This window comes from Lacerta agilis, chromosome 15 (assembly GCF_009819535.1).
Source record: "Lacerta agilis isolate rLacAgi1 chromosome 15, rLacAgi1.pri, whole genome shotgun sequence".
NCBI lineage: Eukaryota > Metazoa > Chordata > Lepidosauria > Squamata > Lacertidae > Lacerta > Lacerta agilis.
Window position 1 is genome coordinate 23,693,913 of NC_046326.1, and position 144,179 is coordinate 23,838,091.

At 46.4% G+C, this 144,179-nt stretch overlaps 1 protein-coding gene across 1 annotated transcript; it reads right to left on the bottom strand.

The window, feature by feature from the left end:
- Positions 1-1,645: 1,645 nt before the first annotated feature.
- On the bottom strand, positions 1,646-67,456 carry JAM3 (junctional adhesion molecule 3). The gene is made up of 10 exons (XM_033172549.1): positions 67,166-67,456; positions 64,428-64,567; positions 35,684-35,874; positions 10,861-10,926; positions 9,306-9,419; positions 8,943-9,095; positions 7,696-7,898; positions 3,857-3,956; positions 3,613-3,742; positions 1,646-1,748 (listed from the first exon to the last, which is right to left on the bottom strand). Exons 1-10 carry the CDS (start codon positions 67,454-67,456, stop codon positions 1,661-1,663), a joined length of 1,476 nt encoding a protein of 491 aa, XP_033028440.1. The 3' UTR covers positions 1,646-1,660.
- Between the last annotated feature and the right edge of the window lie 76,723 nt (positions 67,457-144,179).

The following is a 144,179-nucleotide window of genomic DNA, read 5'->3' on the forward strand; positions in this document are numbered from 1 at the left end:
CTGTGGTTTCATATCACGAATGAGGACTTGTGCCGGAAGTCACCCTGGAATGGAGAAACAAGAAAGGTTTTCAGGTGGGGGGGTATAGAAGTTCTATAGGGTACACCTCCTGCAACTGCTTGCCCCATCCTAAATTAAAGCAAAGTCATTCTATGGAACGGAGTCATTATAGGCCATTTTTGTATCCTACACTTAAGACTTATGAGGGGTTCTGGCTACGTCAGTTCTGGGTTTTCCACACATCCCTTTGGTCCCTGTGGCTTCAGAATGGAGGCAATGGAGTCAAGAAAGCAGCACTCTGTTCTTCCTCTTCCTCGGCCTCCCACTCACACCTGCCACATGTAGTGCTCCAACCAGCACAATCTCCTGAGACTTCCCTGGCCTCTTCCTATAGGTGGAGTCACACCAAGGCGGCTGCAGCTCACCCTTTAGCTTGTGGTTCTGAATGACTCCAGGGCTCCTTAAAGCAGCCACCTGTGTGTTTCTGCTGCAGGGTAGGTATTTTGTTTCTCTCACCTGCCTGAGAAGGTCAAACAGGATGGGAAAGTGGCAACCAGATCAAGCAGTAAGGGTGCTTGTTAATGGCACTCGCTCACATTCCTCCCTTACTTGCCTCGCTTCACTCATTCCTCCCTTTCTTTTGTCGGCTCCCCTAACGTTGAAATTTAGATTGCAAGCTGGTTGGGGCAGAGACGGGCTTCCTCCATTTAACTTTCAAGGTGCTTTGTTCTGCCTCGTGAAGCTAAATAATTGCACTTGGAAGGGAAGTCCGGATTCACATCTAAAGCTAAAGGTACCCCTGACCATTAGGTCCAGTCGCAGACGACTCTGGGGTTGCGGCACTCATCTCGCTCTATAGGCTGAGGGAGCCGGCGTTTGTCCACAGACAGCTTCCGGGTCATGTGGCCAGCATGACTAAGCCGCTTCTGGCGAACCACAGCAGCACACGGAAACGCCGTTTACCTTCCCACCAGAGCAGTACCTATTTATCTACTTGCACTTGACGTGCTTTCAAACTGCTAGGTTGGCGGGAGCTGGGACCGAACAACGGGAGCTCATTCCGTCGCAGGGATTCAAACCACCGACCTTCCAATCGGCAAGCCCTAAGCTCTGTGGATTACACCACAGCGCCACCCGCGTCCACGGATTCAAATCTAATCTGCACTTAAAAGCCCAAAATTGTGTGCAATGAAGCTGTACATCTTGTGCAAACAAAATTACTCAGGATATAACTATTTAATCTATGTAACTCTCGAGGAAAGCAGCTCATTGCCTCCTCACACCCATTACTAGCAAAGGCTGAAAACATCATGCAAAAGTGGGGGGGGTGGGGTAGTGAAACACATAATTTATAAATAAGAAACAAATATGCAAATCAGACCAATTTTTCTTAATTTATACAGATCACAGAATCCATCTTTTCCCTGTCCAGCAGTTGAATTCATGGAAACATAGGATTTGTTTATCCGGAGGGCACATAGCCCTGGAACTCTGCCCTAATTATTAAATGAGCATTATGTGGGAAGGTACCCTTCCCTTTTAAATATATATATATCCACCTTTAAATATATGTATCCACCTTTTGGAGCTGCCTCCCCTGGCTCATCTCAAACGCTGCAGTGAATGCATCACCCTAAGATCTAACCTATTTCAAATGTATCTATTGACTTTGGGCCCCGGGGGACCTTCCTACCTCTTCATCTGTGCGGATGTAGTTCACGCCATCTGGCTTCGCTGGAGTCTTGTAACTGGAAACAAGGAATACACAATTTACTCACGGCGCAGAAAGAAGGCTCTTAAGTTAGTTAGGTTTTCAAGCATCTGCTGCTGGGAGGACTGGGTGTGTGCTCCCTCACATGATTTTACCTATGTATTTATTTAGAAGAGATCGCTGAGACAAAGCCGCAGGGTAAAATGCTGGTTGGTTTGGTGCTCAGAAGGGAAGCACCTTGCTGTGTAGCTGCTGCTTGAACTCTCACAAGCCAGGAAGTGCAAAAAGGTTTCCCCATGATGGCAAATCAAAAGGGCCAAAGTTTCTTTCCACTGAACTGAAATAAGCAGACATGAATTCTGAGAAGGCCCATTTGGAGCAACACTAAAGGAGTCCAAAGAGAAGGCGAGACAAAATGCTGACAGGAGTGAAGTTGGGAGGGACGGGAAGGCAGAACTTGGTGGTTTGGTAGTTTGGCATTTGGTTAGGAGAAAAAACTGAGCTGAGCTGTGTGCTCCACGCAGTGGGCTCATTTGTACCTCACTCTCAGCAGACCTGCACCTGTGAACAGCTCCATCATGGGAGAACAGATGGGGAAAGCAACTTTTTCGAGAGCTTAGAAGTTTGTTTCTGTCTTAGTATTGATTATATTAAACCAAATAACACACACTTCCTGCTCTTTGTGCTATGTATATGCTCTGAGATTAAACAGAAACATCGAACTGAAGATACCCAAGCTGGAGCACTTCAACGGCTGCTCTAAGAGCAAGGGTGATCTCCAACTCTTAAGCCCCGGCAGCTCAGAAGCCTTAGTCAGTTTTAACAAATAAGATGGGAACAACGTTATCTTTCTCTGGTCACTGCCCCGGGGTCTTCTTTTTCCTCGGATGTCATTTCCTGTTGTGACTAATTTTAAGCCATCTGCTCCCTTTGGGCTCACTCGCTACTGCAGCTGGTCGCAGGAAAGTTGCCTCATTTCACGTCACCCAGCAGATGCAGTAACAGAAAAGCTGAGCACCAGATGACAGAAATGAAGAAGTCAGGCGTCTGGGCAGTAAGTTAACACTCCTGTGTTCAGAAGCCATGGTGCAAAACTGCACAGGCACAGATTAGAGGACACAGGGGCCCTGTTGAAAATGGGCCCTGCATCTCCATCCTGCCTTATTTCACTTGTGTGCTCCCCACATCCTGACCTGCAGCATTCCAGGATGGGAAAATCTGCTACAGTCAGAGCTTATCCCCCAGCTTCAAAAATCACCATCACCCCTATTTCTTTTGATGAGAGAATGTGAACACCCACCCAAAGAACAAGGCTGGCACTGTATTCACAGGGAGATGCTTCATCACAGGTCAGACAATTTGTCCACCTAGCCTAATATTGCCAGCTCAGGCTGGCAGTGTCTCCCCAGGGTTCTCAGGTAGAAAGAGACCATTCCCATCAGCTGGCAAACAGATCCTTTTAAACTAGAGATTCTTTGAACTGGACCTGAGACCACCTGCATGCAGAACACACACACTGCCACTGACTTGTCATCCCTCCCACACTTTGAAATAGCAATATCGCCAAGGACCGTTTCCTTTAATGTTTCTCTCCATTCAAAGTAGGGAGAGTAGGCCATTGCTTGTGCTTCTGTCAGAAGGCAGCTGCCTATGTGAGCTGACTGTCCTGCAGCCGTTGGAGTGCCCCTTTGTTAGAATTATTTTACTTTGTGTAATGAGCACTCAGTTCATTGCACCAGATTTGAGGCATTTGCTCTTTAAAAGCCTTTGGCCTTACATGCAACCCAGTCCCATGTGTGCATGCAGATTGGCTTTAATCACATGGTCTTTCACTCCCACTGCTGAGAGAAAATCACCTGAGGGAAAAGCAGTGAGATGAGGAATCAGTTGCTTAGGCTTACCTATTTCCATTTTGCTTGTTGTTCACAAACAAACCCTTCCTGTAGGCGCAGCAGATTCCCACCGTAGTCAGCAAGAGGACAGCGAGGACCACCATGACCCCTCCAACAATCCCAGCGATGTTAAGGTCATCTGGAGGAGAGAAGACAGCCATGAACATCCAGCCCCTCCCTGTTTGCGTGGAAAAGACCGCACGCTCCCCTGAACATCAGCAAAACCCACCGGACCCCCACTTCCTACACTCACAGACTTCCATGTCCATTTCCTCGCACCAGGCATCACCCACGGCATTCGTCGCTCTACAGGTGTATCGGCCCGTGTCTCCTTTTTGCACTTCACTGAAGACCTGCACAAATACAAGTTATGAATCCCAGTAATAGGTGGTATTTATGAAAGCTTTCCCCAAGCACTCAGAGTGTTTCTTGTACAGTACATCCTATGAGACTGTATACCCTTTCAGAATGGGGTGGGGGTGGATGGAGGGGGGAGGTCACATATTTGGAGGCTCCTTCCATCAAAAAAACTCCCTGCGTGTAGAAAAAGCAGCAGTTAAAAGAGAGGAAGGTTGAAGCCTAGCATGCTTTCTGCATACAGGGACATTTTCTACATGGATACCCCTCCCATTTCCTTTGCCTCCGTTTCCTTCCTCTTCCTTTCGTCTCCCCACTGTATTGAATTATATACAGACAGGGGCTGTCCTATTGAAATGGATGACAGATCCCCCCCATCTGCATTCTGAAATGGCACGGTCCCAGATGTCTGCACCACAAGCCTTTCTTTCCCGAAAGTGCAAACTGGCTCTGAACTCTACCTAGAGAATTAGAGGCTACAAGCGGGGCCTGAAACGGAATGTGGCCGCGTGTACCCTTCCTCCTAATGGGAGCATTCGTTTTCAGAGATCCAGACATTGAGCTGCACCCCTTTTCCAAGGCACTCCATTCCATTTCCAACACCTGGTTTTCCTTTCCAATTGACAGGCGAACATTCCAAGGGTACTGACCATGCTTAGTCGTCAGTCAGATGCTTTCCCCAGTTTTTGTATTTCTGGAAACCTCTGGGTTCCACAGAGCCTTGCTGGTGATGCCTCCCTCCTGTTTCTCAGTGGCCACTCAAGTTCACTCTTATAAAAAGTGATGGGGCTGAGAGCGAGAGCATAAAAAGCCGATCTGCAGGGAATGCGGAACATCCCCCCAGCCTGCTAGGTCCATGGAATGCAGGGAGCCCAAGAAATGACATGGCACTTTGACTGTCTCTACTTGATATGAATAATGGAAGCATTCCCCATGCTGTGCTAGGCCAAGTGGTCCAGGAACGAACCAGCAACCAGTTCTCCCCTGGTAGAAAACTGCTGAGGAAGCCCTCTCTTGCCAAAGTGTAAATTGAGGCTGGCAGGGGACATCGTGAGTGCCTGCTGAAGGGACAGAAGTGTCTCCTACGTTTTGTACCTATATTTAGCACTTGGAAGAACTACTGAACATTTTAACGGGGGGAAAGATCAAAGAGAGGCTGGCAGCTCCTTCGCTCTCTTCGTGTGCAACGTTGGGGAAAAGGTGCTCCGCTACAAATGCTAGTGGGGTTATAGCATCAATTAGTAAAATGGAGAAAATGAATGCCGGGGGGAGGGGACATTTTTTTCCTCTCTTGTTAGTGACTGGAACTCAAGAGTAACCCAATGAAACAGGCAAGCATTAAGGAAAGCATTAAGGAAATCTTTCTCCCCTTTATTTGATGCACAATTAACTTATGGGAGTCGCTGCCACAAAATGAGATAATAGGTGTGATCATAGATAGTTTACAAATAAAAGGACTGGCCAAACCAGTGGAGGGAAGGACTATCGTTTAGCTACTATGTTAGCCTAACGGAGCCTCCAGGCTCAGAGGCAGTATACCTACGAATACCAGGATGCTGGGGATAAATTACAGCGGGGGAAAGGGTTGTCTTTGGCGTCCTGTTTGTGAGCTTTCACAAAGCATCTGTTGGAGGAGGGAGCTCTCATTGTTTGAAGTAGAATACTGGACTAGATAAAAGTTCACTTCGAGCCACCAAGACAATGCAGTTTCAGTTCCCTCCAGACCCCAAGTGTGATGAGTTGTATATGAGCCACTGTTGCTAAGGTTTGGCCAGCTTGGCATCACCAGCTCCCATTAGGAACACAGGAAGTTGCCTTATACTGATTCATGCCCCTAGTCCACCTAGCTCTGTATTGTCTACACTGACCGGCAGCATCTCTCCAGTGTTTCAGACAGTGCTACCTGGAGATGCCGGGGCTTGAACCTGGTGCCTTCTGCATGCAAAACAGATGCTCTACCACTGAGATACGACCCTACTCCAAAAGTGAAACACTGCTCTGAGTGACAGCCATCAAAGCAGCAACTTGAGTGCCTATATGGTTCTTCGCCAGGCTGGGTAGAACTGAAAGGGCCTGAGTGCAACAACATCTGAAGGGTACCAGTCTGTGAAAGGCTGACCTAAACCATAAGAATAAGGCATTAGGACAAAGAGCTTTTTTTAAGAAACAGATTTCCTTTTCTTTTTAATTTCTGAATGAGTATTCTACATAAAATATAACAGCACCCAGTCTTGCAGTATTATAGTATGTGTTCTGGTACGTATTAAAAAGGTAGTGATTTCTGGAAAAAGGAAAAAAACTCTACAGAAATAATATCTCCTGCCCCCCCCCCCCCAGCATCTGTTAATCTAGCAATTTGTGCTATTTCTAAAGTTCTTAACAACCATCCCAAAAAGGTGGGCGGCAACACCATATACCATCTTTCAGCCACAAATGAATTTGCAGCCACCGAGAAATAATATATTTTAGGTTTTGCACTTGAAACGAGCTGGTTTCTTAAGAATAAGCTTATTTCTTATTAATGATACTAATTTGCCTCTGGATTTGAACCATCTGTGCTCCCTTGCACACTCAAATGATACGTTGTGCAATAAAGTGCTTGGTAAAAATATATTTTGGATTTATAGGACAATCATGAAGGGGTGCTATTAAAATGGCTAGCTGCCCAATTTTTTGTGATTTTTTTTTTTAAAAAAACATTGTGGGGGAAGATCCAAGTGTTCAAGGCTAGGTGGTTGGTTAAAACAACAACCCTGCTTGGCCTCAAGTTTCTGCCACCAGGCATAGAGAAGCAGACCCCTTTTTTTCAAATATTATCAACCGTGAACCATCAGTCATAAATGTACAAACTTCCCATCCCATATATGAGAAAGCAGGTGCACATACCCAGCACAGACATCATTAAAGAGGCAAAAACGTAAGCCAGACCAACTACAAAGCGAGGAAAAAGAGTCGCTACCATCTTCCTGCTTTGCTTTGCTCTGCTACAGCTCCCCTCCGAAGGGAGTGGAGAGATGTTGGAGTATCCCTGGAGGAGGATGCTAGACCCACCCACAGCTGATTTACAATAGCTGGCCTTTTGGGTAGAACAGGAGGTTAAAATGGGGGAAAATAGCTGTTTATCTGCTAATTAGTGGGTCAGAGCATTGTTTGTTTATTATCTGAGCGTAGTTTATATGGCGGGTGTTTTTTTTTCATAAATGTTAATGTTAGGCAATATATTGATGATATATTGTATGATTCCCCCCCCCAAAAAAAATTCTTCCCTTCCCTTGTGGTATTGTGTGTGTGCGTGTCGCTTGGAGACCTTGGGGTGAGAAGCGACTTTTAAGTTTAATAAATAAGTTAATTAAACAGTCCTTCTGAAACTCATTTGTGACATTGCAAGCATCCTACATGCACAGGAGGAAACCCATGAGTATGTCCCCACTCCTCATTTCCTCATGAAATTTCCATTTCAATGAATGTCTGAACAGGCTAAGAGCATTATAGTTAGGGGTGAACAGAAGACCATCCAATTCAGGGGTGGCTAAACTGTGCCCCTTCAGATGTTGCTGAACTACAGCTCCCATAATCCTTGGCCACTGACTGTGCTGGCTAGGGCCGAAAGGACTTTTGGTTCACAACATCTGGAGGGCACCAACATTGGCTAACCCTGATCCAATCCAACACACTGCCCAAAAGATAGGACTACCCACCCTTCCTCTGCCTGCCTGCCTTCCACGTGAGACTTACCAACGTTCCCGTTTTTGTGTTCACAGTGAAGGAGGAATTCTGGAATTTGGAGCTGGCTTTGGAGTCAAGAGGCAAAGTTTCACCATTACGGTACCATTTGTAAGTTGGCTCAGGGAAGCCTTCCTTTTCCTGGCAGTGGAGAGTAGCTGATTTACCCACGGGCACTGACTGGGGCACTCGGCACTTTGGGGCCACTGGTTTCACTGTTGGGGAAAGAGATGCCCACTAGGTAAGTCAGACTGGTTAATAATTTGCCACTATTGACATCCCACCCAACATGTGTTTCATTCATCCCTTCATGCTCAATAGAGTAGAAGCTAAACCGCTGCAAGTCGGTTACAAAATAAACACAAAGCAGCGCCACTCCAATGAACATTGCAAAAAACATGCACAATGCTTGGGTGTGGTTTTGCACCCCAGTCTTGTGAGCCAGAGACCAGGGCAGCAACAGAGCACGGCAGAGACAGGCCACAGCTGCAGGCCTCACTCTGTGCTGTAATTAGCCCCACAGGTCACACCAAGCCAGCTCTCAAGAAGCATGATCTGCGAGGATTGAGAAATTGGTGATTGGTTGATTTTTAGCACATTATATGATCAAGCTGCTTTAAATAATAACAAGAATAATGGCTCCCTGCTCCTGGTCTCAGAAGCTAGGCAGACATCAAGGCTGAATAGGGGACAGCTATGCAGGACCAACATAGCAAGCTTGCCAGGCATCAACTGCTGTCTCACTGTCCATTTGGTATCAAGCAGCCCTTATCACAAAGCAACAGAGCAGAAGTTCTGCAGCTCAGCTCCTGGGACTTCGGGTTAAGAGGATTCTCAGGTGACGGGGCTGGGAGAAACCTCCCCTTGAGACTCTGGGAAGACTCTTCTGCTTAAAGTAGACAGCAGTGAGTTAGAGAGACTGGTAAAAGGTACTTTCATGTACTCATATGTTTCTCCTTCTCCAAAGAAATGATAGCTAATATATTTTACAATTTTTTAAAAGCTGCATATCTCAAGGGGGAAATGCATTGAAAAGCACTGGAAAATCCGTAGTTGATGGGGAAATTGCTCACAAAATGTGTACAATTAAATGCAGGCTTTATTGTGCCTTTTGAAAAATTTGCACATAACGGGATGTGAGCGCCAGTGAGAATGAAACAAGATGGAACGAAGCCATTCCTAGCACCAAGGGTTTTGAACAAAAGGCATTGAATCCCTGTGTGCGTGCATAATGTGAGGATATCTAGCTAGGCTTATACCATGGACTGTCAGGTTGATGTTTATCTCAGCTCCGATATGCGTGTCTTCAGAAGCTGCAACCTCACACCGGTAGATGCCTTTATCTGCACGGGTCACATTGTGGATGATCAGTGATGTCCTCCCGTGGAGCTCTGCACGGTCCACCCAGTCTCCTACAGAAAGGCAAGGAAGAAGGGTGGAAGGTATTCCCCTGATACATCCGCCCCCCCTGGAAATCTTAGTTAGCCCTCATAGCTCACAAAGCCTTAAGTGGAAATGGCAAAAAGTTCTAGGTACCCATCTGCTTTTAAAAACTCTGAACAGAAAGTTGCTCGGGGTTCAAATGAAACCTCAAGAAGAAAATTGCTGTGAACATTTCCTACCCTGCATCCTGTGGTCAAAATACACATAGCTTGTGTCCTTGCCCGCAATTTTCTTCCACTCAATCCTAGGATTGACTGTCTTGGTGGCAGTGATGATGCAGGAAAGCTCAGCACCTGCAGCAGGAACACACACAAGCACAGATTAAGAAGGAACATCTTGTCATTTACGTAGCCTTTCCAGGGAAAAGCCTCGCCCGGTGAAGCCAAGAACCTCGCCTTCCCTCTGCCTCCCAAGTGGAGAAAAATCTGCTGAACCTCAGAAGCTGCTGGACGGGAGATTGTGGACCTGAGCCAGCAAGTGAGCAGCCAACAAAGATAGCAACTACTGGGAGAAAATACAAAAACAGTCTAGTTCATTCCAACAATTTATTGCAACTGGCTGGATATGCTGGGTGTGAGGTGACAGAAGAGGCAGAGAGGGGTGCCTCTTAAAAGGATCAGAGGATTGGGGTTTGGGAGAAAGTGTGTGGAGGGGAGGTGGAACTCTCATTTTATTATAGCATTTATGCATTGCCCATTAAAGGCATAGGAGCCCTGATGAAGTTGCAATTTGGAACTGTTTGGTTCCTGCAAGCACTGGCGGGGTTGGCCAGTGTGGTGCCCTCTAGATGTTGCTGGACTACAGCTCCAATTATTCCTGACCACTGGCAATTCTGGCTGAGGCTGATGGGAGGTTGGAGTCCATGTGGAGGGCACCACATTGGCTGCTCCTGTCCCAATGAGTTGCTTGATGGCGCCTGACAATGTTAAGACTGTAATTCTTTACAGAATTGATATTACAATTGGAATTACTTACGAGTAAACGTATGCTTTTTGGTTAAAACTTTAGGCCAGAGTTCTTATTTGGATTCATTACAGTGCCTGACAATGTTTGGCACTGAAGCAAAGCAGGATCAGGCCTGGCTAGCATCCGGGTGAAGACTGGCTTTCCTCACCATCCAGCTCTTCGGAAGGGTCATAACTCAAGTGACAGAACAAATGTTTTGCATGCAAAAGGTCCCAGGTTCAAGCTCTGGCATATCCAGGAAGGGGTGAGGAAGACTTCTGGTTCAGTTTACACACAAGCCAAGGCATGACTTGGTGCAGAAGCATGGGCTCCTGGGAGAGTAGATCACAGTAACTTCGGCCTTCTTCCAATACTGCTTCTGTTGCGCTGCTGTCAGCTAAGCCATGCTTTGGTTTAGGCTCCCATCCGAACCCAGGCTCATGGTTTGTCCCCAACCCAGAACAAACTTTGGTTGCAGCTTGTAGTTTATCGGGACTAAGATGAGCCATGAACTTCGTTTCAGCCTACACGCTAAGCCAAGCCATGGCTTGACTCACAGCAGCAGCAGAACCAAAAGGGAAGGAGAGCAGCCACTATCTCCTCTCCGGGAGCCTCCCACGTTCATGCTAAGCCATGTTTTGGTTTAGCTAGGGTTACATGCAAACCAGGTTTCTTTCGAAGACTGTGAACAGCCTCTGCCGTTCAGTGTAGACAATATTAAGCTATATGGAACAAAATTATTGACCACAAAAAGTAGCTTCCAATGTTTCTTTGCCTTGCCACACTTACGCTGAAATTCCTGCACCACTGGGTTCAGGTCGGTGGAAAACAGCTCTACGGCCAAGATTCTGTAGCCTATGAAAAACAAACAAGCAGTAGCATAAGAAACAAGAAAGGCACCTCATACATTTCTGGCCTGGAAACATTCACTTGAAGCTCTCTACCAACCCATCTGGAAATTAAAAAAAAGGGGTGAGTTTAGCAAAATCTGGTGTAATCCTTGTTGAGCCACCTACTCAGATTTATATTTAGCAGGGTTAGGGTGGTGGTAGTTATGTACAATTATATGGTTCTGCTCTGAGGCAGGTGGCCCAATACTAATTTAATAAAAGGTAAGTGATTGACTTCCCTTCTGCTTAAAGATATAGTAGCAGGAAAATAATTGTTCTACAATATGTCATCAACAGTTCAAATTAGACATCAGCACTTGCAGGGTGTGAAACAGCAGTCTGTGCACTGCATTAGGTGTTCATGCACGTGCATTTATATTGGGTGTGAAATGTTGTTTAGCTTGGCAGACCAGATCTACCTGCCCATTTCTGGAAATCAGGAAACTCACTTCCTTTGCTGTGCAGCTTAAGTTCAAGCCATGCTGCAAAGGAGGATCCCAGCTGATCCAAGCAAGGCTTGATCACGGCCTTCAAGCCCTGCTTTTGGTGGGAAAAGGTGGTTGGGATAGCTGTTGGCATCCAATAACATCTAGAAGGCCAGAGGTTCATCCCTTGGTTACAGGAACCTGGTGTAGATATCTCACTGAAGGTCTAAATCTGCTTATCTAGGAACCCCAAGAGTATGCCACCCTTTTGTTCCACTGTGGCAGAAGCGGGATGTAAATGTAACAAATGAAAAAAATAAATTAGAAGATTGAAGCAAAGAAGGCAGCCAGCACTATATTATTTATTGTAGGCTCAGCACTTCAAAAACAGGCACCAGGCCACACAGAAGCTGCGGGGGGAAAGGGCCTCCCCCCCTCATTTCATTCCTCCAGCTTTGATTCCAATCTACGACTTAAGAGAATCTGTCTTTTTTATACCCTCGCTTTCCTCCCCCTTCTGAGGTAAATACATCTCGCTAATCCCAGCAAAAATCCAAGGCATTAAAGCAACGCTGAAAAGAAGCCCCAGAGTAAGCAGAGGAAAATCCCTCTGAACTCCTCCTGACATTTTTACAAAGATGTCACCACAGAGACGGGGCAAGGAGAGAGGCCGTTTTGCTCACTGTATTCTACATCCCCTCCCGGAGGGAGGCTGCCAAGCAAACACTCGCTTTTCTGACCTAATGATAAGAGTTACATGGTGCTTTATGGAGAGCTTGAGCAACTTGCCAACTCTGGTGGTGAATCTGTGGTGAAATCCCAGCGTGCGGGGGGGTGGGAGATTTTTTGAGTCCAGCATTTCTTCCTAAGAAGCTCAAGGCAGCCTAGTTGGGTATCTTCCCTCTCTTCTCCTCCCCTCCCCTCTATTTATTTTCACAATACCCTTGTGAGGTAAATTAGGTGGGGAGTGGAGCTGGGTGATGTATTGATAAACTGTCTGAATCTGGTATGGCGTTCAGATTGCAATACTGGTTTTCGGATAATTTGTGCTCAAATTGTGAAATGACGACAAAGGCACAGGCAGGCAGGCAGGTTGTGGGCGAGCATCTTCTCAGGCTCCGTCTGCCTTCCTGAACCTTTCAAATGCCACAAGTCTCTTCTTTATTTTTGCCACGAACAGTCCAATAGGCCTATGACTTATCCTCTGGAAATAATATATTGGTTGTCCAATAGCTGTGAGGACGGAGTGAAGAGCCGCAACTGCAGAACACCCAAAGCCCTACCTAGTGCAACCTGAGAACCTCTAAGGCAGGGGTCAGCAACCTTTTTCAGCCGTGGGCCGGTCCACCGTCCCTCAGACCATGTGGTGGGCCGGACTGTATTTTGAAAAATAAAATAAAAAATGAACGAATTCCTATGCCCAACAAATAACCCAGAGATGCATTTAAAATAAAAGTACACATTCTACTCATGTAAAAACACGCTGATTCCTGGACCGTCCGTGGGCTGGATTGAGAAGGTGATTGGGCCGCATCTGGCCCACGGGCCTTAGGTTGCCTACCCCTGCTCTAAGGCAAGGGAGTCTAGCGCTGCTCGATTTCCGGTTGCTTCAGTTTAGAGCACACCCAAAGTGTGACAGAGTCACAGGATCACTGGACACAGTGTGGCTCATCGCTCTTTTGGCTGCTGCTCTGTGGGCAGCACAAGCGCCTTTCAGCAAGAGTGGGTGATACAAATCGAAGCACCCAGGCCGTGTCAAACTGGACACGCGAGCGCATCAAGGCTTTTTGCAGCAGCTCACTCCAACAACTACCCTGTGGCATTGAAAGCACTGGCACGAGAACACAGAATTGTCCCTTTCTGCCTGGATCCACCCCAGAACAGAACAGTTTTTGAACCAGCTCTTGCATGGCACTACATTTGAAATTCTATTACTCTACACTGTTGAGCAGGCCAGCTCTTACCTGCCTCCCAGAGGTACTATCTAAACTTAGTACAGTGGTGACCCGCTAGACAAATGCCTCACTAGACGAAAAACTCGCTAGACGAAAGGAATTCGCTAGCAGAAGGCTGCCCCACAAGACGAGAAAGTCTATGGGGCTGCCTTGCAAGACGGGGGGGGGGGGAATTCCGTCGCGCGAAAACTGCTACTTGTATTGGTGCTTCGCTAGACGAAAAAATCGCTAGACGAAGATGCTCGCAGAACGAATTATTTTCGTCTAGCGAGGCACCACTGTACTGACGGCACCCAGCAAATAATTCAGCCCCTCAGATCTCATCTAGGTATTGGTGCACTGCAAAGATTACAGGGTGGATCCCTTATTCAGGGTTGTGGCGAGGATAAAAGGTGGGGGAGCCACCTGTGCTGCCTTGAAAGACAAGACACAATACATAAATTAATGTAATACATAAATTACAAATTCTCACTATGGACTGAATCACCCCTTGCTCAGCAAGAGCAAAGGACTACTGGTTACAAACCAACAACCACATAGGAAACAGACAGTCACCCTGTATACTGATAAGGAGTTATAAAAAGCCCACCCTCCCGCTACAGCCCAGCAGCTTCAAGAAAACACCCTATCCATCTTTGCTGCAATTACAGGACACCCACACTCGCAAGATTTTTATTTTTACCACCCACACGCAGCAGCAGGACACAATCAGAGGCACACGTTTTTCACTGCTTATGATGGAGGCACGGACCCCACAGGGCCCTGCCAAACAATTAAAAAAAACAAAAACCTGTCAACATGTGGCAAGACACGCATGCAACAAGGGAGGGCAAGAACCTGCCAAGCAATGAGCAAAAAGTTTGTTGTGGCATCCTCCTCTGCTCCATCTCCCATCCTTCCCTTTTCACATACTGTAGATATGTTTTTTTAAAAAAAGCTGCATTGCTGAACCCACCAGGTTAGATCTCCAACTACAGCTGGCCAGATGCTCCGAAAGCTCATTAGCAAGGCATGCAGGCAACAGGCACTACACCAGCCTCATCTGACTCTCCTTTTGCAAGCAGAAACTCCTCTATCAGCATATATTGTACTGTCCATCCTCTTTTTTTCTTTTTTTTTCTTTTTCCATTTTTTAATGCTACTGCCTCCTTTCCTCCCCCACCCATGCAGTAGGGTTGCTGATGGGAAGCAGAAGGGATTGGGCAGATGGCAACAATAAGGGTCAGGGACCGGAAACATCAAGGGAGACAATGGATTTCCCCCCAGTTTTGTTTAGTTTTCTCACATGCAAACACAGCATCCCCCCAACCGGGTTCACTGGTTTCCTTTCGCACTCTGGGGGGAAAAATCTGAACAGCTAGGATCGGGAGAAAGGAAAATTCCAGTTACATGCAAGAGAAATCGACCAGATGAGTGTCAGTTTTGGGTCACACCTGACAGGATCTGAAACGGGGCTAGTAGCTCTTGGTGGAAATCTGCAGGGGGGGAATATATGGGGAGGGGCTTCTTTCACTCATCAGACCCCCAGCCAGTGAAAAACTTAGACCGGGGGGGGGGGACAAAGATAATGGTGGTACTTTTCCCTCCACCCTTTTTGCTGGTTCACACACATACATGTCAATTCCTTGTGGTTTGCAACATCCAGCAGTGCCTTGTATATGTAAATGAGTCATCCCTGTGGTGCAGTGGTAAATTTCCAAGTGCTCATCATGCTAGCCTCCACAGCCAGGCCGCTAAAGAGAGTCCAAAAAAAAAATTAGGCAGATGTGCTGATTTTATGTTTATGCACACACACAAACAGATACACACCCAAAGCACAGCAGCACATAGTACAATATCCAGTTTATTAGGGCCGTCAGTCAGCAATCTTAAACACAGTGGTGCTTACATCTGAGCTGCCATAGGTTCAACTTGAATAAAAACATGGAGCTTCAAATGTAACTTTTAGCTTTTAATTGGAAATGCAAACCATCTTGCAAAGACTGTTACTATTTAAGTTGGTAGCATGAAAGGAAATAAATGTACAGCCTCCGATTACTATTTTCTCCATTCTCACAATGTGTTCTATGCTCATCTCACAAACAATAGTAACCTCACTCGCCCAGAAAGTCTGTAAATCATCCCGATATTCCAGAAGATGCTCTGGCAGATCACATAATCACTCCTGCTCTGGGAGGGGGGGGAACACATCCTGGAATCAGTGTCCCCCCCACCCCCAGTCTTGCAATTGCAATCCAATATACCATCAGCTATCACAGTTCAAACACCATAAACGAAACGAAACTTTCATGTTACCTTCTAAGCAAGGCTTTTCTATTAAGGTAGCTTATGCATTCATCTGCCAATCACCAAATGCATCATGAAGGACAGAGAAATCAAGTGTGAACTGGCTTTCAGCCTATAAAAAGCAAAGGTAGCCATGCTATACCATAAGAAAAACAAACAAACAGAATCAACAGTTGGGCAATGTTTTCTTGCCCAATTGCAGATTTTGGAAGTTTTATCCATTATAAACTGCAAAAGATGTCATAGTCTGCTTCAGCTCAGATGGGAAAAACGCATTCCTGCCTGTGCCAGCACTTTCCAGGATAAACTCTCTCACATACGGCAAAATGCAAAAGCGGAGTGCCTTCAGTTCAAGGACAATGATCCTGCACACTTCTGGCTTTTCAATATTCGTCAGTGTGTGCCTGAGTTCCAAGCAATAACGAAGGACTAAAATGTCAATGTTTAATTCCCAATTCCTATGCGTACTAACCTCCTGCATCCCTATTTCTACCCATCACAATGATGGAATCGCAAAGAAGTGCCAGACTGCAAGGCTTCCAACTTCTCCCTTTCTAGGGTAAAATACAAGATGCAAAGGTTAAAGGGGCCAGCATTCATGGGCAACTGCCAATGCCTGCCCCAAGCCCCCCTCTTGTTACTTTTTTCTAACCCGTAAATCCAGCGCAAAGCAGCTGGGTCTAGCCACCTTTCCATTTCCCACAATGTCCCTGTCCTAGCATCACTCTGGTGCATTAGTAAAGCTGCCACCACCTACAGGTAAGGCCACCAAAGATAAGTTTACCCAGAGTCCGGAGCATTATTATTATTTTAAATCAAGAGTGGCAATACCCACTGGCATTAATCATGTTCAAATAACTGTACACACACACATTTTGTAGTGTGGGAATCAAAGCTGGCCCATTCTCACCTGAGGTGGTAAAAAAACACAGGTCTTGTGGTTTGCACCGCAAAATTACATGCCCCTCCCCCCCAAACCTCCCGCAAATACAAAATCATATTGAAGGGAAGAGGAAGGGCTGTAGCATATATATATATGTGCAAAGATCTTTTCTGGGCTCTTTTGTTGTCTGGAAAATATTACAAATCAGATATTCATGCCAAGAACCAGAAATCCATCAGAATAATCTATGATAGGAACATCAACAGCAGGAAAAGAAATTGTTAGGAAACAAAAAGAGCTTTCAAGCTGAAAGAACTTGGGAAAATTAAAAGTATTTCCTACTCACTTGTGGACCCCACCCTGCCTGACACTCCTATATTAGGGCTGTGTTCCCTGCCAGAAATCTCATAATTACTCTAGCATGAAAGGAGTTAAAAACTGCCTCACCAAAGCAAAGTCAAAACAGAGCATTTAGCAATAGAGAGAAATTCTTCCAAATCCTCAAGCTCCTTGTCCCCTTGCTCTCTCCTGCTATTTTTAGCCTAGCGTTTTTCCAACTGTGCCAAGTGTTCCTTATGTTATCACTGTCAGAGGCCCCCTTTTCCCACAGTCGCTCGGCTCGCGCCCTGGGATGAAGCAAAGCTACCCCGCATCCGTGGTTCGGCCTCAAATGTTGAGGTGCCGTCATTCCTTCATTGCAAGCAAAGGGCATTTCAGCAAATCCACACCAGCACTATGATCACATTTATTTGACAGTTAATTCTAAATGCATGCATAACCCCGGTTAGCAACTAATTATTAACCTGGCCATGTTTTGAATTGTAAAGGGATCGTAGGAAGCTGCCTTATACTGAGCAAGACCACTGATCTATGTAGATCAGTATTGCCCACACTGACTGGCAGCAGCTCTCTGGGATTTCAGGCAAGGGACCTTCCCATTCCTAACTTATTAATTTACTGCATTGCATTGTATTGCACCTTTTTCTCCAAGGACCTCAAGGCGATGTACGTGGTCCCTCCCTCCTCATTTAATCCCCGCAGCAACCCTGTGACGTAAGTTAGGCTGAGAGACAGTGACTGACCAAGGTCACCTGGCTGAGCTTCGTGGCCAGAGTGGAGATCTGAGCTCTGGTCTCCCGGGACTTTAACCACTACATCACACTGGATCTCTGGAGTCGCCAGAGATCAAACTTGGGACTTCCTGCATGCAAAGCACCAAGCTGCAGCCTTCCTCAGACAGCTGAAGAGCAGCCGCAGCTGCCAACTGAGTCATTCTCACACGAACTAAAGTGGCACAAAAGACTTTTCAGCTCCCACCATGAACAGCAACAGTGGCTTTGGCACAGAGGCCTGCCTCCCTGCTTTGAGCATCACAGCTATGGAGGCTTGTAAACAGCATCTTCTTCTCACAGCGGCCAACCACATGCCTGTGGGGAAACCTGCAAGCAGGACCTGAGCACAAGAGTCCTCTCCCCTCCCATCGTTTCCAGCAACTGGTATTCAGAAACATTGCTGCCTCCAACTGTGGAGGCAGGAGGCAGAGCATAGCTATTGTGGCTAGTAGCCATTGATATCCTTCGCCTTCGTGACATTTATCTCATCCCCTTTTAAAGCAATCCAAGTTGGTGGCCATCACTGCTTCCCATGGGAGCTTGAAGAAATCCTTTCTTTGATCCACCCTAAATCTTCCAACTTTCATCTTCATTGGATGTCCATTGAGTTCCAGCGCCATGAGAAAGGGAGAAAAACTATTCTCTATTCACCTTCTCCATTCCTTGCATAATTTTATAGGACTGTGTTCTATAAAACGTGTGGGATATGACTGTTTTAATAAAATAAAAGAAGAAAATGCAGCTTGGTCAAAGCCTTGTTTGCAGTCTGCGCTGGAAGCGATGGCTTTGACAGGGATGGGCCTGCCCTTGCTCTCTCTCACAGCATCAAGTTCAGCAGAGGTCTCGACCGTGTGAAATCACCACGCAATATTTGACATCTGTCTTTGACGGCAGAGATGCACGCAGCTGGGAATGTGGGCACCTCTCCCTTTTGGTTTCCTTTGCAGCCTCCGCAGCTGTGAGGCTTGAAGGACCGACATGTCCTTCTTCTCTGTGGCGTTTTCTGCAATCTAACACAAAGGGATGCCCTTATGCCACATCTCCCTTGGCCAAGGAACTAAGGACAACAATGGAGCCTTCTATCTGGCGTCGGATCACAAACGTCACTTCCGCCTCTCAGGGTGGTGTGAGAGAGTTTAGCATTTTTGCAGAGATGGCAACATGCACTTGGTCTGTGTGGGGAACCATGGCCCTCTTGGGCCGTATAAAGAAGAACATTTCACCACAAGTTCTGCCACACCACTGCACCTGCTGTGGGGTAACATTCAGGGTGGTGATTCAGACCACCAAGTTAACCCCGGAGGTAACCAGATCGATTGTCTGTATGGGTTCCCTGACAACAAGATCAACAATAAGGCATTGTTTGGGCAGGCACAGCTTTTCCCATGAGTGCAGCTCTACATGGTGAGAAGTGGCACGTGCCAACATTCTCACTTCTGCTCCACCGAGCGATCCCCGTCCCATATGGAAGATGACACTCCAAACTGTCTGAGCTCAGATGCTACTGGGCAGAATCCACTGTGTGCATCACCAAAGATGCACTCCAAAGCGAAATGGGCGAAGCATGCCATGTGAATAATGCATGAGCTCATCTGGTAAGGGACGCCCTCTCCTTCCGATGGCCTGTCACATGTCGGAGCTCTCCTCTACTTGGAGCCCTCCTAGGAAAGCGAGCAGATCTGGGAAGCTCAATCTAATTATGAGGAGCTAATGAGAACCGACCTGCCCTTAAGATACCCAAGGCCGACTCCACGGCACTCGCAGTACAATCAGGGTACCTGACCTGGAATAGCAGGACAGCTCAGCAGGTCATATGGTCAAGGAGCCCAACTTGATTAGCGCTAATTCAATTGTGCCTGGGCGCCTTTCTTAGGCCCACCAAGGTAGCAGTTCTCATCCCCTCCCTTCTTCCCCCCCAAAAGAATTATAATAGCAGTTACGTTTCAAGGTGCCAAAGCACTTCGCATACTTTCTCTCAAGCGATCTGCACAACAACCCTGTAATGTACAAACTAGTATTATGATCTCCATTTTGCAAGAGGGAGGAGGTTGATCATGGCTTACTCAAGGCCATTTAGCAAGTTTGTGGATAAGGAAGGGCTGCCAGGTTTTAACTGTTCCAGTTCCAGGGCCTTCAACACTCGCTCAACACACAAAAATTAAGGAACTTTAAGCTTTCCTTGTTATTTTATCCTCATGCCAGGAAAAGCGTTGCTCATTAAACTTCTAGGTTGCAGGCTGCTGTTCTCGCTACATAAAATAACTGCATGCCAGTGCAATGCAGCTACTGGCCGTATTTGGGCTAAATAAAAGGGAAATTTGGGGTTAGGTGGCACAAAGCAGGGCTGGGCATTGCAGGAGTAGCAAGGGGCTGCCACAGAGGATTTAGCAGCAAATCCTACATTCCATTGCTCATGGGAAAATATGAAAGTGGGTGATGGGGCAAGTCTTTATTTTGAAAAAATAACCATCTCCAGAATGCAGATGGTGCGATGGGAATGTTTCAGCTGCTGCCTTTCTCCCAGTCAGGCAGCTGTTCAAAAGTACAGGAGCCCAGTGAGGAATGGGGTGGAGATACTGCAGTCAAACAGCAAAGGGGTCGTGGTGGTGGAATTAAGTAACACAGTTGGGTTGCAACATTCCACCACCTTACTTTCACAGGGGATACTGCGTGGCTCCATTATACAGAACCAATGCAACGAGTCAAGGAATCACTGCTCTATACCGGGTGTCCCTCTCTTAGCCACCCACCAGCTGTCCATCGGAGATGTCAATGAGATAAGTAACTATACAACTTTTAGAAGACATCTGGGGGCAGCCCTGTATAGGGAAGTGTTTAATGTTTGATGTTTCATTGTGTTCTTCTATCTGTTGGAAACAGTCCAGAACGGCTGGGGGAACCCAGTCAGATGGGTTGGGTACAAATAATAAAATTATTATTATTATTATTCCCCAGGTAGGGCTGGGAAAGGCTTCTCTATGAAGCCCTAGAAAGCCTGCCTGCCAATATACATAATTCTGAGTTAGATGAATAAGCAAACAGACTCCATATGAAGCAACTTCCTATTGTGCTTGCGAGAAGGGCTGCAGCTCAGTGGCGCATGCTGATGGTCTCAGGTTTGGGCCCTGGTAGCATCTCCAGGTAGCACTGAAACCCTGGGGAGCTGCTACTAGACAGTGCACACAATACTGGGCAAAATGGATCAACAGTCTGGCAGCTTTCTATGTTCCTATCTCCACCTTAGTGCTGTTGCCGCTTTTAGATTGAAATGCGGTGTACGCATACTTTAAATAAAATAAGGATGGCCTCTCTGGTTAAGATGCCATTTGGCAGAGAGGAATAAGGAACTTCTGTATGGGGAACTGTAATGCTTCGCACCCACCCCTTGCTTATCTCAGGGCTAGTAACCAGTAGCGTAGCGAGGGCGGGATGTTGGGGCGGTGTGCCCTGGGTTCCAGCCTGGGGAGGGTTACACTCTGCACCACACACACCCCGCGAGTGCAACTCCCAAGCCGCTGCCACTGCACGGAAGGGGTGCCGGGCGGCGGCTTGAGAGTCCGGGCAGACTGCGCATGTCTGCAGCAGCCTGCACAGCCTACGCATGTGCAGACATGCGCAGTCCACCCAGGCTACCGCGGACATGCACAATCCACCCGGACTCCCAAGCCGCTGCCACCCGGCACCCCTTTTCCATCCCACCCCCAGCAGCCAAGCGGCTCGGTATGCCTGTTAGTAACCAAACCACAAGCAAAGGGAGTCTAGAGAAGGAAAAACGGTGAAAAAGTAGCCCACAGGTACCAAATCGGAGCTTGAGGGAATGCAGTACAAAGTGTTCTGTACCAGACATAGAAAAGCAGAAGTGTGTGCATTTTATTTTTTTTTAAAAAAATTCTCTAGCTTTTTTTTTTTCTTTTAAGAAAACTTCAAAGGGCTTATCCACCCCCATTCTCCCAACCCCAAGTGGGAGAGAAGCTTATTAAATCACTCTGGGACTTTGGGTGAGGACAGCTGGCCTTGAGTCTGGCGTATCAGAAGAGCCTTTATAGAGAGAGGAGGAGGAGAAGAACACATTAGCAACCAGCATCAAACATGCACAGAGAGTCATGCACAACACACCCACACACAAGGGAGGCACGCTCTGGCCCCAGGCAGGCAATGCATAGAAGGCTACCTCAGCAGCCAAGTGAGATAATCTAGCCTGGTATTCCTCTACACCTCCTTGATGGCAGAACGAAAACATTACCGGTACATTGTAAAGTCAAGGCTTTCCGAAGATAAACAACCTCCATCTGGAAGGATTACAAAGGGCCTGGGCCACGGAAGGCTTAGAGGACACACCAGTCAGCAAGCTAGAGAAGAACTTCTGCTGCCTCCCTCAAAACAAGAACATAATAGTAGCAGGGAAAACTCCCGATTTCACCTCAATAAAATTAAGTCCAGTGGCAGCTAAGGTGCTTCCGCGCCAGTGGGACTGCTATCCACCGTTCACTTTTCTTCATTCAGTCATTCTAGTCATCCAGTCATTGCTATTGTGGATTTTCTGTTCTCAGACCACCTAAAGACCAACTATTTCCCCCCCCCCCCGAAAAACGGAAGGCCACAACCACCATGGGTATAAAAGCCCTTAGGGTTACTCTTCCAGCTGTTTAAGTCGTAGAGGTTTTTGATTTGGCTTGGTAAATCTGAAGAGGCAACATTTTCCAGGTCAGGCCACTTGGGAACGCGGATCTATTCAGTGCTATTTTCCTAGAAAAAAGAAGTGCCAAAACTCACCATAAACGTCTCCTTTTTTCCTCTTATAACAGCAATGGCACCTACCTGAGAGGTGCTAGAACTGAGTTCCAGTGAGTTCTGGCTGGAAAAAACCCCTGGATTTACCCCAGAGTTGAAATTGATCTTCTAATTTGTTTTCCCATTAGTGATTAGGCTATATGGTTATCAGTGGTGTTGGCCTGTAGTTTAATAAAGCAATATATGTGGGTCGCCATGACCCGAAACAAGTCTTTGCAGTCTTCACTAGTTCCCCCTGCTGCCCCGTTTGCTTGAGAATAGTGAGGGTTACGTTCTGGGACCCCACGTGCATAAGCAAAAACCGTGTAAGTGGGGAAGACCCTCTAAAAAAGCCTCCAAAACACCTATTTTCTCCTGCTCTCCAACTTTCTCTCCACACAACTCTCTAGAGTTGAAGCTCTGGGGCTGGCTGGAGGACTCATGGAAAAGTGGCTGCTGCTGTGCTACCCCACATGCCAGTTGCTAGGCAGGGAGGCTGAGCAGCCGAAATAAAGCCCTGCTGTACCTCCAGTCTCTCTGGAGCTTCCTTTTTCCTCACTGAAGTCCTCCTAAGGCTACAGGGAGGGTCTCCTCATGAGGCACGAAGACTCTCTAGTTGTCTCCCATCCATTTCCTGGTTTGAATCTATCAATTTGTTCACTTCCTGGCGCCACACGTATATGCGGTTGCACGTGAGTCGGTTGTGCATGGGGGGGATGCCTGTATAAGGTGGTTTTTAAAAACAAATAAATGTCCACAGTCTCTAAAATTTTCTGTTACTATAGCTGCTACATTACCTTGAGCAGCATCCCAGAATGCAGAAATTAATTACAAGATGCTCCTCACCTTCATCTGCATGCCTGATGTCTTGGGGTAATTTGTGAGTCTTAAGTGAATAGTTCCCCTTTGAGATTAACTTGTACGACTAACTGTGGCATATGTTCTTAAGCACCTGCAGGATCAAGGCCTTGTTTCCTAGAGTTGACAACCCAGCTATGAAATCTTTCCCCAGGCTAAACTTGCTCAGTTCTATATAAATACAGCTTTGTTAATTTTAAAATACCTGTCTGCCTACAGGATATATATATATTGGTCAGCGTTCTGGTGCTCTTTTGATTTTAGGAGAGGCAAATAAAATATAATTAGTTTTATGCCGCCACTCCTTTGTTCCAGGATGGGACATTATTCCAGTAATCTGATCTTTTGCAAAAGATAATGAGAGGCCAAGGTATTATTATGGAAAAGAAAATAAACCACACCTACCACATGAAAATCACACTAAAAAAACTGTTTGTTCACACATCGCAGGAGGTCACGAATGTAAGAATTGCCTTGATGAATAAGACCAAAGTCCATCATTGGGTGTGTTCACACATCACACGATAAGTCAGGGTTGCTGGCTTCTATTGAACGACAATGATTTGGGGGGGGGAATTTTCCCATTGCTTGAATTTTGACACAGAAGATTTGCTATGTCTTAAGTTCATTCATAACAATGAATGGCTGTCAATTATCCAATACTTTGGCCACCTCATGAGAAGAGAAGACTCCCTGGAAAAGACCCTGATGTTGGGGCAGATTGAGGGCACAAGGAGAAGGGGACGACAGAGGACGAGATGGTTCGACAGTGTTCTCGAAGCTACCGACATGAGTTTGACCAAACTGCGGGAGGCAGTGAAGGATAGGCGTGCCTGGCGTGCTCTGGTCCATGGGGTCACGAAGAGTCGGACACGACTGAACGACTGAACAACAACAACAACAACAACTATTTCCAAAGCTGTAATTAATGTTTTTTTCCAGGTGATTATCACAAGAAAGATGTGAGTCAACGTATATGCACAATTCTTCAGGTTGCTAAAATATATTGGTGTGCCAACAATTTTTAATGATTTGCATTTTCTTAAATATGAACAATGGAAAATTTTTCAAAAAACAAACCACACATCACTAGTAAATGAACACTACGGTTGTATACATAGTCCAATCGTTCCTGCTTTTTTTCTCCCCAGCACAAGCAGGAGAAACAAACCAGGAAACAGCACTTAAGATGGAGTCACTGTGATGTTCATATTTTGTTATTCCTTTAACAAGTCAGGATGGATCGCCAGCCAGCTTTGAGCCACGGTTTGTTATTGGCTTACAAATCCTAGCTTGATGGGGAGAAGCAAATCATGACATCAGGTCCAGATGTGACAGGAAGCCAAACTTAACTGCAACTTCTGGTTTGGTTTCTCTTGCTCATTCTAAGCAGCAAAGTGGGTATAATTTAATGGAATCATAGGGCTGGAAGGCACCCCAAAGGCCATCTAGTCCAACCCCCTGAAATGCAGGAATCACAGCTAAAGAATCCCAGGCAGGTGGTCATCCAACCCTTGTTTAAAATCCACCACCTTCCGAGGGAGTACGTTCCACCATCAAACAGCACTTGATATCAGAAAGTTCTTCCTAATGTTTAGTCAAAATCTCATTTCTTGTCATTTGAATCCATTGGTTTTCTGTTTTCGGGATGTTTTCTGGAGCAGCAGAAAACAAGCATGCTCCATCTTCCATGTGACAGCCTTTCAGATACAGTGGTACCTCAGGTTACATACGCTTCAGGTTACATACTCTGCTAACTTCAGGATAAGAACTTTGCTTCAGGATAAGAACAGAAATTGTGCTCTGGCGGCGCAGCAGCAGCAGGAGGTCCCATTAGCTAAAGTGGTGCTTCAGGTTAAGAACAGTTTCAGACTAAGAACGGACCTCCAGAATGAATTAAGTTCTTAACCAGAGGTACAACTGTATCTGAAAATGCCTGCCGTACCAGCTCCAGTCATCTCTTTGCCAGCCTAAGCACACCCAACTCCCATTGGGTTGCATGTTCACAATAAACCAGGGTAAGCCGGTAATTCTGGTTTAGTGTAATGTGCAAACGTGGCAGTTATATTCAACAGTAAATGCCAAATATATCTGAACACCTACAACCAGGACAGGGAAGGCAACAGCCCTCTCCTATTGGTTGTCTCTGCACCTGGTATTCAGAGGTTTGCTGCCTCTAGATTTGGACATTTCATATACTGTAGCTAGATTTTGGCTGCAAAACACAATAAAGGAATGGATAATGAGATGTGGCCATAGTTAACATCTAGGAAGTATAATACTCAGTAGATCTCTTAGAGGAAAAAACGACTGGGAGGTAATTATATGCATGTTGAAAAGGTTGTCATTTCTCCTGGATGAAAGATAAAAACAGCCGCTACTGATTCGCAAATGTTAAAGGGGTGTTTATTTTGAAATGCTAATTTTAACCACTGCTGTGGATGAGTTGCCAACACACTGCACACACAGCATGAGGCAGGGTGTAGCTCAGTGGCAAAGCATCTGCTTTGCATGGGGATGGTCCCAGGTTCAGCCCCCAACTTCTCCAGGAAGGACTGGAAAAGATTCCTGCTTGAAGACCTAGAGAGCAGCAGTCGGACAGGGGAGTAAGTCCCATTTAATTAAATGGAACTCACCTCCGAGCAGACCCTTACAATATTGCATTGTAAGCCCCACCCCCATGCGTGCATTGTTAAGCAAACTAATAATTTGCACTGGAGAAGAGAAAGAAGGGATGTCCAGCATGCATTGTCATTTCCTGACATTGAAATCCCAGCTGGGGAGTGGGGGCTTTGTGCCTACATCTGCCATTGGCAGGACTTAAGAAATTCTGCTTGTAACCATATGTCTGATTGTTTAAATGCCTCCAAGCTGAGCCTATCAGTCTTCTTCTTTTTTTCAAGCTCTGAAGGATTATACTTTGGGGACTCAAAAATGGCAGGGGAAGATGTTTAGAAACTCTACACCTTAGAGATTGGAAAAGAAAAGTATTTCCCCCAAAAAACTTAGCAATAGGGATGGTTTTGCAGTACCTTTAGTCACTGTGCAGGAAATAATATTTGGGAAGTATTCCTGTATAGACTTGGACTGGAGATCCCTTCAAATAGAGGACATGAAAACATAACAAGAGCCTGCTGGATCAGGCCAGGGGTCCATGCAGTCCAACATCCTGTTCTCCCAGAGGCCAACCAGATGCTTCTGAGAAACCTGCACGCAGGTTCTGAGCACAAGGGCACTCGCTGCTTCTGTGGCTTCCAGCAACTGGCATTCAGAAGCATTGCTGCTTCTAACCGTGGAGGTAGAGCATTCCCATTGTGGCTAGTAGCCACTGACTGCCTTTATCCTTCATGAATTTGTCTAATCTCCTTTCAAAGCCATCCAAATTGGTGGCCATCACTGTCTCTTGCGTGAGGAAGTTCCATAGTTTAACTGCATTAAGAAGTACATTCTTTTGTCTGTTCTGAACCTTCCAACATTTGGCCTCGCTGGATGTCCCCAAGTTCTAGCATTATGGGAGAGGGAGAATAACTTTTCCCTATCCGCTTTCTCCGTGCCATGAAGAATTTTATAGTCTTCTATCGTGTCCTATCTTACTCTTCTTTTCTCAAAACTCAAAGGTTGCATACGCTGCAACCATTCCTCATAGGGGTTACAGGTAGGTAGCCGTGTTGGTCTGCCATAGTCAAAACAAAATAAAATAAAAAAATTCCTTCCAGTAGCACCTTAGAGACCAACTAAGTTTGTTCTTGGTATGAGCTTTCGGGTCCATGCACACTTCTTCAGATATCTGAAGAAGTGTGCATGCACATGAAAGCTCATACCAAGAACAAACTTAGTTGGTCTCTAAGGTGCTCCTCATAGGGGTGTGTACTTTGGCAGGGGGAGAGAGAAAAAACCAGACACACTTGATCAGGGAGACCAGGGTAAACCTGGATGGGTTAATGCTAACAAGGCCACCAACATTCAGGGTGCATAGATGGGCTGAAGCTAAATTGCAGCATATTTGCATTTATGGGGTGTCCAGACCTTCTCAACAAGAAGTAGAGCCTTTACAGCAGGGCAAACAGTGCCCATCTGAACAAGGAATTGCTGGTCTCAGCCTTCCTCCATAACAGGGCAAAGAGTCCAGCCCTGGCAGGCAGAGGCTGCTGCTTATCTATTCACTAGGAAAGGCCTCAGAGGTCTCTCTAGGCCTCTGACTAGTGGATTGGACTAGTTGTTACTCAGAAATCATAAATGCCGCACTGGCTTCTAAAGTAAAATATGTTCTAAATTATATTATGTCTAGGGCTGCCACAAATCTGGAATTTCCCAGATGTAGCTGGGATTCGTCTATCGAAAATGGCGTCCAGGCAGAATTTTTGAAAACCAGCTAAAATGTCCAGGAAACCCCAGGTAGCAGCCTGTATTGATTTTTTTGGCAATTTTCCTAAATAATAGGTTAAAAACTTCTCTTTTTTGCAAGTGGGGAGGCAGAAAAAGGTCCTTCCTTTCCTTTCACTCTACAGTTTTATTATGAAATCTTAGGCGCAGTATCATGCCCAGAGCTCAGAAACTGCTCGCGCTAATGATATTCCCTGTCGCAAAATGCGCCTAGAAAAATGGGAGTTTTGAACACTGACTGGGCAGCAGTGATGCTCGGGCATACATTTCTGATGCAGTTATGGCAGCGAAACAAAGTACAGACAACTTATGCTTTCTTGTCCTCCTGAGCAGCAAAGAACAGCCGAAGCCGCTCTCCATGTCTCTGAAAGCTCAGCTGCCACCTGCTTCTGCATTCTACGACTCACCCATATTTCAGAAGCTTTGACCATAATAATCAGAAAGCATTATGGGAAGTGTTTTGTCTGTCACAATGAACAAAAGGAGCTTCACATGAATGGCAAATCTGAGATGATGTATTTTTGCCACTTAGTAGCCTGAATGAATCAGTACATCCTCGTTCAGTATTCTGCAACGCATTTCGCTTTCAGCCTAATGTTGTACTTTGGCAATAGTCCGTTGACATTGTCTTTTCCAGAAGTGCTTGTGCCAGCTTTGGCTTAAACAAATAAGATACCTAGTGTAATTATTTCAATGGAATGATGTACCTATGATTAAATTACGGTTACAATAAGCCCCTTGCTCTTCTACTTGTTTTGTTGCTCTGATAGGTCAAACGGCTGTGGCATCCATAATCTGTGAAGACAAGTGGCGGCAATCTCTTGCGAAGATTGTTTTGGTTGGGGATAACCTATCACAGAGTTGTTGTTTTCCCCTCCAACAGAAATATGCCTTATGCTTTTAATCTTCCTGCTGGAAGAGGAAACAGATTGAGAATGGAACCACGTTAATTAATTTTGTGTCTTTGCTTCATCAGCTTTTATGGGATGCGACTTCTAAACAAGCCTCCAGACAGCATTAAATGTTCAGCATCTCAGGCAGAGAGAGATTTAGTTTACCCCAAACCATTTTGCAACAAATAGTTTCGCATAACGGGAAGACGGAAGATGTGGGGGATTCTGAATCAGCACTTACTGGCCTATAGGAATCGAGTGTCCTATCTCTTCCCCACACTCCAACCCCACGCTACAGCTCACCCCTGCTTTGCGGGGTGGGGGTGGGAATGATTCACTTGACATTCCTTGGATTAGTGGGGATGGGTGCAATCAGCTGTGAAACATTACTTCTAAATTTACAGCAGCATCCAGTTCTGCCTCAACACACATGCACAAAAATAAAGGGGGTTTGCAAAGAATGCCAAAGAAGAGATGCGGTTTGCTAAAGAGCAAAAGTTAGTACAAACAACTCACCATTGTTCTAGCCCAGTGGTTTTTCAAACCGTGTTCCAGAGAATGCTGGTGTTGATTGGCAATGTATCAAGGGTTATTCAACAAGGAAATCAGTGATGGCAGACTCTCTCCCACCACTGACTACAACGACTCATGCTCATTGTTACCAACCTTTCCCAATACAGTGGTACCTCGGTTTTCGAGCATCTCGGAAGCCAAACATTTCCATTTTTGAACACACCTCGGAGGTCGAATGGCTTCCGCTGCATGTTTTTCAATTTTCTCAACGGACATTGCAGACAGCCCTTTGCACCTCGGTTGTCGAACGTTTCAGAAGTCGAACGGTCTGTATACAGTGTATACAGTGTTTGGCAGTGTTGGGTGCTTTCTAGGTGCATTATTAGTTTGATGAGATTGATGAGGCCCGAAGGGAAACAGCGCCGGTTGTGACAAATACAGGTCAGAATGGAAACTGCTGCCTTCTTACATCCCTCATGGCAACCCTTTGCTGCTCAGGAGGACACTGCAGCCTATAGCCTTGATGGATCATCACAAAGGACAGGTGTGCACAGAACTGGGGATTTCTAGTACTATCCAGAGAAACTCCTGACTGGGACATGATGTGGGGAAAGTTGCCTTGAAAAGAGAAAATCTGAAGACCACTTTTAAAACTGGAAAAGGGACGGCTAAATGGACAGCAGAAGAAGTGCCTTAAATGAACCACAAGTGACCCGAATGAACTTGGGAATTGGAAAGAAGTATATTTATACTTCAAAACCTCACAGACTTTGTTTTGTTTTGTTAGCAAAGCAGCAGTTATTTATAGCTCAAATTATAAGCACACCAATGGAATCGTCAAGGAGGTAAACCCACCACCACTGGGATCCAGACAATGCAGCATTAATCCTGGGCAATATTAATAAAGACGGGTCAAAAAAAAGAGAAAGGAATCACAGTTCATAGCTGGGTCACTTGACTTTCAGCGCAGAGAAGGAAAGAGACATGGGCAGTGTTTGCACACACTTATACACACCTCTCCACGAATCGAGGAGTATTTGAGCAACAAAAAACAGTTGCGATAAATGTCAAGAGGGAGAGGCAGCTTGCTAGTATCACACATTCTTTGCCAACAGCTGTAGCGTGGACCCAGGCAAGAAGAACGCACAGATGCTTCTCTTACGGTTTGACGAAGTTGCTGGTTATTTACTGCTGGATGAAAAACACCAAATCCTGCCTAAAGGATGTTACTGAACTTGCCATTTGAAACCCCCAATTTTGGCTCGGCTCGATGAGTTTGTATTTGCATGCAACTGCCCTGGTTACTGCACATTAATGATGCATGCAGCTCCTTGCCCTAATGACATTCTTGGCATTCAGGTCCCCCTTCCCAATTGAGAAGTCTGCAAGTCTAAAATCTACAACCCCACAAAAAGCTTCCACAGGCCTAGACAGCTGGCTTGTAGCACTTGCTTTCTTGAACGACAGCTGGATGTTACTTTTTAAAAAGGGGGGTTGCGGGGACTCTCAAGATATTCTTACTACAATGCTACAAAAAGACCTTTGTAGGCACAAAACCCACTTGTGACTCCGGAGAATTTCATGACTCTCAACTATCTTAGCACAATCCTCACTGACGATTCTGTCCCAAAGTTGAGGAGTTGGTGGGGTTATAAGAAATTACGAGTGCAGGGCAGTGTCCAAACAGCTGGGTTTAAGCATAGGACAACCCATAAAAATCACTAATTCGTTTAGAAGTTGTATGGAATGGGCTATAGCAAGTCACTCACTTTTTGGCTTGAATTATCTGTCTTGCTGTTATAAAGAAGCTAAGAACCGTAAAGCACTTTGAACATTGTGCATGTTGAGTTGGAGATCAGTCTCACGGATTCAGTAAAATTTACCTCCCATGGAGAAGAGGATGTAGTAGTTCTAGTAGTACTCAATTTTTTTTTTTAAGAATCTGGCCGAGGAGAGGCAGAATTTAGGTAAAATTCCAAAACCCACATTAGGGCTATACTTTTTTTGTCTGGCTGACCAAATTGTGACAGAATAATATATGCAAGCTTTCAAGTTCTCCAGAACTCTTAATTTGGCTAGATGCTATATAAAACAAGGGTGAGATGCTGGAAAAGAATGTGACAATTGGAGCCATGGATGGCGTCTGCATTTAGTCACAAGATGGAATGTGGGAGAGGTAGCAGACATTCAACTGAGGCTCTGTTCAGCACTTTGCAGAACCTGCTGAAAATGAGGAGCATACACTGGCTGATCCCCCGTATGGGAGGAAATATATAAACCAGCTTCATCAGATCCATCCTGGTAACCTAGAATTCCTCTTGGACACAGGGACACACACCTCTCGCCCACTTGATTGCTTTTATAGTTTAATATGGTTGTGATGGTTATGTATATGGTTGTGTCTCTCTGTTCCCTCAAATCCCTCCTCAAAATCTCTTTTTTTCCTGTAAATCCATAATCTCTATCTCAAACTGAACTCAAAAGCCTGACATATGCATGGACCTTCTGTGAACTCATCTGATCCATTGAGATCTGAAACAAAGTGCCTTCTTCAGGAGCCCCCACCTCCAGGTGAGGTGGTGGTGAATATAATAATAATAATAATAATAATAATAATAATAATAATAATAATAATTTATTTATTTATTTATTTATTTATACCCTGTCCATCGGGCTGGGTTTCACCAGCCACTCTGGGTGGCTTATAGCAATGCATATCTAAAAACATAAAACATGAAGCATTAAAATAACTGACTACACTAGTATCCTAGTTAAAAAATAATTATTTCACCTATTATTTTTAATGGTTTTGCTGGCTGCCCATATTTAAATTTATTTCAGTTGTTTTTATCAAGCTTTTATGTAAAGGCCTGCTGCAGCTATAGATTTTTAGATGATGTTGGTTACTTTACTGTTTTATTGCTGCGGTCTGTATTTTGCTGTTTTGATTATTATAGCACACTGTGATTTAGGCTGCAATCTTATGCATATTTACCTGGAAGTAAAACTCACTGAACTCAGTGGGTCTTGCATCTGAATAGACATGCATAACATTCCACTTTTAGAGTGTTATTCGTTTTATTGTTGTGAACTGGTTTTTTAGGCTGGTAAGCAGAAAATTAGTATATACCACTGAGCCTGGGGCTTGCCGATCGGAAGGTCGGCGGTTCGAATCCCCGCGATGGGGTGAGCTTCCGTTGCTCGGTTCCAGCTCCTGCCAACCTACCATTGCAGTTTGAAAGCACGTCAAAGTGCAAGTAGATAAATAGGTACCACTCCGGCGGGAAGGTAAACGGTGTTTCTGTGTGCTGCTCTGGTTTCGCCAGAAGCGGCTTAGTCATGCTGGCCACAAGACCCAGAAAAACTGTCTGCGGACAAACATTGGCTCCCTCGGCCAGTAAAGCAAGATGAGAACCGCAACCCCAGAGTCATTCGCGACTGGACATAACTGGCAGGGATCCTTTACCTTTACCTATTTCAGTTTACAGGTACTAATTTTATTGGATACATCCCTTCTTATGAATATCTTCTCTTTCCTCTCTGTCACTGTCCTTTGTTGGGAATGCATATGTTTTATTTAAAATACATACACGTATAGTATGCACATTGATAATTCACACAGACCCACATTTCTTGTCTTTTCATCAGATTCAGTCTTCAAGGCAGCTAACAAAAAAGAATCCTAAATTCTAGAATTAACAAACTAAAAACCATTCAGTAATGTGGCATAGAATTATTGAGGGTCGCCCCCCCCCCCAGTTCTTTATTTTTCCATGGAATTTTTCTCCATTTCATAAGGTCAGTAGTGAAAAGGAAAGGCTTCAAATACAATTTTAGACAACCGTGGTATCAGAAACTGTATTGACGCAAACTGAAAATATTTTACTGCAAATTACCCTATGCAAATCATTTTAATTTACGTACAAAGGGATAACCCCTCCTCCCGGACTTTTTTCCAATTAAAATAGGAAGATTCGGGGAATGCTCTGTCTCCAGTATCCTCCAGGGCAGGATTCTAGTGAAAGGCAAGTTTTATGGGAGAAGGCAGTTGTTTAGATAAACTGGTTTTTTATTTATTTAGAGCGGTGTTGGTTTTATTTTTATTTTATTTTTATTTGTATACTGCCTTTCATCTGAAGATCATGGGGACAGTTAAAACTAGCACCTTTAATTCTGTCCAGAAAAAAAGCTAGTGAAGATCTTCAAATAATGGCAAATGTGGGTCCCATGTTCAGTAACCTGCCTGACATATACTGATGTTTGCAATTCACACTGTGAAGAGCTTAGGGCACACTGTGAAGAGCTTAGGGCAGGAACCTTTTAATGCCACTCTGTAAAGAACTATGAGTGTTGAATGCTATATGCACCAATCTGGTATCAGTCAGATTTGTTATAACTTGCTCCACAGTCTCTAACAGACACATTTTGGTATTTCACAGCTGTTTTGCAAATAAGCTCAGATGTGTTATTTAAACTGTTGTTACTGTCCCAGACCAAAGGCATAATAGAGTGTAGAAACTGAAATAAAGTTTGGAAAAGTAGTACAGTATCAGAAGATCTTTGAGAGCTACCCTTCAAAATGTCTACTCCAGAGGGGCATTTCTTTGTAGTAAAGAAACCTATGTGAGATTGTGTGTTTTTCTGGCAGTTGCAAGAGAAGACGCACATTTGTGTGTGGTTATCGCAAGCAATAATTTACACAGGAGGTAAGTATTATTTCCTACACAGAATGATTTCGATGTAAGAAGCAGGATTAAAAACACCACATTTATCTCTATTTTGTCTGTCTGTCTGGGGGTGAGGACACAAATGGTTGTGAGAAACCCACCCCTCCTCTATCCCCCTCCGCCCCAAATAGTGACTGCCACTCTCCAACTCCCTCCCTGGGGCCTTTATTAATAGCCAGACGACAAGCAAGTCCCAACTCATTCGTGAATGGAATTAACAAATGTTTTTGCAATTAAAGCTGCAAACATTTGCGTGGGGCTCCAGGAACAAAGGGTGTCTCTGTTGCCAAGTGAATAGGATCCAGTATCAACTTTGCCTGCCTGGCCAACCATCACATTCCTGATTCCCTCATCCTCTGGAAAGGTGGGGGTGGTGCTTGAGTTATGGAGAGAGTTTAGGGAAGCAAGGTCCCTTATTTCTTATTGGGGTGGGAGGTGGGGTTCACTGTCATATTCTTCAATGGTACAAAGACCAAAAAAAATCAAGTCATTGAGTGGGGGGCATATACGCCTTTCCCTCTTATTTTATAATAAAATCTGGGTGTTGGGGTATTTGTGTGCATGCATATTTTGAATACACATTAAAAAAATTACATGCAGATGAAGTAATGGGTGCTAATGCCAATTATAAAAGGGACACGTAACTTTTATAAAAATGGTGATCCCCCCAGTTTCCTTTTTTCCTACCTGTATTGTTCTAAAACAAAGTCTAGTCACTTCCATCATACCCCCTACCCCAACCCTAAAATAACTGCTTGACTCCCAAAGTTAGCATGGGAGCATGGTTGCTTTTAGGGGGTCCTTTTAAGGTGGTGGTGGGGGGGAGGACAGTAGAGTCCCAACGCAGGACACTTTCTTCAAACACACAGGACAGGAGTGTCTCTGTTTACTTGGATGGGATGGACAGGGCTAAGGAGAATCTTCATTAGTGTTGTACTTTATTCTAAGTACAGGGAACTCCCCTCCTCACCCCCCCCCCAAAAAAACCCTTTCCCTTTTGTCTCAGTGTTTTTCAGATTATAAACCCAAGGGCAGGGACTATCTCATCCTTGACATTTGTAAGCAGCTCTGGGAGCCTTTTGGGGGCAGAAAAGCAGGGTCAAAACACTTTAAATAGATAAACACATTTTTAAGTGTAATACTGTAAATATGCGGGGGATGGGGGACTCTCAGCTGCGGAAATGTTTCCAAACCTTACACCCCGTTAACTTTGAAATACTTTGTTAGTACAATGTCTTTTACTCCAAGGCTGATGTGAGGTTCCATACCACACAGACATCAACATCTTATTTTTAAGTACGTCTTATCAGCACAGAGCAGAACCAAAAAAAGGGGAGACACTTTCTCTCACATGCACACGAAAGCTCATACCAAGAACAAACTTAGTTGGTCTCTATGGTGCTACTGGAAAGAATTTTTTTTTAAATTTGTTTTCACTTTTAAAAAGTGAGCTAAAACTTTCCCTTTCACCCCTCCCTTCTAGCTCCCTTCTAGTTTGAATAAATGTTGCTGCCCTCTCCGTTGCAAAACTCAACAACCCCCCCCCCATCTTAAAAAAAAACCCCACACTAAGCCACACATTTGTGAATGCAAAAGCCACTCTCAATAGTCTCTATTGTCCCAGGCAGTCTTCGCTCCTCGATGATGGGAAGGGTGCAGCAAAGCTCACGCATGCCCCCCGCCCTGCTTGCACAGTAGCCAGGCACCCCCGCCCCTTCAAATTTCCAACTCGTGGCTGCTGAAAACAATGATGGGCGGAGGAGGGGGCTGAAGTATGGTCTCCCCACCCCGCTGCAAACCGCTCAGCCTCGTTATCCCCCCCGCCCAAAAAATCCGGGGTCCGTGTAGGCAAAGCCCGCGCGACCCGCCGCCCCCAAACCCCGAACCTCTCCCGCTCCCCAACCGGGCGAGACTCACGGAACATGGGAAGCAACAGCAGGAGAAGGAGCGCCCGCCGCCTGAGCGCCATGATGGGGATGCAACTAAGCCGTCCGCCTGGCCGGGCCGGAGCTTGCGCATTCCCCGTCTGGCCAGGTCCCAGCGCCGGGTGGGAGGAGAGAAAGGGAAGGAGGGAGCGAGCGGGAGATGCCCGCCTTAGCAGCGCTCGGCTGCTCGGGCAACCGTTGCTAGGAGACTAGAGATGCTGGGGCTCCGTTGCCTCGGCAACCGCATCCACAGTCGCGCGGAGGGTGGATGCGGCGGTTAGCTCCATGGGTTGGTTTGTTTCTTCTAAAGCCCCCCACCTCCCACAAGGAAACAGTTTGGGAGCCTGGGCCCTGGGGTCGGAGTAACGGTGTCGAAGCGTGTGGTTGAACTTGAAGGTACCATAGAAACAGTATCCAGGTGACTAGAGATGCTAGGTCCGCCCCAGAAAGTGACCAGGAACTTAGGGAAAGTAGACTGTGAGAACTGGTTAGGGCACTTTCACTTACTATTTGTTATTACCGATATTAATATTAATAATGCATGTGTAGAATTAACAAATAAATCACACACATGCATATTTAGAATAACACAAAACAGTTGTGTACTTGACTTGAAATAGTTTAAATTGTTTTTATATGTAAAATGGTTGTTGCCCCCTCTATGTTTCATTGTGGATGTTTTTATTGTGGCATTGCTTTGAGATGCTTCATAGAAAGCAACTAATAATTGGAATAAATTAGTTTGAATATCATCCTAAAACTTATTCCAGAGCATCACAGGACCCTTTTCAGAAGAAATGAGATGTTTAATGTGGTTTAGTTAATTGCTTTTATCTCACTTCTCTACACAAAGGGTGTTTCCATTGAGGAGCTTAATACTGCAAACACGCCATTCAGATGTTGCAAACAGGTTGCTGTCAACAGAGGTGTGTGTGTGTGTGTGTGTGTGTGTTAACTAATCATCCCACCCACCCACCCACCCACCCCAATTTCCCTGGAAAGAATAAATCTGGATTAAACGAGAGAGTGGGAAATTACAGGCTGACATTTTGATGGCAATGATGCCATCAAAATGGTGCTGCAAAAAAGACCCCAAACACTTGCATCCTTGATAAGCACCGAGCTCACATTAAACACCTATCTAGAAGCACCCAAAGTATTCAGGAGTAGCTTATAAAATAGAACCTGAAATATATACCATAAAAGAGCAACAAATCAGAACAAATCAATAAATACCAATAAGCAATCCGAAATACGGTACACACCCAGTATTGCAGTTGGTAAAATGATAAATTAAACACCTATACAATCTCAGATTAAGTAACAGGCTTCTATTCAGCAATAGGCATGAAGGAGAGTTGCATCTAAACCTGACTTTCTGTAAGAAGCACATATTTTTACTAATAATAATAATAATAAATTTTTATTTATACCCCCCCGCCCTTCCCAGCCAAAAACCGGGCTCAGGGTGGCTAACACTAATTAAAATCACAGCAAAAAACATAAAAACAATCAATTTAAAATACAGATTAAAATACAAAATTCAAAATTAAAACTGCAGTCTCATCTTCAAATAGCCCACCAATAAAAGAATGAAGCATAACTATCAAACAGAAACCAAGCCAAAGGCCAGGTGGAACAGCTCCGTCTTGCAGGCCCTGCGGAAAGATGCCAAATCCCGCAGGGCCCTGGTCTCTTGTGATAGACTGTTCCACCAAGTCGGTGCCAATACTGAGAAAGCCCTGGCCCTAGTTGAGGCCAACCTAGCATCTTTGTTGCTTGGGACCTCCAAAAGATTATTATTTGAGGACCTTAAGGTCCTACACGGGACATACCAGGAGATATAATGGGTTAATCACATTTCACACGTTCCTCATGTTTCATTTCATAATAGATACTCATCAAAGACAACATAATGCATCAAATGGCCATTTTGGACAGGAGTCCTATAGACCTGATTTTTTTTCTGTGTAGCACTTCAACCCTGCAATGTGAGAACCAATTCTAAAGAGTGACTTTGAGCATGTGCAGTGTGCCATTCTTTTAGCTTATCCTTGATTAAAAATAGAACTAATCATCACACATCTCAGTTTATGGAGAAATGACTCTAAATCTTATTTCTTGAAAGTCTTGAGGTCCAGCATATCTTATTTTAGAAATTAAGCATTGCTTATTAAGAGTAAAATAGGATTTTATATACCTATCTGATAAAGAGGATCCAAATATGAATGGATGTCAATTAACAACTATAGTCTCCGGGAAAACAGACCTGATCATAAGGATGTTTTTATACCTCATATGATGAAATGAAACTATTCAGCCATTTTGTACAAGTTGTAATGGGAGAAGCAATATCACTTGGCAAGGGTCTGACTATGGAGAACAAAGGGGGGGGGGAGAGAGAGAGAGAGAGAGAGAGTCAGCCCAGAGACAGTTGAAGATAAAGCCAGGGTCATTTGCCTGTTCAACAGGGTGTATGATAACAATGTCAATGGATAAGGAAAGAGTTTGGGAGGAAATATTATTAGCTAAGTCTTACATGCAGATTTCCACTTCTCCCATCATGGATATAAAACTTTCAAATAAACAAAATTAAATAAGTGTAAGGCTGCTGGCCCTTGAAATCTCATCAAATATTAAAAAGTTAGGAACTGTAGAGCAAGATTAACAAAACTGATCTATTTTAGTAGAGTCTAACATGCAGTTCCTTACAGGGTTAGGTATACAATTACAGGCAGCAATAATCATTTGCATCCCAAAGACCCACTACTTGGAGTACAGACAGTGTAAACACATCTGATCTCAATGTTTACAAGATCTAATGGCGGAGCTAAGACTGAATAACAGCAATTCTGGCTCTTGTCCACAGCACACACAAAAAGGGACACTCCAGAAATATGATTGCACAAAGAAACGAGCAGATTTTGGCATGAGGCTCTGGTGCACCTCAAGAGCCAAGGGTTAGAAAAGTGTCCAATTGGGAGAGCTGTTTTAAAGTCTTCCCTTTTCCATATGCTTTTTGTGAGGTCATGGACCAGTTGGTATCTCTAGACCTTAGTTTCCCATCTGCAAAATGGTTTGCAGGTTTGTTGTGAGGAGGAAACATGAGGAGAGATTATTTCAATTCCATCTGAAAAATCAAAAAAGCAATGTGTGATAACAGTACCAAAGAACTCATTTAAACTAGCCATGAAAAATATAGCCAACTCTCCCCCCTGTGATATATTTATTTGTTTGTTTGTTTGTTTGTTTATTAAAAGTGTAGATTCATTGGCCACAAAAGGGGGGGGGAGTTTGATTTGGTCAACGTTCTTTAGACAATTGTTTTCTGGTATTTGCAGAGAATTATTGATAAGACTAAGCCAGGAAGTGCCTCACATTAGCAAACGGAGTTTCCTTTAAAGTTTTGCTGCATACGCTGCATTGTGATGGCTTCCCATCAGCTTTTTTATGGCTAAATGAGGTTCTTTGAGGCAACATCGGGCTTCTTTCCCATCTGCATTTGCTTTCATACTCCACTTGCAAACTGAAATCTCAGTTCATGATAATCTGCTCAATTAGCCCCCCCCCACTTTTCTTCCCAACCCTATACTGCATATAACACCAATGTCTCACAACAAATGTAACTGAAGAACCTGAAGAAAGAGAGAATGCATGTGCTTTTGAAAACAAGGGGAAATTATTATTTTTTTAAAGAAGAAAAGGAGTGTGTGGCAGCCTCCAGTATTTACAGAGCCCCTACCCCTATTACATCATTAGAACCAGAACATAAACCTATTAAACTAGAAAAGAGCAAAAATAAATAAATCAATGTTTGGTCCAGATCCTAGGTACTACACCCTCACTAAAGGAGACTGTATGGATGATTCACTAAATGACTGTAGAATGGCGTGTGTACCTGAGCTTATGGCCTCAATTTCTCTTTATCTTACATGCTGCTTTATTACAAAAATGACGACTAGACTACTGATCCTAAACTGAATAGTTAGTTGCCCAACCACCCCCTCCAGAATGCTCTCAACTGACTCTCAACTGACTCTCATTCAAACTCCCTTTCAAATCCTCATCCAATCATCACTCACCACCAGAATTCCACAATCTCTCTTTCCCCCTCCCTCCCTCCTTAACATTCCCATAATAATTCTGATACAATTACCTTAATAACCCTATTACATTCAATATTTTATACATGCTGCTCCCTATGACCATACTTGAGCTTCCCATTCCTGGTTCCTAGGAAATGGGGGTGAGCAAACTGCAGGTTCTCCATCCCTGTTTTAAAAACCAGATGTCTTCCCCCAAACGATCCTGGTAATTGTAGTTTGTTAGGGGTTCTGGGGATTGTAGGTCTGTGAGAGGGAATCCACAATGGCACGAATCATTTCGGGGGAAGTCATGTGCTTTAAAGGCGCATTGGATGCTCTTTATTAAAACATAGCACCATAGAATTGTAGAGCTGGAAGGGGTCCTAAGGGTCATCTAGTCCAACCCCCTGTGATGAAGGAATCTCAACTAGATGATCCATGGCCGATGGCCATCCAAGCACTGCTTAAAAACCTCCAAGGAAGGAGAGTCACTGCTTCAGGCCCTATGGGCCTCTGGAGCAGGAGAAAACAAGCTTGCTCCATCCTCCATGTGACAGCACTTTAGACTTCAGTTATTGAAAGGGCTGCATGGTGTGGATCTCATATCAGTGTTATGAGAGTGTAAACAACATATTTTTCTCTCCCCTTTCTCCACACCATGCATAATTGCAATGGTAACCAGAAGGCTGGAGTTTGGAGCCCAGCCAGGGCTGGCTGTGGGGAGGATCCTTGACTTGCATTGCCAGGGGTTTGACTAGATGACCCTTGGGATCCCTTCCAGCTCTGCCATGCTATGATTATATCAAGCAGCTAAAGGAACATAAAATGCTTCTGAAACATTTGGGAATCATAGGAACGCTCTCCCCACCAGTGGCTTCCAGCAAGAGCTTGCATCTTCCCTAGGAGAGAGACAGTCCAGAACAAGGGGAAAGGCTCAGAGTTCAGGTAGGTTGAAATGTCAATTGAGTCACCTATCTATACTATTGGAATGCTTCCTTCACATGTCCCCCACCCTCATGTGCCAGACTGGTGCTAGCATGGCTGGGATCCAGGCGCCTGCTGATTCCTCCATTTTCTTTGCAGAGAGGGCGACTTTCCCCAACATATACTTTGTTCTGGCCAAATCCCTGGAGACACGTGAGGACCCTCAGGTACTGGGGCAGAGGGGAGGAAGGGGTCCTTGTGAAACACGTTTGGGGAGTCTGTGGCTTCCAGCAAGTGCTTTTCAGAAGCATGGCTCCCTCCAACAGGGGTGGCTAGGCACAGCCTTCACGGCTAGTTGCCTTTGATAGGCCTCTCCTCCATGCAATTGTCTATACCTCTTTGAAAGCCATCCCATCCAAGGTGCTCTTTGTGGTGCATCTGATTCTCCTATGCTTCCTTGCTCCTGCAAGGAGATGACTATTGTGAGATCCTTTGGTTAACATCTATCTGGGTGGAAAACATTAAAGAATCAGAGGACTGGTGGGCTTCCCTTGAAGCACAACTGATCAAAGGCAGGCAGATCTGTTAGCATCTTGATAAAGATGCTCAAACGACGAAGGATGCTGTCATACCCCAAAAGTGTCTCAGAAAAAGCTCCTAAGCTGATGGAGAAGAGAGCAGTTAAGTGGTCAGTGAGGGCTCCAGGTTGCTGTTTCTGGATCCCACAACAGCCTTTCCATGTTACCAAAGAAATCAATGTCACAACCGTGTTTTCCTCGCACCTCCTCCCCACGATCCCAGGCAGGGCCGTCTCGTCATAGGGGCTGGGTGCTAGCATGTTTATTTTTCTCATATCTATAAGCCCATCTTTCTTCCCTCAGAATACATGTGACTCCCTGGAAGGGAATACACCCATCCTTCTATCAGTTGGCATACCGGGCACCCCCTCCCCAACCCACCCCCACGGGTGGGCGGGCGCTCGCGCGCCAGCGGGCAAGCTGCAAGCCGGCTGCCCTCCGGAGCCCCAGCTGGAGCGCTGGGAAGGGCGCGCAAAGCCCTGCGCCGCTCCAGCGCCACACCCCTCACCCCCCGCTCGCCCACCCCCCTCCCAAGGGGCGGCCAGCGCGGGAGGGAGGCGGGCGGAGAGGCGGCACGCCGGGGGCGCCGAGGGATCGTTGCGCCACGGTGGCCGATCCCTTTAGGACAGCCCTGATCCCAGGTATGCACAAATGCTGTGTCCCACCAAACCAAGTAACCAGAAATAAGCAAAATAACTAAACAGGTACTAGAAGTCACCCCAGAACTGGCCCTACTGAACACCTTCCAAGATAACAATGCCCACTCACACTAGAAAGAGCTCATAACCCACCGACAGCATACAATTCAATATGGCTAACTTAACCCAACAACCCCGCTCAGCCACGCACAAACAAATCCCACTGCAGCCAGCCAAAGACGATCAACCACACCCTAGCCCACCTCAGCCTCTCTCACCACCAAGGAAACATAACAACCGAATGGAAAGAGAACTTCCCCAAGCATACACTAAATAAAAGAAGTTAAGCTTTGCCACCCCAGCAGCTCTCTCCCGTCCCCCTGTATTTCTCTGGAGAGAAGGGTCAACCAAAAGCAAACAGGGTTCAAAATGAGTCTTCCTTTATCAGTTGCCTCAAATATCCCTTACATAAGGAGGCATTTGATGTCACTGTAGGTCTCAGAAACCTCCCCCTGTACCCAGGTGAACTGCTGTGTTTGCATTATAACAACATTTGGCCTTTTAATCTGCCATCCCTGCTGAGAGCCCATTTGAAATGTGGAACTAGACAAGCAAGCCCATTTGCAATGAATGTTATACACAGGCCACGTTCTCACTTCAGCCACGATGCCAAATCACTACTGTGTGAAACATTGATTTTCACACACAAACGGAGCTTCTGTTCCATTACTTAATGCTAATACAAGTGACTGGAATAAAATATGAGCGGAGAGCCAGCCGCTGTGGGAAAGAGACTCTGTTGGGGATGAGAGGGTGGCGTAGATCTGTCTCTTTCTATTAGGTTACTGTGTTCTGATGAGCTGCTTGGTCCTCATTAGACTATACAGAGGGAGAGGAAACCACAGGAGAACTAAGAAAGCACCTCATATTATCATATTAGTATTTCCACCCACAATTCAAATCTCAATGGTATTTGTTTGGGGCTGTCCCGTTTCATCTTCATAACAACCCTGTGAGGTAGGTTAGACTTGACTCACCCCATCAGTTTAGAACATAGCATTTCAGCAGTTGCGCCATTATTGTACTATCCTTCAAAGTAGCGTGGGCCCGAGGGTTTTTTTGGCGGGGGGGGGGGGAAGGATCAGGGACGTTGAGCTATTCAGGTTTGATTTGATTTAATTCAAACGAATCCCAAAGCGCTTACAAACAATAAGTAACAGAACAAAACATAACGGAACCTCGCAAATGATGTATTTCTAACAGCGACTAAACAGGCTACTCCCCGTGTTGTGTATTGAAGTTCTCACCCTAGGCCACTAGGGGTGTTGTGTATATAGTTTCACTCCTGCCTACCTTGGCTGCAGTTCTCACTCAGGTCCGCACATGCAAATGAAGGATTGAGAGTGCCGCTCACGGATTGGGTAGCTAGAGAGAGAGTTGCTACTGTTGCATGTTGTTGTTGTTCAGTTGTTCAGTCGTGTCCGACTCTTCGTGACCCCATGGACCAGAGCACGCCAGGCATCCCTATCCTCCACTGCCTCTCGCAGTTTGGCCAAACTCATGCCAGTCGCTTCGAGAACACTGTCCAACCATCTCATCCTCTGTCGTCCCCTTCTCCTTGTGCCCTCCACCTTTCCCAACATCAGGGTCTTTTCTAGGGAGTCTTCTCTTCTCATGAGGTGGCCAAAGTACTGGAGCCTCAACTTCAGGATCTGTCCTTCTAGTGAGCACTCAGGGCTGATTTCTTTAAGAATGGATAGGTTTGATCTTCTTGCAGTCCATGGGACTCTCAAGAGTCTCCTCCAGCACCATAATTCAAAAGCATCAATTCTTCGGCGATGAGCCTTCTTTATGGTCCAGCTCTCACTTCCGTACATTACTACTGGGAAAACCATAGCTTTAACTATACGGACCTTTGTCGGCAAGGTGATGTCTTTGCTTTTTAAGATGCTGTCTAGGTTTGTCATTGCATGTTACTGAACACTATATAAGCAGGCTGGCTCAGCCCTTCACCTCAGTTCTGTTCCAGCCTGAGAATAAACAGAGCTGCTTGGAGAATCACTGTGTCGTCTGCTATGTCCACCCACTACTTAATACCCTGCCCCACCCGGGCAGTTAACCCACACCAGAAAGCTGCCCCTTGGTGATGACATGATCCAGCTCTACATCTGGACGAAAGGCCACCCCTTGCAACTACCTCTCTCTTTCTCTGGAAAAGGGTTCAAACATATAAATGGCAAGGGTGTCTAGGTTTTGCTTGTAACTTTATAGGAACTGACTTTTGAATAATTAGGCCTTCTTTTCTAACTGTCTGGTGCTAAACAGAAACTCAACAGCCTCTCTTGATAACATCATCCAGCTGCTCAACTCTTCTTTCAGCCGTACCTAGTGAGGTACGAGGTGGGTCCATGGGGTGGAGTCAGTGGCTTCGGGTGGGTCAGGGATGGGGCCCGACTGCTCTTGCCACCTCATGGAGCAAAGGATCATCTTATGGAGTATGCAGGAAAGTTTCTCTTGCAAATACCAAAGACCTCTGTCATAAACTTTTGACACTTGAGGCATATACATTTTAGGACCCCCCCACCAGATTTTTGTGATTGTAAATTGTTTTAAAGTGTTTTTAATATTGTGTTTGAATGTTGTAACCTGCCCCAGGACCTTAGGGTGAAAGGAGGGCAAAATAATAATAATAATAATAATAATAATAATAATAATAATAATAATAATAGACATGGATCAGAGTTTTTAGTGTGGCTGTCCCTGTTGTGTAGAGCAGCATTCTTGCTGAGATATGGCAAGTGGCCACTATCCACACTTTCTGGAAACAACTGAATACATTTTTGTTCCGACAGGTTTTCCCAGACGGATAAAGGAGTCTTTGCCAGGAGAGTCTCTCTTGGATTGTTTCAGTTTTGTTTTAAATGTATTGGCTGATTTTGTGTGTGCGCTTTTAACTGAGTTATTGTTTAGTTTTTGTTATCACTGAGGCATATGTGTAGAAGGCAACCAAAAATTTGATGGTGATGATGATGTCAAATAGGGGGGGACCCTCCCCCAAGTTTAAAATATTTGGGTTTATTCAACAGAAATCTGTGAAACCAAACTGGTAGCGAAAATACTGAAATGGGCTGGCAAACTATTTGCCATTTGACCTTCTTAGTAAGCACACAAAATGGCAGTCACAAAGGGAGAAGAAAGAAGAGGCTGTGGATTTTGTCCGTGGGGATTTCTGTCTTGATGCTGCCGGGAAACAGATCCCTGTTTTTGCTGGGTGCAGGGGCCATTTTAAGCCTCCCAGAACATCCTCACATGCTGGGTTGATGTTGATAAGGCCACAGCTTTCAAGACAGCTGAACCAGGTTCAGGCTGAGATGTGAGACCCTAGTTCTTTTAAGTGGTTCTTTAGAAGATAAGATCACAAGTGACAAAACAGGCACAGGCTTTATGGGGGTAGAGCAAAAATTCACGAGATGTTCCAGGCACAAGTTTGCGATGGGTATGTGTACAATGAGGCCTGCTGATCCCCGGTGAAAAGAAATTGCTTCCACTTCCCAACATGCCCTTCAGAATCTACAGATCCTGAGGACCTCAAACAAACTTCTAGGGGCAGCATACCAGTGATGAACAGGGCCAGAGGCAAAAGTAGGCAGATAAATTAATCCCCCCTCCCTTTATATAGTAGGCTAGTTTCCAAGGGCATATTCCAGGCAGCAGGCAAAAACACATGGCATGCAATGCAGGGCCAGTAAGGAGTGGGGCCTGGGAAGAGGTTCAAGGGCCAGACAGTGGCTTGGAGTGCCGTATTCGGCCTCTGAACCTTAAGCATCCCACCACTGCCTTAAAATGAGTAAGGAAGGTAGTCCACTGATTACCACAAGATCCAAATCTGAAACCCACAGTATGCTGGAAGGGTCCAATGGGTGGCTTTTGAGGTACCTTGTCTGTCTTCTAAGGAAACCCAAGAGCAGGGGTCCCCAAACTAAGGCCCGGGGGCTGGATGCGGCCCAATTGCCATCTAAATCTGGCCTGTGGACGGTCCAGGAACCAGCGTGTTTTTACATGAGTAGAATGTGTCCTTTTATTTAAAATGCATCTCTGGGTTATTTGTGGGGCCTGCCTGGTGTTTTTACATGAGTAGAATATGTGCTTTTATTTAAAATGCATCTCTGGGTTATTTGTGGGGCATAGGAATTTGTTCATTATTATTTTTTTCCAAAATATAGTCCGGCCCCCCACAAGGTCTGAGGGACAGTGGACCGGCACTGGCCCCCTGCTGAAAAGGTTTGCTGACCCCTGCCCAAGAGGGCCAAACTACTAAACATATGACACTGGGAAACCTTTGACTGGGTATCCCACCATGTGTGTTTATTATAATGCATTTGTTTCTTCAGGCTTATGGTCTTTAAAATGCTGTGAGTCGTTTGGAGAAGTTCATTGTATAACAAACGAATTACATGTTTAATAGTAGTAGTAGTAGTAGTAGTAGTAATAGTAATAGCAGCAGCTGCCAGAGACAAAGTTCAGATTCCTTTGGGACTGAGATGCTGGGGAAGTGAGGTTTTCACTGAAGCTGCTATTTTACTGTTTTTGTTTTTGTTTGCATTCATTTTTCCACCTTTTTCTCCAAGAAGCCCAAGGTGGCGTAAACATAGCTGTCCCTCCTCCTCCTTTTGTCTGTAATGCTATTATTATTTTTAAAATCCTGTTTTTAAATAGTGACTGTAAGTTGCTTTCAGAGCTGTCAAACTGCTAAATGTTAGCAAGACAGAAAGGGAGAAGCCCATGTTTCTGCTCTTTAAATAACCCTTCCAGGAATATCCAACATGCCTTAATCTCTCAGAAAAAAAACAACCTCTGCTCATAGCAGGCTCTTTCCCCTTCATTCCTTCTCTATGCGCTATTATTCCTGGCAATTGGCAATTCAGAGAAAACATATGTATTTTTTCGCTTTCCCGCTCAAAAAAAGAAAAGGAAGAAAAAGAAGAATGTTGCATTTCCCAAATTGCCAACTTCCACCATTGTTTCTGCACTGCCGGGTCAACCAGAGGTCTCCTACCACCCAAGCACAGGCTTGCGGTCCAAGGTGGAGCTTAGTTTCCAAATGCACAACCACAGAGCCGTGGCTAATTGCCTAATAAGCCTTTGGCTTATTAATGATGACTAATAACTGGTGCCCCCTTGTCGGTTCTTGCTGCTTAGAAGTGCTGTGTCTATGGTGAGGCTGTGTCATTCTTTCTGCATTGCCCAAACAAATCCCAGTGGTGACAGAGCCACATGCAGAGCTAGCACAAACATTGTGGCAAATCAGGGCAGATGCTTGGGGTATTGATATTTCAGGGGGAGCCTGCCTTGGCTCTGCAAATATCCTGGAAAAAGAATGAGTGCCTACTTTTTGGAAGGAGGTGTAGAGAGGCAGCTTAGCATTAGTTGATGGTGGGGTATCCCCTGCATTTGGAAATTGGGGGAACAGCAGCAAGATATTTATGATCCTCACCAACCATCTAGAGAAGAGCCTCAGGGCCCCAAAGAAGGAAATCTGGGGCTGAAACTCCCAATTTTCTAAAAGTACACTTAAAGCCCTTGAATACAACTTTTAACAGTCCTCCCCCCCCAAGTATCATGGGAACTGTAGTTTGTTAAGGGTGCTGAGAGTTGTTAGAAGACCTCTCACACAAAGAGGCTGGTTATTGCCAGCTCATACCCCATCAGTGTCAGGTGGCAGGATTTTGCACCCCTCTGCAGGGGAATTAAATATACAGTGTGAATCCCTGTGGATCACATGTGTGGGTTAACAACCAAAGAATCAGCTGTGTATCTAGTTTCAAAATGTGGGGCTTGCCCCCAGCAGAGTCTAAAATCAAGTCACAACTTGTGCATTATGAGAATAGGCTGTTAAACCTGCTTAGATACCCTGTTCTGTCCGTTGAAACAGGACCCTCTTAGCACTGAACAGATCACACACTGTTAAGTATGTTTAAAATGCTTTATTTACAGATTCAAAGGTCTGATACATGCATTATTCCATGCAGCTGGAATGAGAACACAGGCAAAACACTATTGGGTAGAAAATACAGTTCCAAAGCTCACACACATCCTCCTTTGTTGGTTACATGGTGCAGAGAGAGAACGAACGGCGGCGGGGGGGGGGGGGACGACTTGACTTCCTTTCTTCCAGGGTGAGGGGTGTGTGATAAACGCTTTGCCAGCCCTTTCCTCTGAAGGAGATGGAGTGTGATCCAGCCAAGCCTGGGAGGACTTACACTATGATCTTAACCCCTTCATGCAGTAACTAGCACTCATGCATAGTTATGTTTGACTGCAATTTCCCACACACTCCTCTTCTGCTCCCTGTGTAGAAACCAAGAGGGCTGCCAAAGGATAGGAGCCCCTTTCCTGCAGGCTTAGCTCTTGCTCCTCCTCCCTGCTTGTGGGCTGCCGAGAGGCATCTGCTTGGGCACTATGGGAAACAGATGCTGGACTAAATGGGCTTTTGGTCTGACCCAGCAGCCAGGCTCTTCTAATGACCAAATTAAAAATGGAGATGGAAAAACAATATGTCAGTGAGCTCAGCATTTGGGTGAAGGCAAAACTTTAAGAATGTGCTTACAGCAGCAAAAAAAAACCTTGGTCGACCTTGGGCTCACGTTGCAGTTGCTATTCTGAAAAACACAAGGTCAAGATTCACTATCAGTTACTGTTAAGGGTGAATTAAACAGGGGTTGTACAGAGGCATCCCTGAGTTTTATAGCTGCCAGAGGATGGTGCTTTGAAAGTTTGAGCAAGAATCTGTCAAATGATCTAAGACCTAGGTTTAAATCTAGCCACCCATCCCTGGCGTTCTCATCCCTTGCTGCATCAGAGCAGGAAAAGGATATTCCCACACCCTGTCCCCCTTCTCTGGAAGTTTGGTAGTGTGTCCAAAATCAGGTCAGCAGTCTCGAGCCAAATAATCCCTTTTTATTTTCCATCTTTTGAACTTCCAGATACGCTGCCCTAAATAGATAATTTGATTTCTGCCGGTTTTATTTAACACAGCTGCATTTTTCATTGGCCGTTTTTTAGCGTATTTTATTGTTAGCGTGTTTTAATCTTTTAATGCAAGCCACTTTGGTTACGTGGCTTAACAGCGGGGCATACACAGCTAGGAATAAATGTGGTTATTAATAACACGTAAGCTTGTCTGCCTGCAATTCCTCAGTTCCTATTAGGTCGGGTTGGGGGGGGGGCGGCTATCAGGCCCTGCAATTAAACACTTGTGTGGGTTGTCATAGGCACTAAGGAATAGTATGCGGATGGGTGAGCAGCCTGGCAGAGAAGCCTCCTTCCTCCAGGCTCAGCAGAGAAATATAGCATGATACTACTAGAAGAAGAGCAGTAGCTTAGTGGTGGAGCATCTGCTTTGCATGCAGAAGGTCCCAGGTTCAATCCCAAGCATCTCCAGGTTAGGGCTCTTCTGGTTAGAAACTCCCGAGTACCATTGCTGCCAATCAGTGCGGACAACAAATCTTCAACCAGTGGGTTGGGAAGTACAGGTGGGTTGTGAAGCAATCCAAGTTGGGTCACGGCAAATCCGCTGCTGCCATGTTGGGCTTCAGCTAAGGCTGACCAAACCAAAGGACACTGCATGTGGTTTCTGGGCTATAACACTTTACCATTTTTATTCATTATTTGTGCTATTAAATTTAAATCAAAAGTGAATGTGTGAAAGTGGGTCTCATGGTACAGGCTGGGAGGCAGAGGTGGGTCTGGGGCCTGGACCAGTTGAATACCACTGGTGTAGACAGTACTGACCTAGCTGGATTAATGGTCCGACTCTGACACAGTATAAGGCCGCTTCCTGCGTTCTTATGGGGAAATGGTGTTCCCTTTCCTTAATCTGCAAGCTCCCAGCAGGCTAGTGTACATTCTTTGCAGCTTATTCTATAGGATTGTTTACAAAGGCTAGCATTGATATTATCCCCATTTTGCAGATAGGAAGCTTGAGAGAACAGCAACATTCCTAAAGTCTCCTTGCTAGTTACCAACCTAGCTGAAATCTGAAAAGGAACGCTGCTCAGTGTCCACCCTTAGCTCTGTGAAATTCTGGAAATAGCACACTCAAAATTATGATGAGGCCAGCTTATTATACACAGAGGGGGGCAGGCAACCATACTGAGAAGCCTTCCTGTGACTGGATGCCCTGTGGTGAGGAAGGAGCCAAACGCTATCTCTCACACACGGACACAAACACAAACTGAGTGTCTGTTTCACTGCTGCGTGCACCTAGCCCTCTCCTCTTCGCCTTCAAAGTCTTGGCAATGTGGTGTGGATAACAAGCACTCCCCTCGCCCTGAAAGCTGAGCGCAAAGCAACAAGGGATAGGAAAATAAAGCTCACAGGGGGTTATTTGGGTTGGCCATTCTACCGTTCTCTCTGCACAAGGTATTGGCAGAGCCATAAGCCAAAACTCCCTAGGGGTTCCTTTGTTATAGACACTCCTATAAATACCTCTTCGGACAAGCAAACCGGGCTCAATGGCATTGGAAGGAGCCACCTTGATACCATGATGCAGCCACCTTCAGTCTTTTCTGAATAGCTTGCAAAGTCTTCAACTGGTCCAGACCCACCTCTGACTGTCAACATGCAACATGAAACTGCCACATATTCATTCTTGTTTTATACTTAACAGCGCTGATAAGGCACATTATTAATCCTAAAATGGAAATTCACAAAGCAATGTACGCAGCTCTACTTTAGCATTCACACTACAAATGAAAACCCGTGATTTTTACACTTGATCTTAACCAAAAAAGCTGAGAAGCTATTGAAGGACATTTTTGATTAGACTCCTGGGCAAGTTAGTTCTTCCATATTTCATTCCATTGAGGGGTGATATCAGGTTAACTTGCAACTCATTGCATAAGGCTAAACTTTATTTATTTATTTAATCATTTATTTAATCATTTATTTATTTATTTAGAATGTCAGTGTTGTTGAGGAGCCTTGCTCAGAAAGATGCCAAATAGCAGCAGGTGGGTGATAGCTTCGCTTACCAATTCTGAATATTCTTTACTAACTGAAATCCCAAACTTTGGAAGATGTTAGTTGCTGAAATTGCACTTTTAAGGTCGTGTCACAGGAGAGCTCAAGGAATCGTTTCTGCTACTTGATGTTAATTCCAGGTAACTCTGTGTCCAGTGAATGTTGACTGTACACATACCCTCACACAAATTTGATTTTTAGCTTGTGTTCTTGTACCAGGAAAGGATGCTGTGCTGAGCTCTGTGTGTGTTTGTGTGTGACGGAGTAGATTTCAGACAGTGATAGATTTTTTTCTTTTTCTTTTTCTTTTTATTTTAAGAACAGAAGATACTTCTGCATTCTATAATCTGCAGTGAACTCATACGCCTTCTCATCTCCAGTATCCTTCCATTCTGGGAGAATCGTAAAAATCCAAAGAAACATTCCAAAGACATGGTGAATGCATGCGTGCATACATACATAATTTTATTTGTATGCTCCCTTTCCATAGTTCAAACCATGCTCAAGGCAGCTCGCAACATGGCAAAAATACATAACTGCAACATAACAAAAACAGTCATAAACAATAAATAAAACATTTAAAAACATGCAACCAAACTGAAAAGTTTCCACATAAACCACTAGATCTAAGATTAAACACAGCCCCCTCCCCACTAAACAAGACCCCAGCCCAAGAGTCTGTTCAGCAGCCTCAGGGCCTCACCCAGGCCAGGTGGAAAAGGCCTGCAAGGCAAGGAGCAGGTCTTCCACGCCTCACAGCTAAATTGGTGCAGCCACTGAAAAGGCCCTCTCGCTTGTGGCTGTGTGACTAACTCCCCTGCCGATGGAAGTCAGAGAAGGGCCTCATCTGAAAATTTTAATACGCACATAGCTATCCCTGGGGACAAGGGACAAGGCAGCTTTCTGGAAGGCTGGGTAAAAGCAAAAAGACAGCGAAGGTAATTGATTCCGAAATTTGATTCTGCCAGTTTAAAACAAGGCTGTTTGCTTGACCTCTTCAGCACAACATGCCAACAGAACATTTGGATCTCGCCGGTTAGACCGCTGTAATGACTGAAGGCCTCCTCCTGCAAAAAGAAAGCCACAAAAATTGTGTGTGTGTGTGTGGGGGGGAAATCAGGCCACAGTGTTTTGTTCTGCTTAATGCAGCAGCCATCTCGATGCTTCTCTGTTTCCTTTCTGCTAGCTCTTAAAAATCTAGAAGCAGGACTGTGACTTTCAGCGATGGAGCCCTGTGTGTGGAATTCTCTCCTCAGAGAGGTATGCCTGGCACTAGGATTAGCAAGTTTTCAGCGCCAGGCAAAGAGGTTCCTGTTTAGCCAGGAATTCGGCACTTAATTGGGATCATATGGCATGATGATCTTTCTTGTTACAATGTTCATCTCTAAGTAGGGCAAGGTAGGATTTGTCTTTTCTCTCTCTCTAATACGTCGTGGTGAATACTTTTAGTAAATAATACTGGTTTTTATGATTGCTTTAAACTCATGAAAGTGTATGTTTGCTTGGCTTTTAGCAACTGTAAGCCACTTCATGATAACTTATGTAGTACAGTAGATGTTTAATAAATGTAATAAATAATGACAATGCAATGGAAGTTACCAGTTCAGGTGCTTTTAAAGAATGTGGCTCCAGTAGCTTTGTGGAGAAAAGGGAATTTTAGCAGGCAGGGTTTGTCCTGATGAAAGGCATCTATGATCTATATGGAAACTTCCTCTGTTATAAAAGCATCAAAGAAATGGGGGGGGGGGGGAGAAACTGCTCCTCTTTTGGGGGCAAAAGTTTTGGGGCAGAAACCTGCTGTTTCATTTCTAATCAATGCATGTCCTGTAACTTCTTACTGAAATCCTGTAACTTTTTTTTTTTTTACACTAGTGTTGCAGAGATGTGTGTGTTTTGTCTTGCTATAGTGCAAGAGTGACCCTCCAAGATCACAATAATGCAATGACATTGGGAAAGCATTGCAGAACAACTGAAAAAGCAAAATAGTGTGTGGAGATTGCAGTACAAATCCACCACTAATGCACTATTACTGTGTCAATGAAAAAACAGCAAAAGAAAAACACCAGTATGAAGGGGGTCCTGTGCTCCTAAAATTTCAAATTCACCCCCTTCCCAGCTATCGGTAAGTATCATTTAGACACATCTTACTGGATCCTGAGATTGCAGCATGCATTGCCAACCCATATCTTTGCATCCATAAGGACTAGAAACCTAGTTTTTTTAATTAAAAAAAATGAACAGTGAGATTTTCAGGAAGTAGTTTTTCTTCAGCCTGCACCAGACTGTGCTCCCCTCCCACTTTATGTAATCCCATAGAAATGCATCATGTATCAACAACCCTAAATATATGCTCTAACATACTTGGGACTTTCTCAATGGTTTCTGAGAAACTTAAAAGATGGGGGGGGGGAACCAGGGTGTTTGTCACCACTCTGCAATAATTCCCCCAAGAAGGCCTTTTGGTCAGTCACATCAGGTGTAAATAACGGAGGCAAAATTCATTATTTGAAAGGCGATATCAAGATCTTGAGGTTTAGCTGTCATTTATGTTTGCAACGGTCTGTTTCTGTCAGCGCCATGGCTCCCCCTTGTGGCCATGCTGTTCACTTGTAGCTCACCCTCTCAGCAGGGAGCACTGCAGTGAAGTTCTTTTTTCAAAACTAGTTGGTTAGGAATAAAGAAATGCCTTCTGACTTGCCTCATATTTGCTTATTGTTTAGATTTTAACACACAACCGCCTCGCAAAAAAGGAGAAAGGGTATTTAAGTGACTAATCTTCCCCATTTAAAACAACTTAAGAAAGGCAGCAATCCACAGCTGAACGGCCCACCAGATTTAAAGAGTGACCTGCTGGCTCTTGTTGCTGCACGAAAGCCGTGATTGGTCTTAACTTAGCATTTTCGAGTCTCTGTCTCTTGTGCTTGCTAGCACCACTTTAAAATCTTTTACTCATGCTTAGATTAAAATCTAAAAATAAAAATAAAAATTAATCTTCAATTGGATAAACTTGGGCTTCTGTCACTCTTCAGTAGCTGCCACCACTCACTGACTTCTCTATGCTTTTCTTGCGGGGCATAGAGACCCCTGTGGCTGACTCCTGGGGTTTGGAGATGAAAACCCCTAACTTTGGGTTTCTCCTGGAGGGTTGGCACCTGCACATTTTTTGGCTTTTTCCCTCCCAGGACCCTTCTTAAGGCACTGGTAGTGGGCAGAACGGGGGAGACTCTGTGGTCACAGCACCAGACTGGGCTTTTAAACAAATAACAAATATTTTCTTGACTATCTACAAGTAACAGGATTTTAAACACAAAAGGCACTTTAAATTAAACACAGAAAAGGATAACACCACCGGGCACAAATAAAATAAGACAAAACGCAGTTCCTCTGACCCTGAACTGATCTCTATACTTATTTTCCCTCGGGATGAGGTCCAGTTACCAAGCTGCAGCCTGGCCTCCTGCCTTCTACAGGTAGTTCTTCCCACTGCTGCCTTCCCTGGTCCCCAAGGCCACTCTCTGCGGGTGGGCAATTTACAGTGCATGCTGGAGGCACCAACAGGGCTCTGTGAAGTGTGAAAGATAGACTTCCCTGCCTGGGAGGGGTGAGGCCAATGCCAGTCACATGAGCTTGCCTTGCTCTGTTCAAGCCAAGGAGGAGGGAAGGAATGGAAGAGACCAGGGAGAGCTTGCTTGCCTGGTCTATCTGCCCAAACCGGCCCACCACTCGCACTCTCCCACTGATAAAACTGCAGCACGTACCACTACTGACCTGGCCCTTGAGCTGGGGAAGGCTGTGCAGGTGGTTGTTGACTCTGGGCCTGTGGGCTCTGGATTCTGAGATGGAAAATTCTGGGGTGTGAGGATACTCACACAGCCCAGCTCGTCGGGGTGCAAATCCCTGCGGATCTCTGCAGTTAGCAGAGGAAGTTCCAGCCAAATACAGGAGCAAAACAGTGGTCAGTAGAGCACAATCTTTATTGTTGCGCAACAGGTCCCCACACAGAGTAAGAACCCCGAGCATGGGTTACAAGCTCTTTGAAGACCTCCCCTACCCAGAATACATTTCCAGAACCATCATTGATACATCACTGATACATCATCATCATGTCACAAGGAGGGAGGGGAGTCATGAGGTTTACCCAAGTTCATCAACTTGCCCCTGTCATGAATGAGCCAGCTGCCAGGGAAGGTTTGCAGCCAGCTCCCAGTGAAGGAAATAGCCAGGAAGAGAGAGGGTTAACTGCCAGACAAGATGAGCATAGCCTAGTGCCAACTCCCCCACCCTTAGGACTGGCAGTTGATAAGAGAAGGACGCAGGCCTGGCCAGGACGAAGAAGGCCTTCTTCTTTGCAACGCGCCCAGACAACAAGGGCTGTCCATCGATGGTTCGCACTTCCCAGCCTCTATACTAAGTTCACGTCCATAAAGTTTGTAGATGCTCCAGAGTCTGTGAGTTCACACATCTGCTTGCTGCTCCCCTGGGAGTCATATTGTGGCCCACACTGTAACTCCCGGAATCACTGGGTCTTCTTGTCTGCACACTGTCATGCCAAGTGTGTCTCTGAGCTGCAAACAAAACACAGCCGCTTTCTCCCTCTCAGCTGGCGAAACTCCAGGAAAGTGCCCTGGTGGCACCCAGTTGCATAGGTTCCAGCCCCTCCTGATCCTCTTGGGACCGGAGGCTCACGCCCTTAGGAATGGCAGTTGATAAGAGAATTATGGAGGGCAAGCCGGAGCACTGTCAATGCTCTTGAGAAGTAAAAAATACTGCAAATAGAGAAGGAAGCAGTTAATCAGGCAGGAAAGAGCACAGAGACAGCCCTCAGAGAATAATAATAATAATAATAATAATAATAATAATAATAATAATAATATTTATTATTCGTACCCCGCCCATCTGGCTGGATTTCCCCAGCCACTCTGGGCGGCTTCCAACAGAAATCAAATACTCGGAAACGCACTGGGAACCAATGAGGAAGAGGCAGGAGTTGACCCTTAGTCCCAGGTCTCGGCGAATGGGAGGGCTACAGGATAGGAGGCAGGGCAAAAGATATCAGAGGAAAAAGTTCAGTTGCTTCTGGGACGAGCACCACTCTGGGTACCAGAGCAGGTTGCTTTGCCACTGCCCGCTGGGGAGCTGGCCGGCTGGTAAGGCCCCCTAGATTTAGAGGCCCTAGGCTTCAGCCTACTTAGCCTATACATAAATCCGGCACTGACAGTGATGTAGAGTGGGTTGCCAGTGCCCGGGGCTGCACGGGGAGGGTGGGTGGGAGCGAGGAAAACAGATGGAGTATGCATTCCCATTCAACTGCCTAATGGCGTCTGCGTCACCCAGGAGATCACAGCCACAGAGTTAAGAAGAGTCATTCTGTTGTCTAGAGGGGTCACTTCCTGGTTCGCACGGAGTTCTTTTCAACAGAGCCCAGTGACGGAAGCGCACAGCTGTATGGAGACAGCACTGGGTGTTGAAATTTTCTGCACCTAACAATTCTGAGCCTGGGGCAACAGACCCTGTGCCCCCCCACACACACTATGCCACTGGTCAGGGATGACGGGACCTGTGGTCCAGCAATCTCCAGAGGCCCACAGGTTCCTTGCTTCTGCTTGAACAGCTCAGCAGGAGGCAGAAATCCAACTGGGGCAGCTTCCTGCATTTCCTTGTGAGCAAAATTCCACCTGCTTTTTCCACAACAGCTGAGTGCTCTGCATGGGAAAAGTGGCACTGCTATCGGCTCCCATAATTTACCATATGGAAACTGCCACCACGTGGAGGAGTATCGGGTGACACACGTGCCTCATCCCCAGCGAGGTGTCTGTCTCCCTAGGGTGCATGTTGTGACTGCACATGGTCCCATGCAGCCTGTTCTTGTGCCCGAGAACTGAGCAAATATCACAGCAGTGGAGATGAGTGAGTCAGTGTGTTTTGCCCCTTTAATCATCCATGATGTTTCTCGGCTGCCTGAACACCGTGCTTGGTTCTCTCTCGCTCCCCAAGAGGGATGATGGTTATCTAATAACTGTATTTGGGGAGGATGCTTAGTCACCAAGCCTGATGTGAACCCCTATCTGGCTGTCACAGGGAGAGGAGCGCAGCAGTTAGGAGGGAAGCGTCCTTAGAAGACTTGGAGGGTTCCTGCTGCGCTGTTCTTCTCAATTAGGTCAACAGTAATAGCAGCATCAGGAGCTGCTGTGGAAGGGGGAGTCTCTTATTTTCCCCAGAACTGATTGGAACTGCTGTCTAATACGTGAACTTAACAGGTACACCAACTTTTCGTTTATGCTGGTCTTTTGGAGGAAGAGAGAAAAATGCTCCCGCGGAAGCTGGTTGAAACTCACATGGTTTAAAGATACTGCACTGGGTGTTCTGCATCTTTTCAGTAATGCTCCCCCCAAAAGCCATCTCAATACAATACGGACCTTCGCTGGTCAGTTTGAGCCCTCACTTTACCTATGAGATCACCTTACTTCATACATGCCCTTGGACTGTTTTGATCAATGGAACTGGCGCCGTTACAGGTGCCACATAATATCCATTCCACAATTGTAAGAACTCAGTCATTTTGTGTGACTGCACTTTGGAACTCCCTGCCTACTGATATCAGGCAGACGCCTTCACTCCACTCCTTTCGGTGCCTGCTAAAAGCATTTTTTGCTTAGGCAAGCCGGCCTAGATTTTTAGAAAGTTGATATGAGTTTCAATCTGTTTTTCATCTATTGTTATTTTAAATGTTCAAAAGCTTTAAATTATTGTTAATTTTTCCTATTGGTTATTTTTATTTTTCAATCTTTTTTTTGTAAACCGCCTTGAGACTTTTTTTGCAATCAAGCAGTGTATAAATTTTATGAAATAAAACAAATAATAAAAATAATTGGGTAGGTGTGAAACGTACAGCCCCAACACCACATATTTTTGTCTTGTCCCTCCAAGAAACATCCGCATCATTAAGGCATATTTTTCCGTGAAAGCTACTCATTACTAGCATGGCTAATAATTTTACTAAAAAAGGGCTATTTCATTTTTGCACTTTCTTTATAAAGGAGATCCTGCCAGTTCAGAACAATGGTCCATCTAGTCCAGCATTCCGTTCTTAAAGTAGCCAACTGGATGTCTATGGGATGCCTACAAGCAGGACCCAAGCACAAGAACACTCTCTTCTCCTGCAGTTTCCAGAAACTGGTGTTCAGAAGCATATGGCTTCCAGCCACAAGGTTTCAGACAAGGGATGTCCCCAGCCTACCTGGAGATGCCAAGGATTGAAGTGGAGACCTTCCGTGTGCAAAACGGATGCTCTTCCGTGGGGTTCTGGCCTTTCCCAAATAGGAGCCCAGGAAACCTTCTACCAAGTTAGACCACTATTGCATCTAGAGCAGTACTGTTTGCACTGACAGGAAGCAGCTCCCCAAGATTTCTCTCAACCCCTACCTAAAGATCCTGGGGATGGAAGCTAGGACCTTCTGCTTGCAAAACGTATCTTCTTCCTCTACAGCTCTCTCCCCCCCCCCCCGCTCTCTTGCAATAAGCACCAAATTGTAGCACACAATATTTATTCCTCTGTGTTCCCTGCAGTGAGGCTCTAACCCCATTTTGGGGGTTGTTTGTGATGCTAGGGATTGAACCTGGGAACTCCTCTTCCATGCAAAGCACATGCTCTGCCACTGAGCTAAAGTCTCTCTGGATTCCTTTGCCTGCCTGCCCTAATAGGGCTTTTCCAGTGCAGACGTCGGTAGTGCTATAAAACTCACATGAGGTTTGAGATGGGAAATAAATAAAAGAAGTGCCTTAAAATCATCTTTCTCTCTCCCCCCCCCCAACTTTCTTTAGAAAGTCCTCAGGATCTTAGCATATGAGGGCGTCGCTTTAAAGGCAAGATCCCACATCTCATTCCCGCAGGGGCCCATCCTGGAGGGACCCAGGCGGTTAGGCTGAGCTCCGTGCTTGCAAACTGCAGAGACAGCTGGCCTCTTTTGCAAAATATCAGCCGCCGAGCACCCCCACCATCGCGCTGACATCACTCAATGCCTGCCTCGCTGTAGGCAGGTGATATATAAGACAGATGCCACCGTGCCTCTGCTTAACACGTGAAATGCATCTCTTAATTTCCTTTTTGCAATGCACGAGTGGCACCACAGCTCCTGTAAGTAGGGAGGGATCACAAGCTGCGAAGTAAGCGGCGAGCACTTTAAACTGTTTGCTTCTGTTTTTTTTTCAAAGAAACAGAACGGGCTTCTGGGTTGCTTGCCTGGTAAATTGTTGTTACTGATAACAAGCTCCACCCCGCACATACTAACATGATTAGAATTATTAAACAGGGTTCTTATACAGTGCCCCTGGCTGGCAGCGCTCTTAACACCAGCCTGCAGCAGGGTTTCTATCAGGCCACAGAAAAGAGAGCAGGATATCTGTCTGTACTTGAAGCATCGGTGCACAGTCTGCACGCAACACACATTCAGGGCAACTCCCTGAGGAACCTGCTTGACACTTGGAACGGGGGTGACTAACTAGTATAGTGTCCCAGATCACATGCAACTCCCATCACCTCTGACCATTGGCCACACTGCTACTGCTGATGGAGTCCAACAAGATTTAGAGGGCCACACACTGCTACTGCAGGCAACAAGTAGAACAGGTTTGACAATGAACAGACGGGCTTTGCCGTCCATTTGGAAAAGTTCCCCAGCATTCCACCAGAGGGCGGTCCCTGCTCCTGGCAGTGCCGGCCTTCAAAAAAATCGCAAAACTCCCATGCACTAAGCTTTAATTAAGCATCCCTTTGAAATAATTTCAACGTGAATCTGTGGAGCTCCAAGGAAAGTACTTCCCCAGGGGGCGTGGGGGGGGGCGTGCAGGAAGTGGGACAGGCGTGGCTTCCTAAGCAGAAAGACGTTGCAAATTGCTCTCTGGGTGGACCCTCTTCCAGTAAGGCTACCTTTGAGTGGTTTTTAGAGGGATGAAGGAGTGGTGTCCAGGGCAGGGACACAGGGAAGGGGGTAAAAAGGAATCTGTTTGGTGGGGCTCTCAGAGCTCAGGGGAGGAAGAACTTAGAGAAAATCTCATGGGTCCTCTCATCCGAATAATGCACCAAGCATAGAACGTAGAACATCTTGTTGATAGGAAATATGTCCTTGCTCAACATTATTATTATTATTATATATCATTTGTTATAATTTACCAATCTCTTACTGTAACCCTGCTCTCTTAAACTACTACTTTTTTCCTATTTTTAAATTTATTGGTTTTTACAAGAAAAGGTTTAAAACAATAAAGAAGGAAAAAAAACTTTTAACATATCCATATATGAGATTCTCTGAATCTTGTGACTCCCCCCCCCCATCCCCTGCATGGGTCCTTAAAATATATTTTTCTAAAACTACATATAATTATGTTCACAGTTTTCATCCCTCTAAAATATTCAGATATTTCGTTTCTTTACAAGTTATTTCCAAAGTCCAGCTAACGTTTTTATTTGTTTACAATGGTCTCCTAAGTAAGTTATGAATTTCCCCCATTCTTTTTTAAAGTCATTATCTTCTTGATGCCCGAGTCTCCCAGTCAGTTTTGCCATTTCAGCATAGTCCAGCAGTTTGGCTTGCCATTCTTCCCTAGTAGGGACTTTTGGTTCTTTCTAACTTTGGGCTAGTAGCATCCTTGCAGCTGTTGTTGCTTACATAAACAGTCTCTCTGGTCTTTTGGGTTGTCAGAACCTTTAATTCCTAATAGAAATGCTTCTGGGTTTTTTTTAAAACAAATGATATTTTAAACATTTTTTTTCAATTCATTGTATATCAAGTCCCCAAAAGACTTTGTTATCTCCTAACTTCTAAGCAGACCTGATTAACCACCATTCTGTGCATGCTATAGAATATGAGGCCTTGGAGAATTGGGGCCCACCTTTCCAGAGATTTAGTTGTTTGGAGATTCCCAGAGCGAGAAGTGTTCATCTTGCTTCCCTGAACTGGGTTTCTTGTTGCAGCATAGAATATATTGGCTGCTGCCTTGCCACAAATACATTTAATACATTACTCTTTCCAGCCTCCTTCCTAGAAAACCCCTTCTGCATGGAAGCCTCTACCTGACTGTTGCAGCTACCGATTCCGATGGCTGCTACAGACAGTTGGAAAACCCCTTTCCAGGCCTCTTGGGAGCACCACCAACTGCCCAGTCACCTTCCTTGGCACAAGGTTAGAGTGCGGGACTATGATGTGGGAGACCAGGGTTTGAATCCTCACTCAGCCGGGAAGCTCTCACTGGGTCACCTCCTACCTCGTAGGGTGGTTGTTGTAAGAATCAAATAGGGAGGAGCTGAACTATGCATGCCACCTTGAGCTCCTTGGAGGAAATGAGGAATATGGAAATGAATGAATGAATGAATGAATTAATGAATGAGAGGCAGGTGGGGAAGGGCATGGAGCTTGTTGAGTCAACCACTTCAGCTCCTGCTCAGCCATGCAATTCACCTGCAGTGCCTGCCTTATCTATGTAGGCACCACTCAGATGTAGGCATTCAAATAATTTTGGAGAAGCAGAAAGCCAGGGGTTCATGTTTGTTTGTAAATATATATATTTATATATTTATATACTGTATCATATAAACATATCACAGTGGTTTAAAACAAAATTAAAAACCATACAGTAAAGTCTTTAAAAAGTTTAAAGCCAAAGAATTAAAAACAAGCCTTAGTAGACCACGATGAGGGGGTGTGCACTTAACTGCCTGCCTAGCAGACAGAAAAGCTTTCAGCAGGCATTTAAAAGTTGGTGAAGAAAACTCCCACTGGATCTGTAGTTCTTCACCCGGCAGCAAAGGCCAGGACAAGATGGGCCGGTGATCTGACTCAACCCTAAACGGATCATCATTTTGTTCTTACGTAGCATTGGGAGTGGGCCGTGATTGAAGGAGACAGCGAAGAACAAGCCAGTAAACCTCTCTCTCTCCCCCCCTTTCAAACATACATGGAAATTACCACCTTGATAAGAACACTGGATTGTATCCGTCATCCTCCACCAGCCTGCGACTGATGCTTTAAGTGACATCTTCATTCAGCTTAATTACAGCATCCCTTTCATCCCCCAGTCAGCTCCTGCTCCCCCCATCTCTGCATCATGTAATTGCCAAGCCCACAAGAGTGGCTGCCTGGGGCTCCGAGCAGGGGCTCCCTCTTCTTCCCCAACACTCGGAGAACTGGCCTCCTTTGCAGCTAAGGAGGACGGCCCTCTCCCCAGTGACATCTCTGCCGGTGACCTATGGTCTCAACCCAATGTCCCACTGGGCCAGCAGATGGCCATCAAGGGCTCTCCATGCTTGGTCGGACAGGGTCCCAGGAATGCCGTGCCACTGCAATGCAGTTCTTCTTTTATTTAAAGAATAAAAAATCAGCCCCACTACCAAGACTTCCTATAGCAGGTCTAGGGGCCAAATGTGGTCCGCCAGGCTTCTCTAGCCCTTGGAACTCTGTCTCCACCACACACCTTGCCAGCCTCACTTCACACACTCCTTGGGTGTTTTTGCCAGGCTCGACTGTGTCCTTGAACTCTGATAATGCCTCCTGTTAGGTTGAATGGAGGATAGACACGTGTACGTGTGTGTGTGTGTGTGTGTGTGTGTGTGTGTGTGTGTAAAGCTTCTACTGTTCCAACAGGAACATTTATATTCATTGCTCCAAAAACTTTTGCCTCTGGCCCCACCCACCATGGGCATGTGGCCCTCAGAAGGTTGATCAGAAGGGTAAGTGGCCCTCAGACTGGAATAGGCTCCTCTGGGTTCCACTGGCCAAGCAGGTCAAGGAGCTGCATGCTTATTGTGCTTGATTTCTTGAAAGTGCCAAAGCTAAAGGGCATGTGCCTGGTACCAGGAAGGCATTTACCTCTGGGAGCCTTGTAGGCAGCATGTCAGAGGTTGAGAGATCGCCAACTCCATTCCCCACAACCTGCTAGCTCTCTCACCTTACCTTGCATGTCTCTTCCTGGGTCACTATGATCCTCAGGAGAGTGCTGGAGATGGGCAAATCTGTCAATTTCTGGTTCTTATTTTCCCCCAGTCTTACATTTAGTTCCTCACATTTTCACATCAGTTTGCACTTTTTTAAAAAAGTCCTATTGCATTTTAAGCACAAATTTTATCTGCATTTTTCGCACAAATTTCTTCTACTACGCACAGTTCTGTATGAAATTTTGCCTGATACCCATGCTTTTGCAAAGTGATTTTCTCCAACACAATACATTTTTACATGTTATTTTCATGAATATATGCAATGCACACTTTACCCTCACATATGCATCTTTGTGCACATTGCAAAAGAACTGCATTGCAAAATTTGGAGAAATGTGGATTTCAAAGGGCAGCTGCCTTTCGGTTCACATTGCTTTACAGAAAGTGTGGATTGCCTTTAAATGCAAACTGAATCTACAGGTATTTCTCCCCTGCCTTTAGGAGAGACAGGACTTCCATGTGCTTCGAGGCTTGTCTCCTGTTCACAAACACCAGAGCCTTAAGTGTGGTGGCACCTTCCCTTTGGAATGTACTCCCAGTGAACATCAGGTAGGCATCTATAGTATTGGCATTTAGGCGCCTGCTTGAAACTCGTTTGTTTGCCCAGAGCGATCCAGCTAGACTGACTTGTTAAGCTGATCTACAGAATTGTTGATTTTAAGCTATTCACTCCAAAGACATTTCTTTCTTTATGTTGGCAGTATAGATTTATTTTATTCTATTTTTTTGCAAATGAAATAAACAAACAAACAAATAAATAAATAAATGCACCTGCTCTCTAAAGAAGGGGCCTGAAGGAAGGATTGCATAAATTGAATTTAATGGTTCTTTTCCAGTCTCTCCATACCCAGAAATGTGACATCCACCTGTGGCCTCTTTCTGATAGAATTTGTTACGTGACAAGGCTGCTCCTGTGCAATCGAATCTGTCCCTTTCTGCAGCTCTGCCCTTAATCAGCCACCCTGGCGGCACGCTAATGAGTGTTTGTATTATTAATAACATTTAGTACCAGCTGCCCTGCATCCAAAAGGTCTTTGAAATCTGACCCTCCACATGTAGACTCCCCTCCATGCAACAGCGGTATCAGATGAGTCACACAAGATCCAAACTTAATTGAAAAACATCCTTCCATATCCACAGGGGTTTGCTACTGAGCTGCTTCAGGAATCACCTGTACAGGTAGAGCAATGAGATGCAAAGGAATGTTTGCGTACTACCTTTGATTGTCTTTTGGAAATGATCATGTTAGCGGCCTTTGGATTCTTTCTTTCTTTGTGGAAGAGCAGGATACAAATGCTTTAAGCCCGGACTGATCCACGCTCACCTAGATCCAGGCCTGCAGCAGATCTTGACCTAGTGACTTTGGCCACAGGAGGGGTGTCAGCCTGCGCGCGCACGCACCCACACCCCGCTGTGGCCAAAGGAGGAAGCTTCAGGGCCCCTGACATGCCGGCAAAGGAAGTCCACTTGTGCCGATAGGTCAAAGGAGGTCAGGCGAACATACCTTAAGCACTTAAAGGCTTCTGGCTTGCTCTGTGGAGTGAGCAACCGGGAGATGTACCGGTAGTTTGTGCATTGCTGCAGAGAGCCAGGCATGGTCCTGCCCTCTTCATAGCTGAGCCAGGACTTGAACTCAGGCCGCATCTGCAGCATACATTTAAAGCACTCTGTTTAGCAGGCATGGTTTTCCCCCAAAGAATCCTGGAAAGTGTAGTTTGTCAAGGGTGCTGAAAGGTGTCAAGAGACCCCTGTTCCTCTCACAGAGATATGATTCCCAGAGTCCCCTGGGAAGAGGGATTGATTCCTAATCTTCTGTAGTATCAGCATCAAGTAGACAAGCACCCAGGTGTAGCAGTTTCCGTGACCAAGTGCCCTGAACTACAACTCCTATCAGTTGTGCTGGCTGGAGCTGATGAGAGTTATAGTTCCAAAAATTTGGAGAGCGCCAGGTGTCTGTCTGATTGCCTGCTTGGTGCTGATGTTACAGTCCCAGCGGGAGTTGGGCTTCTTGTCCTGTTAACCACCTATATGCCATGCCAGGGGTGGAGATTTATGTTTCTCCAGCTCCCATCATCCCTGACCATGGGCCTTGCTGGCTAGGACTGATGGGAGTTGGAGTCCAACAAAGTCTGGAGAGACACCAGTTCCCCCAAGGTCACCCAATGAGCTGCATGGCTGGGCGGAGGGACATGAACCCTGGTCTCCCAGATCCTAGACCAGTGCTCTAACCACTATACTACAGTGTCTGTGAGCTAAGGAGCACCTGTCTGTTTCTATGCCATGCCTGGGTGACCAACTGCGAGAAAGAATGTAGTTCCACTGGGTCCATCTAGCTCAGTATTGTTGACACTGACTGGCAGCAACCTTCTAGAACTGCTAGCCTTCAGGGTTTCAGGCAGGAGTCTTTGCAAGCTTCACCTGGAGATACCATTGGGGGATTGCACCTGGGTTGAGCTACAGCCTTTCCTAAAAGAGTTGCTCCTTCCCTTTGGTGGTTTAACTCCCCAAAGCTCATTCAACTGCTCTCAGACTAGCTTCCCTCCGGTTTCCATAGCAATCGGGGCTCAACAGACTCTGCTACTTGAGGAGGATTCCTCTCTCACGTTCTGGCTTGAGAAGAAGCTGAAGCTGGAAGAGAACTGAGCCACTAGGGGGATCCCACGCACATTGGCTAGAGAGGAAGCGGGAAGGCTAGGAGCCAGACACCAGAAACCTATGATTCTGGAACAAGTTTTCAGCTTGTCAGGAGGAAACCCAGAGAAAGCAATTTGACAGGAAACCGTGCAAAGGTTGCCACCTTTTCCTCATGGCCCTGCTCTGCTGCACTTTATCGGCTAAAGCTTTTTCTTTCCATAGAGAGGAAGCAGTGGGAGCAAGGGAAACTTTGCCTGCTTAATCTCTGTGTTGGTCTGCTTTATCAAGAAACCCTAAGAACAGGACCAGTAAAAATAATGGCTAACTTGCCCATGTCTGATGAACACTGGGGGGTTAATTCAAAGGTTGAGTCCAGTGTATGCATGCTTGGAAGTCGCCTCTTCTGACAGGGGGCATCCTTACTTGTGCCAACTGCATGTGGGCTGGTTGTGGTGAGGGAACTGCACGTGCTCAGAGGCAATAAAAGCGACCATTTGACTACACCATTCCTTCTAAGGAAGAGCCCCAGTTAAGAGAATCTGGTTCCAGAGCTGAGCCCTGACTCGAAGGAAGATGCCGGGGGCTGGATATCTGACTTGTCCATTGGCTCTGTGCTGCATTGCAATGGTCTGCTCTAGTGCAGGACCAAATGTGGCCCTCCAGAACTCTCCACCTGGTCACACCCCTTCCCACCCCTGCTCCATGCCTTCCTTGTGAGCTTTTGCCTGGCAGGAATGTGCCCTTGTCCTTTTATCATGCCTCTCGCTTACACAAGCCTTGATGGAGTGTGCATTTGTGGAAACTCTGGTTTTGGAAAACTGGGATGCAGACTGTTGTGCAAAGGTGAGAACCACACCCATTGCCCCACCCACCACTGCTATGCGGCCCCCAGAAGGTTGACCACGAGGGAACGTGGCCCTCGGGCTGGAAAAGGTTTTCCCTCCTCCCTGCTCTGGAGGGATTTCACCAGGGATGCGTGCCGAGCAATCCTATGCATGTTTACTCAAAGAGAAATCCCAGTGTTCAATGGAGCTTTTGTCCTGGTAAATATGAACTGGATCACCGACTTAATCATGATCTCAGCCATGTGCTCTGGCATCAAGCATGGGAAGCACCTTTTAAATGTGTCCTGCCATCAAGTCATTTCAGACTCTGGCTTTCATACCCTAAATATGGTATTGTTGCTTATTTGGGGAAGGGCCCTAGCTGTATAATGGTAGAACACTTGCCTTGCATGCAGAAGGCCAGAAATTCAATCCCTGGCATTTCCAGGTAGGTAGGGCTGGGAATGTCCCCTTCCTTAAACCCCGGAGAGCTGCTGCCAGTCAGTGTAGACGATTCTGAGCTATAGGGAACCGTGATCTGACTTCCGATGTGGTAAGCCCTGCTGCCTTTTCGCGGGGGTGGGGGGTGGCTGGCTGTCCATTCTGCTGAGTGGGGCCCTGCATCTGTGCTCCAAAGTCCTCATCTGATGCCACCGCCCGCACCAAAGTGTCCCTATGCAAGCTCCCGACTCCGTTTGCAGTGCATTGGATGTAACCCCTCTCCTTCAGACCTCTGTCCCGCCCTTTTGCATTTCCTAATAACGCAGGGAGCCACGGCGACTACGTGGCCAGGCTTTGCCCAGTGCCGGACCCCTTGTTGCAGCATTGCAGCAGCAGCCGCCGTGCGCTCCTGCGAGCTGTTGCACGGCGAAGGAGGGGCTCTGTGACCTTGACGGCTCCGGCCAGAGAAACGGATTTGAAAGCACTGCTGCAGCCGGGAGGGTCTGCCTTCCTCCCGCTGCTGGCATTGCACAGAGCCGGTGGTCGGCGATGAGGGCCTGTGCCGCACTCCCTCCTCCGCCCCCGCTCGCCACACACGCAGCCAAACACTTTCCATACAGATGGGATCTGACATTGTTCGCAACACTCGGCGTCCTCCAGAGAGCTAATTGATCGCAGGGAGGGCTGGCAAGGAGGGGGGCGGGCTCGGCTCTCTCCATGGACATCCCTCTGCCTGTCGCTTGTGGCTCTGTAGCCAAGGCTCAGGCATACACCCTGCTCCTCTATGGACCCGTTTAAGAAAGGGGAAATAGACTTCTGTTCCCCCGCAGCCGCAGGACCTGCACTCCCCAGAATGATTTAACAATCTCTCTTCATAGGGATTTATGGAAACTGTAGCTCCGAAGGCGAAATAGGGTTTCCCCTTCCAGAGCTACAATTCCCAGAGTTCCCTGGAAAGAGGGATAGATTAAGCCTCGCTGGAAAATGTAGCTCTGAGAAGGACCTTTAACAGCACCTTTAACAAACTACAGCTTCCAGGATTCTCACAACGAACTCATAACTGTCTAAAGTGGCATTGTAGCGCTTTAAATCGTATGCCGTGAAAATGACCATTATCTCCATAAGGAGGGAATGCCACAAGCCTGGAGCCACTACCGAAAAGGCCCTGCCTTTTTTGTCCTTGCTGCTCTAATAGATCTTGATGGCAGGGCCCCTAAGGCAGTCGGCCTTCCAAAGCACGCCAAGGCAGTGTCTTTAACCTCCCCTTCTCCAGCCGTGAGCACAGGCCTAGAATCCAGTCGTACCATACAGAGACCTGATAACAATCTCTTTTAACATTTTTTTTAAAGCCACCCATCTTTCAGCAGCGTCTCACTATCGCTAGAGAATTCTCTTTAGATGCTGGGATGATAGTGCTCCTTCCGTTCAGGGAAAAGTCAATAGCATCGCTCTCGGATGCTCGCCTCCACTCAAGCACAATAAGGCCAGATAGACAGAGATTGCTTGGGGGGGGGGGCGGCAGCTCTGGCAACTGGCCAGTTAGGAAACTTATTAAACCAAATAAACAAATAAATAATGCGGCTGCACAGTGAGAAGTAACACAGCGGCATGGGTTGAATTCACCATCACTACCACTGGCAGCTCTGTGTAAAAATGGAACAACCCCGATTGCTGTCTGTAGTATCGAAACGAGATGCAAGAGCAGTGGAGGCTGGTCCATTGGGGCAAATAGGGCACTGCCCCACTGTCCTCAACCTGCCATCAATCAGACCCCACCCACCTGCCTTCCTACTTGCAACTTGTCCAGGGGGTGGCACTGCCTCTGTCAGCTTCCTCCTCCTTAGTCTGAACTTTGTAGAACCCAGCAAGGAGAAGGACAGAGGGGGAAATTAGTTGACCTTGCTTGTCATTGGTTCTGGCGCCACCTGCTGTTGGGCTCCCTGCCTCCCACCCTACCAGTCCTAATCATCACCAGAGATCACTGTGTTAGAGCGGGGATGGGCAATCTGCAGTCCTCCAGGCATTTTTGGACTTCCAATCTCATCAGCCCCAGCCAGCACGGCCAGTGGTCAGGGGTGATGGGAGTTGTAGCTCAACAACATCTGGAGGGCCATAGATTCCACACTCAGAAGGACCAGAGCTGAGTGGGGCAGCACATGCTTTGTTGCAGAAGATGCCTGGTTTCTCCTGTCAAAACAATGTTAAGGTAGCAACTGGTGTTCATAAGCAATACTGCCTCCAACCATGGTAGCAGAGCTTAGCTGGTGGCTAAGCCAACCGTAGCCGCCTTCTCCACGAATCCACCAGCAGATCTCAGCTGACTGATTTTCTCCAAAGGAAAATTAAAGGCAACAATACACTGGGGGGAAGGGGACAAATATAGGGTTACCAACTGACCAGTGGAGAAAGTTGCTTGGTTTGCTCTAGTGCAGTTTGGTGTGCAGGAAACCAGGCAATGACGCATTTGGTGATATGGTGGAAAGCGAGCTGATCTGATATCTGCAAGCTCCTCTTAAAGGCAACACTACAGTTGCCCATCTGCCTCTTTGCAGGTATTGGAAAAAAGGGGGCCATTCTGGTAAACAGGGATAGTTGGGAGATGTGTGAACTTGCGACTGGCCCTATGTACCTGCTCAGGATGCCGCTGTCCCTGCCCCATCCCCCAGATTGCCAGACTGCCCTGTGGTGGCCACCTATGGCATTCTGGCTCTGCTGTGAAAGTGGGTGGGCAGCCAGGGAGAAAAATAGCTGCAGCTGATTCCTCCACTTATTTTTTTTGTGCCGTTCACAAGTGATATAAATAGAGCTAGGCCCGGTGCCTTTTGTTGTGATGGCTTCCAAGCTGGCTCTTTATAAACAATTCTTCGCACTTGCCAAGTTTCTGCCTCAGAATGAAGGACGGGAGGTAGAAATGGAGATCAGTGCCAGCCATGGAGCCTGTTCCAAGACGCCAACATTCCTGTGTGGGGAACTCTTCTGTGTAAGAAATAGCATTCAGTCTGCATGCAGCTATGGGGAAGACCTGTGGCTCAGTGGTAGAGCATTCGCTTTGCATCTAGGAGGTCTGGTACCTGCAGGCAAGTCTAAGAAAGACCCCTAGGGACCACATTCACGCCATACATTGTGGTGCGGCTGCACAGTACCACTTTAAACAGTCATGGCTCCCCCATGAAGGATTCTAGGAGCTGTAGTTTGCTAAGGGTGCTGAGAGTTCTCCAGAAACTCCTATCCCCCTCCCAGAGCTGCAGTCTCCAGAGTGCCTTAATAATCTATCCCTCTCCCCAGGGAACTCTGGGAATTGTAGCTCTGCCAGGGGAATGGGGGCCCCTGACAACTTTTAGCACCCTTAACAAAATCCAGACCCTGGTATTCTTTGGGGGAAGCCACGAGTGCTTTATGTGGCATCATCATGTTTTAAATGTATGGAGGGAAAGTGACCTTAGTCTAAGGCCCTGGAGAGATGCTGTCAGTCATTGTTGGCAATGCTGAGTTAGATAGACCAATGGTCTGGCTTGGTATAACACAATTGCATGTTCCTAGCTTGTGTATGGCCATTGAACACATCAGTATGTGTTTGCTCTCCATGGATATGTTGGGCAGGTGTAGCCGATCAGTGCCTCCTATGCATACAGTCATATGTATCCCAGCTCATGGAGGTTCAGCATGCTGGAAAAAAAGCAAATACATTTTCTTCTCACTGAACTTCTAACTAATCCATGTGTTACTTTAAACCACATGAGGGCACTGTTTTGTTAGACAAACAGTGCCCTCATGTGGTTTAAAGTAACACATGCATTTGCTAGAAGTTTAGTGAGAAGAAAATGTATTTGCTTTTCTCCAGCATGCTAAATTGCTATCTAGCCAGCACTTGCTTGTAGCCTCTTTGTCTAAATTAACTCCACCCCTAAAAGCTGAAGCTTTTTTGCTTTCTCTCTCTGAACATTTTGAGACAAAATATGTTATTTCTCTCACACATCACTATTCACCCTGTAAATATTTCCTGCATGAATAAAGCCTTTGAACTCCATGAACTGTAAGTGATTGTTCCAATCCAATTCAACCAAGCTGCAAGCTCTCCTAACACAGAGTTCAATATGGAGGGTCCTTTAAGGAAACTATTCCCAGCCTTACATCTCCAGCATATGTCTTCTGTTTCTATAAGGGGAAAGATGATTTAATCACATACCATATCACTGAAGACTTTGTGAGTCTGGTGTGGTTGAGAACTTCTCCCATTACTTACAAGCACTCTGGGCACAAACTCCTTACTTCTGTCTTTTGATCCCTGTCAAACAGACAACCCCCACCCCTGGACCAGATATGTATATTGTTTTGCAAGCAAAAATGTATTCACTACCACTCAAGTACCAAGTAAGTGGGTAGGATGTCAAATTTTTATTGAATTTCTGTTGAATTTGTAACACCTATGCAGCTTACTGCAGAGGGTCAGTGTGCAATTTACTTCAGAGGGTGGGAGTATCATGTTTCTATTTCTTTTTATGTGTATCTATATTTACATTTCTTTGCCGAATATGTGTCAAAATGATCCTTTGTTTTCTGTATTTATATTGTGGTTGCTTGTGCCTTTAAAGGCTAAAAATTCCTTTGTTGATTCAGAGGAACGCAATGCCAGTCCAATTCTGATGCCAATTTGAAAGCCATTTTTGAGTGTGATGCACAACGGATGAGAGGCTCTGGGTTGACGTATGTCATGAAGCGACCCACATTTTTTTGAGCTCTGTGGCTCCATTTATGGGAAACCAAGAGGAATTAAACCTCAGAATGAGGTCTCAGGCTGCATGCATGCTATTCCTTTATAGCACATTTGAAGGACATGTTCCTCGCTCACCCCGACTCAAAGTGCCTTCTGGGTATTGTAGTTCACTGCTCAGAGTTACAGTTCCCAGCCAACCTTAACAAACTGCAGTGCCCAGAATCCTTTGAGGGGAAGGATATGCTAGGAACGTGCTTCAAAGATAGCCCCAGAAAGAACAGGGGCAAGCCCATTCTAAAATTTAAGCCACCTTCTTTCTGTGTTCTTTCCATGTAACAGAGTGGGATGGACTACTTTGGAAGATAGTGGACTCTCCTTCACTGGAGATTTTCAAGCACATTGGATGGGATACTTCGGCTGTGATTGCTGCATTGCAGGAGGGTCGAACAACGGTCCCTTCAAACTCCACAAATCTATGATCACAAATGCTCAGTCAAAATGTCAGGGTCATATCCTAGCTCAGTAGACCCATCGAACTTAACGGACCAAAGTTTTAGCTGTGCTTATTCCTTTCAGTGGGACTGCTCTGAGTAGGACTAGCATTTGGCGACAACCCTAAATGGGGTGGGGTCTGGGGTGGAATAAATAAAACGAGGCCAAGGTATGGATCTGCAGGCCAGGTGTGGGCAGCAGGGGGGAAAGGGTTTTTTTCCAAGCTCCTGGCCTAGCGAGAAGCTGAACACACCAAGGCTGGTCTGTTTCAGTATCAGGCAAGCTGCAGCCAGAACTGTGCAGAATGCCGGAAGCCGGCTTTGAGTGGGAGGAGAGATGATGTCATCCTTGCTGTGGCTGCTTGGCTCATTGCAATCAGGGGCTGCAGAAGCAAGCAGATTCCTGCCAGCCCGGACCCCTTGAGAGACTTTTCAGAGGGGAGGCACTAAGCCTCTTCTTCCAGGGGGAATCAGCAGAAGCTTCCTTTTGCAAGTGTGTGTTGTATAGGCATTCATGCATATATATGTATGTGTGTGTGTGTGTATGTATGTATGTATGTGGCAACAATACTCTCTGGATTCTGGGGTTCTGTGCTGAAGAAAGAGGAGAATTCATACTGCATTAAAACACACACACACACACACCAGCGATGGCTACAAAGCAGGAATTTCAAATGGCTCTGAATGCAGAGAATGATAGGCATGGAAGAGGGACAATCAGGGCGGGGAAGAAGGAACATTGGACGGGGTGGGGGAGGGTGGAAATGGATGCATGCGCTGAAATGGATGTATGGCCAGCTCTCCGAGACAGAATAGCCAGCCAAACCACAGCCCTGGCATGAAAGCAGGCAGGCGTGTTGTTGCTAGTGTGTGTGTGCAGAAAAGAAAGCCAAGTTGCTTTTCCAATTACAGCCCCAGACAATGAACCTGCCCTGGTCCCCCCCCCCTTCTCTCCCCTCCCCTCAATCCCTGCTGAATTGCCTGCTGGGTTTCTTTTTCTCTCAGATGAAAAGTTCCCTGTGTATACAGCCCAATCTAAAGCAAAAGGATAAAAATATCCCATCTGCAGCAGCAGAGGTCTCCTTTAGAACTTCTTCTACCCTCTTTTTTGATGAGTCACATTTTTGGGGAGGGGGGGGTGCACACTCACCAACCCCGCAGCTGCTGTGCTGTGACTAATGGGGATCCAGGAAGGGGTGTATGTGTGTGTGTGTGTGTGTGTGTTTGTAGGCCTGAAGGACAAGCGCGCTTTCCCCTCCCTCCCCCCCCCCTCCAGCCTCTTCTCCTTCCTCGCCTCCTCTGATCTGTCTCATTATATCCCCTGAGTCATCTCCTTCCACCTCCACTTTGGTGTGGGGTAGCTGCCTTTCCTGAAGCCTTCAAAGGGCTCAGGCGCCACAGGAGCTGAAACATCCGGCAGGGGGAGAGAGGGGGGAGGGATTACCTGGACTTGCCGCAGGTGATAAAAGGACAAATTTATTACAGGGGGGTGGGGCTCCCGGCACAGGGGGAACCAAGTGCCACTTTTGTGCCTTATGAACCACAGGATAAAGTCAAGTGGGTTCCTATTGAGGTCTTGCATCTAGGGACAAATGATCAATGGCCGGGATGAGCACAGAGTTCCCTGGAGAGACAAGGTGACCTTTGAATGACCTCCAAATACAAGGCAAAAACCTGTGGCTGTAAACTTTTTGGGATTCTTTGCCTGCATAAACAGGCATAGAGCTTTCAAGGGGTACTTCCAGGTGGTCTCTTTATACAACATTGATTTGTTTGCACAGAGGTTAGACGATGTTGGCTTATTTACTGAACATTTGTTCTGATTTGTTTGCGGGGAGGTTAGATTGCGTTGTATCAAAGCAAGTGTTAATGTACACTTTGCAGTGCAGTTTCCCATTGCTTTCCTTATTGCAAAAAAGTCCAATCTTCTGAAGAAACAGGTTTATTGCTCAAGGCCTCCCAATTGATTTTAATTGTGCAACCTGAATTTGCTGGTATGGGACTAAATCCCACCTGAAAATAGCAACAGTCTGGAAGCACCCAGAGATGGAACTAACCCCAGCCTTTTGATCTCTTTGCAAGTCCAAGGAGTACATCAGCTGCTTGCATACAATGCCTCACCAATCCATCCTTATAAATGGTGGGTAAAGTCGGTCATCATCATCATCCCGTTGGGAGGAGCTGGAGTTAAGGGACAAAGGATAAGAACATAAGCAGAGCCTGCTGGATCAGGCCAATGGCCCATCTAGTCCAGCATCCGGTTCTCACAGTGGCCACCCACATGCCTTTGGAGGCAGAGCATAGCCCTGAGATAGCTCAAGTTGGTAGAGCATGAGACTTAAATCTCATGGGTTTGAGCCCACGTTGGGCAAAAGATTCCTTCATAGCAGGGGGTTGGACTAGAGATGATCCTAGTGGTCCCTTCCAATTCTACGATTTTATAGCCACCATAGCTAGTAGCCATCCCGAGCCCTCTCCTCCATGAATTTGTTCAAACCTCTTTTAAAACCATCCTGGTTGGTGGCCATCACTGCCTCCCGGGAGAGTCAGCTCCATAGTTTAATTATGTGCTGGAGGAAGAAGTACCTTCTTTTATCGTCCTGAATCTTCCAACATTCAGCTTCAAAGGATGTCCAATGAAAAGTGGGATTTTCTAGCTCATAGCTCATTTGCTTAACTCAGGGGTAGGCAGTGTGGCTTGGTGATCTACAGATCCCACCGCCCCCAACTGCTGACCGTGCTGCCTGGGAGTGGGGGAAGTTGTAGTCCAAAACATCTGGAAGGCCCCTTTACCACTGTACTAGCTGTCTTGCACATCCAGACTAATAATTCTCAGGCTTGAATCCATGTTGCACGAATCATTTCCATGCCAGATCCACACCATTTATGTCACTAAAATTTACACACGTCTTTCCCCCAAAGAATCCTGGGAACTGTAGTTTGTTAAGGGTGCTAGCTAATTGTAGCTGTGTGAGGGTGAAGCTACAGGCCCCACGATTCTTTGAGGGAAGTAATATGCTATAAATGTGCATCAAATCTGCTTTGAATTTATAATGTGGGTTTGCCTACAGCAGTGTTTTTCAACCTTTTTTGGGCAAAGGCACACTTGTTTCATGAAAAAAATCACGAGGCACACCACCATTAGAAAATGTTAAAAAATTTAACTCTGTGCCTATATTGACTATATATAAAGTAATTCTCTTGAATTTTTGAATTTTTCCCATGGCACACCAGGCAACATCTCGCGGCACACTAGTGTGCCGCGGAACAGTGGTTGAAAAACACTGGCCTACAGTACTCTAGTTTGAGATCACCAAATCAGAAGAGAGCTAATGGGAGGAAACCCAACTGAATGGTCATTACTGTGTTTATGGAGTATTCACTATTTTCCCACACCAGCAATTTGCAGATTTTTAGTGGTCTTTGACTTGCTTCCCTCTGTTTGGATGTGTTTTTGTGTTTCTATGCCATTTTATATATGCCAGCTTCAGTCAGGCTTACTTACAGATGGGTATTGGAGCTTTGCAGTTGTGCTTGAAGACTTCAGCAGAAAATTTGGGTTTAGAGAAGGCATTTTGAGGTCTTGCTGTTATTTGTTTGATTCGTTTCTTTGCAGATCTATATCTATAATCCCATTCTTTTGCCGAAAAGGACTCCCAGAGTGGCTTCCAGTGATCAGTAATAACATCGTTCCTTCCCTTCAGGTTTGCAATATAAAAGGCATAATAGAAGACGCAGCATCAAAGGGAAAAGGGATCAGGAGGGAGGAGGAGAAAAGCACGTTTTCAGCACTGGTTCTTAGCTACGGTGTTGTGTTAAGTGGTCTTTCTAGCAGGGGGCATGGAAGCAAACTCTGTGCAGATTTTCCTCTGTGGATGGGTTCAGTTTGGTGCCCCTGCTTTCTGCGATGTTCCCCAGTAACCTAACCATGGTTTTTCGTCCCCTCTTGGGTGGCAGAGGCTAAAGCATGCTGCCCTTCGATGCTGCATTCCCAGGGTATGTCACATGCAGTCAGAACCTTGGGCCTTTGGGACCCTTGCCCAGATGGCACCGTGGGGGATGCTGCACATTATGACGAGAGAAGGTGGCGGAGGGCTTGCCAAGGCACGTGTGCAGATTTCCTTGATGGTAATGAACTTTCCCAAGCAGAGTGGCTGTTATCTCAATGCCAAGCTGCAGGAAAGACTTCCAAGGGGGCAACTAGCAACTGGAAATGCAGGCTCCCTGCTGGTTCCTGTGTGCCTCTGGAAGGGGAACCCCACCCCCAGTCTCTCCCCAAGCAGAGATACCATTATGCGCAATATGATCACCGGCCTGGTGAGGGCTGTTAGGCCAGGAGCAACAGCAGTGCACATTAATCAAAAGCGGAGGGAGAACAATGCAAAGCTGCCAGTTGGAGTTAAATGTTGCCCCCAGGAAATTAATGAGCAGATGACAGCCAGTCGTTCATCCCTCTCTGCAAAGCTCCCGGAATATTTATGGCATGCTCTTGGCCCCTAAGAAGGCATCAAGAACCTCAGGAGAAGAACAGTGGGAGGAAATATTTTCTCTCTCTCCAAGGAAGGGAATAGGAAAGGGGGGAAATCAAAGCAAGTGATCAAGGAAAGATTGCATGAATGGAGCAGAGCAGGGTTGTTGGGATGCTATAGCTGTGTTTCTGTGATGGAAGATGATTATCTGTATGTCTTTGGAGGGTTCCAAAATGAGGAGGGAATTATGGCATGAGGTTGAATCCTAATAAACTCACCCTGGAAGCAGATAGGGACATAGGAAGCTGCCTTACACTGAGTTAGACCATCATCTACATAGCTCTGTATTTCTACACTGACTGGCAGCAGCTGTCTGGAATTTCAGGCTTGCGGCATTCCCAGCCCTATCTGGGGATTGATCCTGGGAGCTCCTGCATGCATAGCAGATGCTCTGCTACTGAACTACCACTGAGATCCTGCCTCAAATGGCAGATTTTGGGATGCCATTGAAGAGTGGCAAACTGTCAATCAACCAAGCGTGCTTCTCACATAGTGTCCCAGGGTTCACGAGGGCTTCGCAGAAGCTTATCAAGAGATGCTTGGCAATGACAGGACAACCTTGTTTTTTTCTCTGTCGTGTGTGGCGCTGGGGAAGGGACATCTTAGGGGCATCTTTGATTCACACGGGGCAATGGTTGTTCCCAACAAGCTCAGCCTCTGTCCCAGGCTGGTCTACCAGTAGGCAAAGTGAGGCAACCACCTCAGGAGTGGGCAGCAACAGGGAGGCATCTGAGCACATGCCACACAGCTTGTTCTACTCAAGCCAATGTCACTCAGGTGTGGTGGAGGGTGCTGCCCCCTTTATGCAGTTGAAGTAAGATGCAGCTGCCGATCCGGTTGGGTTTTGTACAAGGGAGAGAGGGAATAGCTTGGCAGGCAGCAAAATGTCTTGGGCCTGTCCTGCATCTGTCTCATGCTCTGAAACATCTCCCCAAATGACCTGTGGGCACAGTGGTGGCACGGGGCAGGCATGGTGAGGCTTTGTGGAGGATAACAAGACGAGATGATGTGGAAGGGCTTCCCTCAAAAGAGCCCACCCCAATCCTGATTACCAGTGCCATGAGGGCGACCAGGACATGTCCTCTGAGGCTGAAAGAGCTGGGCATGTTTATGAAGAATATTAAGGGGAGTCGCAGTAATGGTTTTCAACTATCTGAAGTGGTGTCCAGTTGAAGATGGAGCAGACTTGACCCCTGCCTCTTCAGAGAGCAGGACAGCCAAATTATGGGGAAGTAGGTTTCGGCTGAACTTTAGGAGAAACTTCTTAACAGTAAAAGCTGTTTGATGGTTAGAGATGGTGCTTCAAGGGGTGGTGGTGGGCTCTCCTTTGCTGGAGGTCTCTAAGCAGAGGCTGGACCACTCTCTGTCAGGGATGCTGTAGTTCATGGGAGAGGGAACAATGACCCTTAGTTGTTTTTGATCTGCAGCTCCCTTCATTCCTGACTATTGACCAAGCTGGCTGGGACTCTTGGGAGTTGGAGTATGACAAAGCTTGAAGGGCCACAGGGTGCCACTTGGGTGTTCTGCATTAGGCACCTGAATGCCTTTGGCCATTTTGGGAGAAGAACATATAGCCTATCCATTTTCTCCACACCAGAGAATGTGTGAGTGGCCACAATCATCTCATGAGCTTCATTGCTGAGATTAGAACCTGGGTCTCCTGACTCCTAGCCTAACCCTCCAACCATAGTTGTCAACCCTCCCTGCTGTTCCCTACTGCTCCAACCCAGGAAATGGGGAACCTGTGGTCCTCCTAATGCCTTGGACTACAATAGCTATCAGCCCCAACCAGCATGGACAATGGTTAAGGAAGATGACCAACCTCTGGAGGACCACAGATTCTCAACTCCTTCTCTTCCCAGTATTCCACACTGGCTCTCTTGTTAAACATTATCAAGCCACAGCTGATGGAACGAGCATTTGGCTTAGACCCCCAGAGAGTCACTGCGAGTTGGAATTGACAACCCTGGACTAGATTAACCAACAGAGGGTTTAAAGAAGCTTCCCAGGATGTGTTGCATTAGAACCAGCCAGATTCTCTCCCACAAACTTCTATTCAAGAAGCAAGCCTGCTTATTTTTAGGTCCAAAGAACCGCCCTCTTCTTCACCTTCTCATCTCCCATCTTTCAACATCCTACGCCTCTCCCTACCTTTCTTCCCATGCAGGAGGCAGCTCATCGCTTTATCATTTCTGTAGCAGGGAGAACCAAACTCACTGAAAATGCCAAGTGACATAAAAAAAAGTTTCCTCCCTCTTTGAGAAGACCAGAAACGATGCACACGGATGTGTGTCAACTTGATAGAGGGTTTTTGCAGGCAATGTTTGCAGTTCACTCCTTTTACCCATTATTGATGGACTGTCTGATCTTCAGTGAAGTGGGGGACTTGCCCTGGGCATGCGAAGTGGAGGGTGCAATTTGGGCATGGGTGGCATGGCTGAGGTGCTGCACCTCAGTGGACTGTTTTGCAATTATAACAAGAAGTTGAGTGCATGTTCAAACACACACATGCACCACCTTCAAGTACCTGAAGGGCTGTCACATGGAAGATGGAGCAAGCTTGCTTTCTGCTGCTCCAATGTATTCAAATGACAAGAAATTAGAATCTGGCTAAATATTAAGAAGAACTTTCTGACGGTAAGAGCTGCTTGACAGTGGAATGAACTACCTCGGGAAGGTGGTGGACCCACCTTCGTTAGATGTTTTTAAGTAGAGGTTGGATGGCCACCTATCAGAGATTCTTCAGGTATGATTCCTGCATTGCAGGGGGTTGGACTCACTGACCCTTGGGGTGTCACTTCTAATTCTATGATTCTATGCTCTGGAACAGCCTTGCATGGTCATTATGTTGCTTTCCTCTTCTCCAAAGTTCCAGGTATTGACAGCTTCCAGGCAGCAGGGCCTGAAATGTGATGGAGCAGGCATCTGATCCAGTCTGACAAAGCCTCTGTGCCCGGCCAAGTCTCAAGGCGATGGCAGCACCAGCAGGAAGGGGAGAAAGGGGATCCTTCCAACCTTTGCCTGTCTACTTGGCTGCATTAGGAACAGAGCAAGAAGAGAACAACAGCTTGCTGGCGGGCAGCAAAGGGAAGCTGTCAGTCTGCAGGAGCCTGCCAGGAGAGAGGAGATTCCCTCCCCCCTTTTTTTTAAAGGACTGCTTTTCTCTGTGTTTCTAATAAGCCCCGGGCTATTTATGCAGGAGAATGAGGTGGTGGAATCTTGCAGTGGTAGGAAGGACGTACCACTTTAGAGTGTTGGTGGGGAGGGCAGAGAAGGGGGCCACAACTCAGTGGTCTTTCCCAATGTCTTGCATTCAGAAGGTCCCAGGTTCCAATCCTGGTATCTCCAGGTAGGCCTAGGAAAGGTCTCCGTCCAAAAAACCACTGGCTGTCAACTCTGGCTGGGACTGATAAGAGTTGAAGTTCAAAGCAACTGCAGGTTAGAGATGCCACCTCTAGAGAACCAAGACTGTTTTTGTTCCTCTAGCTTGCCATACATAGAGAAATGAAACCGAAATCAGAGCCCCCTTCTCAGCCCAAGAGTCTGCTCTGCAGGACGCCCAAAGGAATCACCTAGGCTGCAGTCCAAAATAAATCTCCTGGGCCAGGAGCCAAGCAGAACTCCTGCAGGCCTTGGGCCAAAGAGGGCACTCTGGAGTTGCAATCGGAGATAAATTCATAAGTTCCCACCAATAGGCCACCTTTATAGGATGAGATAAGATACAATGTGATAATAGCCTAGAGGCAGGCTGTCTCTCCATATATCAATTCTCCTCATCTTTGTGCATCAAATCATGCCTTGCTTCTAATTGTGCAAACATCTTCCACTGGGGGAAGCAGGGTCTTGACAGCTGTGGCTCCGAGTCTGCAGAACTGCTTCCTACTGAAACAGAAGAATTATTGCTCTTCGCTTGCCTTCTGGAAGGCGGCGAGGGTGAGTGGGGAGCCTGCAGTTCTCTAGACATCTAGACATTGGTCAGGCTGGCTGGGGCTGATTCGCCCTTGAGTACCGCAACATCCTGAGGGCCACAGCTTCCCTTGCTACAAAGCCAACCATTTCTGTCTGACTTTGGGGATTTTGCTGTTTGTGGGAAGTTTTGACCTCTAGATAATATTTTTGTTTTGTATTTTAAATTCAATTTTATGATTATAATTTCACATCTCTCTCTCTCTCTCTCTGATGCTGCAAGCTACTTTGGCGGCATGTCAGGAACAAGGAAGCCACTTTACACCTATCCAAAAAGAGAAGAAGCGCATAGTTAGAAAAGAGGACACAGATTTGTGTAGCATTTGCAAATGTTAATTTATACCTGTAGATGCAAAACACAGAAATAATTACTATAATTTAACTAGAAACACAATCTATCTCACCATAGTGGGGGAGCCTTTGGCATGGAGACCTGCTCGGTCTGCTGTTGATAGGCAGCTTCAGAGTCCGTGCTCTCCCTTCCTCTAGTTCTTTGTTTTTAAGCCAGGCATGGACAAGACAGATCTCTGGATCACATAATCATATAATTGCAGAGTTGGAAGGGACCCTAAGGGTCATCTAGTCCAACCCCTTGCAATGCAGGAATCACAGCTGAAGAATCCCTGACAAGTGCCCATCCACCCTCTGTCTTAAAATACCCAGTTAAAGAGAGCCTACCACCTTCCAAGATAGTCTGTTCTACTGTCAAACAGCTCTTATCATCAGCAGGACCGTCACTAGGGCTTCTTGCGCCCTAGGCGAACCACCTTCTGGCGCCCCCCGCCAAAGCCTGCTTTAGCGGGAGGTGGGGGTGGTGGAAAGGCAAGCAGCAGTTTCTCCGCTGTAGCGGAGAAGCTGCTGCTCGCCCGTCCCGCCGCCCGCCAAAGCCTGCTTTAGCAGGAGCCGGGGTGGTGGTGTAGGGGGCAAGCAGCACCTCTCCGCTACAGCGGAGAAGCTGCTGCTAGCCGTAGCCCATCCCACCCAAGTCTGGCCAGCGCCCCCTCCATTTTGGCGCCCTAGGCAATTGCCTAGTTCGCCTAAATGGACGCGCCGGCCCTGATCGCCAGAATGTTCTTCCTGATGTTTAGCCCTAACGTTTAATCTCCTTTCTTGTCATTTAAATCCATTGGTTTGAGTCCCTACCCTCTGGAGCAACAGAAAACAAGTTTCCCCCCATCTTCAGTGTGACAGCCCTTCAGATATTTGAAGACAGCTATCATACCGTATCAACTCTTAATCTTCTCCAAGCTCAGCATCCCCAACTTTCTCAACCGAGACTCCCCAACTCTCTCTGCCTAAGACCCCCAGAAAGCTGCCCAAGGAAGATACGGAGCACCCTTCTTTTGATGTGCCCCTTTCTCTGGAGTACAGCACACCCCCTTATAGGCCAGTTTCCAATGCTCCATCTAGGAGTCTTCTCCTTTTCTCTCGCAGCACACTTGGAAGAAGAACGAAAGCAGAGTAGGCCAACTCTGTGCATTGAATATCTCAGCAAAAAAGTACCTTGCCCCCATTTTCTGGAACTGCTGCCAGGCACCCACCCACTATTGCGGCTTGCCTATTCTGTGCCTCCAAGGCCACTGTGACCCACACACCCACTGCTCTGGTCCGGCTGCAGTCATTGGCAAAGATGATTGAATCTGTGCTTGCCAAGTCCTCAGGAGATGTCTGAGTAAGTGCTGAGCACCCGTTTTACTCGGGCTTTTCTCTGTGTTTCTAATAAGCCCCAGGCTATTTGTGCAGGAGAATGAGGTTGTGGAATCTTGCAGTAGTAGGAAGGACGTACCACTTTAGAGTGTTGGTGGGGAGGGCAGAGAAGGGGGCCACAACTCAGTGGTCTTTCCCCATGTCTTGCATTCAGAAGGTCCCAGGTTCCAATCCTGGCATCTCCAGGTAGGCCTAGGAAAGGTCTCTGTCCAAAAAACCACTGTCTGTCAACTCTGGCTGGGACTGATAGGAGTTGAAGTTCAAAGCAACTGCAGGTTAGAGATGCCACCTCTAGAGAACCAAGACTGTTTTTGTTCCTCTAGCTTGCCATACACAGAGAAATGAAACTGAAATCAGAGCCCCCTTCTCAGCCCAAGAGTCTGCTCTGCAGGACGCCCAAAGGAATCACCTAGGCTGCAGTCCAAAATAAATCTCCTGGGCCAGGAGCCAAGCATACGGTAGTAGGAGGATGGTTCTGAGCAAGCAGCCTTCAAGCACCATGTAGAAGAATCCATCAATAGGCCAGACCTTGTTGCATGGGGTGATGAGGGCCTCCTACTCTTATGCAAAGTCAGGCAGCTGGTTTGGGGTGACATGTAAGGGCAGCATGTTGTTAGCTATTTACTCCCATGCGGAGGCACTTCAGGGATTTTCTGTCTGGGGTGCCACAAATAACTTGGCCAGCTTTGGGGGAAATGTACCTTGACTTGGGAAGATTTGTACCATTTGCTTTATAATTCTGCCTCAGGCAAGAAAAGAACTTGGGCCCTCGGGCCTGACTATAAAATAGGAATTAGCAATGCTGTATCTTAAACTAAGACCATAAGAAGAGCCCTGCTGGATCAGACTAAAAGTTCTCCTTATTGAGCATCCTATTCCCTGGCCTCCGGGATGCTAAGTAGGAGGGAATGAAGTCCATTGACCTTTCCTGCTGTTAAGAAGGCAAGGAGAGCTTTGTTCGATCAGACCAATGGCCCACCTAGTCCAGCATCCTGTTCTTACAGTGACCAACCAGATGCCTGCCCATGCATCTTCTCAAAAGCTTCTGGCATGCTACGATTCTGCTCAAAAGCAGAATCTGAATGCAGAACCACTAGTAAGTACGCACCAACAACAAGTATACTGAGGCATACCACCTCCTTCACTAATCTGTCTTCCAGAAATATTTTAAGGATTACGGGGGTGATGTGTGTAACATAGATTAGCAGCTCAAAACACCTCCCCCTGCCCCCATGCTTCCTCAGGTGGCGATCTGTTAACTCAAGCCCTTTCTTGTACATCAGTGGGACTGATAATCTGTTTATTTTACAGATACAGTCATCAAAGCGATCAGGCAACCACTGAGAAAGTGCTAGTTCTCTCCCCCCACCCAAGTAGCATCCATTTCTCTCCTCTCTCCCCCCCCCCATCACGTTGTTCTTGGACCGTTTCAAGGCTGCTTCTTCCCAGCCATTTGCAAAACTTAGAAGACTTTGGTTCCTTCCACTGCCTACATACCAAATGCCAGACTGTTTCTCTTCCACCCAAAACCAGTGGGGAGAGTTGTAAACTCGCTAAGCTACCAGCTATTAAGGCTCATTTAAGAAAGCATTTATCAGCGCTTGTGGAGGAACATCTTGATCCCTCCTAGCTAAACAAAAGCCTAGGAATGATTCTCTCTGCACTTGGCACTGTGCAATAGCACTCCTTTTTTACAATGTATTTATAGCTCCTTGCATTTGAATTGGGTTGTTTTTGGATTAATTCCAGATACGAGCTGAAGGGCCGGGCAGCTGAGAGACACCACCCCAGCTGATTAAAGTGCTGGGTGATATTGTATAGTTCAGCTTTCTCCCGAGTATGGATTTCTCCTATTGGCTCCCCCACCCCACCCCAGATTTACTGCTCTCTGTGATACACACACACACACACACACACACACACACACACACATTATATATAAAATCCAAAATTGTCATTATTTGTTACATATGCAATGGACCTATCAATCACACCAGTGATTGGAGAGAGTGTGCAGTTCCTTCTCCTGAGGCTTGCCAGGGCTCTGGAGAGACAATACCTGGTGGGGAAAGGCAACATATTTTCTGTAGCTCAGTCACAGAAGCAGCTTTGAACACTAGGTCCCAGGCTTGTAAACATGGAGTGACACAATGCCTCTAAACATCCAGATATCTGTGGTATAAAGAGTACCTCTCCTTACTGATCATGCTTGTGCATCACCCTTTCTCTAAGAAACTAAGGGTAACATGCAAAATGCTTCCCCATTTTATACTCACAACGATCTTGCGAGGTAGGTTAGACCAGCACAACCAACTTTCTTAAGCCGTTCATGGCTGAGCTGGAATTGAATGAGTTCTCAGATTATTTGGTGGTGATGTGGAATTCCACCCACTACCCTTTGGGAAAGAACCTTCCCCCTGGCTACTGCTTTTAGAAAGCTAGATTGGACCTAATTTGAATCGAAACCAGCCTCTCTTGCCCCCATATATCACGCTGGCTCCGATGCTTTTTTTTTTTTTTTTTTTGCAGAACAATTGTGCATTGGCACACAGATGCCTCCTGTTTGTGGGTGTGTAGCTATCTATAATTATGCCCTTTAAAGCTTCCACAGTTGAATGAGAAAGAAGTATAGCCACGTTCAGCTCCAGAGAACAAAATATGACAATGGAGCAAACAGGTAAACCCTTGCCTTATCACAGTTGCTAGAGTTTCCTAGGAATTCTAGAGAGAGGGGTTGGGGAAATGCGCTGCAGAGACATACAAGGAATACAAGAGTACAGATATTTCCACCCAAGTCTCCACATTGTTTTGAAGCCTATAGCAGCTATGGCCATACAACCCCAAACTTATTATCAGAAGCATTGAGGGCTAGAAACTTGCTAAGTTTTAAGACGTTGGTGGAGATTTTCTAGATTCTTCATATGCCAAAAGAGCCCATGTTCTGTAATTGCGCTGAATATCAATGACAGAAGCTTCATGCGACTCTTGGCGGCACTCTCTGCTTCTCCCAGTTCGACCACCAGTGCTGAGATGGGTGTGTTTGGGGAACCACAGCCAACCAGCATGACTTTGATTTTGGATCCACTAATTGGTGGAGGGCTGAGTGAAATCTCCCGTGGCTAAGAGCACAGCCCAGATGCTGAATGCTGACAGCTTCCCAAAATTTCTGGAAGTTAAAGATCCGGCACCCAGCTCCCTTTGTAATCCATTCCACCTTTTGCATCTCCTCTCCTCTTCTCCATCCCATCCACTTGCTAAAATGCTAATGTTATTAGCTGTAATTGATTGGCCTGTAGTAAGCTGTATTTCTCCTGCAAATGCAGTCTGCAGAACAGGTCCTGCCTGGGAGTTTTTGGATGTCTTCCCTCCTTCCCTCAGCATGTCTTAATAGATCACACTTAGCTTAATGTTACTTCATGGGGGACTGCATTGCCTCTCTTTCCAGTGGGAAGAGGAGTCAAAGTGGTGTGTGGATTTGAGAATGGCCACGCCCACAGCTCACTGGTAGAGCAGCTGCTTTGCATGCAGAAGTCCCAGGCTCAGTCCCAGCATCTCAAGTAGGCCTGCGAGAGACGTCCCTTGTCTGAAACTGTGGAGTGTTGCTGCCAGGCAGTGTAAGCAGTACGTAGACAGGTGGAGCAATGCTCTGATTCAGTATTAGGAAGCTTCCTGTAGCCTAATTCTGGGAAGGGATATAGCTCAATTGCAGAATGCATGTTTTTCAGGGAGAAGGTCTGAGGTGCCAGATGGCACCTTGAACTGCTCATCTGTCTGGATTCAGGCTAAGGGGTATCCACACTGTTGCCCTTGCCCTGACAGTAGTGATGGACAAATCTGTCGATTTTGGTTTCTATTCTCCACTTTCCCAATTTTAAGTTCAGTTCTCCACCTTTCCACATTAGTTCACAGTATGAAATGAAAATTCATCAGCATTTTTTTGCACGAATTTCTTCTAGCAGACGCATTTTTGCACAGCGGTTTTGGAGAGCTGCCGATTCCCTATCTCTGGTTTTCCCACTGTGGTGTGATGAGCCCCTTCAATTCCGGTTTTTAAAGAGGTTTTAAAAGACAAATAAACATCTATTCCGGCTTGAGTTTTCTAGATGGTTTTATGATTACTGGTTTGATGACTGCTGCTGTTGGAATTATTTTTAATCTTTTATCTGGGCTATAATGACGAGGCTTGTCTGCTGTCAGTTTGTGGCATTTTAATAATTGTTTTGCTCTTATTTTATCTATGTGTGTGTGTGTGTGTGTGTGTGTGTGTGAGAGAGAGAGAGAGAGAGAGAGAGAGAGAGAGAAAGGGGGGGAGGGGGAGAGAAGAAGAAGAAGAAGAGTTTGGATTTGATATCCCGCTTTTCACTACCCGAAGGAGTCTCAAAGCGGCTAACATTCTCCTTTCCCTTCCTCCCCCACAACAAACACTCTGTGAGGTGAGTGGGGCTGAGAGACTTCAGAGAAGTGTGACTAGCCCAAGGTCACCCAGCAGCTGCATGTGGAGGAGTGGAGACGCGAACCCGGTTCCCCAGATAACGAGTCTACCGCTCTTAACCACTACACCACCTCCCTCTTAACCACTACACCACCTCCCTGGGTGCTTATCTCCAAAGGCAACCTGAAAATACATAGCAAATCAATCAATCAATTAATTTGAAGGAAAAACACACACAGGTCCCACCGTCTGAACACAGTGTGTTTGCAGGAAATGGTTTGTTGGGTGACTATTTGCACAATCAGTCCATGATTTCCATTGATTCCAATGGGGAAATTTCTAATGCGTTCCCAACCACGGAATTTTGACCCCAGAATTACAAGAACACCCTCTGAAATCTTGCAGAAGGCAAAAAAAGGAAGGGGGGGGGAAGTATCTATTGTTTGTTCTATCTCTCCCCCTCCTTCCCACTATGGTTTTTGGCAAAATGGCTACCACGGACCAGCAAAACACAAAAAAGTAAGGCTTGTTTAAGGCTGCTTATTTCTTTACTATACTATGCACAGTTCCAGCTGTTTGGATAGCTGAATCTGTGGTGTGTATAGCAAGGTTTGGATACTACCGTAATTCCTCATGTTTGGATAAGTGAGTTTTTGTATAATGAGCACTTGGATAGCAGGACCTGGTGTAATTGGAACACAGCTGTCTTCTGCTACCACCACAAAGCCCATCAGTGAGAACTTCGCTGAGACCCCTCCACCCAACAACAATGATAACCTGAAGCTGGGTGGCCCTGAGAGGTCTGACAGACCCCTGAGACGGGAAGGAACCATGACTGTTGCAGTTTTGGGTGAGGAGCAGGGTTGCCAATTTGGGTGAGGCTACAGAGTGGCAATGCCCCCTTCCCCAAAAAACTTATCACTCAGAAATAAGAGGATGCAGACATGCACAAGAGTTGCATATGCCCATTTTTAAGCCATGCATGCAGGTTCATTCATTCATTCATTCATTCCATACAATTCATAGACCCAGGCCACACCCCTCACCAGCCCTACTTCATTCACTCCTTGAGTCTTCACTTACCTGGAACATGCCCTTGAACTCTGATAAGGCATGTTGCAGGCCCAGATTAAGAACAGAGAGAGGTGTCTGTCCGTGTATAAACTAGCCGACTGTCCAAAGGTAACACTTAAACTTGTTGCTTCACCCACCTTTGCTTCTGGCCCCACCTGCCCATAGCAGGTGGTCCCCAGAAAGTTGCCCAGGAGGGAGGAGTAGACAGACAGTGTGTTGTAGTGGTTAGAGTGCCAGACCAGGACCTGGGAGACCAGGGTTCAAATTCCCCACTCACTTTGGGCCAGTCACACTGCCTAACGTACCTCACAGGGTTGTTATGGGGCTTGAACGAGAAGAGGGAAAACCATGTCCTGTACCCTTGAGCTCCTTGGAGAAATATGTGGGATAAAAATGCAATCAATCAATCAATCAATCAATCAATCAATCAATCAATGTGCAGCCCTGAAAGAGACTCCCTACTCCTGGCACCAACTCTGGCAGTCAGCCAGCAGACATGATATGGTAAGCTGAACTCTGCAACAGCCACGGCTAAGGCTGAAGGGACGCCACCAGCGGGCCCAGCATCAGCCGCGCTCCTCTGAAACGGCCCATTGAAGAGCTCCAGGCTTCTCAGTTGCAAGTCAATAGACCCAACACCAGCTCGTCTATTTATAAGCCTGACAAAAGGCCAGAGCGAAGCACTTGGCCGAGGGAGCTAATCCCTGACACTGTTCGCCATTGTCCACCGCCCAGTTGGCAGCTCCCTCCCCCGCGGATGCGCACGCTCCCCATTCTAGACTAGCAGCTGGGCGAAATGCTCCGCCAGAGAGGGCACTTGTAGGGCAGCAGCTGGGCTCGGGTGCCAAATGGCTCCTGCAGGGCCACGTGCTGCTGCAGCCTCGCTTCTTTTTGGAGGCAAGGGGGGCTACTGGAGATTGAGAAGGCTCAGGGGAGCAGCTAAGAAAAGCCAGCCTCAGGCAGCTACCGGGGGGGGGGGGGGGGGACCAGCAATTGGCAAAGCTTTGGGTGCAGCTGTGGATGGGAGAGATTCCCTTCCCTGCCACCATTTCCAGGCAGCGTGGTGTAGTGGTTAAGAGTGGTGGACTCGTAATCTGGTGAACTGGGTTTGCTTCCTCGCTCCTCCACATGCAGCCTGCTGGGTGACCTTGGGCTAGTCACACTTCTCTGAGGTCTCTCAGCCCCACTCACCTCACAGAGTGTTTGTTGTGGGGGAGGAAGGGAAAGGAGATTGTTAGCCACTTTGAGACTCCTTAAGGGCAGTAAAAAGCAGGATATCAAGTACAAACTCCTCCTCCTCTTCCTCTTCCTCCTCCTCTTCTTTTTCCCATAACAGCTGTAGCTCAGGCCTACAGCATCTGCTTTGTACACAGAAGGTCCTGGGTTCAATCCCTGGCATCTCCAGGTAGGGCTGGGAGAGAACCTTGCCTGGCATCTTGGGTAGTCACTGCCAGCCGGTTTGCACAATACTGCACAGTGTGTTTATTTAAGAGACAGGCCTGGTATTCAGGCAGAGCATAGTCATTATGGCTAGTGGCTATTGATAGCTCTCTCCTCCATGGATTTGTCTAAATCCTCTTTTGAAGGCACCCAAGTTGGTGGCCATCACTTCCTCCTGTGGCAGAGAGTTCCACAGTTTAACTATGCGCAGCATGAAGTCGGGCTTTCTTTTATCCGTTCTGAATCTTCCAACATTCAGCATCATTGGATGTGTCCCCCCTCCCCATAAATTCCTCCTTGCTATATACAAATAGAATATGTCAAATGGGGGCGGGCATGTAAATGGGCTGGTGAGGATCATAGAACTGTACAGTTGGAACGGCTCCAAATGTAGACATCCAGTTCAACCCCCATTCAATGCAAGAATCACAGCTAAAGGTATAGGAAGTGGGTTTTCATTGTTGTTCATGCATGAAGTAAAATAAAGCAAAACTCTATCAGCAAATGCCTCCTCCTGCCACGCTGATTCTCAGTCCTCCCTGGCCTCCTGACTCACAGGAGGTCGCCACCCAGCATGCCTAATTTGAAAGTGGCCACAGTGACGCAGCTGCAAGCTTGTGAGATTCGAGACTGACTTTCCCCACTGAACGTGCTGGAGGCTGGCCAATGGCAGCAGGCCCGGCGATTTTTTACTCTACAGATTGGCAAGGGAGGGCAAAAGTCTGCTAGCAAAGGATGTAGGAGGAGAGGAGGGCATAGATCTCTCTTAGCATGTCAGGATCATATCCGGGAACATTTCTTGCCGGCCAAGCTCCTTGTTCCCCTTGCTTGAAGGAGATCAATATTCTGGGCTTCAGCAATTTAAAAAGAGCCAAGGAGCCTGCAAGTGGGCGAGAGGATTCGTGGCAAACTTTCCATGCTTTGAATCTTCCTCCTTACCGGTCACTCCCTCTCCTCTGCCCACCCCAAAGAAAAGTCTGCGGAGGCATTGCAAGAAAAGAGATTCTGACTAAACATAGTAAGAGCCATTCAACAGTGGACTGACTGCCTTGAAGGTGGTGGTGGACTCTCCTTCATTAGATGTTTTTAGAGCTTGGATTGCCATCTGTCGGGGATTCTTCAGCTGGGATTCCTGCATTGCAGTGGACTAGATGAACCTTCATGTCCCTTCCAACTCTACATTTCTGTGATTCCATTAAAAAAGACATCTGGAGGGCTCCTATAAGAACAGGGATGGGGAAACTTTTGGGCCCGGCCAGCCAGATGGTCATCTGACTGCACAGGCCAACTTAAAATTAAAATTATGTTTGGTGGGGAGAGAGTGAATGAACCAAAGCCTGTGTGAATGGGGCTGAAGAGTTGGGTCAACCTCAATGCAGCTATACTTAAGCAGAAACGCAGGTTGTTCTTGGCACCGGTGACCTCCGTTGATAAGAGCTGCCTCTGTCGAAAGAAGGCTTGTGCTTGTGTGGCAGACATGGCTGCTTGCCCTGCCCTCCTGCGCCAGCAGAGGCCTTCCTTTTGCCTCTTGCCCACAGCTGGGATGGAGAGGAGCCACATCCTCTTGTCTGGAAGGCAGAGGAGGCGGCTGAGCATCCCTCCCAAGCAGGAGCTTGGTGTAGGAGAATACAGGCTCCCTTGTTTGTACAGCGGGGTCCAGGCACCTTTAAAAAAAAGAAAAGAAAAGGAGGGAAGCAAAAGAAGCAATTAATCTGGGTCATGACATTCACCCGGAGGATCTGAAAGCCTGGGACTTGTTTCACACCAGGATCAACAAAGCTGGAGAAATGCATTGTGTGTATTCACCTCCGCCTCCCTTCCTCCTCCCCCTTCCTCTGCTCCCTCCATTCCCCCTGCTTATTATTCTGGGCAAGTAAGGCACAGAGTACAAGATCTACATACTGCGGCACAAGGAAGTTACCCTTCAAACAGAGCATAGGTTGTGCTCAGTGACTTGCGGTCCAAAACCTGAGCATGCCACCTGTTTTTCTTTCCTTTTTTTTTAAAAGCCAGCCTATGCTGATTTCTTCCCTCGCTCTGCACGCAAGTATCCTGCAGCCGCCAGAAGTTATTTATTCATTCTGTGCTTTGGAGCTTAGTTTTTTTTTTTAATGCACTTACACAAGAAAGGAAAAGGGTTGCCAAATGTTTTCCCACACACACACCTTGGCAGGTGCCTCTTTGAAGCACAGTGCCTCGTGAGTCAAAACCGGTAGTGTGGCGGCAGGTTCAGAAGTGCAGGGTGCCTGCATGATAGCCACAGCCACACCCTCTCACAGTCACTGGCATCTATGGGTTAAAAAGGATCCCGGCTGGTAATTGATGGGAAAGGACTTGAGCCTAGCGGGCAAGAATAGACAATGCTAGGCTAGACAAAGAGTCTGATTCAGGGCAAGAGTAACTTGCCCAATCTCATCCTGTGAGCTTCATAGGGATTTGAATCTGGAACTCTCCATCTTCATCAGTGTGGTGTAGTGGTTAAGAGCGGTAGACTCATAATCTGGGGAACCGGGTTCGATTCCCCACTCCTCCACATGCAGCTGCTGGGTGACCTTGGGCCAGTCACACTTCTTTGAAGTCTCTCAGCCCTACTCACCTCACAGAGTGTTTGTTGTGGGGGAGGAAGGGAAAGGAGAATGTTAGCCGCTTTGAGACTCCTTCGGGTAGTGAAAAGCGGGATATCAAATCCAAATTCTTCTTCTTCTTCTTCTTCATCCTTTTTTTTTTTCTGTATACCGCCTTTCCGCAGTAAACCACACTCAGCGGGGCTTAAAACATGAACACAGTTATGTAGTTTACTAAGTTGCAAAATATAACAAAACTGAAACAAAGAATAAGTTAACAAGAATGTCTTATTGAGAAATGTACAATAAATTTAAGCATTCCTCTTATCAGGGAACGCAGGGGTAGTTTGAGGCAAAATAGGATTTTGATCTTCTTCTCCACCCCAGGGGTAGGGAAGCCAAGTGGCAAAGCAGTGGGCCAGAACACCTCTCTCTCATCTCACTTGTCACACTTGGCGAGATGGGGAGCGTTCAGCAAGGCCTTGCTGTTCGTTGGAACGCTCCGAGAGAGGGGGGGCATTCCACCAGCAGCAGAAGCGGTGGGGCGGGGTGTGTGTGTGCCACCTCGTGCATTTCCGCCACCTGAGGCAGCTGCTTCACCCAGTGTCATGGGTGGGCTGGCTCGGATGATGAAACATCAGAAGGCAGTGCATGTCTGGACAGGCCCCAGGCTGCAACCCTTTCTGGCCCTGCCCACATCCTCCTCAAGTGTTTTTGTCCAGCTGCTAGACTGTGCTGTTGATCTGTGCTGCTAACCCCTGTTGTTTGCATGCCTGGAGAAAGAGGGGTGTGCAGGGAACCCCTGACTCTTGCTGGGATGTCGCCTACTGCAGAAAGTTAAGAAACATTTCCCCCCTCCACCCACTTTCATCTTGGACCTTTGGTCGTGCCATTCCCAATAAAGGGGGTATGTCCCTTGGGCTAAAAAGAAGAAGCTTTGCCTCTCCCGTATTAGGGTCTGCACACATACACACATGTAATCTTTCTTCTCTGCATCCTGCATCAGAATTGCAACAAACCAACTGGGATGAGGCTGAGCAGGTGTGAAATCTGGAGAGGATGCAATGCAGGCTGCATCCCATCAGCCAGCAAGCCCCCCTTCTTCCCGCCTCCTCTCCCCCCCCCCCGCTTATCCGCCAGTCTCCGGGATGACATCACAGCTTCAAGGGGCTCCGAATTGGATTGTGTTTAATTAGCAGAGAAACGCTGCATTGCAGGATTCAAGGACTTTTGAGGGTCTCTCCAGCTCTCGGAGATTTGTCGCCGTCCTTTTTTTTTGTCATCAGCTGCTTGAGATAACCTACATCTGCAGTCCGGTACAACAGCTCAGGCTTCGAGGGGGGGAGACATCCTGTGGCACGTTTGCCAGGGGATCTCAAAAGCCTTTATATTTCACTGCTAATTGATCTTGCTTTAAAAACACACACACACACACACAACCCCCCCCCCAAAAAAAACCCTTACCTTTGGATGGAGCTGTGGTGAAGTTTGTTTTGAATGCATTGGTGTTTGGGGTTTTTGCATAAGCTGTGCTTTAAACTGCTAAGCCACTGTAGAAATATTTCTGAGCTGAGGGGAGATTAAAAATCTTCATACAGTAGAGAATTTGCACTATGCAGCCTTCCCCAGGTACTCTTCACGCACAAGGTCCCTGGGTCAGTTGAACAGGTCAGGTAGCAGGTCATGTGAAAGACTCTCTGCTTAAGATCCTGAAAAACTGCTGCCACTCAGAGAGAAGGACAAATTGCCCAACCTGATCTAAAGCTTCTTCCTGCGCTTTGGTCCTGTATTTAAATCCACAAGACCCATGCAGAGAAGGAGGGGCAGCTGGTACACTTGACCTGGGTCTCGGTAGGCGAAGCTGGCCAGGGGGCCCCACCAAGGACCAACCGGGTTTTTCTTGTTTGAGTTTATAACTTTATTCCAACAATATTCCCGCCCCAGGCCTCAGGCAAGCTCTGCACGAACCTGAGATCCACTAAGGCAGGGAACAGGGGACCTGTGGCCCTCTGAATGTTGTTGTTGGACTTCAGCTCCCATCATTCCTGTCCATTGGCCCTGTTGACTGGGGTTGATGGGAGATGGAGTCCAACAACAACTGGAAGGTCCCAGATTTCCCACCACTGATTTATGAGAGAGAGAGAAAATATACAGGTAATAATTTTATTATTTAAATGCCGCCTATCTGACTGGGTTGCCCCAGCCACTCTGGGTGGCTTCCAGCAAAATATAAAAACACAATAAAACATCAAACATTAAAAACTTCTCTATACAGCGCTGCTTTCAGATGTCTTCTAAAAGTCAAATAGTTGTTTATCTGTTTGAAATCTGATGGGTGGGCGTTCCACAGGGTGGGTGCCACTACCAAGAAGGCCCTCTTCCTGGTTCCCAGTAACTTCACTTCTTGCAGTGAGGGAACCGCCAGAAGGCCCTTTGAGCTGTATCTCAGTGTCTGAGCTGGATGACGGGGGTGGAGACGCTCTTTCAGGTATACATGGTGCTGTCCAGCTTCAGGCACATTTTGAGGAGACCAAATATCTGGATCCATTACAGTCTGGCTTGAGGCCCAGACATAGCATGGAAACTGCCTTGGTCACCCTGGTTAATGACATTGGTCAGCAGAGAGATAGGAAGGGCTTGTTTTTTCTTGACCTCTTGGCCACTTCTAATACCATTGGCCATGGTACCTTCAGGAGCAACTCATGGAGGTTGGAGGCACTGTACTTCTGTGGTTTTGTTCCTACTTCCAGGAATATTTATAGAAAGTGGTTATGGGAGGCCACATTTCGATGCTCTGGCAGTTTCCCCGTGAAACCCCACAGGGTTCCTCCATGTACCTCCTCCTACTTACAGGAGCTGTCATCGCTATTGTAATATATTTTCGTTAATTTTTTTCAAACATGTTCACAACAATCTTCATATCCAATAGTTACACTGTATCATAAATTGACTTCCTGCTGCCACTTCCACAATGTTTTTCCCCAAACCTTTTCAGGGAGCTGTCATCACTTTTGGAGTGACACTTTTGGAGTGAAGCGTCACCAATATGTGGATGATAGCCAGCTCAGTCTCTCTGCTCCATCTGACACAGGAGAAATGGCCAAGGTGCTGGACAGGTGTTTGGAGGCAGTGAAGGGCTGGATACAGGCCAACAAATTGAAACTGAGCCCTGAAGAGACAAGAGGTGTTCTGTGTTCCACGTTATTGGGTCTAGAAGGTAGGAAGACAGCCTGTTCTGGATGGGGTTGCACTCCCCTGGAAAGAACAGGTTTATAGCTTGGGTTTTTCCCAGATCCGACATTGTCACTTGAGGACCAGGTGGCCTTGGTGGCTAGGAGTGCCTGCTTTTCATTCCAGCTGGTTCAGCAGCTGCAATCCCTTTTGGATAGAGATGACTTGGCTACTGCACTCCATGCTCTGGTAACTTCCAGGCTGGATCATTGCAGTGGGGCTACCCTTGAAGATGATTCAGAAACTTCAACTGGTTCAAAATGCAGAGGCCAGATTAGTGGCTGGGTTTGCCTTTAGAACTCATATAACCCCTCTCCAAAAACATTGGCTGCCAGTTCATTTCTGGACCCAATTCAAGGTGTTCTTGCTAGTGTTTAAAGCCCAGAATGCATCTGGCCCCAAATATCTGAGAGACCACATCTTTCCTAAGATACTCTCTTGAGTGTTCAGCTCAGCAGAGGGGGCCCTGTTGGTAGTTCCGCTGCCCTCAGAAGAGTGGATTGAGGTGGACCTGAAGAGGGGGCTCTGTGGCACCCCCTAAGCTGCAGAGCTCCCTCCCCACAGAGGTACACATGGCACCTTCACTACACTGCTTTTGGCAAATGCACCCTAGACCTTGGCTTTTGAAACTAGAGATAAGTGTTTCTTTTTCAGGACCCAACCTATTCCTGTAATTTAACTATTTTTAATTCTGGATTTTGAATTGTTGAAACCCACCCTAGAACCTGCTGATAAAGGGTGAGTAGTTAGTAATAGTAGTAGTAGTAGTAGTAGTAATAATAATAATAATAATAGATACATGCACATCAAACAGCAGAAACTCCTTGTCATCGCTGGTGTACTTAACACCTTCAAAAAAATCCAGCCACTTCTTTAATCATATACTGTGATCAAATACACCCCAAATTAGTCATATAGGTACAACAGACTGATTTAGGCATATATTTGATCGCAGTATCTTGATTACTGAAGCCTTTTAAAAGCAAGGGTTAAGTGCTCCAGCAATGACAAGGGAATTCTGCTGTTGCTATTTAAGATCTAACAGAAACAGTGGGAGATTCACAGTCCAGTTGGTAGAGCTGTGTGTATTCATTATACTCAAAACAAAAATTAAAATTGCACACTGAGGAAACCCAGAGTTTATTCTCAGGGAAAGAGAATCCTGCAACCTGTGCCTGTTATTCATATGAAACACATTTGCATACCCCCTTCTGCCTAGGCAGGAGCCATGCAGAGTCTACCAAAGCTGTCCTGGATACCAAAATGCCCCCTGTAGAGCCGATCCTTTCAACAGCAGCTTCTGCCACAAGGGTTGGGAGCCTTGCTCAGCCCGAGGGCCACATTTCCTCCTGATTGAACTTCCTGGGGCCTATGTCCCTGTGGTGTTTGGGGCCAGAGGCAAAACTGGGTGGAGCAGCAAATGCAAATGTTACCTTTGTACAGCAGGCTGGTTTTACACACACTTGAGCACCTATCTCTGTCTTCCATCCAGGCTAGCAAGAGGCGCTGCCAGAGTTCAAGGACACATTCCAGCCAAGTAAAAATCATACAAGGAGGTACAAAGCAGATGCAATGAGGGGTGTGGCTTGGGGAAAGAGGACATGGCCTGGAGAGAGTTGCAAGGGCCAGACGGAGAGGCCCGGAGGGCCACATTTAGACCTCGGTCCTCAGTTGTCCACTCCCGTTTACCAGGAGCATTTTAGTGGCTGATAACCTGGATCTGCATACTCCACTTGCTGCTGTCCATTTGCTAATCTCCGCTCGCTGCATCCCATGCATTGAGAAGCCATTAAATGTGTGGCAGAGAGGCTTGTTGAAAAGTTGGCTACCCTTCCCTTTCGGCCCACTGGAGATTCTGCTTCCCCCATCCTAGTAGAAGGAGGTGACCGTAGCATGGTGAAAGGCGGGGTGTGTGTGTGGATGTGGGGAGAAAGATAAGTGGGTGCCTACATGGCAATGCCTAACATTGCATTGTTGGGAGAGAAGAATCTCTCAGTGGCTAGAGTGCATGCTCTGCATATGGAAAGTCCAAGGTACAACCGCTGACATTGCTAGTTGGAAGCAGCAGCAAGTAATGGGGAAAACTCTGGACAGCTGCTCTCAAGTCAGAATAAATAGCATCACTCTAGGTGGATAAGGGATCTGACCTGGTGTAAGGCAGGTTTCTCTGTTCCTAATGTGTTTATTTTCTTTTTTATTACATGTATACCCCAGCTTTCCTCCAAGGAGCTCTAGGGTGTGTTTGTGTGTGTGGTTCTCTCCTTCTCCATCTTATTCTCAAAACTACCCTGTGTGGTAGGTCCGACTGAGAGACTGCGACTGGCCAAAAGTCACCCAAGGAGATTTGTGGCTGACTGAGGATTTCAACCCTGGTCTGCCCAGGTCATAATCCGACACTCTCTAACCATTTTACAGCCCTACCTGGGTGACTGACAATCTCCCACCCCTGTTTTCCTGGCTCTGCTGTGGGGATTGCCAGCTCTTGACCCAGCCCCTGAAGCCAAGCCCTTAACAACAGTTCGACATGCAGGAATGAGTGGATGGCGACTTTAGATTGGCACCGTGGAAAGCTTCTGCCATTCAAACCGTTGTTGAAAGTCAAAGGACCAATCCATTCTGTGTGGATTCCCCTCCCCGCTCCCTCACTACTGTTCTGGCTCTGTTCCTGTGCATTTAAACAGCAGCCTGGGATGCAAGGCAGCAAAATTTCCCCATCAATCTTTTTTTCCTCCCCCTTCTGCTTCATGCTTAGCTAACCCATCTGCAAAAGCAGGTTTGCACGGCTTGGGATGACCCAAATACCATCCACACACTGGCATCTTCCAGGGCCTGGAGAAGCCTCCTGTTATCTGTTGCTTGCTTAGAACTGCAAAAAAGAGGGGGGGGGGAGAGGAAGCAGAGGATGAGGTTATGTGTCAATCACTTGGTAGGACATTCACATATGGCTGGTGGGTTGGGCAATAGTTGGGGATGTACGAAGGCATTGCTTTCCATTCTGCCTTGCCTTCATCACACACAGCATCATTTGCATTCTGCTGCAGTTCATCTTCCACCTAATTTTTGCATTACTGTCTGCTGTGGCAAAATTATGTAACTTACGTAATTAGTTACGTAACTACGTTGCCATTATTTTTATCACACCCCATTCATTTCCTGCAAAGGAAAGGCAGTGCAGATTGGGGAGTGGGGGACATAATCCATTATGTATCACTTGCGAACTGAAAGCAACAACATACGGTGATATTTCTTGGATTCACAGGATTGATTTCCATTCTGGATATGGGACGTATTAGTGCATGTCAGCGTTTTCCTCTCTTGTTTCCATTTTCGTCAGAATTCTCTAATATCCTTCAGCTGCAGCTCAGTCCTAGTGCATCTGCTTTTTGTGCTGAAGGTTCCAGGTTCAATCCCTGGCAACTCCCTGGGAGAGATTCCTGCCTGAAACCCTGCCTGAGCCACTGCCAGTCAGTGTAGACAATATTGAGCTGGGTGGACCACAGTGGTCTTACTGAGTATAAGACAACTTCCTGTGTGGTGAGCTGTGTTCTGCGCAAGTGTGTTGCAAAGGCAGCTGTGGCCTGACTCCAACCCACATTTACATTTAAAGCACTATGATATGGCTTCCCCCAAAGAATCCTGGGAAATGTAGTTTTTTAAGGGACCTGAGAGTTGTTAGGAGGCCCCTACTCCCCTCCTAGAGTTACAGTTCCCAGAATTTCCTGGGAAAAGGGATTGCCCTTAACAAAAGACACTTCCCAGAAGTTTTGGGGTGGGGTAGCCCTTAAGCTTTAAAGCAGTACCGTCATGCTTTAAACATATTGTTTTGAGTTTGAGGAATCAGTCTGTATGATGCCTGAATCCCATCTAATTCCTGGGGTCCTGGATCCATAAAGGGTTAAAATCTAATGAAGGATTCCACTGTTGAACCATCCTCTCGGTGAGTTAATGGCACTAAGTACAGTTGCTAAAGTAAGCTGCTCTGCTCCAGAGGGCAAATGGGTGGACCCCACTCCCTTTCGCCTGTTGTTAGTTGGAAGACATATGCCAGAGTTGTGTGAGAGAGCAGGGCTAGAAGCAAGCATAAGCCAGAGAGCGAGAGCCATGCTTGATTTCTGCTTGATTCCAAGGCTGTGACTATGGGAGATGCAAGAACCAGCTGGATAGCTCCATTGGTTAGAGTGTGGTCCTGGAAACGCCAAGGTTGCAAGTTCGATCCCTGTAAGCGACAGCTGCAGATTCCTGCATTGCAGGGGGTTGGACCAGATGATCCTCAGGGTCCCTTCCAACTCTATGATTCTAAGATCTTCTTGGAGTGTTAATGCTGGGAGCCCCTCCATTGTGGGCTCAGGTTGCAGATACAACTGTACCTTGGTTCTCGAACACCTTGGTACTCGTATATTTTGGCTCCCGAGCACCACAAACCCGGAAGTAAGTGTTCCGGTTTGCGAACGTTCTTTGGAAGCCGAAGTTCCTGCAGCCGATCGGAGGCCACGCCTTGGTTTTCAAACGGTTCCGGGAGTCGAACGGGCTCCTGGAACAGATTAAGTTCAACAACCAAGGTACCACTGTATATGTAAATAAACCATATAGCATAAAGACATGACAGTCTCCACTTTCCCTCATTCCAAGGAAGCCAGATCTTAGGTAAGCGCCTGGAACCCCTGGAATCTCGCTCGGCTTGGATATTGGGGTGGCTTGCAACAGTATGGTGCAGATGTGGCCTCAGTATAAGGCTCATTCCTATGTTTCTGCGTCCATCCAATGTTCTTTCATTGCACTCACTGGACAGAAGCCTGCAGGGACTTGGAGAGAAATCCTGAGACAGATAGAAAAGCTTCCATGTGCTTGGCTGTGTGTTTGGGAACATATGCCTGCCTGTCTGTTCCAAGCCTGCTGCTTATCCGATTCCTTACAGTTAACTTATGTTCCCATTCCCGCCCATCTGTCTCCCCAGCTAGTCCTCTTCTATATCTCACCTTTTTTTGGGTTATTATTTTCACTCACTCTTGACTTATAAAGGAGGCAGGAATTCTCAGGGCTGACCTTGCAGTTGGTGCCTGGATCTGAAATAAGACTGACCCCATCATGGTGCCCCCAGTTCCACATTCTTGCCTTGGGCACAGAGCCCGGTTATTTCGTCCGTCCCCCGTCCCCCCACTGCTTAGGCAGGCTGCTATTTACTTATTTACTTTACCAATATATATATATAATTGCTTATTGTGTGAACAACATCACATGGAGTTTTGACCCCTAGGCCACTTCCAGACAGCCTGTTGATTGAGCTGTCATCTTGATTTGTTCGCAAGGAGGACAGACTGTTTGTTGAAAAATCGTTCCACTTTGTTTGTGGGGAGTTTATAGGATGGTTGTATGCTTAAAGCACATTTCCTACACCCCATAATCATGGGAACTGTAGCTTGTTAAGGGCGCTTGGAACTGTAGTTCTCTGAAAGCCTGAGTCTTCAGGATTCTTTGCAGGGAGAATGTACCTTACATGCATGGTGTGTAAGCAATCAATGCTTTACTACACTTTACAGTTCATTTCCAAGTCATTTTCCTTCTTGTAAAAAGGTGGAGGTGGGTTTTTTTGGGGGGGAGGGGCAGGAGTAAGTGGGTTTGTTGCACAAGAGTGCCCAATCAACTTTAAATGTGCAACAAGAAATGTGATTGAATCTTACCCCAAAATAGTGTCATTCTGGAAATATCTTTAGTCTTTTATGTTTTTTTTTGGTGGAAGAAGTTTGTTATCAGGGCCAGGGCAAGGGTGTGACTAGGCTGGAGCAAAGTTCAGGCTCAAGTAGGGTTGCCAACTTTTTCTTTCCCCCCAACCTCTGCATGGACCAACCTCTAAATGGGCCAACGTAGCTATTTTTACTTTTTTGTGTGTGTGGATCTTAACTTTATCCCTTCGTGCCTTCTCTTTCTCTAGCCTCTTTGTCACTTATCAAAATAATGGCTTTCGGAAGGGGTTTAATGGTGTCCCCTCTCAGTGGTGCGTGCAGGTTTAGTGGGGTTCTCAGCTGCTGGTATATTTACATGTGGAGAGATTGATAGGCCTGGAATTCAGAGATGTAGGCAAAGCAAGCTTTATTCACTCCTTCCAAGACTGGATTGCCCTTGCCCTGCTCCGTCACATAGGCTGTAGTTTGTTCAAGGTTTGCTGGGAATTGTGGCTATTTGAGGGGAAGACTACAGTGCCCAGGATCATTTGAGGGAAATAACGCGCTTTGAATGGTACCTACCATACCCTCCAACATTTCTCCGATGAAAATAGGGACATCCTAAAGAAAAGCAGGACATTCCAGGATCAAATCAGAAACCGGGATGGCTTATGTAAACCCAGGACTTTCCCTGGAAAATGGGGGCACTTGGAGGGCCTGAGACTCCATGCACACCATATATTGAAAGCACATATAATGCAATACCCCTCCAAAGAATAATGGGAACTGTAGTTTACCCTTACAAAACTGCAATTCCCAGCACCCTCAACAAACTACAGACTCCAGGATTCTCTCTCTCTCTCTCTCTCTCTCTCTCTCTCTCTCTCTCTCTGTGTGTGTGTGTGTGTGTGTTTGTGTGTGTGTATGTGTATGTGTATGTAATGTGCTTTAAATGCATGGGTCATATGCAGCCCAAACATCCATGTATAGCAGCATTACATTTCCAAGAGTGGCTAGTTAGAGGCCAGGGTTCAGATTCCTACTGGTCATGAAGCTCACTGGGTGACTTGGGCCAGCCATTGCTTCTCAGCCTAATCTACCTCACAGGGTTGTTATGGGGATTAATTGAGGAGGGAAAGAAAGGTGGGATTAAATTGCTAACAACAACAACAACAACAACAATAATAATTGCATGAAGGCATTGGCTCACGCTTGTTTTGTTTGCCCCTAGCACCTGCTGTGAGGGATGGGTGAAATTGTTCTTTACAGTTTCTCTCGATTTCTCATTTTTCCTATCTTAATTTAATTTCTCCACACTTCCACATTAGTTTGGGATTTCAGTGCTTCCCACCCCGCCAATATACTCACCTTTGCAAACAGATTTTCCATAATATAATGTGTCTTTGTATCATTCATCTGCACGTTTCTTAAAACGCACAATTTACCCCAGTAGATTCATTTGGGTACACACATTACTTGGCCAGAGAACCGCCTTGCAAAAATTCAGGAAAGTGCAGATTTAGAAGTGCATTTGTTCTGGAAAGTGTGAATTAGGTAGGTCTGTCTTTAAATGTGAACTGAATCAAATTTCTCCTGCCCTCCCACCTACATCGCTACCTGCCTGTGAGCAATAACTGTGTCCACCTCGTTTTTGTGGTTTTGCATGTGGAGTGAGCCCAGGCTTCCGAAGCAACGCTTGGTTACGGGGTCCTGTCCAAATGCCTGCACTCGCCTTCTGCCTGCGAGAAAGATGTGGCTGGCTGGAGGGAGCCTGGAGAGGGCTGGGTAGCATTGACAGAGAGCAAGCGGCTGCCAGTCACTATTCTGCCCCCAGAATAACGCTTTTGCTACACACTGGTAAGCAGGCCTGCAAGGATTTCTTTTCCTTTAATATCCACTAAAGGACTCAGCCAAGCTCTTTCTCTCCCTGCTAAATAAATCAAGCTGGAAATGACCCTGCTTGGCTGGCGGTGGAATTCTATTCTCTGCCTGGCTCCTGATGACTCAATGCTGCAGAGCCGGTTGAGAGAAAACCTCTGGGTCCATGGAGACCCCACAGATTCCTGCTCTGCCTCCTTTTCATGCTCCCACAATTTCACTGGCCCCTGCTTGCCTGGATGGCCATCAATGAACAGCATTCTATTTAATTTTTGTGGGGTTCAACATGGTTTCGATGCTTGGCCTAGAGCTACCTTCCCCAGCTGAGTGCCCGCCAGATGGTTTGGACTACAGTTCCCATCAGCCCCTGGCAGCACTGTCAGCGATTGTGGATGATGGGAATTGTAGTCCAAAGTGTTTGCAGGACACCAGGTTGGGGAAGGCTGTCATAGACATTTGGCATATCTCCTGTTTGAGGAATGTCCCCCAGTGGTAAGGCCAGCTATGGAGACACCACTTGTAAATCGAATACTGCTATGTTGTTCACTGTTCCATTTATATCCCACCTTTCCTCCAAGGCATGGCTGAGGGCAAGATAGAGAGCTCTGGAGGCCATATTTGACCCACCAGGCCTGCAAGAGTGGGCATATATATTCCCTATGCACCACCTCAATCACTGAGATCCTCTGATGGGGTACATCTTGTGCTTCCCCAGGCGGTCCCTCAGGTTTGGTTGGCCTGGACTCAAGACTGAGGCTTTGTTGTGGCAGGTCCTGCCCTGTGGAACTCCCTTCTGGCAGAGATTTGGCAGGAATCTTCTAGGCGTCTCCTAACTGTGTGGAGTCAATGCTGCCTGCACTGACTGGCAGAGGCTCTCCAGTGTTTCAGGCAGGGGCTTCTGCTGACCCTACCTGGGCAAATCTGCCAGAGATTGAACCTGCATGCAAGGCAGATGCTCTACCCTTGTGTTATGGCCCTTCCACAAACCAGCAGGCACATCCTTTGGTATACTAGGAGATTCTGAGTTGGCCTCTGAGATTTTGAAGAAAAGGAAAGGCGCTTTCTTCCTCACTCCCTTCCGTGGGCTCTTTGCCTCCCAAGTCCCAGTACTGTACACTGTTAATATTGACATTCCTGTTCCCCCCCCAAGCCCCCCAGCGTGCATTTTCCTACAGCTTGTTGTGTTTGTTTGTTAAATGTTTCAGAAGCCCCTGAGCACTCTCTCTTCCCCCGTCTCTCCATCTCTCTTTGTTTCCCCCTCTGTTCTTTCTGCTTTAGAAACTCTTCCATCTCTAGCATGCATCGTTTGAATCCAGGGTTTATTTTATTCAGCTTGCAAGGGGGTTGGGGGTTGGGAATGGGGCAGCATGTCCCCATCAACCCCTCTCAGCATCAGGGATACCCTCATGTATCTCTGGCTATGTAAAGTCGAAAACTTTGAGCGTCTCGTCCGCCCACCTCCCACCCCCCAAAGCACCTTCCTTTCTTCCTGGCTCACAAAGACCTTTGTGGCTGCCGCTACCGTCTTCTGCAGCCTTTATTTATAGCCTTGCCTTGCACACATTTTCTTCCCAGCACAGCTGAGCAGCTGAACTCTTCATATCTTTGGCAAGACTTTCTTGTCTTCAGCTCAGCTATACACAAGCATTGCAAAGGGAGGAAGATCCCACCCCACCACCTTTCTGATGAACCATCCCAAGAGTTTTTAAAGCACCACCCCCCTCGACTGATGGGGGCAATATTCATTTTATTTGGTTCATTTAAAAACACACTTGTATGCTGCAATGTCATTTAAAAAAAATCAGAGCGGTTTACAAGTATATATACAGAGAATAATTTAAAAAGCACACAGGTCAGAAAGTGTAACGGAGCACATAGTAAAGCTAGGGAACTCGCTATGGAACAGGAGGCAGCGCTGGTCACCAACTTGAATGGGTTTAAAAGAGGATTGGACAAATTCATGGAAGGTATGGCTATCAATAACTACTAGGCATGATGGTGATGCTGATCCTCTACAGTCAAAATGCTTCTAAACACCACTTTCTGGAAATCGTAGGTGGGGAGAGCGCTCTTGTGTTTGAGTCCTGCTTGAGCGTTTCCCATTACGGCACCTAGTTGGCCACTGCAAGAACAGGATGCTGGACTAGGTGGGTCACAGGTCTGATCCAGCAGGGCTCTCTTGATGTTCTTAGGTGTTCAGATTAATTGCAAGCCTGAAAATTTTCCGGCAAATGTTCAAATGGCAGTAGAGAAGATGCTGGATCTCTGGGAGAAACATTCAAGTCGATTGGGGAAATGACATTAAAGGCTCGGTTTCATGGTCATGTCAAATGAGCATCACCAACTTGAGGGACAACAGTTGATCTCAGTGATGGAACTGCATATAAGGTGGCCCCTAAGGTACCCTGGACCTAAGTTGTTCAGGACTTTGTAAATTAAACCTGGCTCAGGAGTATATGGGAAGCCAGTGCCGATGTTTTAACAATGGTGCCAGAGACATATATGGCGGATCAAGCCAATGGCCCTTCCAGTCCAGCATTCTGTTCTGACATAGGCCAGCCAGATGCCTGTGTGAAGCCTGCAAGGAGGAGCTGAGCACAACAGCAGCACTCTCCTCTCCTGTGGTTCCTTGCAATTGATACGGAACAATCTTGATCCCAAGGTCCAAGTTCTCTTGCGGACACATGGTAGGTGTGTTCAAAGGCAGCTAGATGTGTGCAGAGCACCAGATGCGAGTCTTGCTTTTTTATATACATTTCAGCTGTGCAAAAGTCAGAGGGTCCTACATGCAACCACATGCCTCCATCCTTAATCCAGGCAAGTGAGAAGCATCATTCAATCCAAGGTGGCGGTCCAACAAAGCTAAAGCACTTAGGGAGGATGTGAGACAGAGAGGTGTGGCTTCCAGAGGGGGTATGGCTTTTAGAGAGTCCTGAGGACTGGATAGAGAGCCCTGGAGGGGAGACTCTGACCACGTGAATTGCCTGTCTAAGAACTACCATATATACTTGAGTATAAGCCTAGTTTTTCAGCACATTTTTTGTGCTGAAAAAGCTGCCCTCGGCTTATACTTGAGTGAGGCGGGCGGTGGGGGCGGCGAGAAAGAAGCCCTTTCTCTCCGCTTGTGCTGCCACCCGCTCTCCCCAGTCAACCATTCCTTAAGAAGCATACAAGAACAGCGGTTCTTTACTCTCCCCAGGCAGCTTGTTCCATTCCTTAACTGCTCGCATAAATGCAAACTTGCCAAAGGAGGAAGAGGAAGGAGCAGCCCAAAGGGCTGCTTTCGGGCTGCTTGTTCCTCCTCCTCCTCCACAGCGGCAAAGGTGAACCGGCTTATACTCGAGTCAATAAGCTTTCCCAGGTTTTTGTGGGAAAATTAGGTGCCGCGGTTTATATTCGGGTCGGCTTATATTCGGGTATATACGGTATTTGATGGGCAACTTCAGGGTCCCTACTCGCTGTGGCTGATGAGAATTGTAGTCCAACAACATCTAGATGGCACCAAGGTTGGCAAAGGCAGTCCTAAAGCCTATAGGAAATATAGGGCATGTGGACAAGAGCGATTTTCTGTTTCTGCTTTAATAGGAAGGGCCCTTTTCTTATACGTCACATCTAAATTAACACCAGTCACATCTCAAATCAGTTTTAAAGTCTCTGCCCCAAAATCATGAACCAAGGGGCAAGCTAGTCAAACATGGATGTACGTTCCCATAAATCAGTAACCTTTCCAGTGCACTCTGCCCCCCCTTTTTAAATAGATTCATTTCACATTCTGGGGATAAGGAACCAGAAAGTAAGGACTTTCCAGTCAGCATATATAAAAAGTAAAGGTATGCAATAACCTTCTTCATCTTGATTAGTCGTTTATGCTGATGTCATTAAGTTATCGACACAGACCCTAATTGGACTTGTCAGATCTTTAACATTTCAGTAGCTTTGTCAGAGTGGTGGGGAACCAGTCACCGCCAATTACTGTAAGCCTTTAAATAATGGCTTTCAGCTCAAATGACATAATCTAAGATTGTCATTCTTTGAAGCAGGTGATGAACTTTTCTTACCTGATTTCAATGGTTCTAGGCTGAAATGCTTTCCTGGAAGTAAGTTCCACTGAACTTCTGATTCGACATAGAATCATAGAACTGTAGCCAGTGGTGTAGGAAGCCGCTCGGGCACCCGGAGCGGCAAACATGACATGCACCCGGAGGCGGGGTGGCGCTACGTAGCGCACATGCACAGCATCGGTATGTGTGACACATGCGTCGTACGTAGCGACGCCACACATGCACTGTACATAGCGGGTTGCCGGCGGTGCGTCTCCAGTGCCGTATGGACGGTGCTGGGATCCTCTGCTCATGGCTGCAGCCGTGACTGGAGGATCCTCTACATGTGGCTGCAGCCGTGAGCAGAGGATCCTGTCACCATCCATACAGCGTTGAAGCAGCGCCGCCGGCAACCCGCATGCCTTGTCACCCCCAGAGACATGGCACCGGGAGCGCACCCCCCCCCTGTTGCTACACCACTGACTGTAGCATGGCAAAGGACCCCAAGGGTCATCTTGTTGCAACTCCCTGCAATGCAGGAATCACAACTAATGAATCCCTGACCCGTGTAAGATTGCCCTGCGATTTCACTGCCAAAGCACAGTTGTCGGGTGGAATGGGTTGGAGTATTTTTCTTCAATATAGTGCTTCCCAGATTTTGGACTACAGCTGGCTATTTGCCATGCTGGCTGGGGCTGATGGGACTTCTTGTGGAAACTATCTGAAGAGCATCAGGTTGGTGGGAAGACTTGACTAGAGTTTTGGAGTGAAAGCAGGGAGCTGTGGGTTCTAATCTCCACTTAGCCTCAGTACTTTCTGGGTAGTATTGGACTTGTTGATGCCTCTCGGCCTGGCCTACCTCAAATCAGTGTTGTGAGGACAAAGGAGGAACCACCTAGCTTGAGCTCTATAGAAGATGGGTTAACAGTGTAGCACATTTTCAGCACTCTGTGTTCCGAAATCATGTCAGTCTCTGCCTTTGCTCAAGGCACGGTAGATGGGGCCACCACAGTCTTGTGTGGTAGACTGGAGTAAAAGATGCTAACTGGCTCAGTCACATTTGAATCCAATGTTAAGTGCAATACTGTCCATGGCATCACACTAAGCACACACCATTTAAATCTTTCTTTCCGGATAGTATATTGCAGATAAGGAACTGAGGCTGTGAGAAGAGGGGCTTTAAGCCCCCCTGTCCCCACAACAGACAAATACAGCAAACTCCTCTGGTTAAAGGTTGATGACTAAATTCATTTGCAGAGATGCAAGATTGTTTATTTAAGGAATTCCTCTCCTGTAGCCAAAGGGTGTCCCAGAGTGGCTTACAGATCACTACAAACAAGACACTCCCCGTCCCCAGGCTTCTGATTCAAAATGAAATGACAAAAGGAAAATTGAGTAGGAGGGTGGAGGAAATGAGCAAACTCAGGTTCTTCTAATGACCAGCTGGGGTGTAAAAGTGCAACAGAGGTAGAGCTAAGGTGTTGGTCTCTCAGCTGTGCTAATGGATTGGTCTTCTTGCCTCCCTTCTTTTCCTTCCTCAGCTACAAACCTGATGCAATAGCTGCTGCCAGGTGATAGCTGATGGAGGGAGGAGTTTGGCAACTCAGCATGGCTGGTGGTGGCTCTCCATTCCTTTGCTCCAGCTTGATTTGGACCAGTTCTCATTTGTTTGACCTTGAGAAAGACAGAAAAATCCTGTTCCTAAAAGCTATTCCTATTGTTGTGGTCTAAGATGAGCCACAGCTCTCCACCATCACTCAAGGATAGATTCTAAAACTTATTATGGTCATCATGTTGACATTTCAGATATCCTAGATAACATGAAATTTGAGTGCCCCCCCCATTGTCCAGACACCACTGGCTGGGACCAAGAGGCCTTCCACATATTACACAGAACAGGGTGGTAAAATTTTGAACTATACCACTTCACGTTACAGATATATACTTGGGAAGAGCCAGTGTGGTGTAGTGGTTAAGAGTGGTACCGGTAGATTTGTAATCTGGGGAACCGGGTTCCCATCTCCGCTCCTCCACATGCAGCTGCTGAGTGACCTTGGGCTAATCACACTTCTCTGAAGTCTCTCAGCCCCACTCACCTCACAGAGTGTTTGTTGTGGGGTAGGAAGGGAAAGGAGAATGTTAGCTGTTTTGAGACTCCTTCGGGTAGTGATAAAGCAGGATATCAAATCCAAACTCTTCTTCTTCATGTCTTTGAATGATCCTCATTGAAAAAAAAAAGCTTCATGAAAACTAGTGCAGGCTTACATACCTCTTTCTCCCTGACATGCTTAATTACTTACTTACTTAATTAATTACTGCATGCAGATTGCTCTTCTCCAGTACGTCAATTATCCTTATCATTTTAAAGATGACATCCCAAACTTGCAATCTGAATGTGGTTGGATGGCATCCGTCTGTCACAGGAGACAATGGAAGAAAGTGCCTTTGGAGATGAAGTCATTCCCTTGGAGATTTGCAGTGCTTGCTGTATCTGTAGAGACCGATACAGGAAAGACATGTTTTGTTGCAGCTAGGGCAGATGAAGGCATCTGGTTGTGTGATGCAGGTGTACCATAGTGTTTCTTCTTTCTGCACTCTTCCCAGTGGTCGTTTCTCCTCTGGTCACTGCTGTGGATACAAAACGGAACAGCTTGGAATTCTGCCACCTTGTTCTACAGAATGTGTTGATCAGATTCGATCCATGAGTTCCTTTAGGGACCAGTTGTTCCGCCACAACCACCTTCCTTGGCGTGGGTCTCTGACAGCAGCCACATGCAGATTCCTAAATGCTCCTCTGTCCCTAGTTAGAAGCAACTTCTGTGATCCTAGAGCCACAGCTCTCCACCAATGCTATTAGGTGGGTTGCAAGCTCAGGCTATGCTGCAAATGATGAAGCAGCCTGGCCTTCAGATCAAGAAGAGGGATATTATTTAGGCACAGAATCCTTCATGACTGCGGATGCTGTGAGCGCCTGTCTCCTGATGCAGGTCATCCCAGCTGCAAGGGAAATGAATGACCAGGAAATTGCTGCAACCGCTCAGCCACTCCGCTGGCCACGCTGTGATGCTGCGCATTGCGACTCGCAAGTGGTTTTCTTGGCTCCTTTTCAAGCATGTTAATGATTTCATTAAGTGCCATCAGGGAGATTCCTGCGTGCCGCTGGCTGCCCATGCAGGATTCGAGACACGTCAGATTTTTGCCTCTCCACCGGCCAAACAGTCCTCGGGCAATTTCTGTCTTCCTGGCCCATTTCCCCACTGAGCGAAGGCCAACAGTTTGTCCTGAGTCCTTTCCAGACCATTGGACAGCTAAGAGTGTGGCTCAAAGGCACACAGGCTGCTATGGTCTGCGGCACACAGGGGAATGATGTGGCTGTCACAATGCTTAGCTCTCCTTGCTGGGAAAGCGGGCAGAACATTTGTAGGGCGCCGGGGTCAGCGTGGAAACCCCCTCATTGTATTCTGCACAAACATGCTGTTACGTGCCTCTGCAATCTCTAAGCGACAAGAGACTCCAGGGGTGCCTGTGCCTACCCAGGGCTTGATTTACTTGGAATGAAGGTCAGCAGAGATCATGGTGTCTTTAACATATATGGTTTTTCATTTACTCATATGTACAACCTGGGCATAGGTTAGAGGGGCTCACGACATTAACCCACCCATAGATTTTGCTTCCCCTTTAGTTTTCCAGGGAAACCCCAATGTCCAGCACAGAGCAAGGCATGTCTCTGTGTCTTCAGCTTCCACACAACTATGCCATTTGTTCTCCTTCTTGGCAGCTAGGTGAGGGGTGGGGTGAACATTTGTTCTGAGCTCAGTGGACCAGTGGTCTGACTCAGTAAAATTCAGCTTCCTGTGTTCCAAAGCTGCCTATAGACAGCACCAGTTGGCCAGTGCCTGTGAAGTCCCAGGGACATTCCCTAATCTTTGAAGCAGCCTTTCACCTTTCTTTCTTTCTTTCTTTCTTTCTTTCTTTCTTTCTTTCTTTCTTTCATTCTTTCTTTCTTTCTGTTTAATATGATGAAGTAGTTTCCCCAGGAAAATTTCTGACATGTTCCGGTTAATGACTTTTTGGGGGGAGGTTTGCCTGAGAAAGCTCAACAATTTGGATTTGGGGTTGTTCCCTAAAAAAGCTCAACAACTTTGCAGGTGTCAGGAATATGGAAACCCAAACTTCCCCCTAATTTTTGTTCTCCCCTTTTATTCAAGGCTGATCTTCACTCTCCCCCTTCCATTTCCAGGCTGATTTTCACTGTCCTTTCATTCCAAGACTCATCACCATTCCTCCAGTTCACTCCAATGCTTGACTGTCCCCTTTCATTCCAATGCTGATCTTCACTGCCCCTTCAATTCTGATGCTGATCTCCAGCCCCCGCTTTAATTTTGATGCTGATGTTTACTCCACACTTTCATTCCCACCTACAGCACCACCACCCCATCCTGATGCTGATTTCCACTCCCCCCTTCTCATCTCAGCTGGCAGGCGGGTGCCATTTGATGTTCACCTCAGGCACCAAAGTATTTTGGACCTGCCCTGTCCATGAGCAAGCCATGCAATCAGCACATTTTACACCATCTTGTTAAATATGTGTCTTCATCACGAATCTCCTGGCACAATAAATGAATGCCAGATCTGTCAAGTTGCAGGGTAAAAGGAACATGCGAGGCATCGAGAACAGAGAGCCCTAGTTGTTAGATCGGCAAGAACATCTGATCTGGAAGCCTTTAGAGAAGTGAAAGGGTCATCTGTGGTTGCTAAGATACTTCCTAGCTGGTGTCTAGTTTCATCATAATTCCCTCTTTTGGGGGAGAACTGGTTGTGGGTTACAGGCTGAATATCTGCCCCCCACCCCCAGCCCAATACAGGGAACAAACTGTTCAGCTTGGTGGGTCCCACAATTTACGGTAGTTGCATGTTTCCTTTGGATTTTAATTACTGGTCCCTTTCAAATGATTTTGAAATACATGGATTTATTATTATTATTATTATTATTATTATTATTATTATTATTAACTGGTAATTTTAACGTTTACATATTTTGCAAACTGTTTGAGGATTTATGATGATCAAACGGTATATAAATATTGCAATAAAGAAATAAATCTCTCCTCTGGTGAGATTTCAAATTTGAATCTGCACTGCGAACATCACAGATTTTGTTTCAAAGTTTGACATTCCCAGCAGGTCCAGATCTTCTGGCATCTACCCATTTAGATTAGATATTTTTTTTTGCAATGGATTGAACATGACAGCCCATAAGATGCTAAATAGCATGAGAACATAAGAAGGACCTGCTGGATCGGGCCAGTGGCCCACCTAGTCCAGCACCCTGTTCTCACAGCAGCCAACCAGGTGCCTGCAGGAAACCCGCCAGCAGGACCTGAGCACGAGAGCACTCTCCCCTCCTGTGGTTTCCAGCAAGTGGTATTCAAAAGCAAGAAGAAAATGACATGTCTGCTGGATCAGGCCAACGTCCCATCTAGTCCAGTACTCTGCTCACACAGTGGCCAATCTGTTTCCCTAATGGTAAGCCTGGCCTGCAAGCAGGAGCTGAGTGCTACAGCAGCACCTTCCCTGCTTGTAATTCTCAGCAACTGGGATCAGAGGCATGCTGCCTCCAACAGTGGAGGGAGCACACAGCCGTAATGTGGTCACCTTGTCCTTCATGAAGTTGCCGGCCGTGTGAATTATTCCTTTGTCTTTCTCGCGCTGCAAATTAACATTCCCCCCTTCCTTCTCCCAAGCTGTTATCTTTTCATGAGTGCATTGGGGGAGCGATGAATAAAAATAACATCAGAAAGTGTGTTTGTGTTTTTGTGTGCTTGTATGAAGCTCTCCCTCTCTCTCTCTCTCTCTCTCTCTCTCTCTCTCTCTCTCTCTCTCTCTCTCTCTCTCTCTCTCACACACACACACACACACACGTAGCTCCCCCAAGTGAGAGGCTGCCATCTGCTGAGTGGGCGAGAGAGCACGAGACAAATGTCCCCCCCCCATTGTTGACTAAAGGAGGCATCTGCAGCATTTTTTCTGATGCCAAGCGAGCAAAAGGTGCAAGGAATGAGAGTCAGGGCTTTGCATCAGGATGCCTCGCTGCCAGGCTTCATCATCCACTGCGGACTCCCTGGTGGAAGCATGGTGGAACCAGATCTTGTGAGGTGCACCAGAAGAAGAGGGGTTTGTGGGAGCCTCAGGGTCTCCCCTCTGTCCATGCCCAGGGCTGAGCTGGCTTCTAGGCTGGTTCAGCGCAGCAGTGGAGCATTGAGAGCAGCCCTGCCGAAAGCCTTTCCCAGCCCTGCATTGGACAGAGTGAGGCAATTAACAGGTGGCAAATGGTTAATTCTGTTCTGAAAGTTTTGTGCCACTGTGGATTATGCATTTCTTTTGCCTCGTGTGCCAAAATAATCTTGGGCCAGCCCTTGTCAGAGGCCCCTAAAAATTCAGAATGTGACCAAACTAACTCACAGAGGTTGGGTTGCCAACTCTTTTCTTTTTTAAACTGGCTCAGCTCCTGTGCTTTTAATAGCAGCTCAATATGCTAAAATCTAGCAAGGTGGAACTACTCCCAGTGAGGGGGAAAATGATGGGGGGGGGGAAACCCACCTGCTTAATTTTTGTGTCCAGCTGCAGTTCAAATCCCCTTAGCAGGGCTTACAGAAAAGTTGGCAACCATACATTTAAGTTAAGTCACAGACTAACCTGAGCAGCTGGGCTGAAACATGGCTCATTTTCTCTAGGTATGGGCTGTTAGTGGTTATGCAGAAGATAACACACTTTTATTCAAGGCTCAGGCTGTAATCCTATGCACTTGGGAGTGAGTTTGCATTGGCCCCTGCATGTATGGCTAGCACCACACATTACTTTAGATGCTGTTGGAATTCAACTCCCAGCCCCAGCCAGCATGACCAATGACCATTGTGTCCTAAGGCAATTTAAGGACAGAGCAATAGTTCTGAGGCATGGGTTGGGGACATACTTCCTTTGTTTTTTGTGAATACTCAGGTCTTAGAAGAGGCATTTCCCAGAAAGTAACATTTTTTAAAGATAGTGCTTGCCAGCTGTAGCTTTTGTAAAGTACTTATATTAAAGATAATTTTTAAAGTGTTGAGATATGCTGCCCAGTAAATCAGGAGACCTTTTCGGCTGATCAGAAATGTTGTCCATCAATTGGTTGACTAAGGCTGAAATCTTCGATGCACTTTACCTGGAAGTGAGTCCCATTGAACTCAACAGGGCTTACATTTAAGCAGATGTGTATAGGATTGGGCCATCATTCTCACAGCTCTAATCTATATCTAGATCAGGAATGGGGAAACCGTTTTCAGACTGAGGGCCACGTTCCTTTTGGGACAACCTTCCAGGGCCACATGCCAATGGTGAGCGGGGGACAGGTGCAAAAGTGGGTGGGGCAATGAATGCAAAGTTTATCTTTGTGCAATAATCTAGTTTCTGCACATGCTCACAGGACCCCTCTGTACCTTCCATCCAGATCGGCAAGAGGCACAGTCAAGGTATTATGAACAGATTGCAGTCAAGCAAAAGCCCTTGGCAGGCAAAGCAGGGTGTGGCCTAGACCCAATGAGGGCCAGAGACAGGGACTTCTGGAGGGTCACATTTGGCCCCTGAACCTGAGGTTCCACACCCCTGAGCTAAATGATATCATCAGTGGATACAACACTTGTGGCAGGATATGTCTAGCCAAAAAGAAAGATCCCTACACTGCAGGGGGTTGTACTAGATGACCCTTGGCGTCCTTTCCAACCCTACAATTCTTTGATTCTGTGAAAGCTCCCTGCTCTAAATTTCACCACTGTGGGGATGGTAAGAAAGAGGGAGAGAAGGGGAGACAGGAAAGGAAGAAGCAGGGGCGCTAACAGGTGAATGTGAATAAACATGGTGATTCTATGTCCTTCCATGATCCATCTATGCACACAGCTATCATTCTCTCCTCACCCCCGAAAAAACAACAACCATGCAGCTAGCTATTGTCCACTCAGCACCAATGTCTGCCCTAATTACCCAGCAGCCTTTGCTGTCCTTGTCAGCAGCTCACGGGGAATAAATTCCGACGGGTGTCAACCCTTCGTGCCTCAATTAGTTACTTTTTAAAGGAAGTGCTATTGCATATTTTTGTGGGAATGCCGTTTCCATGGCACCCAGTCGGCAGAAGCGTTTCCACGAGCTGGACGTCTCCCTGGCAAATTGACACTTGCAGAAAGTTGACCCTAGCCAGCTTTTCACCCTCTGTTATCACACATTGGACAAACCGGTTATGTACACAAGTGCATGTTCGTTCTCCAGCACACAGGCGCAATGGATGCCTTTGTATGCCTCTCGGATTGACAGAGCAACACACAGCATGTTGAACGTGTCAGCCTATTAATAGACACACTCTTCCTTTTGCACAGAGCCAGGTGTATATACATGACTATAAGTAGAGCTTGCTGGGTCAGGCCAATGGCCAATCCTGTCCATCATCCCATTCTCACATGATGCATGCAGGAAGCCTGTAAGCTGGATGTGAGTGCAACAGCACTCTGCCCACCTGCAATTCTCAGCAACTGCTATTCAGAGGCATAAAAACAAGCTAGGCTCTGATTTCAGATTATTGGTTCTTGGGCCAAGCTGGAGAGTCTTCACCTTGAGATCCCTTGATCTAGGGCTGCCATACGTCCCAATTTCCCCAGACATTTCCAGGATCTGAAAGGCAGAATTGGCGTCTGTGGGGAATTTATGAAAGGCAGGGCTTTGTCCTGGATCTTAGGCAAATCAATTGAATAATTTGCCATTTTTGTAAAACATCAGCTCAACAAATTTTGGTCTAACTTAAAAAAAGCTCAACAACTTTCGGGGTGCCTTGAAATATGGCAACCCTCAGGCATAGGAAGGTTCTATCAGCCCCAGTCAGCTCCCAAGAGTCAGATATGATGAAGGTTGCAGTCAGATGCATATGGAGGGCCACATCTTCTCCTGCCTTTGGTGAAGCTAGTAGGGATACCTTTGCTACTCAGATATGCCTTTGTGTGCCATTTAGGCAACTGAACATTTGAACATGAGATCAGGCCAGTGGCTTGCCTTGTCCAGCATCCTAGCCAACCAGATACCTGTGGGAAACCTACATGCAGGACCTGAGCGCTCTCACCACCTGTGGTTTCCTGATATTGGTATTTAGAAGCATCACTGCCTCCAATCTCCGCTTCTCTCTATGCAAGGTCCAGCAATCATGGCTGATGCATTACTGCAGCGGTTGCAGGGTGCTGCCTGTGGACACGATGGTACCCTTGAGACCTTTGTCTGGTGCACCCTTCCTGCAGCTCCTTGGTCATGAGGTGGTGGGTGCGGTTACTCTTTTCATCCTTGGAATGTCCATAGAGCTGGAGGAGGAAGTTGGGAGTGTGGCACTCTTTGCCACTTCCTCTTTCAGCTCTATGTGCTTTTCAAGGTTCAAGAGCTCCTGGAAAAGAGAAGTGTGTGTTTATGCAGGTGCTTTATCCCTGTCTGCGGTTGGAGGATGGATGGTGGCTAACAGATTGAACTTGAATCCTGACAAGACAGAAGTACTGTTTTTGGGGGACAGGAGGTGGGCAGGTGTGGAGGACTCCCTGGTCCTGAATGGGGTAACTGCCCCTGAAGGACCAGATACGCAGCCTGGGAGTCATTTTGGACTCACAGCTGTCCATGGAGGTGCAGGTCAATTCTGTGTCCAGGGCAGCTGTCTACCAGCTCCACCTGGTACGCAGGCTGAGACCCTACCTGCCCGCAGACTGTCTCGCCAGAGTGGTGCATGCTCTAGTTATCTCTTGCTTGGACTACTGCAATGCGCTCTATGTAGGGCTACCTTTGAAGGTGACCCGGAAACTACGACTAATCCAGAATGCGGCAGCTAGACTGGTGACTGCTGAGACCACATAACACTAGTCTTGAAAGACCTACATTGGCTCCCAGTACATTTCCGAGCACAATTCAAAGTGTTGGTGTTGACGTTTAAAGCCCCAAACGGCCTCGGTCCAGTATATCTAAAGGAGCGTCTCCACCCCCATTGTTCTGCCTGGAAACTGAGGTCCAGTGCTGAGGGCCTTCTGGAGGTTCCCTCGTTGCAGAAGCCAAGTTACATGGAACCAGGCAGAGGGCCTTCTCAGTCGTGGCACGCGCCTGTGGAACGCCCTCCCACCAGATGTCAAAGAGAAAAACAACCACCAGACTTTTAGAAGACATCTGAAGGCAGCCCTGTTTAGGGAAGCTTTAATGTTTAACAGACTATTGTAATTTAATATTTTGTTGGAAGCCGCCCACAGTGGCTGGGGAAACCCAGCCAGATGGGCAGCGTATAAATAATTATTATTATTATTATTATTATTATTATTATTATTATTATTATTATCTGCCTAGGAACACCCCACAGAATTGGTCCAGAGTGTGGAGGAAGAAAGAGACACAATGTCCAGACCCTACAAGTGTCCCTACTTTCCAGGGACAGTCCCAGGTTTACAGAAGCTGCCCCAGTCTTTTATTTGATCCCGCTTTCCCTTGGGATGTCCCTATTTTTACCGGAGAAATGTCAGAAGATATGCAATGTCTCCTTCCTCAACCCCTCACAGCTGTATGCTTAATTGCATTTAAACCCTAATTATACATTACCCCTACCCCCAACTTAATATGGGACCAGATCTGGGTTAGAGTGTGTTGTCCCCCAGCTTGGCCCAAGGCAGGGTAGCCTGATTTGAGCTTGCCATATCAGGGCCATGCAGCAGATTGGGCTGGGCAGTCCTAGCATAGAACTTACGAGGCGTGGATTGGATGCAGGGATTCCTAAGGCAGTGGTTCCCAAAGTGGGTGGTGAAATTACCCAAGGGGGCGTAAGTGGTGGCGTAAATGATTTTCAGGCTTTGAAAAGCTGGTACCACTGGATCAAGTCCATCAGTTTTGTTGAATTAATTAAACTAAATAATTTAAATGGGATTTTGAATAAATGTGCAACTAATTTTTACTCTATGATTTTTATTGCATTATTATCTTCCTTAGGAGGCTGTGCAAACCACTATTCTGAATAATGTTTTTGATTGGGTAGGGAAGGGGGCACTGGGAATGAGTTTATCAGACAAGCAGGTGGTGATTCGAAAAAGTATGGGAACCACTACTTTAGGCCTCTCAAAGAAATTTCACATGTGGAGCTGTCCATGGTGCTGCTGTACCTTGTGGGTTATCTGCTAAGGATAGATCAGAACAGAAACTGCAGGAGGAGCAGGCCAGTAAGGCACCAGCTGGAGCAGGATATACAGTACAATGCCCTATGACTCCCTAGAGAAGCTCCTTGCTGAAAAGCTCCTCTGCTCTTGCTGCTGCTCCTTGAGCTGGCGACAACTTTTCGCTTTCCCCCCGAAACTTGTGTGCACCTCAGTCTGACGCATGTTGCTGCAGGGAGAGCTGAGTCATGTTCTAATCCCTTTCTCCAGTTTAGCTTTCTCTCAGCATATCAGGCCCGTCATGTTTCTCCCATCCCCTCGGAATGATGCTGGTGTGACTGTACATCAACAGGTCCCTCATGCTGCTCCTCTAAGGGCACATGGCAGAAAAGAAAAGAGAAAGAGGCCCTCTTAGTCATTGCTGGGGAGTAGCTCAGCTGCCGATTACGAAACGTGCTGAGTCAGAAATCTTTTATTCCCTGCATTGATGCGAATGGGCTTGTTGGATGCCAATGGATCACCTTACCCATCTTCCCACCCCTCAGGGTCTTTATGCATGTGACAGAAGAGGTCTGATGTACCCAAGGGAGAAGAGTGAGGGCGAGCAGGCTGAGTCAGCATTTCTCGAACAAGGTACAGAGGCCTGAGTCACAGCTACAGTGATGATGACAAAGCAAACATTTTGTGCATGAGGAATAAGCCTAGGCTTGTGAGAAGGGTGGAGTGGGTGGGTGTGCTGGTTGGACTGGGAACTGTCAATCAGGTGAGAGGCAAAGGGTGGTGGTGGGGAGGAAGCTTGGCATGCTCTTCCACCCTAGTTCCTCATTAGAAGTGCTAATTGGAGGTGATTAATTTTACAAACGCGCTACCCACAACTACTGCTGACTAAGGTTTCCAAAGCTCCTTGGAATGACTCATCTGTCTGAATTCAAGGATAAGGGTTTAGCTGGAGGAAAAACAAAGTGGATCTGATGGAGGGTTTGCTCATCTTGTTTGGGAATATGAAATGCAAGTTGCGTGCTCCATCTCTATGGGCAGGTGCTAACAGGGGGACAAGTTCCAAAACACAGTCAGGAAATCTTTTTTTTTTTTTTTTTTTTTTTTGGATCAAGCAAACAGTTACAAAACAGCAAGCAAACTTCTGAGTGCTTCAGAACTCTTCATCAGGCTGCATGTCAAACAAAGCCAGGGTTTGGGTCGGTGGGGAGAGAAAAGCCAGCTTGATGTTGAAGCCAGGCAGTCTGCACTTAGTCCTAAGATGGAGTGCTAGAGAAGACAGCCAACTTGATTCGATTAAGCAAAAGAATCAGAAGGCACATCAGAGGCCATCTCTTCCAACCCCCCGTTGATGCAGGAAACCCTCTACGACAGCATCTGTGAGCACCTAGTAAGTTGGGGTTGATAACCCATGAGATCCCTGTTGGGTGGGTGCATTTTACAAGCAAGGAGCTGTGGGCCACATGTGTTACCTAAGTCAGCATCTGCTGGGTGGAATGATCAGGCTTTTGTGATGTTACGAGGCAAGGTATGCAGCTGTGCAGTAAGCATGACATCTAGTTTAGCCCTGTGGCTTAATGGACAAAAGTCCCCGGAAGACGGCTCAGCATGGGGTCTTTGGAGCAATTGGTGGCCAACATTTTGGGGAAGGGTGCCCCAAGTCAAGTCAGGATTAAGAGACAGTGCTGCTTTGGTGCACACTGCAAGGATGTATCCAACCACCTTCCCCACTATGGCTGCTGGTGCTTTTGTCGCTAATCTACTAAGCCGGACAGGCAGGCAGGCAGGCCAGATCTGAGGCAGATCCATCTTCTCTAGTAGTGCCACAAATCCCAGCTCCCTGTCTGCATCACTTGACCTATATCCTTCTGTTGGGCTCCACGTGCATAAATGAAGTGGTGAAGGAGGCCTTCAGAATGGAAATAATAGAAGCACAGAGTTGGAAGGGACCACAATTGTCATCTAGTCCAACCCCCTGCAATGCACAACTATTTTGCCCGTCCTGGTCCAGCAGGAGTTCCTCACAATTTTTTTTTAAAGCTTATGTTATCCGTCGTCTTAAGGACTAGCAGCTTGCTTTCAGCAAAACAAAATGAACTCCAGTCTTCGAGGTGCCATCTCATGCTCCTGGTTCCACACCCACAAGGCATAATTGCAGGATGGACACTACTTGGGAATATCATAGCTTCTTTGAAGTCTCTCTCTGCTGAGATGATTTCTTGCTTTTGACTAGATCTCTGGATTAGAAGGCTGCTCTGGGCATTTGCTTTAGGCTTAAAAAAAAAGCCTTTCATACAAAGTCTCTGCCAGCATTCAGGGAGATCAGGGGCATCAGCTATCATCAGCATATAGATTGGGACATTAATGGGACAGAGCTCAATAGATGAATTGGGGGCAGCCTACAGAATAAAACCCTGCTTATAAATGGAAACAAATAACCACTGGGCAGCTGTGTGGAAACTAATGACAACCACTAGAGAGGGTAAAAAACTGGCCCTCTAAGCCATGGTCCTTACAATCCCCATTGCATCTCTGCAGATATTTGCACTTTGCAGCAAATGTTTCTCATGGAAGCTAATCTGCCAGGTGCATATTTTGGGGATAAAGCTCCTGGCAGCACATGTGATACCTTCCCAAATGCTCGGGTGGTCAGTAGAAGACAGGTGCTGAATTCAATGTGAGCCTAGACAAACCTGACCTACCTAGTGATTTTAAAGGATGGGCCCAGCCTGCCTACTTATTATCATATTAGGGTTCTTTTTTACTTGTGTTAAGTGAACTGAAGAATAAGATAATTGTTTAGAAAATTAAGTTCATTCTACTTTAATCAAAAGATGACACCTTCCCACCCACTGCAGACTCTAGACTACCACCGGTGTTCTTTTAAAATCGTACATTTGTTTGGCTTGCCCAGGAAAATATCATCTGTGGGGGATTTACACCCCCATTTGAGTTAAAATTCAGTCTCGCACCCTGGTTGTCCCCATGCCTGGCAGGCAAGTAGCCTTCCATCCCTTTTGCTGGGTGCATTTTTAGGGCTAATTCATGGTATGAATGTTGAAAAGCAGCCAAATATTAAAAAACTTCCCTTGGTCTTCTGCATGCATCTTTAAGTAAAGGGTGGATGATTCTATACGTTTTAGTCTTTCTCACTTTTTCATTTTTCCAATCATAAGTTCATTTCTCTAATTTCCACATCAGTTTGCAATTATTATCATTTTTTTAAAGTTTTCATGAATATTCATTAGCAAATTTTATCTTATATTGACATGTTTTTCAATGCAATTTCGCCTGATACACACATTCTTGCAAGCACTTTTTGAAAATCAAAATTATTTTTATATGCTTTTTTTGCCAATATGTGCATTTTTATGCAGGCTTTACCCCAGTATAGGTATTTTTGTACACATTAGTTGGCTAGAGAACTGCATTGCAAAACATGGAGAAGTATGGGTTTCGAAGGACAGCTGCATTGCAATCCACCTGTTCTTTTGTGATGTGCAATTTTGGTTGGTTAGCCTTTAATGGCATCAAATTTCTCACCCACCCCTATCTCTTAGTCTCTTCCCAAAGTGCAGAGAAGTGGGAAATTTCCAGCCATTGTTTATTTAAGTGCCCAGGCTGTACTTGGACCTGAAAGAGACATAAATAATGATTAAGAACAATGGCCCTTTTGTTAGTCGAGCTTGCAGAGGTGCCCATGGCATTATGTGGTGATGAAATAAAACCAAAGGCGACCTAATAAAATAATCATTGTCAAATGTCAGAGTCTTGGCACACAAACCCCAGTAACATAAACAACATGCTGGTAGTGTGTGTGTGTGTGTATGTGTGTGTGTGTGATCAATATAGTGGAGGGAGGAGATCCACTAGAAACCCCCAGGCAGAAGAGAGACAGCAAGGGGGCCATTGGTTTTATTCCCTTGCATTCCAAGGGAAATAATAGATTAGTAGGGAGTCAAGTTACTTCTGTTTTTCGGGGTCTAATGGGAAGGACTAGCAGATTGAACCATTTGTATGGTCCCTTTATTGTGAAGTCTAATTGTAGGTAATAGAATTCTGATGATGGCAGGGAGCGTTGAGCTCCCTTTATCAATCATTTTGACGAATGGTTTTTGATATTTTGTGATTTTTGAATTACTATTATTTTATTGAATTGTATTAATTGTTTTGATTGTTTTGTTGTTGTTTGGTTTATTTATATGTTATTGTGTTGGATAATATAGTGATTGTAATGTTTGTTTTGTAATGCTTCTGTGACTATTGTGAGCTGCTTTGAGCTCAACACTTGTTGTTGCAAAAGCGGAAGAGAAATATCAAATCAAATCAAATCATCCCTCGGCTCAGTGCAGGATCTGCAATACAGGGTGTGAATGCAGCATCCCTGACAGGTGGTTGTCCAGGCTCTGCTTAAATATCTTCAGCCAAGGAGAGCCTACCACCTTCCAGAGTATCCTGTTGCACTGCCCAAGGCTCTAATTTATTTATTGCTTTATTATCAAATTTATATCTTGCACTTCTTCCCAAAGGAGCTCAGGGTGGCAAACGCCAAGCAATAAAACAATACAAACATCTTATCTCAAAAACAATTTCAGTACGATTGCAGATTGGTACAGATGCGGGTGGCGCTGTGGGTTAAACCACAGAGCCTAGGGCTTGCTGATCAGAAGGTCAGCGGTTCGAATCCCCATGACGGGGTGAGCTCCCATTGCTCGGTCCCAGCTCCTGCCCACCTAGCAGTTCGAAAGCACGTCAAAGTGCAAGTAGATAAATAGGTACCACTCCGGCGGGAAGGTAAACGGCATTTCTGTGCACTGCTCTGGTTCGCCAGAAGCGGCTTTGTCATGCTGGCCACATGACCTGGAAACTGGACACCAGCTCCCTCGGCCATTAATGCGAGATGAGCGCCGCAACCGCAGAGTCGGACACGACTGGACCTAATGGTCAGGGGTTCCTTTCCCTTTCCTTTTACAGATCTCTACTGAAAAGGTTTGTTGAAAGAGGAATGTCTTCAGTAGGTGCTGGAGAGACAACAGAGGCTGTGGCTGTCTAATATTCAAGGGGAGGCCATTTCAATGCAGTAGCAGGTGCCCCAACAGTAAAGGCCCAATTCCTATATTGTGCAGGATGGACCTCCCGAGAAAGATGGTATCTTCAAGAGAGCAGAACTTCTGCATGCAAGGCATATGCTGCCCTGAACTGTGGTCCTTCCCCAAAATTACACATGGAACATTGGAAGCTGCCTTAATACTGAGCCAGACCATCTAGCTCAGTGTTCGTCTCAGCCATGATTTCAGGCAGGTGTCTCTTCCAGCCCTCCCTGGGGACACCAAGGATTGAACCCGGGGCCTTTTGCATTCAACGCAGATGCTCTGCCATGGAGCTACAGCCCTTTCCCAATAATCTGGCTGGGGCTGATTGGAGCTGGAGAGTCCTACAACATTTGGAGTGCCTCAGGTTCCCCGCCCTTGCTACCTAGAGGACCTCTCTCACAGAGGTGCCTCTGTGCCCACAGAGAAGCAGGCCCTATGGAGGATTTCCATTTTTTGACCAGAAGTTTATGTTGTGCGTCACTCGGGTCTTTGTTTCCCCCCCACGCTGTCTGTCACGCTAATGGCCCCAGGCCTCCAGGATGCGCTCACCTAATGGCTGGCAGAGTGCAGCAAGCAATGCTTTCCCCTGCTGCGTCCAATTACTCCGACCAAGCCCCGGGACAGATGAAAGCTGAACGGATTGAGTTCCGGCACAATAAAGCAACAGTGATTATAGCCTTGGCTGAGCAAAAAGCTCAGAGATGGCGCTCCTCTGTTATGGTGATGGCAGGGAGGTTGTTGCTAGGCTGCAGCTCACCCTCTCCATACCACACCAGCTGCCCTTGGCATGAATTCCATGTCCCAGCAACATAGTCCAAGCTGCCCTCCATGTTCCCTATAGTGGCCCAGTTTTCACAGCGTTGCTGGAAAGGGGTGGGGGAAGAGAGAGCTTTTCTGTCCCTCGTTTCCAGGGCTCCAGAGATAATTGCAGACAAGCGGCTGCCATGCCGAGGAGGGAAATTGCAAGTCAGAGAATGTGTGTGTGACAGGAAGAGGATTCGGAGAGACTTTGGGGCAGGCGTGGGGGTTGGCCCCTGGAACATCGCAGAGATCCTTCAAAAAGCACTTAAGGACGCCCCCCTCTGCCCGCCATTCTGCTTCTGAGGAGCTCAACAGCACAAAGCCAAGTGCTTGTTAGCTTCTTGGTCCCAGTGTGCTGAGTAGCAGGCGGTGTGTGGGTCGGCGCAGTTTGGTCCTGATGGAGCATTTGCCTGTTTCAGATCTTACACATAGAACCATTGCTCAACTGACTATGAAATCTCAACTGGATGATTGTGTTAGGGCTGGAACGCAGAAAAATGATACTCAGTGGAAGAAAAATGAGTTGAGGGAGCTCACTGCAGGTGTCATTTTAAAATTTGTTTGCAGGGTCTGAGAAACCTGGAGCTAGTCCTTATGATGACAAACCGTGCTTGGTCCAACATCGCCATGCAGCACCAGGGTTGACCATGGTCTTGGGGGAGCAGAGCCATCTTTACTGCTTGAGGAAGTGTGCAGCAATATCAATAGAGAGCCAGTGTGGTGTAGTGGTGAAGAGTGGTAGACTCGTAATCTGGGGAACCGGGTTCGCGTCTCCGCTCCTCCACATGCAGCTGCTGGGTGACCTTGGGCTAGTCACACTTCTCTGAAGTCTCTCAGCCCCACTCACCTCACAGAGTGTTTGTTGTGGGGGAGGAAGGGAAAGGAGAATGTGAGCCGCTTTGAGACTCCTTCAGGTAGTGAAAAGCGGGATATCAAATCCAAACTCTTCTTCTATCACTGACTTCCCAAGCTGCCTGTGAGAACAGGATGTTGGGCTTAGATGGCCCATTGGTCTGATCAAGCAGACTCTTATTATGTTCTTATGGGTTTTCAGGTGGTCTCCTTACCAAACACTGCCCAGACTGAGACTTGCCTAGCTTTAGCAAAGTTACCACATCATGTGTCTTCAGATCCCCGTCCTGGGGATGGACAGATCAGTCCATTTCACCCTTAAAGAAAAAAAAAAAAAGCTGATTATATTGAAGAATTTAGAGAAACAAGAAATCTGAAAAGTTAATCATGCTCCAGTCCATACATTAGTCCAGGAGGTGCTGATCAGGTCAGATCACATCAGAATTTATTGTATAGTTAATTAATTTCTCAAGAACGCCTATCTGTGAGTATGCGTCTTGGTTCTAGAGCCATGTATTTGAAGTCTAGAACCCACAAAATCATTAGCAACACCAAATAGCTTATGCTTTATTTGGGGCAGTGGGAACTTTGGCATAGGAGAATGTCCCAATATTTGTTTCATACAGGCATTTTCCCTGCCAAATCTTTATGATATATTTTTGGGGTGGGATTGGGTGGGGGGGAGGAAGTGGTAATTGCAAACTCAATTACCCTCAGCCGTAGAACAGCTCCTATTCCTAGCCTCAAAGTGTGAGAGACAAATTACTTGGAATATAAAAACATCTTAAAAACAACACATTTTGTTTTGAAATATTCGTAGTCCTCTGTGCCAAAAATACCCCCCCCCCTTGTTGAATACATTTATGGTCTCCTAAAGATAGACAGTGGCTGTCTTCTAATTCAGGCACGATATGTAGCAGGGATTTGCTTTTCTTTTCTTTTTTAAAAAACCCTGCAAGTTACTGTGCAATCCCACCTGACTTTAAAGCACCCTGTGTCTCTATAAATACATTAGGATTACACGAATATAAGTTATTTTGTTTATTTATTCCATTTATAGTTTGCATTTTCCTCCAAGGAGTTTCAGGTGGTATAAGTGAAATTCCGCCTCTCAATTCTACCCTCATTACAACCTCACAAGGCAGGTTAGGATGAGAGATGGTAATTGGCCCAAGGCCATCCAGTGCCCTTCTTGCTTAAGTGGGGATTTGAACCCTGGTCTATGAGGTCATACTTTTAACACCATAACCTCTACACTGCAATGCCTTTCCAGTGGAATACCATCATCTGCAAGCAGAAGCTTAGGGCTGAACGGTGCATATCATTAAACACGTTGCTTGCAGTTGCATGACTCTCTATATCAACAGCAGCCACTAGGGGGCTGCCAATTCATGGGCTGCAGAGAGAGGAGTTTAACCCTTTCCTTCCATACTGTGGTTCCGGCCAGTACCATCCCTGACCCCCCCCCCCCCCGAAGCTGCTATCTGGCCCAGGAGTGAAGCTCGTATGCATTGGCGCCAGTGAAAGGGTTAAAACCCCTCTCACACAAGCCATGGCTCCTATCCTGATCGCTTCCCACTCCCAGCAGTGGAGATCCAAGTCCCAAATTAACGTGTTCTGCATATCAAGAAGGAATGTGCATGTTACAGATACTGTGCAGGCAGGCAAGCCCTACCACTGTGCATGTGTCCCTGCAATGTGGAGACCTATTTGCAGAGAGAGCCCCATGTTTTCTGGGACCCCCGTTATGCAGAGTTCCTGAACACATAGGAAGCTGTGTTATACTAGGTCAGACTATTGGCCTACCTAGCTCAGTAGTGCCTCTACTGGCAGGCTGTGGCTCTGCAAGGTTTCAGGCAGATGTTTTTGCCCACCCCTGCTTGGAAATGCTTCTCTTACCATGACGCTCAGTGTTATCTATTCTTCTTCTTATGTTTATATGCATTTCTTTATTGTTTATCTGTTGTAAATCACTTAGAGATCTTGGTATGTGGTCTATACATGGAAATAACAAATTTAAAAAAAATTCTCTGTGTTTAAAATCACAGATAATTTGGACAGATGGACCTGGAAATGTAACTTTCCAGGTCACCAGCACAACTCACCAGAAGGTGGAGCTGCTGGCTTGGGCTGTGCCACAGAAGGGCGCCAGCAGCACTGACTGTGGCCAGAGAGTGCTACTGCAGCAGCCATCTCGGCAGGTGCCCAGAACTTTTAAAGGGATACCCAGGCGGTCCTTTGGGTCAGCAGAATGCTAGACTACGCACTGTTCCATCAAGGCAGTTCGGTGGTCCTTATGTTTCTTTGGATCCGACCCCAAGTGTCAACTCAGAACGTTCACAGGGGGAAATGCACCTTGGGATTGACTTTATTTTATTTATTTGGCAGGATTTATATGCCACTTAATAATCGTTTTTAAGAAATCTCTAAGCAGGTTACATAAAATGGTGTAAAATATTCAGGAATAAAGGAAACTTTAAATGCAAGCTGATGCAATAAAACAAACAAATTAAAGATAAAACCAACAGATTTCACACACACACACACACACACACACACACACACACAATTAAATTACCTGCTTGCATAGGGTTTTGCCTAAACAGAAAGGTTTTCAGCAAGCATTGAAAACAATACAATGAAGACACCTGGCTCATATCATATCGAAAGGGTTGAGTTTTTTGGTTGGTACTGTTTTTCATTCTTAATTTCTTTATTTTCTTTTTTAGGTTATTTTTGGGGGAGGGTGGGGAGTGTATTTTCTTGTTTTTCTGTTCTTTGTTTTTTCTTTTTCTTTGTTTTGTTTGTGTATGGATTGAAGATATGATATGTTCGGTTAACATCATTCAAATTAATATGGATCTTCATGTAATAACTCAGAAAGGAATGGAACAATAACCAAACAAAATGATGACAATAACTGCTAATGGTTTCTTTTTGGTAAAGTTTTTATTATGACTTGCAGTTGTAACACTTATTGTATATCTTTGTTAAACAGTGTATAAATAAACTATTTTACCTGCAAAAAAAAAAAAGAGAATAACTGCTGCCACATTAAAAGATGGTTTGCACCAGGGAGAAGAGAGTATCTTTCCAAAAACAGACCTCACTCCCATTTTACATTCATTATTTCAAACCCAATTGTTTACAGCTCATCCTGGGGGTGGTCTAGTAGCAAGGACGACATTGCCTCCTAGCAGAAGGTCCAGAAAGGCAATAAGTATAGAGCCATGATTTAATAATGGGAAGTGGGCCCATCTGGCATAGTGGAGGCAAATGCCTTTTGAGAGCAGCCAATTCAACGACAATGGAAAGGGCGGCTTCCATATTGGGAATATAATGGAACCCGCGTGGTCAGAGATCCTTCAGTCCTGCTTAGCATTAGGCCTGTGCTGGCAAATGTTAGCTGTACAGCTAAGGGAAATGACACAGTGAAGGAACCCCTGCCTATAAAATGAAGGTAGAGACTGCCCTGCCAAGCAAAGTTGTTCAGATCCCATTGATATGATGATTATTAGGTGAGCTGACTGTTCACCCAATATTAATAAATATTAAAATAACAGTGATTAGGCAACACGGCTGCACATTTTGCATTTTGGAATCAAAATGTATCAGGCCTCCAAAGCCCAGGCTTGTGGTTTGAGGTATATTCAATCCAGATAGGGGATGGCTTGCTGAATTAATCCTTCCAGCATTACTTGGCGCATTCTACACATTATATAGAATGAGGCCATAGAGATGCGGATTGAACCACTCCAGAACCCTGCTGGTATTGCTGGCTAGCTTCTCTGATATTCACTATGGTGCAATTTCCTCTGTGGGTAATAAATAGCCCAGTACTGTGGAACCCCTAACCACCCTTTCCCCTTTCATATAAGCCAGGGGTGGAAAATCTGTGGCTCTCCAGATGTTGGTGGACTACAACTCCCATCATCCCCGACCATGATCCTATGGCTGTGGCTGATGGGAAGTCCAACATCCTGAGTGCCATGAGTTCCTCATCCCCAATTTAAGCTGCTGTTGGTTTTGATTACTAACAAGCTTAAGACTCTCATGATGCCCTTACTCTAATTCCATTGACTACTTTCCTATTGTGACCTTTTAATGTTCTTTTAAAAAATGTTTCCATTTGCTTCACTGAAGTGTTGTTTATTTGTGTGTGTGTTTGTGTGTGTGTGAATCACCCTAACTATCCTGTGGAAGGGAAGGCCATAGATTCATAGAACAAATAAAGAAGTCAAATTTTAAAATCCACAAGGAACTCTAAAGCACTGTAATTCTTGGAAAGGGCTTAGCTTGGATTGGTTTAAATTTGTATCACAGATACAACTTTAAATGAAGCACCTCACTAGAGGTCATATGCGGAGAGGGGAAGAACAGAGAACCTGGCTGTCAGTCTGGTATCTGATTCGTGTTTCTAACTGGGGGACACAATGCACAGTTGTAGATAGCAAATATACAAGTGCTCAAGACTCATTTAGACTCATTGCACCATTTCACGGCTGTATCTTCTGGGATTGTTCCTTCCCAGTCCCAGGTGCAAGGAGGCGTATAAGAACATAAGAAATCAAGGCAGCCCACCCCTCAATGGCCTTAGGCAAGCTGCTTCTCTCACCTTGACTTCAGTTCTGCCGCAGTTTCCATTCAGCTCAGAGGTAATTTCCCAGAGGGGTTTGGTTGTCACCGTCATGTGAACTGTCAAAACGATACGAAGTTTGCAAATGTGTGAAACTGCCGATTTCCTGGGATTTTTAAAAATAATTTTTAGAAGTCACCCTATGTGATAATTTTATCGAAGCCCCCCCCCCTTTGAAAAGAGGTAAGTGTTTTGACTATGTGTTATTGGCACTTTTTGTAATCCACCAATTGCTGAAGGTAAGAGGCCTACATTGGAAACTGGGAGCTGAGTGTCTATACCACAGGCATTGATGAATCTATCGTACCACCCTCTGAAGTCACTAAAGGATGGAAGTCAAAATATATGTATGTATGGCTATGTTCTGTTATAGTCACTGTTTTTCTTGTTTGTTTCTCTTTTCTCTCTCTTTGTTTTAGTTTTCTGATTATTGTTTTAATTTATTTGTATAGTATGTTGTAACTTGGCATAAATTATTATATTTAATTTTATTTAAAAAAAATTATCATACCACCCTCTGTGTTATGAAAAGGAAGGGTCCATCTACATCCTAAAGTTTACAGCAGGGGTGGAGAACCTTTCTTTAGACTGATTTTCACATTCACACGTGGGCAGCCTTCTAGGTTTTGCATGTGGGTGGTGGACAGGGACAGAGATAAAAGTGGCTGTGGCCAGATTTGGGGTCAGCTCACGTGCCTAACTGGAAGGGATGTCAGGTTGGTGGGTGCAGTGGACAGGTCATTTTCTGTAGTGACCCCCCACAGCTACAGAACTCCTCTACCTGTGGAGACACTTTTATAAAAGGAGTTAAGGCAATATATAAACTTGAAAGGTTTGAGAGTGCCATTTCTGCCTGTCCTGGCTCAGTAGGTGGCCGAGGTAACACCACAGATGGCGGAAGCGACATTTTGTCGCGCTTTTCCTCCCCACCCGATGGAGCCATGGCCGCCAACCGCACAAATGGTTGTTCCTGCCTGCGTGGGTCTACAGCTGGCGCCAGAGACAGCAGCGGTGTTTGTGAGCAGCATGCCCCTCTATTGGCTGGAGGAAGTGATGTAGTAACAGGAGGAGGAGGGGTTTGAGACTATTTAGTGTGTTATGCTGCGTTCTGTCCACTGGAGGGTGCTGTGTTTTTTGGCATAAAATCCAATTTTTACCTGGGTTAGATGTATTATTTTTAAAATCTAACTATGTAAGATCCTTCCCATATGCCCATGGAATGTTGTGTCCAAATTTGAACGGAATCGGTCAAGCGGTTGCGGAGAAAGGTGGTACAGCACAAACACCCACCTTTTCCGATTATATCTATATAGATTTACAAAAAAAGTAAACAGATCAAGACATTGGCAGGATTATTGTAAAAACCTGCAGTTTTAAAAATATATATGAGATAGATATCAGAACAAACGAATAAAAGAATAAGGTAAGACAATTTGGAGTATGCAGGAAAGGACGAAATGCAAGGAACCACAGAAAGAGGGGGGAGGGAGTTGAAATTGAAAATGCTAAAACTTGGCAAAGCAATGTATATAAATGAAAATTATTTTAATTTTTTTTATTTTATTTTAAAAAAGAACTCCTTTCCCTGTGATACACGGCCAGTTGTTTCACACACCCACACTAGTAGTGTTGAGGCGGGCTCTAAAAACATTTTTCATTCAGGGTTCCTTTTAATGAGGGGGTTTCATAGGTAGGAGCCTCAGTTTATCTTCTAGCATGGCTGCCTGAGGTAAATTAACCTGAAATGTTTTGACTGTGGCTCTGATGATTGTAGTTATGCTGTTTACATCTGAAATTGTTTCAAATGTTGCAAAACACACTCATGCCTTTTGAATGGCACCTAGTAAATGTATCAGAGAGAAATAAATAAATGTAAGTCAGGGCTTACCCCCTCCCGCTTTCTTTCTTGTATGTGGCAGGACTCACTGATATGGAGTATGGGCAGGTCTTTCTCTGCTGCTCATGGCAGCCATTTTGTGCTGGCGCCCGTGACACTTCTATCAAGATATGAACGCAGGTACCTTTTTCCCTTTTCTTTTTAACCGGAAAAAGCCCTGATGAAAATAAAATAAAAGTAGGATCAGCAACAAAACTGGGCAGAGCAACTGTTGTACAGGAGGTTATATTCCAACCACATGTCAGTGGTGTGTCATTATCATTCTGGTTATATACCCCACCTTTTCTCCAAAGAGCTCAAGGTGGCATGAATACTTCTCCCCCCCTCTCCAGTTTATTCTCACAACAACCCTGTAAGGTAGGCTAGGCTGAGAGATGCTGACTGGCCCAAAGTCACCAGGGGGCTTCTGAAAGGTGTGGAGGAGGTTGTACGGCCTGCACAGGATCCCGAGGGCCAGATGCAAACATTTGGAGGGCCCCATCCAGCCCTGGCCACTGCAGTTCTCCACCCCTGGTTCATAGCTTTTGAAATTGTAACCCCATTCTTCAGCAATAATGCTTTGAGGGTTTTTTATACAATCAAGCAATTGTATATAAATTGTATGAAATGAATAAATAAATTTCCAATGTGGGATGTACAGGTCAGCTATCACGGACAGAACATGCATGAAAATGGATGGGGATTGAGTTCCGTCAGGTTAATCAACAACTAAGGAAACATTGTGCAAATTGGCCTCTGAAAGCTTTTGGTTTCTGACAAAGAATAAACCAAGTTCTGCATGACATAGCTAAATAGCCTGGTGTTTGGTAGGTTTATTGCTCTCATCGGACCCTTTGGAGTCCTCCAAATTACAGTCTGAAAGGTGTGGACTGTGGGTGTGGGTGTGTTTCCTGTTGCGCTGCCCAGGATGTAAAAATGGAAGTTTAAAAATAAAAACCAATAAACATCAGATCATCAAAATGGGATTAATATAACATAAAAAAATGCTAATGGGATTTGGAGGCTTGGTAATCAAGGCTGAGGATTATAGGGATCATCAGAATAAATCCCAACCGATGAACAAGGTTTCCAATGTATCTTTCGTGGTGCTGGGTGGTGGGGGGGTTAGACGTGCAGGGAAAGAGCTGGGGTATCTGTTGTGAAGTCAAACAACATCAGGTTTTAAGAACAGAGTGTAAGGTCACATCCGCACTGCACATTTAAAGCACCCATATGCCACTTTAAGAGTCATCTTCCCCCCCCCCCAAGAATTCTGGGAAGTGTAGTTTGATAAGGGTATCTTTGGAACTGCAGTGTGCACAGGGTCTCCTAACAATGCTTTTGTTGTTGTTCAGTCCTTCAGTCGTGTCCGACTCTTCATGACCCCATGGACCAGAGCACGCCAGGCACCCCTATCCTCCACTGCCTCCCGCTGTTTGGCCAAACTCATGTTAGTAGCTTCGAGAACACTGTCCAACCATCTCATCCTCTGTCGTCCCCTTCTCCTTGTGCCCTCCATCTTTCCCAACATCAGGGTCTTTTCCAGAGAGTCTTCTCTTCTCATGAGGTGGCCAAAGTACTGGAGCCTCAATTTCAGGATCTGTCCTTCTAGTCAGCACTCAGGGCCAATTTCCTTGAGAATGGATAGGTTTGATCTTCTTGCAGTCCATGGGACTCTCAAGAGTCTCCTCCAGCACCACAATTCAAAAGCATCAATTCTTTGGCGATCAGCCTTCTTGATGGTCCAGCTCTCACTTCCGTACATTACTACTGGGAAAACCATAGCCTTAACTATACGGACCTTTGTCGGCAAGGTGATGTCTTTGCTTTTTAAGATGCTGTCTAGGTTTGTCATTGCTTTTCTCCCAAGAAGCAGGCGTCTTCTAATTTCGTGACTGCTGTCACCATCTGCAGTGACCTAACAATGCTAAGCACCCTTAAAGAACTACAGTTGCCAGGGTTCTTTGGGGGGAAGCCATGAATTCTAAAGCGGTATGAGAGTGCTTTAAATAGATGGTGGGGAAGTGACCTGTGTTTCCAGAGAGAGCTCCATCAGTGCAAATCCCCGGCTCCGGGAATCAGTGGATCCCCCCAGCTGATGAAATTTAGTGAGTCTTCTTAGTTTGGAAAGGAAAGAGACATGTAAGCTGAGAGTCCTCTTACAGGGACCCTGGCCTTCTTGAGTACTCTATGTGCAACGATAATGGCAATGTTTTGGGGAGAGAGGGCCTTTTCTTAATCTTGGGAACCCAAGGACTGGTTGACCTTGACACCTCCAGAGCTGGCTTTGCCCAGGTCACCTGGGAGGAAGAGGGTGAGGGTAAAATGTGCAGCAGATCAACCCAACATCCTCATCAGGGACTTTGTAGCTGTTGTTATTTCTTCATCCCAGCAACCCTCATTACATCCTAAAATCTGTTTTAAACCTACCTTGTAGCCAATTAGTCCTCCCTAGGCCTCCTGCCCCCTACCTTAAGATAGTAATAATAATAATAATAATTTATTATTTATACCCCGCCCATCTGGCCGGGTCTCCCCAGCCACTCTGGGCGGCCTCCAACAAATATCAAAATACAATACAGAGTCACAAATTAAAAACTTCCCTAAACAGTTACAAACTGCTGGTGTTTGGGCTCCAACATCAGCTTTCCCTCCCACTTCCCACCACCCTAATTTTGCTAAACACCGGACCTGAAGTATTTCGCAGGACTCAAAAGGTTGCTTGCTATTTGGGGGCATTTTAAATTAATTAATCAATTTTAATATTTGCAACCTGCACTTTCATAAACTGCATCAAGGTGGCTTACAACCTAAAATACTATAAAACCAATCAATAGTTCTCTGAAAAACATAATTAAAAACATCAATAGATACTGGTTGGTTAACAATTCATATTGTGAAGGCCTGTTTAAAAAGTACAGTTTGTAAGTCTAAAAGAAGGCAGGAATGGTTACTGCCAAACCTCTAATGGCAGGGAGTTCCACAGGGCAGAGCCTGCTGCTACACTCAAGACTCAGTACCAGCCAGACCTCGGAGGTAAGTGGGGAACCACCAGAACTGACCCCCTGGAGGATCTCTGCGATTGAGGTGGAACATGAGGGAGCAGACAGCAGACCTTTCAAGTGTCCCTATTTTCCAGGGACGTCCCTGATTTAGAGAAGCTGTCCCAGTTTCTGATTTGATCCCAGAATGTCCTGCTTTTCTTTTGGATGTCTCTATTTTGATTGGAGAAATGTCAGAGGGTATGGTAGGATGTCCCTGTTTTCATTGGAGAAATGTTGGAGTGTGGGAATACACTCCGTGGGTGCCCTTGCACCTGCAATTATTTGTACCTGTTTGAATGTCAATTATGTGCACTATTTAACGTATACTTCCGAGTTAAAGCGAAAGTGAAAGCAGGACTCAGTAGGCGTCTTGCCACTGAGATCCCTCCGCTTAGACTTTTTGGCTCCAAAGGTTTAAACTTGTTAATGGTCAATTAATCTGCTTCCCGCCCTTTTCAAGGGCAGCAACAGTGTTCTGATTGGTAAAAGTATTGATCATGACGTCTGTTCGTTGTCAATAAAAGGCTGCGGCTCCCCATGTTGGGCAGATAGTCGGGTGTTTAGATGGAGTAAGGAACGGGTAGGTTAGAACGAGGGTTGGTTGGGTTGGTTGGGTTAGAAGAACGCGCAGGAGGTAGAAAGGATAGATTGCAGAAGAATTGGCGGTAAAGGTTTAGCTAGCTTAAGTAAGGGATAGATTGCGGAAGATTTGGCGGTAAAGGGTCAGCTAGCTTAGATAGTCTTAGAACGGACAAGGTACAGAGAGAAGTAAAAGCCCACGCGGGTCAGCCAAAGCCATCAAAAGAAACCATGGTTGTCTGTCTTCATTTCATCCTAGTTTAATTTTTTGCAGTTTATTAGCGCTTTTGTTTGGCCGCAGTTTTGGCCACCTTTTATTTGGGTACTTTGCTTTAGGGAACAACTTAGGAGGTCGCAAGTGCTTGCAGGTACATCTACGAGGCACTCATTCATCCGAACTACTCACGCACCCTTCAGATTCAGCCTGGCGGACAACCTTCTTCACGGCGCGGTGTGAGTTAAGCTCCGGAATTACCGGCTGTCCCGTCCGCAGGCTTGGCCGGCGCCTGTGCAAGGACGCACGTGAGACGCTGGCCACAGATCCCCCAGCAACTGGTATCCCGTGTGCAGTTGACCTTGTCCTGCACGCGGGAGGCTCCAGCGAAGAATCCCCGCATTGGAGGGTATGGCGTTATCTGACCCCTGAGTAGTCTGAAGGCAATCCTGTATAGGGAAGTGGTTTTTAAAAAATGTTTAATGTTCTATTGTGTTTTTTTATATATTGGAAGCTGCTGAGAGTGGCTGGGGCAACCCAGTAAGATGTGTGAGGTATAAATAGTAAAATCATCATTATGGAATGGGACGTCCCTATTTTCATCAGAGAAATGTTGGAGAGTATGAGACAGTTGTTGAGGTACTTTGGGCCTGAAGTCAAGTTTAGGGCTTTGTGAGATAACACAAGAACCTTGAGCCTTACCCAATATAGCTTTTGGAGACCCCTGATCATTTTGGTTTTTCTCTTCCAAACACTACAATATCATTTTTGAGCTGAGGCAACCATAACTAAGGACAGTGTTCCAAATGTGTGGGTTGGACCATAGATTTGTATATATTATTATTATATTGGGGGTTTTATTTTCCATTCCAATTTTCAATTTAATCAAATAGATTAGTTTCACAGATCTGAGTAAAGTTCAACAACATTTTCTTTTCCAGTCTGCTATTTTTGGTATACCTGTTTCACTCCTCCTCCTCAGCTACTAATATTTTTTTTTGCTGCTGTCAGTAAAGTCTGATGTGATTCCCTCCCCACATTCCACTCACAGCCAAATAAGGTTCAATGGAATGTCTGCATCTATTATTGCCTTAATCTTGCTTAATAACCTTAGCCAAAAAAATTTGCATCACCAGACTGTTCCGCCAAGTGTGCAATGTATCTGCCTGCTGATATTTGCCTCTCCAACAGTCAGCCTTCTCCTCTGGGTAAATCTATTTAATCCTCCTTGAAGTCAAGTGCCACCCTGCTATTATTTTAGAGGAACTTTCGACGGGATTTACATAGGGTGAAATATGTCTCCTCTGCTCCTGTTTGCATCTCCCTTTCTGTATCTGTCAGATATTAAGAACTAGGCCAGGACTAAGACGTAAGCTTGAAGTGAGCGAAATCCACTTCCTGAGCTCTTTTTCTTTCATGCTCCAAAAATGGGAAATCTACGGAGAGAAACGGGGGCAGGCAAGTTGTACTTTATGATCATGCTCCTCTCTTTCCCACGGCTACACCTCTGAACCTACTGACCTATGTTTAATCCAGGGGTGGGAAACCTCAGGCCCAGAGACTGAGTGTGGCCCTGCAAGACTCTCTGTCTGGCCCCCAGAACCCTCTCCAAGCCACACCCATCATTGGCCCCCTGCTTCACACCTCAAGTGTCTTTGTCTGGCTGTATTGCTGGACCATAAAGAAGGCTAATCGACGAAGAATGGATGCTTTTGAATTATGGTGCTGGAGGAGACTCTTGAGAGTCCCATGAACTGCAAGAAGATCAAACCTATCCATTCTGAACGAAATCAGCCCTGAGTGCTCACTGGAAGGACAGATACTGAAGCTGAGGCTCCAGTACTTTGGCTACCTCATGAGAAGAGAAGACTCCCTGGAAAAGACCCTGATGTTGGGAAAGATTGAGGGCACAAGGAGAAGGGGAAGACAGAGAACGAGATAGTTGAACAGTGTTCTCGAAGCTACCAACATGAGTCTGACTGAACTACGGGAGGCAGTGGAAGACAGGAGTGCCTGGTGTGCTCTGGTCCATGGGGTCACGAAGAGTCGGACACGTCTAAATGACTAAACAACAACAATTGTTCCTCTTGGTTGCCTGGGTAGAGAGTCAGTGGACGAGGAAAGAAACTACTCTGCTGTGCAAAGGTCAAAATCATATTTGTTGCTCTGCCCATTGTACGTCTGGTGGTGCTGTGGTCTAAACCACTGAGCCTCTTGGGCTTGCTGATCAGAAGGTTGGTGGTTCGAATCCTTGTGATGGGATGAGCTCCCGTTGCTCTGTCCCAGCTCCTGCCAACCTAGCAGTTTGAAAGAACACCAGTGCAAGTAGATAAATAGGTACCGGTGCGGCGGGAAGGTAAATGGTGTTTTTGTGTGCTCTGGTTTCCATAATGGTGTTCCATTGCACCAGAAGCAGTTTAGTCATGCTGGCCACATGACCCGAAAAGCTGTCTGTGGACAAATGCCGGCTCCCTCAGCCTGAAAGCAAGATGAGCGCTGCAACCCCATAGTCGCCTTTGATTGGACTTAACCGTCCAGGGGTCCCATAACTTTTAAACCTTTACCTTATTTCTGGTCCCACCCACTAATGTCATATGGCCCTCAAAAGGTTGCCCAGAAGGTAATGTGGCCCCTGGATTGAAAAAAAAGGTTCCCCTTCCCTGTTCTAAGCCTGGTCTCCATTTCCTCTCCTTCCTCCCCTCTGGTACTCTGCGAAACATCCACTGGAAACAATGGCTGGCTGTGGTTTCCCAGGGTTTGTGCATCCTTTCCAGCACCGTTTTTGGGCAACTAGTTTTGCATAAACTGAGTGATCACCTCCTGCTTGCATCCAGGTGTTTCTTCTAGCAAAAGGATCTAGAGGGGAATGCAGCTGCGCACTGCATCCAGGTGCACAGTGGCACTGGCAACAGGTGCAGAAATCTGTTTCAGCTTGAAGATCCCCCTTTGTTAGATTAGAGCACACGTGTGTGTGCACACAGCGAAAGGAGCACGTGCAAAGCTGTTCTGACTACACGGACAATCTACACACAGCTTGTCCTACATGAAAATTCCTTCTGGGTAGGAGAAGAAAAAAAAACGCAACAGCCTGAGATTACCAATTTGATGCAATTTGGGTGCAGTCTAGTGGGGTGGAAGGAGCTCCTGCTTATGTGCCGAGTTCTCAGAAGGAGAAACCCAGAGTTGTGCTCTACTCCCCTCCCCCTTTGCATATCTCATACTTTCTCCTCGCGCAGAGCTGAATGCTCGAGTGTCCATCTTCTTAACTCTCTCTCTGTCTCCCTTTCACGTTTGGCTGCTGATTATGTTGTAACTCCTCGCTTTTTCATTCTCTTTGGCAGAGAAGGATGAGCCGAGGGTTCAGTCCCCATGAAAGATGAAGTGGAGGGAGAGGGATCCAGAGGGAGGGAGGGAATGAGAAAGCAAAGAGGTTCTGCCTGCAGACAGATACTGCTCTCTTCTCCCCCTGACAGCTGGGCTCAGAATCTAATCCCCTGCCCAGGGTAATAACCAGCACCTGTCCCCGGCTCAATAATCTTGAGCATTGATTCCAGCAGGAGGCCTCCTCTGGCATCTGCGGATCAAATTAATTACTCTGGGGGAGGCAGGGAGATGAGCCAGGTGCCACCTTGGAGTTTTCAGATTGAAGGGCAGCTCCTCCTGCAGCCTCACTTGGGACCAGAAGGGCAACTTGGGACATTGACCTTGTCTGAGACCTTGAACCAAGCTGAGTTCCCCAAGCAATGGACTGTCAAGCAATGAATGGGTGCAATCAGATTTCCCCTGCAGGTGGCTAATTGTTCTGGTGGGATTCCTCTTCCTTGTGTGTGGGGGGGGGGCAGGGCAGCGTTTTCATTCCAAGTGCCACATTCCCTTTCTTTCATTTCCATTGATGTGGTTTCTACACATCAGTCTCTGTCCTCCATATCCAGGAAAGCAAGAGGCATTGCTAGACTTCAAGGACAACACATCCCAACAAGGCAAAGTTACTGAAAGAGGGCACAGAGCAATGTCATTGAGGGGTATGGCCTGAAGAGGGTGCTGTTGTTGAGGCAGAAGCATGTGAAGTCAGGCTAGAGAGGTCAGGGCAGAGGTTCCCCCTGACCTTTCTAGGACCTCCTAGCTGGCTCTGTGTGAATGATAGGCAAGGCTGTAGTAGGGGCCCCATTTCCTCACCTGAAGACAGGTGTGGACCAATATTCTCACATGCACATCACCTTTTGAGGTCTCTGCACTGGAGACCAACCCATTTTCCAACCTCAAATCAAAGTGCTGATTTTCTTACCGCAAAACCCTCAAAGAATCTTGATTATGTCAGGAACTGTTGCCGTGAGCTCCCCGCCCGCACCCCTCTGGCACTGGAGATCTTCCCTTGATGTCCCTATGGAACTCTTCCAGCAAGGGTCATAGCTCAGTGAGAAAGCATATGCTTTGCATGCAGAAGGTCCTGGGTTCAACCCCCAGCATCTCCAGTTAGGGCTAGGTAGGAACGGCTCCCGTCTGTAACCCTGGGGAGCCACTGCTGACGGACATTGGCAGTACTGATCTAATAGGGGACGCTGGTGGTGCTGTTCTAAACCACTGAGCCTCTTGGGCTTGCCAATCAGAAGGTCAGCGGTTTGAATCCCCACAACAGGGTGAGCTCCCATTGCTCTGTCGCAGCTCCTGCCAACCTAGCAGTTCGAAAGCACAACAGTTCAAGTAGACAAATAGGTACTGCTGCAGTGGGGAGGTAAACGGCGTTTCCGTGCACTCTGGTTTCCATTGTGGTGTTTCCGTTGCATCAGAAGCGGTTTAGTCATGCTGGCCACACGACCCGGAAAGCTGTCTGTGGACAAATGCCATCCCCCTCAGCCTGAAAGTGGAGATGAGTGCCATAACCCCATAGTCGCCTTGATGAGTCCAAACCATCCAGGGGTCCATTACCTTTACCTTTTACCTTACTGATCTAATGGACCAATGGTCTGACTCTGTGTAAGGCAGCTTCCTGTGTTCCCTCTGTTCTTTGATCTCTGAAGCATCATTTGAAAGAGGCTTTGAAAAATGCCATCAGGCCTCTGTCCCTCCCCCAACTCCCTCAAGCATTCGCAGATGCCAGCTCACCCTCTCAAAGTCTCTGTTAATCACCTCGCTGCTGCCACCGCCCCCCTCCCCAGTTTAGCAGTATTGTCATCCCAGTTAATCAGTGACCCTCACCATTAAGGATCATTAAAGCTTAATTCACTGCCCAGGGAAACATTTTCATTATTAAGTGGAATTGTTGATTAAATAGGTCCCCGATTACAAGGGAAATCTGTCCCTTTCCTTATGGGGAGGGGAAAGTCTGCAGGGCAGCACTGGTCATAAGTTGGAATTCCACTACAACAGGGGAGCCAGACCTTGCAACATTGGTTAGATGATCATGGGCAGGTGCATAGTGGCAATATTATTACAGTTCTGTAGATATACTACTTTATGCCTTACAGGAGGGATGGAGAACCTGCACTCATCCAGATGGTCTTGGACTCCCAGATCCCAGCAGCAGCAGCCAGCATGGTCAGTGGTCAGGAGTGATGGAGACTGTAGTCCTACAACACCTGAAGGGCATCAGGTTCGCCATCCCTGAGGTAGATCATAGAATCATAGAACTGTAGAGTTGGAAGGGACGCTGAGGATCATCTAGTCCAACCCCCTGCAAAATAGGAACATGCAGCTGCCCCATATGGGACTCGAACCAATGTCCCAATGGTCTCTATGTAAAGTACCTTTCTAGGGCTAATATAAGTTGCTGGTGACCTCAGGCAACTCCAGAGCGCGACGGTGCTCATCTCTTGCCTTTGAGCTTCCCACTTGTATCTGGTTTCATTTATTAGTTACTTTTCCTCCATGAAGCTCAAGGTGGCCTATATTCTTCTGCTCCTCCCCATTTTCTCCCCGTAATAACCCTCCGAGGTGGGTTAGGCTGAGAGGCAGTGGCTAGCCCAAGGTCACCCAGTGACCTTTGTGGCTGAATGGGGGTTTGAACCCTGGTCTCTCCTGGGTTCTAGCCCAGCACTCCTAACCACGAAATGTCACTGCCTCTGGTTGGCCACTGAGTGAACAGATTGCTGGATTAGATGGGCCTTTGGCCTGTTCTAGCAGGGCTCTTCTGTTGCTTTTTCATTACTAGGGGAGAAGGGCCGGAAGCCCGATGAATGCTTTGATGTGTGTGCATGTGGAAGCTGAAGGAGGCTTTGATGGGAGAGGATGAGTCAAGTGGTGGGTGATGAGTCTTCTTGAGGCCAGCCTACACAGCTCTTAAACCAGAAGTTGTGTCAGCATCATCCAGCCTACATTTCTGCCTGGTGCGACTCCAGATGCTGATCGCAGCCACCTCGGGAATAAGTGCCACATCTCCACTAGCTTTCTCACAGAAGCCTCTTCCTAATAGCTCTCAGCTGTCTCCAAACATAGGTGCAGAAATGTCTTCACATCTCTCGCTGCTGGGAGCTGACAGAACCCTCGCAGAACAGAGCATCTCACTTAACTGAGCTACAAAAGAGGCATGAAGGCCAGTTCTACATTTCTAGCTGGGGATTTTGGATCAAGCAGGCTTCTGGCTTTTGCAGGAGCCAGGGAAATAAGTGTCTTATTACCCCATGGTGATAAATTATGGCCAAGTTTGCACAATGAGCAGATGAGGCGATAAGCCCATGTCTGGACCAAACACTCTAAAACAGCTGCACAGGTGGCCATTTCATTTTGAGGCCCAATTCAAGGTGTTCATATTAGTTTTTAAAGCCCTAAATATCAGAAAGACCACATTCTTCCCTGCAGACTGTCTTGGGTGTTAAGATAACCAGACAAGGCCCTCTTCGTAGTTTCTCTGTCCTCAGATGTTTGGGTGTCAGTGGCCTGGGGATGGGTATTCTTTGTAGCAGCCCCATAGTTGTTGAATTCTCTCCCCACAGAGGCACACCTGACACCTTCATTGCATAGTTTCCACTGTATGCTGAAGATTTATGCCTTTACCCTACCCTTCAACACCTGTAGAATCATAGAACTGTAGAGTTGGAAGAGACCCCTAGGGTCATCTATGTGGGAATGTTTTGGGATGCAGGAGAGGATATATTGTTTAAGATATCCTATTCCAACTTGTGTTTACAAGTCCCAGAAATTAGCAGAGTTCTCATTCCCCTTTTTAAACACACACAGAGCGAAAAGCTTGCTCGGGTTTGTTAAAACCTCTGTAATAAATGTCCTGGTATTTTCCCCATTAATCCCTCTCAAAATAAGACACTACACAGTCTTCTATAAAAGCATAAAACGTTTACTCATGAGATATCATCTGTTCACAATTGGATCCCAGACGGCAGACTTAAACTTAGTAAAAGTAACATTTACTCAGGAGACTGTTCCATAAGGGGAAACAGTTCCTTTGTGGTCTCTTGGCTGGAAGCCAAGAGAGAATCTTAGCAAAGCAGCTTCTTCCTCGAGAGTGTGGTCCAAAAGAGAAAGATGGAGTGTGGTCTCTGTGGTTTTGTGTTAACCTGCCCAGGTGAGACCACACCCATCTCCAGTTACACAGAGGAAGTCCATCCCAGCCCAGGGGAAACAGCGAGTTCCGACTGGCTGGCCTAGAGTTCCCTTTCTATGTCCACTCTAGCAATGTTGTTTGACTGCTCCTGCGTTTTACACCCCACAATCTATTCCAACCCCCTGCAATACTGGAATCACAGCTAAAGAATCCCAGGCACATGGCCATCTGACCTCTGCTTAACAACCTCCAGCCCACCACCTTCCGAGGTACTTCCGAATAGCTCTTACTGTCAGAAAGTTCTTCCTAATGTTCAGTCAGAATCTCCTTTCTTGTAACTTGAATCCATTCGTTCAGGTAAATGAGAAATATATATTCAGGACCCGCCCTATTCTTGTGACCGTAATTTGTTTTAAGCTGTTTTTAATAGCGGATTTTAAATTGCTGTAACCCACCCTGGTATATATGCATGCCTTTTTGGAGGGGGGTGATTCGCTTTTTAATTAATTTTGGTGAGTACAAAGATGCAAAAAATGGAAGAGGAACACACACAACAAACAGACACACACACACACACACACACACACACACACCCCTTCATGGCTTGTAAAATTCTAGAAATTTACGGTACTTGCAGAACACAATAACAGTACAGTAGACTCTCCCAATGCAGAAGAGGAGGATTCTGCAAGGATCCTTAGGAAAGCCCAATTTATCCATGGCTACCAAACAAAATGGCTGTGCAAGGCAGAAAACTCCCTGGCTCAAGGCCGAAGCCCTGTCCCCATTTCCTTCTTCTCCTCTCCCAGCGCTAGCGGCACCAGGCACCAGGGGCTCTTTTGCACTTGATTCCTAAAGCCTAGAGCTTGTCACTTGAGGAGGGTGTGGATGCAAATTTGTCTTTTTGATGCCTGGGTCAATGAAATTGACTGGGCAGGAGTGACAAATCAATGGTAATTTGGTTGGCGGGTCTGCTGGCATAGCAAGAAGTGAGTAATTAGAAGGGCAAAAGAAGTTGCAAACGGTGGGGGGGGGGACGCTTTGCCAAGCCTCCACCTATGTTATGGGTTCACTAATTAAGTCAGCAGCCAACTGGATTGTTATTAATTTGACGGAAAGGTGCTTTCTCCCTCCCTCCATCTCTGTTTGTCAGTGTAGCCAGGATGGGATGTTGCTTCGGAGAATAAATGAGTATTTACCTCTGGTCTTCCTCTAGCTTTGCCTATTTTATCTGTTTCTGAACTTGCGAACAGTCAGACTGCAGAAGGGGGCAGGGAAACACCAATTGGAGACAAGCGCCATAGCTCTGTAGTACAACCCAACTGGATGTGTGCAGGTGGTGTGAGGTTCGATTCCTGCTATCCAGTGCTTTTCTTCTAGAAGAAAAAAAAAGGTGCTGGTACTTTGTGCCCTTGAGTTCCCCCAGAAAAAAGGCACTGCTGCTATTTTCATAAGAGCATGCAAACATAATAATCATAATCACAGTATTATAGAGTTGGAAGGCACCCCCAGGGGTCATGTCGCCCATTCCCCTGCAATGCAGGAACAACAATCCCCGACAGATGGCCATCTGCTCAATCAAGCAAGTAGCCCATCATAGTCCATTATCCTGTTCTCACAGCAGTCAACCAGATGCTCCAAAGGGATGCCTGAAAACAGGACCTGAGCACAACAGCACTCTACCCACTTGTGATGCCTGGTAAGTGGCATTTGGAGGCAGACTGCCTTCAAGAAAAGTAGAAAGGACCTCAGGTCACAGAACTGGAGGCCCCGGCCAGACAGAGCCGATCATGTTGGCTTTTCCCTGGCCCACTGGAATTTGCACACAGCCAGCTGCATTTTTCTTTTTCGCCATTTTTATACC

Bases quoted from the DNA above. Each gene is read 5' to 3' on its own strand.
- JAM3 (XM_033172549.1), bottom strand. From the start codon at position 67,456: ATGTCAGATCCCATCTGTATGGAAAGTGTTTGGCTGCGTGTGTGGCGA. The intron at 3,957-7,695 runs GTAAGTCTCACG...GTATTTGTGCAG, and splicing joins ACACAAAAACGGGAACGTTG to GTCTTCAGTGAAGTGCAAAA. The intron at 1,749-3,612 runs GTAAGCCTAAGC...CCTTGTTTCCAG, and splicing joins AACAAGCAAAATGGAAATAG to TTACAAGACTCCAGCGAAGC.